Here is a 143,686-nt window from a genome sequence, read left to right as displayed (position 1 = left end):
TTTTTTTTTCCTAAGAATGTCTAACAAACTTGTTGTCGTCACAAAAAATTAAAAATATTCAATCCATTTAATGTCATTATTAATAATTATTTATTCTCAATCTCCATTTATAATTGAATTAACATATTTTTTATAATATAAATTATAATATAAATGATATATATGGTTACAAATATAAATATAGAAAGTTATTGAAATCCAAATGCTTGAGAATGCTTGGTTTCTCAAGAGTGTTTTTCAAGAGCGCCACGTGTCAATGCCATATTGAAACTTGAAAAAAGGGTCCTAAATTTATATAATATAGATTAGTGCAAACTACAAACAATACGTATACTTTTGTGTGTTAACCATGTGATTTTTAAGAGAAATAAGTTATGATAATTTAGAGTTCGACCGTAAATAAATATAATATGCCTAAAAATTGTTTAAGCAAGGATTTGAATTTAAGTTCTCTCTAATGATTCGGTTTTGGTAAAATTCATTAATCAATTAATTTTAATTGCTTAATTGAAAATATTTGTATTTTGACACATAAAATTTTCAACATTTATTATTTTATTTTATTTTCCAAACACAAATTAGAGACAGGCTAAACGTAATGGAAAATATTTGATAAATATTCATACACCCTTTTAACATTTTGAGAGAAAGAAATAAAAAGATATGGTATGTTGATAATATGATAGAAAAAAAGATAAAAAGAAAATAATGTGTTGAACGTGTTCATAGAAATTATATATAGGTGTACAAATATCATTTTATTTTCTTCTAAAAAAATAATTTTATTTTGATATTGTACATATAGCAAGGTTTTGATAGGTAATAATATATATTTTCTAAGTACAACTCAGTTCGTAGCTGCAAACACATTCAACAATTTTTTTATTTTTGGGAGGATGCACATTCAACCGTTATGTCGTTTTAAAGATATATAGGGGTGAAAAATGGGCATGGTCTCTCGGATTGATCCGTTTAACCCGTCATTTTAGGCGGGTTGGTCTGAGGTTTTAAGCTCAGCACTATAGATGGTCCGCCCTGCTTGAAGCATTGAAAAAAGCGGGTTGCGGCGGGGTGGGGTGGACTGATCCGCGAGCTCATGAAAAAAGTTTTATTTAATTTTTAGTATGCTAATAAATAATAAATTTCTCAATTTTTAAGTTTTTTCTACTAAAAATTATTCAACAATTCTTTAATAGAAAATTGTTTTTCTCTTTATGTGGGATTAAAATGAGAATAAAATGATTATGAGAAAATAAATTGACTTTTTGTAACAAAGCATATTATTTTAATAAAATTAGTCCCAAAAAAAGATTTTAAAAAAAATGTTAGACGGGCCAGCCCGCTAGTCTGCCTCTTGGTGGGTCGGGGTGTATGATGGAGCCCAACACCTTAAGTTGCCCCGCCCCGTTCCACCCCGTTTTTGGCGCGCTAATATCTCATAACAATAAAATTCCACTTTATAATTTATACGCATTGATTGTCTAAAAAAAAAATTATTTGCATTGATATGGCAAAACTTTGTTTTCCCATGAATATTCCACTTTCAATTGTGTTTAACAACTACATCATCTGGTCACTATTATAAGCAAAAAACCACATTTTAGATTCATTTATTAAATGATGTATGTGGTCTTTATTATAAAACACATACATCATTTAATGAATGAATCTAAAATGTAGTTTTTTGCTTATAATAGTGACCGAAGGGTGTACTCCATTTTCATTGTACCGTGTCCTCAATAAATGTCTAAAAATAAAAAACAATCCACTAACCTAATGAAATGAATGAACGGAAAGTTCTTCTTTCACCTATCTACCGTCCACTAATGTTTCAACTGGTCTCTCTCATTTTCTTTCACAATAATTCAGTTTTTGTGAATTTTGTTCTCTTTTCTTTCCATTTTTCTTCCACCTCTTTCTCATCTTTCTATCTCCATTTTATTTTCTAATAAGGTAATTGATCAAAACTATTATGACAAGTAAAAAACTAAAATTGTTAATTAAAGATGAACAGATGACTGTGAAATTATCAAACAATTCATGTCACTGGTCCACCTCAATTGTTAATTAAAGATTTCTGATATAAATAAAAATAAACGAATACATTTTTTTTATAGAACTCACCAGTGAGTCGCACGGGTGTGTGATCTAGTATATATATAAACCATATTACTCATTCATATGCGATATGAGATTGAAGCACTCAAACTTGAGATCCAGCACAACGACGGGGGGGGGGGGGGGGGGGGGTTATTATAATAGTTGGTCCAAAAAGACCGTACAAATATTTTCAATGATTGCAGTTAAATAACAAAATTTCTGATATAGGTCTATCATTAAGGGACATAATAGAAGCTAAGCAAGTACTCCCTTCGTCTCTAAATAATAGTCGTTTAAGGTTGATGCACGATTATTAAGGAAATGATTAATTTTATTGATTTTGATGGTAAAATTAGTATCATTTACTAAAACACCCTTATTAATTGTAGTTAGTGGAGTAGTTAAGTTGGATGAAGTTCAATAAATAAGGGTATTATAATGGAAAAAAATAATAAATGCTGCATTGGTATTCTAAAGTAACAATTATTTTGAGAAAAAGAAAAATGGGTAAAGAGACAATTATTGTGACACGGAGGGAGTATGGGTTAAGAGTTTGGAGCTTATATTTGATAGGTCTAAATGTACTAAACTACTAATGTCTCCAATTGAGATTTTTTGGATAATTTGTATATTTATTTCAAGAAAAAAACTGTCAAACTTAGACGATGAATTAAGCCAAATTCTCGTGTTAAAATTAAAAAAAAAAAAAAAATTCAACCAAATTTTATGGATCTTTTTATTCAAAAAAAAGTGACCCATATAAATTATAGAACTTAGCTATGACAGGAAACTTAAGGACCAATTTAAACTTTTTAAACATAGGAAACTAATCTAAAATAAACTTTATAGATCAAACATGAATTACACTGATACACACATGATATAATTAAAAAAGCATTAAAATTATTTTAAAAAAATTTAAAGGTAGGTATAAAAAAGAAAAACCAAATTAATTTTATAACTTTCGATCAACTGCAGTCCTAGGCCTTGCATATACAATTGTGCCACTTAAATTTTTTTTGTTGATTTTGTAGGCATACCAACTTGCGTATTATATGTGGAGAGAATCGATATTATACCAACTTGCGTATTATATGTGGAGAGAATCGAACATGAGACCTTGTGAACGAGTAGGTTCCAAGTCAACATCATGAGATCAACTCAAGTGAGTTTGTATTTTGATTTATTCTTTTTCATTTTAGAACCAATTAACATTGTGTTGTTATCGAAGTATATTCTATCGATTTGAATAAATTAATATTTTCTTATAAAGAAAAGACTATTTTAATTACCTTAAAAAAAGGTTTGTGAATTTTAAAACACAATATAAAAATTCAATGATTAAAAAGACTTTTTAATAGACTTTTATAATCAACACTTTGTGGTTTAAATTTTTATGGGTTTGTATCACAAGAACTCATGGAATTCACAATATTTCTCTCCCTCTATCTACCTATCTATCCTTCCTTGTTCCGTATCAAAACCTAATAAGAACTTGTTAATTTGTTATACTTCTTACTAATGAAAAAACTTCAGTATCACTCCTAAAGATAAACTAATGTACACATGATCCTTTCATGTTTGTGAGTGTACTCAATGATAATTCTTATATAGCGTGTAGTCCATTTAGGTTGATACATTTTGTGTTTAGAAAAACTTGGGAGAGGCTTAATTAGAGTATCTATAATTGAGCGTCCATTTTTTTAATGCTTAAATTAGTTGTATATCTTTTTTGAGTACATCGATAAAACGCAAATTCGTTAAAAACAAAAAGGATGAATTTGGAAATAAACTCTCAACATCCATGTTAATAACATAAAATGGCAAAGTACAAAAGCCTACACATATGACTATATTCAAGTCTCCGGAATACCCATGTCTCTGGATCTGCAACGTGGACGACACCAAAATCATTGATTGGATCTGCACTGGATCGAAGATGTTCTGACAATCTGAACCGAACAAATAATTGAACGAAACAAGAAAGACAAACAACGCCGCGCAAATACGACGAACAAACCAACGTCGCACAAAGACGACGAAATCACAAAATAAAAAAAACGAAATAGTTGTGAAAATCACTTATTTCAATAAAAGGAAAAGAGAAAAAAACGAGTTAGACCCTAAATCACCCATCTTCGGTGGATGAAACTAGGGTTTTAATTGCGGCTCACAATAGAGAAAGGAAAAAGAGAGATCAGTTGTATATCTATTCATTTTATACCCATAATTAAAAATCTATTCATTTTATAATTTTATGTTACTAATTGATAAACACATAATCTCTTCAACTCAATAACTCAAAACAATTATAAAATGTGATCCACAAATAACTCAATTTGATAGCATTTCAATAAAATTGTTTATTTTAATATAATTTATTAAGTGGGTTTTAGAAAAGTAAATAGAAATAGTGCTTCCATTGCCACCATATTCTCTATATGCACCAAAAAAAATTACTCTGTATGATTACTTATCTAGTTTGATGGTAAATAAGTGAAACACTCATCACATCACATAAATTGTTTATTTTAATATAATTTATTAAGTGGGTTCTAGAAAAGTAAATAGAAATAGTGCTTCCATTGCCACCATATTCTCTATACGCACCAAAAAAAATTACTCTGTATGATTACTTATTTAGCTTGATGGTAAATAAGTGAAACACTCATCACATCACATCATTATAGATGATCTTAGTTCCATAGTTTTACCCTAAAAACTTAAATGTAAAATTTAGTGAAAATTTTCTTTTTACCGCAAAATTTGATTTTATCATTTTTTTTGAGAGTGAAAGTGTAGAAAATGTGGAAACCCATGATTTTATCATTTTTAGTGAAATTAAATTTTGAAGGCAAAATCATTTTTCATAACAGCATCCAAATATAGAACCAAACATCTATATCTTTACTAAAATTACATTTGATATGCGATAAACTCAATTTTGATATCCTCCATCAGTATTTTTTTTAAGCAAAAGAAAATATAATATTAAATAAAAAAAAAGAGATACAAAGACTGGGGGGACATAGGACCTGACCCAGGAAAACCCAAACGGGAATACATCGTGATAAACCAGTCTAAGTGGATCTACTCTAATCTATCTAACAAAAATTCACTAATCACAGGCGCAACCCAGCGAACCCGCGTACGGGCGCGAAACCAAGTTACAAAAAAAGAATGAAAAGTGAGCATCTGCACATGACAATTAGAGTGCAAGAATGGCGAATGGATTGACCGCCAGCACGGTAGCAAAATCCAAGTGCCAACAGCTCCTGTATAACGGCAAGCATAAAAAGCTCTTTCGAGCAAACAACACGTGAGAACTCAGATCAAGGGATGAGTCTAATACGTCAGGTAACCAGACCCTTTCAGGTTTTAGTAACAGACCCTTTCGGGTTTTAGTAACAGACCCTTTCGGGTTTACGTAACCGAACCACACAACAAGGCCACGTCACTCGTCACCCAGTCTCTGATCAAACAAGAACAAAAAACAAACAATACAAACAAAAAAACAACACATAGTACAGGAACAGTAAAAAAAAGAACAGAAACACCAAAACAACCCCAAGACCACCGGCGTGAAGGCGGTGAAACGAAAGCCAAGTAATATGCAGATCTCAACAGATCTGAAAGGAACCAGAGATCAAAGGCCTTGAACGGAGAGGATGACCGGAACTAAGAAGGGAGGCACGACGAAAACCACCACCGACCCAACAAAGTACCACACACCTACTCACCACCTAAAGTCCACCCACCAACACTAGAAGCAAGAGTCCGAACAACCCAAGCAGCCGGAGAAAACGGCACCTCCGTCAAAGCAGCGCCGACCTACAAAACCCACCATCGCAGAAACTACAACCAAAGCAGCTGAGACTGCACACCAACACCACTAACGGATCTGGGAACAGAGCCAGTGCCACTAAACCTCTGCCAAGAATCTGCGAAGAACGACACCGGAAAAGGGGTCACCGGTGGGAAAGATGAAGCAACCCGACGGAGAACCAAGGGTGGTGCGGAGGTAGCGGAAACCTCTTCACACCACCATCCACCATGTGTACATCTTGGATCTGATTTGGAAAAGGGAAGGAGGGACACGACGGGAAGAGTTTTTAGAGAGAGACCAGAGAAAAAGTTTGTTTAGAGTGTAACTGATCTCCCTCTCTCAAAATGATATCCTCCTTCAGTATGAAACCAAATGCACAACAAAAAATGTAAATGTAAAATTGCACATCAAAAGCATCTTTACCAAATGCTTAATAACATTTATATATCAAAGACTAATTACGCATGAATAAAAGGCAAGCGGACAACAAGTTGTATCGCTATAATTTTGTATTAGCAATCGTTGCACAATCAATTCGGTAATGATGACCCCAATTGATAAAGTAGTTAAATTAATGATTAATCGATTTGTAATGAATGGATAATCGATTAGGTGATGACCGGAATTGATAAAATGATTAAGGATTAGTCGATCAGTAATGGTTATATAATTTTATTTTATTTTTGGAGGGATGTAATGGTTATAAATTACTCCCTCCGTTCACTATCATAAATAAAAGTAGATCTTTTAGGTTCATTTATTAAATGATGTATGTGGTCTATATATAGACTACATACATCATTTATTGAATTAATCTAAAAAAACAAACTTTTGCTTATAATAGTGACCGGAGGGAGTAGTTGATTACAGTAGTGTGATATCGATTAGATTGTAAAATGATTGAGATTTGTCGGTCAAACGATTAAATTGATGACAATATATTAAAACTGCTACTCCCTCCCGTCCTTATTATAGAAAACAATTGACTTTTTAAATTAATTAAATAATTAATGTATCTTGTTATAAATATAAACTAGATACATCACTTATACAATGAACCTAAAATGTCAATTGCTTCTTATAAGGACTAGGGAAGTAGTTATTAATAGGTAATTAGTACCTATGTGTAATTGATGTAGTATATTATTGAGTGAGTTTTTTTTTTGTAAGGATATTAAGTGAGTTAGTTAAGAACCATTTCATGGTTTTTATGAATGCTCGATAGATGTTAAAGATATATGTTTTTTATTTTTTTATTTTTAAAGTGTTAAAAATATATGTTGATGATGATATAGTTAATATCTTACCAGAGGGAGAGGATTGTCTCCTGTGACATTAGAGTCCAGTGAATTTCCATCCCTAGATTTGCAATGAGAGAGAAAGAGAAAAAATGAAAAAGATGCAGTTAAGGGTGGGGATAAAAACTGGAGAGTCTAGTGAAAACCTCACTGAAGGGAATCCATTCCCCTTAGCAGGTACTCAATTGAAAATATAGGTTGGGTGATGTTTAATTAAGAATGTTGATGATTATATCCTACATGCTATTAGAGGTGGCAAAATGGATGCATTTGATGGATATGGATTTAGATCATAATGAATGAATCAAAAGAAATCCATTAATCCATTATAATTCACTAATTTTATTATTGAAAAAAAATCATATGATCTATCCATTAAGTATAATGTCCATACAATCCATCCATTACTAGATTTTAACGGATGGATTGTCCATCCAATCCATCAAATAAAATGTGTTATTTATTTAATTTGTATTACATAAATAATTATTTGATAAATTGGTGCCAAAAGTAAAAATATTGAGCCTATTTATTTATGTATAAGCCCAAAACAAATTTTATTATCAAGCCCAAACCAGATTTATAACTTAGCCAAAAAAATATATAATAATAGCTGGTGGTGCACAGCTGTTGACCGACTACCACGACCGTTGACCACGGTCGTCCTCCGGCAAGTCACATCGGAGATGGGCCGGAGCTCCGGCAAGTTTACGACGGTGGATGGCGGAGCTCCAACATTGACCAGTGGTGCTCCGGCATTATTAAATAAATAATATATTAATATTAAAAACATGCAAAAATTAAATTTTTTTATATTTTTTCTTTCAGTTTTTTTTCAATTGTTTCAGTTTTTTTTTATAAAATTATTTTTGTAAATAAGTTATTTTTATTTTATCAAATTAATGCGATTTTATTATTTAAAATGATCCAATGGATTTTTTTTTTAAGATAATCTAATGGACTTTTAAAATAAGGTGGATGGATCAAATCCATCCATTTTTCGAAAGAATTCTGCTCTTCATCCAACTGTTTTTGCTCGCTCCCAACTGAAAAGACGAAATTGCCCTGCGTGAGTTAAGACGCTGCGTGACTTAACTCACACTAGTGTTAATCTTGTTGTATGTTGATATATCACCTCACGCAGAGATTAACACCCGCGTGAGTTAACTCACGCATCATGAGTTAAGTCACGCAAAATTAACACCAGCGAGAGTTAACTCACGCGGGAGTATTTTTAGAATTTCAGTTGAGAATGAGCAAAATGTGTTGGGTAAAGAGCATAATTCTTTTCTAAATGGATGGATCTAAAACCAATCCATTAACAAAAATTTTGTTTGATGAATGGATTGAATGAATTTTATAGTAGATAAATTGGATGGATATGGATTTGGTGGATCAAGTTACCACCCCTACATGCTATGTCCTGATAGAATCGGAGCTCGACAGTTGAGGAGACATCGATGGTGTTATTACTTATTAGTAGAAAGTTTACGTAAAAGCAAGGCATCATTGGAACGTTCCCATTTATTGTATCACCTTGACTGCAAGAAGACACTCATGTTCATGGGTAACATGTGACTTATCTACTTGTATCAGTCTAGAGTTAGACAAATTCAACATGAAGTAGTTGATGATTAAGATGCATATCACATTTTCATACGTTGTTGATTGTTTGCTATGTTTTTTATTTTTTATTTTTACAACGAAAAAGCTACAATGTGTTGTATGCTTGTGACGTTGATGATAAGGTAAGTGCATTTAATTTAATTTAATTTAATTTACTGTGTTCAATTTACATCCTTGAGAATAATGACCCACTGTCGTTGTAATTTCCCTTGTGGCAACTTGTGCATCGTTTGATGAGATGATAGTTGAAGATAAGATCAAAATTGAAGATAAATATAGTTGTTATGGCAAGTGTGAGGCAAGTAGAAATTCTACATTGGATGGAAAAATGTGAGTAATATAAAAGTAAAAGGACTTGTAAGCTCATGTCTTAAGGTTTTAGATTAAAATGTGGAGTCCAACTCACTTGTGCTGTTGTTTTTGGTCAAATATATGGATGATCATCGGATTTGCCTCGTGACCTAACAATGATTTTAGAGTCGATGGTTCAACGAAGAGTTGGATCAACTCCTTATATCAAAAGTCTTCTTGGTTAAGGGTGTTTAGGTGATGTGTCTCGTCGAAGGAGAACAAATGGTGGCGAGAATATGAGGGTATGTGGATGCAAAAAATTCTGATTGAGGGGGAGCATAATGAATTGATGACTTACACTTAAGGAATTAGATTGTTGTGACAAATAAGAGGTGTGTAGAAGTCTCATATTGGATGGAAAATGTGTTTTGAGCCGTATATAAGTAAGATAACTCATAAACTTAATGCTCTAAGATTTTAGGTTAAGATAGAGTGTCCAACTCACTTGTATGATTGTTTTTAATCAAAGAGTATTACTTTTCCCACCCTATGCCTTTCCTCGCGCGCCCTATTTTTTTCCCAAAATACCCCTAGTCCGGATTATATAATCCGAACCCATTCCGGAATATTAACAACAACAACAACAACGCCTTATCCCACTAAGTGGGGTCGGCTACATGGATCAAATGCCGCCATAATGTTCTATCAAAGACCATATTTGGATCCAACTCATTGACCTCTAAATCTTTTCTAATGGTTTCTCTAATAGTTTTCTTAGGTCTTCCTCTACCTCTTTTAACCTGACTCTCCTCCATTTGATCTACTCTTCTTACCACGGCGTCTACGGGCCTTCTCTCTACATGTCCAAACCATCTAAGCCTATTTTCTACCAACTTTTCTACTATAGGTGCTACCCCCACTCTCTCTCTAATGATGTCATTCCTAATCCTATCATGTCTAGTCTTACCACTCATCCAACGCAACATCCTCATCTCCGCTATGCTTACTTTACTCTCGTGTTGGCTCTTAACCGCCCAACACTCCGTACCATACAACATTGCCGGTCTGACTGCTGTCCGATAGAACTTTCCTTTCAGCTTAAGTGGTACTTTCTTATCGCACAAAACACCTGAGGCTCTTCTCCATTTCAACCACCCAGCTTGAATACGATGATGTACATCAGCTTCTATTTCTCCGTCATTTTGTACTATGGACCCAAGATATCTAAACCGTGTAACTTGGGGTATGATATGATCTCCAACTTTCACCTCTAAGGTAGACCCACTTCTCCTTTTACTGAAGTTACATTCCATATATTCCGTCTTGTTTCTACTCAGGCGGAAACCGTACGCTTCTAAGGCTTGCCTCCAAGTCTCTAGCCTCCCGTTTAACTCCTCCCTCGACTCACCAAGCAAGACTACATCATCTGCAAAAAGCATACATCTCGGTGCTAACTCTTGGATGTGTTCCGTCAGTACATCCAAAACTAAAGTAAAAAGATAAGGACTTAGGGTTGACCCTTGGTGCAGTCCTATTGTTATGGGAAAATCTCCGGTATCCCCATCCTGCGTCCTCACACTAGTCGAAGCCCCCTCATACATATCCTGGATAGCTCTAATATAGGCAATCCTCACCCCTGTCTTCTCCAGGGCTTTCCACAAAATCTCTCTAGGTACTCTATCATACGCCTTCTCCAAATCAATGAAAACTAAGTGCAAGTCTTTTTTATCCGTCCGATATCGCTCCATCACGCGTCGAAGTAAGTAGATCGCTTCCATAGTCGACCTCCCAGGCATAAAACCAAATTGGTTATCCGTAACGTGAGTCTCTTTTCTTAGTCTTCGCTCAATTACCCTTTCCCATAACTTCATGGTATGACTCATTAGCTTAATTCCCCTATAATTCGCGCAATCTTGTATATCCCCCTTGTTCTTATAGATTGGAATTAAGGTGCTTCTTCTCCACTCGTCCATTCCAGAATATTAAATCCGGATTTATTCGTGTATTTTGGCACTTCATCCACCTTGATGGATGATGATGTCAGTCATGAAAATATTGTTCCGGATTATATAATCCGAAAAAGTTAGATAACTTCCGGATTAAATAATCTAATCTGAAACATGTAAAACACCCCGTTGAAAGTCAATAAAAGGGGGTGGTGAATGATGGTTCCGGATTATATAATCCGGAATGTGCTAAACATGTCCGGATTATATAATCCGGACTGCATCAGTACAGAGGCAGAAACCATCTGTTTTGGCTGAGCCTCTGTTTTGGCGCATTTTGCTTGCTTCCAAACAGACATATCATGCCGGTGACATGTTCTAACAGTAAATCGAACTTATAACATTAAAATCATCAACACAACATAATTTTCGAACAAAACATTAATCAAATACAATTAAAAATTATCCAAGATTACATAACATTAAAAATTATCCAAGTGTTACATAATTCAAAAGCATTCAAAATGTTCAAACATAAACATAAAATACAATACTATCAACCCCTAATAACTACACCCGTACCACCGCCACCTCTGCCACCACCCCTGCCACCCTCAGTAGCTCCCCGACGACGGTAAACTTTCCCATCATGCACCTCTCTCAACGTATCCTCCAAATTCTTCCATTCCCCAGTCCCTTTCGGCACCAGATCGCTTCTTATCACAACATAGATGTGTTCTTTGATGCGGGTCATCCTTCCGCTAAGCTGTAAGTACGCAAGGTCTCCATCATCTTGAGCAGCTCGCGCATCAAGGATCTCACGCTCTGGTGGCCTCGACATCGGTACCGGCATGTCTGGAAGAATCATGCGTGGATGAGACACCTGGTAAAACCATTCGATGTATCCATCTGCTGCCTCCACACCATGAACTGCAATCTCTCCCAACTCCTGAGGTGTCAGTATATAATCAAGTGCACGCTGAAAGCGGTTTGTGATCTCTGCCAAGTTAACATTAACAGGTGCACTCTGAACTGGATGTCTCGGTATGGTCTGAACCCACCCAAACTAGCGAAGCACCCTCTCCGGTAGATATCTCACCACGCGCTCTCCTCATCTCAGCCATCCAGAATAAAGGCTGACCCGCTCAAACTGACGTGCCTGACGGTGCACAACATATGCGGCCATGACAACCCTCGTCAAATCCAGCGCATCTAGATAGTTTTTGTAGTTGTCAACTGTGCCTAAACCATGCATGGTAAAAAAATCATCGCGCGAGGATACTGATTCTCTACATATCCTTCCCAGACATCCTTGCTTCCCATACCTGGGAAGTGATGAAACACCCAAGCCTGCACCAAAGACAACCACATATAAATATACAAACCATATACTTTTTTTTTTTTTTTGCAAAATAGTAGGTAGCTAAAGTGCTAGCCTACTAAAAATATATAAATAAGATAAAAGAGATTATAAAATGGAGGGGACCAAACCAAAACTCCATTAAAAAGAGATGAACCTAAAGGAAGGCATCCCTATTTTGTTTTTTACATAAAACGAACTGATAAAACTAGGGATCTCTAACCATACTGTTAAAGCTTGCACAGATAGACCTGCGTTGGCTAGGGCGTCTGCTATCTCATTCCCTTCTCTGTAGATGTGGGTAACAATGCAATTCATTTGCCTGAGCTTGATTTTCATGTTATTCCACCTGTTTCTTAGACTCCAAGGAATCTTATCATCTCTTTGAAAAGCCAAAACGACTAGAGATGAATCAGTTTCTATCCAGAGGTTCCTCCAACCTCTTTGAGAAGCCATTTCTATAGCTCTTAAAGCTCCACTGATTTCAGCAAGATAAGAATTTGAATGACCTAGAGGCTCAGCAAAACAACATAAAAAATTGGCTTCATTATCTCTAAAAACGCCTCCGCAAGCTGAGTTTCCAGGATTGCCAATGGATGCTCCATCAATGTTACATTTAATCCAAGATGTAGCTGGGGGACTCCATATAACCTCTTTTATGATAGGTGCCCTAGGGTGATGTATTTCCACATTAAACAATTTAATGACCGTGAAGTCTCTAATAGAGTTTGTTGAAGTTTTTCTGGTTGTGTTGCCTGATAATGATGAGTTTGCAATGATCATGGATATAGCAGACTTCCAGTTGACAGATTTATTATTGAATCTCACTTGATTTCTGGCGTACCAAATAGCATTAAACAAATTAATCAAAGCAGATAGAACAACTACCTTGCATTGAGGAGACCAACCAAGATCACATATCTTCCATATATCTTCAAGGCATGTGAAATTTAGTGTAAGATTTAGAGCGTTGGCTAGCCAAGACCATACTTTAATAGCATAAGGGCAGGTAAAAAAAATGTGAAAAGAGGTCTCAGGTTGATTATAACAAAGGCTACACATAGAGGGAATTTGACATCCTCTCATCATTAGGTTCTCATCTGTAGGAACTTTGTTGTTCATCACTCTCCAAACAAATAGAGACTTTGATGGAGGAATATCAATATTCCAAATAGTTTTGGCCCAATGGAGTTCTTGAGATTGATGATGTTTGAATTCATATACAATTACATTTAAATAAAATAAAACATAGTTCTTAATTTATACTGATGAGTCATATATTAGTTTATTTTAATGCTTTATTTAGTTTAGTTTTAAATAAGATTTGATTTAGTTTTATTATAATTTATTTCCTTTTATAATATTTTACTTTAAATTGTCTTTTATTTTATTTTAGGAATGAATATATGGTGGAAGGTGCCTTGGAGCGAAAGAAAGAGGACTGGAGCAAATACAGCGCAAGAATACGAAGATACGGGACAAAAATATGTTCCCCCAAAGTCAGAAGCTTGGCACGGCCCGTGCCAACATGTGGCACGGCCGTGCCCGTCCCCAGAACACTCTTTTGCTGCTTTTCTTCGGGCCCAAGTTACCCTGTTGCAGCTTTACCGTTTTATCCCTTTAGTTGCTTAGTTTCTAAGTCGATTGTAAAGCTATAAATAGAGTAGCTCTCCACCATAAAACATTCACCTTTTTACTTTGAATATTTCAAGTCTTTATTTCAATAAAAGTTCTTTACTTTATTTACTTTCTTCTTTGCAATTTACTTTTATCGCATTCTCTCTTCTTCCCCCATGTCTACGATGAACATGAGTGAGTAGACTTCTTTGTCCTGGGATCGTTGGATAAGTCTAATGATGTAATCCGGATCAAGCCAAGCCTTAAACCCTAATTATTTGTTACCTTAATTCCTAATCTAAATTCACCGTTTTAACATGAATTAATTATTATCAAACTGTGGAAGCGAACGCGGAGGGTTTGATAATGGTTAATTCATCATCACAGATATCAATTCATAAAGCGAACGCGGAGCTTTGATATCCGATCAAGTGAATTTAGACAAGGTTTGCGAAACATGAGAATAGTCTAGCAAACCTTGGGACACATAAAGTTTCGATCTTCAAGGGTCCCAAAGGCAATCACCCATGAGAATAGGTGTGGTTGTTGGAGGGATACACTCACTGACTTCGAGAGGAGCTATGATATGCTAAAGAGAAACTTGTCCTTAGTAATTAAGATTAATGTATAATTATAAGTTTAAGGATTGCTTGTGAAAAGATTCGTTATTATGATGAACCAATGGTCCCGAGGCTTTTTAATATTATTGTTATTTACTTTCAAAAACTGCACTCTCCAACTTCTTATTTCTTTCTCCTCTAATCATTTTCTAAAAGTTAATTAGATTGACCAACTCCCTAGCGGAACGATAACTCTACTTACTACTATTACTTCGATAGGCCGTGCACTTGCGGTTTGGCCCTATCAAGTTTTTGGCGCCGCTGCCGGGGAGTTAACTAATTTAATTAGCTTTTTCTTAGTGATTAGAATTCTCTCTTCTTTCTCTTTTCTTTTTATTTTTATTTTTAACTTTTTATTTTTCTGTTATCATTAACTTCTTGGGTTCTCAACCTTTTATGCGAAGAACTAGAAATCGAGCGGTATTCATACCCGAGATCGAAAGGTTCTTACATAGAAGGAGGAGAGCGTCACAAAATAACATCGCCATGGCCAATCGCACTCTCAAAGAGTATGCAACGCCGTCTACGGCTGAGCCACAAGCTGTTATTGTGTACCCAACGGTTGAGGATGACAACTTCGAAATTAAGCCTGCCCTACTTAACTTGGTGCAGCAAAACCAATTCTCGGGATCCCCCACTGAGGATCCCAATCTTCACATCTCTGTTTTCCTACGAATTAGTGGAACCATGAAGGAGAATCAAGAAGCCGTAAGACTTCATCTCTTTCCCTTTTCCTTAAGGGATAGAGCTAGCGCTTGGTTCCATTCCCTCGAAGTTGGTTCAATTACTTCATGGGATCAGATGAGGCAAGCATTCCTTGCCCGTTTCTTTCCACCATCTAAAACCGCTAAACTTAGAGACCAAATCACGCGGTTCAACCAAAAAGATGGGGAATCTCTCTATGAGGCGTGGGAGCGTTTCAAAGAAATGCTAAAACTTTGTCCCCACCATGGCCTAGAGAAGTGGCTTATAGTCCACACTTTTTATAAATACCACTAAGATGTCTGTTGATGCAGCTGCAGGTGGAGCACTTATGAACAAGAATTACACGGAGGCGTATGCCTTGATTGAAGACATGGCTCAAAATCACTACAAGTGGACCGACGAGAGAGCCATCACTAGTTCTTCACCCTCCAAAAAGGAGGCAGGTATACACGAAGTCTCTAACTATGACCACCTTGCTTCTAAAATTGATACACTAACTGAAAAACTTGAAAAACTCAATGTTAGTGCTATCAATTCTGCTTCTACTCCTTCTTTTGAAATATGTGGTATAACTGGTCATGCAGGTGTTGATTGCCAACTAGGTAGTGCTATTAATGGTGTTGAGCAAATGAATTATGCTCAATACAACCAAGGGATGAGACAAAATCAAAATTTTTATAAAAACCAAAATCCCTATGGACAAGTAGCACCACCCGGTTATGCAAACAACCAAAGATTCACTCAGAAATCCAATTTGGAAATTTTGTTGGAAAATTCTATTGCCAACCAAAACAAACAACTTCAAGAACTTAAAAACCAAACTGGGTTTCTGAATGATTCTCTTTCCAAGCTCAATACCAAGGTTGATTCTATTGCTACTCACTCTAAAATGCTTGAAACTCAAATCGCTCAAATAGCCCAACAAGTGGCTACCTCTTCCCAAACACCGGGAGTCTTTCCTGGTCAAACCGAAGCCAATCCCAAAGGCCAAGTTAATGTCATATCTTTTGGGGGTAGTAAGTTAGGCGAAACTTTTGCTAAGGTTAAAAACATTGGGAAAGAAAATGTCAAGCCCTTAGGTGATAAAGTTGTGATAGAAGAAGCAAAACCACTTGAAGAAAACAAAACTCCATCCCCCTTAAATCCTGATAAGCTTAAACTAGAGGGTAAGTTTGAAAAATTTGTTAACATACTTAGGAAGATTTGCATTAAACTTCCCTTTGCTGAAGCTTTGTCTAGGATGCCTCTATATGCCAAGTTTTTAAAGGAAATTTTTTCAAAGAAAAGGGCTATAGAGCATAATGAGACAATAGCCTTGGCTAAGGAAACTAGTGCAATCATCCAAGAAGCACCCCCTAAGCTTAGAGATCCAGGTAGCTTTGCCATACCGTGTGAAATTGGGAATGAAACCATAAACAAAGCCTTATGTGACTTAGGAGCTAGTGTTAGTTTGCTGCCTTTGTCTCTTCTTAAAAGGATAGGGATAGGAGAGTTGAAACCTACCGAAATGGAATTAAAGTTAGCCGATCGTTCTACCATGAAACTTGTAGGATTTGTCGAGGACATACCTGTTAAGATAGAGGGGATATACATCCCCACTGATTTTGTAGTCGTTGACATTGAAGAAGACGATGACGTCCCTATAATCCTAGGTAGACCTTTCCTCGCAACTGCGGGAGCTCTCATTGATGTTAAACTTGGTAGGATAGTCTTTCAAGTGAGTGATCAAATGGTAGGATACGAGTTGGAAAATGTTATGAAGGGTCCCACTCTTTACTCTTGTTGCATGCTTAACGATCATGTTGTGAAAGAACGTTTTATAGCGTCATATACACAATATGATATCTTTGATCCATTCTAAGGACTCTTTCTAACCGTCAAGCTAATGACATTAAAAGAGCGCTTCGTGGGAGGCAACCCACGCATTTAATTGCTTTTGTTTTGTTTCTCTTAGTTTTAAGCATTTTTGTAGGTAATTGTCCAAGTTGATTCGAAAAAAATGGAAAAATTTTGAAGCCCCAGGACCAGAGAAGAGGCACGGCCCGTGCTAGGTATGGCACGGCCGTGCCAGTATTTTTGAAGGAAAAAAGGCTTGGAGCCATAGAGTGTTGGCGCGGCCCGTGCCAAGGGTGGCACGACCGTGCCCGTGTTCTAGCCTCTTATAAACCCAATTTTTCTCTTCTTCTCTATTCATTCTCAAACCACAAACCTCTCTCTACCTTCAAACTTCTCTCTAAACCTCCATAACCTTCAAACCTTCAAACCTCCATATCTCACTCAAATCTTCATCAATCTACTCCATTCTTTCACCAAACAATTCTAAACCTCATTCCAAACACAAACCACCAATCAAAAACATCTTTCATCCATCCAAACACACAATTCACCAAACCCTCATCTCCATTAAACCTAACCTAAAAACCACAAAACCTTAACCAATCTCCACATCTAAAACCATAAACCTCACTTAAACATCAACCCCAATCCAAAACCAACCTTTACCACTACAATTATCATCACAACCCTAACCTTCACCAAAACCCCAAAATCAAACCAAGGTCAAAGGTCAATGGCTTCAAGAAGAAGTGGTAAAGAACCAGCAAGCTCTCAAGGAGGACCTCCCCCAAAGAAGCAAGCACAAGTGAAGAATCATGGAATAAACTTCAAGAACAACAAGCAACGGGACAGGTATAAAATTCTAATCTCTAAACATTTGCATCCTTCTCGTTATCCTGATCCCAGTACTTTAGATATGCTAGAGCTGTTTGATGATGTTTCTAGGATGATAGGAAAGTTAGGTTGGATTGATTTGCTGAAACCTATGCGGGGTTATGAAAACTTCACTTATGAATTTTTAAGCTCAATTGTTTTCACTAAAGATAAGTTGAATTTTGATAACCCGAACCATAGAGTTGTTTTTCGGTTGATGAATATTGATTATGACATGTCACTTCAGCACTTTTGTGAGGCCTTAGGTTTTGCAAATGAAGGATATATTCATGATCATTGGGATCCTAGCCTAAAACCGGATAACTATGACCCAGCTGCCTTTTGGACACGTATCACCGGCGTTTCCAACTATGTTCCTAGAGCCAACAAAGCTAGCAACATCCACAACCCCGTACTTAGGTACCTCCAAAGGGTAATGGCTTGCACTATTTGGGGTAGAACCGAGCTAGGAAACACTAGAACCGATGAATTGTTCATGCTATGGGCAATGCTCCACGACCACCCCGTCAATACTTCTTTCTTCTTCTTCTTCTACTTCTTCTCTTTTAATTTCTTTTTCTTTGAATCATTGAGGACAATGCTTCCCCTAAGTGTGGGGGGCCTAATAAAGTGTCTAGAGTCGTAGTGTTTCCAAACTCCCTTGAACTTTATTCTTTTGTTTTGTTTTTATAGCAAGAGGCATGACTAGTAGCTTGTTTTTAATATAGAAAATGGCATGAAAATTTTTATTTTGTCTCTTCTTTAGGTTGCTTCTTGTACATAAAAGTAGTTTCTCATGTTTCTTATGTTCTTGCTATACCCATATCTTGTTTTATTGTGAAATTCTCCAATGAGAAAAGCACCCGGTTGCAATCCTTGAGCAAATGTATGAATAGGTATTTTAAGGAACACGTTCTATCTTTAGTGTTAACTTAGACCCTTTAAAGTCTTAAGAGTAAAAGTAGTATAAGTTTGTGTGGGAAATTAATCTATGTTCTTAATTGTTATATCCTTAATTGTTAAAGTTAAAATGGGGCGCGAGAATGGCACCAACATATGGGGGAAAGGACAATTACATCCTAACTTCCTAATTGTGGTGGTGACTCCTTAATTTGAACTTAAAGTGAAACAAATTCATCAATGCTAGGGGGAAAGGACAATTACATCCAAAAAGACTTCCTACGCGGAGATGAAACAAATAAATAATTTTGCAGCACTGCTTAGGGTGATTTTGAATCTAGGGGGAAAGGACAATTACATCCGAGAAGACTTCCTACGAGGATAGATAGCCCCCAAGCATCTGCAGCCCCTTGTGCTTAATTGTTAAATTAAATCAATCTTAAATTCCCATCACTCTTATATGAAATGAAGAAAGGACTTTTCTCGGTTACCTTAGCACTAAGGATAGAACCTATTCCTCATAATATATGTCTTATACAGGAGCAAGAAAAGGGTTGGACTGCACACACACACACACACTCACTTGAGACTTGATGTTGGGTAGAATAGGTTCATGAGAAGTATTTGAAATTGTAATTAGTGTACTTGAAGCAAAGCCTTTCTTTTGAGACATGTGTTCTTAATATTGCCATAATAATCTTTTGTTGCTGCTATATCTGTTGCCTTTTGCTTGAGGACAAGCAAAGATTCAAGTGTGGGGGAGTTTGATGAGTCATAGATTAGTTTATTTTAATGCTTTATTTAGTTTAGTTTTAAATAAGATTTGATTTAGTTTTATTATAATTTATTTCCTTTTATAATATTTTACTTTAAATTGTCTTTTATTTTATTTTAGGAATGAATATATGGTGGAAGGTGCCTTGGAGCGAAAGAAAGAGGACTGGAGCAAATACAGCGTAAGAATACGAAGATACGGGACAAAAATATGTTCCCCCAAAGTCAGAAGCTTGGCACGGCCCGTGCCAACATGTGGCACGGCCGTGCCCGTCCCCAGAACACTCTTTTGCTGCTTTTCTTCGGGCCCAAGTTACCCTGTTGCAGCTTTACCGTTTTATCCCTTTAGTTGCTTAGTTTCTAAGTCGATTGTAAAGCTATAAATAGAGTAGCTCTCCACCATAAAACATTCACCTTTTTACTTTGAATATTTCAAGTCTTTATTTCAATAAAAGTTCTTTACTTTATTTACTTTCTTCTTTGCAATTTACTTTTATCGCATTCTCTCTTCTTCCCCCATGTCTACGATGAACATGAGTGAGTAGACTACTTTGTCCTGGGATCGTTGGATAAGTCTAATGACATAATCCGGATCAAGCCAAGCCTTAAACCCTAATTATTTGTTACCTTAATTCCTAATCTAAATTCACCGTTTTAACATGAATTAATTATTATCAAACTGTGGAAGCGAACGCAGAGGGTTTGATAATGGTTAATTCATCATCACAGATATCAATTCATAAAGCGAACGCGGAGCTTTGATATCCGATCAAGTGAATTTAGACAAGGTTTGCGAAACATGAGAATAGTCTAGCAAACCTTGGGACACATAAAGTTTCGATCTTCAAGGGTCCCAAAGGCAATCACCCATGAGAATAGGTGTGGTTGTTGGAGGGATACACTCACTGACTTCGAGAGGAGATGTGATATGCTAAAGAGAAACTTGTCCTTAGTAATTAAGATTAACGTATAATTATAAGTTTAAGGCTTGCTTGTGAAAAGATTCGTTATTATGATGAACCAATGGTCCCGAGGCTTTTTAATATTATTGTTATTTACTTTCAAAAACTGCACTCTCCAACTTCTTATTTCTTTCTCCTCTAATCATTTTCTAAAAGTTAATTAGATTGACCAACTCCCTAGCGGAACGATAACTCTACTTACTACTATTACTTCGATAGGCCGTGCACTTGCGGTTTGGCCCTATCATATACCTGCAACAAACTCAGGTATCCTGCCACCTGACTGGTGTTCCAATGTGCAGCATTGTTGAGCTCCTTATACAAGTGAGCTAGTGCCGCAACTCCTCATGAATTTAAACTCATTTAAATAAAATAAAACATAGTTCTTAATTTATACCTGCAACAAACTCAGGTATCCTGCCACCTGACTGGTGTCCCAATGTGCAGCATTGTTGAGCTCCTTATACAAGTGAGCTAGTGCCGCAACTCCTCATGAAGTACTTCAGGTAGACAACATCCACAACCCACTGGCTTTTGTCACTGAAGATCGTGATCCCTGTTTTATCTTGGTTTTCGGGTGTCAAACATTGATTACGTTTGAACCTCTTTAACCGGTGATATCTCATTTTTTCTTGGGAAGGGAAAAAGTAAGCAAAACCCTTGAGAATCGAGGTCCGAGAGTTGTTTTCGCTACGGGAAGGTGTTAGGCACCCATAACGACTATAGTATCCTATAGGGACCGTCTTTACTTTCTACGCGCGCGCTTTATTTTTAAATGCTATCTTGAAAAGTGATATTAAGCCTAAGAGTTTTCTAAGTGAAGAATTGGAGGGAGAAGAATGTGTTCGAATTTTTATTTTATTTGAATTGAAGGAATTTTGATTCCTTGCCTACGTACCCATTTGAGGGATCAAATCCACCGTAGTTCTCTTCCAAAAAATGTTTTTTGTTTTTGTTGGTTGATTTTAAGTTTGAAAATTGGAATTTTGAAGAATGAGAGAGAGAGGCCTCAAGGGCATAAGATTGTGAAATTGTGAGGTTTGATTAGTGATTTTGGAAAAAAGTCAAGTATGATTAATTTTCATTGAAATTTGATTAAGAAAATAAAGGGAAAATACAATGGGATTTTGATCCCAAGGTTTATTGTGAAAATGATTTGAGTGATGTTGTTCATGTTTTTTGGAGAAAAGCATTTTTCTAAGTATCGTGATTCCTAAACATACATCTAAACATGCAATCCTAAGCATACATCTAAAAATATCTATGTGATGTGTGTGCATGTGTTGGTGCTTGTGTCGGTGTACATTATTAGAGTCCATTGTCCTTTACATCATTGGCCTAGATACATTCTATGGTCTTTGCAAGAAATTGAAAAGCATAAGAAAAAATATTACAAAATTCCTAAGTCTTTACATTCTAAGTATTGCATGAATTTGAAAGTGTGAGAAAGATAGAGACCAAGAATATAAGATGGAGAATGAGATGCCTTATGGAATGCATGAAACATGAAATGAAAGTGGTTAGTGGCATAAGGTGTAATGGCATGGAAATTATAAGCAAAAGAAATACTAAAAAAACTTGACAAAAAAAAGTCATGAAATTCTTAACCTAAAAGTGGAAAAATACACTTAAAATTTACCATGACATCAAGACAAAAATGTGACCTATAATCCTCATATCATGACAATTTTCTAAAGGTTTTATTACAATTAATGATATGAGAATTATAAGAACACATTCAAATCAAAATTCATGATATATCTAGGCATATTTGCATCATTTATTCACAAACATAACTTGCAAACCAAGCAATTAAACCCAATTCACACACATGCAACAAAAAACACATACAAACAGTAGCTAAAACTTCACAAAATTATATGGCATAGGTCACAAACTTTCATCAAAAAATTGGAACTAAAATCAAGCAATTTTCACAAATTTTTAATACCAAATATCACAAAATAACAAGAAAATTATCACATTATCTTTTATCAATTTTTAATATGCAAAATCATCACAAAAATACCACAAAATTATCAAGACATGTGTGTGAAAATTTTTAGAAGTTTTAAGAATTTTTAGACACAAAAACATAGGAAAATTCACAAATTTTAACAAATATAGTAAAGAATTAACAAGAAAATACTACATATTTTTAATCCAGTTTCAGCATATAACATCATCACAAAAAAAGTCAAGAAAGTGATCAAGAACCCGTAGAAAATTTTTAGTAATTTTTATCAAAGCATTTGAGCATATAGGTGTGTAAATAACAAGAAGCAGTGACAAAAATAGCAAAAAAACAAGGAAAACACGCAGGAAACCTAAGCCCAAACCCAAGCCCAAAGGGAGGTGGATCCTGGATCCCCCAGGAATCAAAGAAGGCCGTTGGATTGATCCAACTGGATCAAACCTTAGATCTGACGGCCAGGGCGCAAAACCAGTGAACCAAGACTGAACCAGACTGGTTCAGTCACTTATATAAAGGCTAATGGACCGGTCCAACTCATTTTCACTATTCGTTTCTCTCTCTCTTCTCTCTTTCTAGTGAGAGAAGCTCTCACTTCTCTCTTCTCCAACGTTCATCCTCCACCGCCAGTTTCTGGAATGAAACGGCTGGAGACGATGAAGATTCGTCGGAATCTTCATTGTCACCGCCGTGAATTCCAGATTCTGGCGACACTCAAATTTCTCCGATCTGTTTGGATCTAAACCCTAACTTGTGCTATTTTTCATACTGATTATGAATCTGAACTTGATTTTACGAAATAAACGGTGAATCATCCTAGATCTACATGTTAGGGTTTCGACTTTGAACTTTTTCAATCTTTTTCAAACTTTTTCGAAAGGACGAGTCTTAAAGCTTGTTGATCTATTCAGTTTCATCGTTTATTTTTGATTACGAACTTTCGATGATGATTTAAAGTGAAAAACAAGAAGGTTCTTTGAATATACCTGTTGAAAATTGGAGATTCGAGCCAAAAGAAAGAGGAGGAAGATATTGAAGCTTCTTCTTCGTCCCTGAGGTATATTTTGATCGAAACTCCGAAAATAAATTGAAGTTTCTTAGTCTTCTCACTTTTCGTCTCTATGATTTCACTGGTTCTTTCTTCGATTCCTCTTCTTCTCACCTCTTCGTCTCTGTGATCATACTGGTTCGTCCTTTGGATGATTCAGTGTTGGAATTGCAGAGGCTTTTGTTCGATGATGAAGATTCGCTTCGAATCTCTGAGAACTACGAAACAAAACCACTTTTAAATCGAACTGTTTTTTTTGCTACGTAGTTGTTGAATTTGAGCTTCGTATGGTGAAGTTGATAAGAATTTGTGATTGAATTGGTGTGGATTTGTGTTTGTTACGGTGGTTTTAGTGGCGAAGAAAGTTTGTTAGGGTTCTGTTAGGGTGGCGCGTGTAGCACGTGGAAAGAGGATCGTAACTGTGTTTTGGTGAGTTGGCCAAAGATGAATGGCTCTGTGTGATTGATTCTGACACTGTGATTGATGATGTGGCCTATTTATAGATGACATGTGTGATGATTGAGCCAATAGCTTGCTGACACCTGTGTTTGGACCTGTTTGATTCGAAACTGGACTGGATTTTGGACTTGAGGGCCTCTTTGCAATTTTGGAACTTTAAGGGATCAACCTGCAAATAAAAAAACTAAAAATAAAATTGGACAACATATGGACTATTCTGCAATTGACTTAAAAAAGAAAAAAAAACAAAAAGTTTGACTCAAGGACTAAAATGCAAATTTGAAGACTTTGAGGACTTAATAAAAAAAATGACTAAAACTGGTTTTAAAACTTAAATTGAAAATAACGTAAAGTGAGACGATTAAAAACAACAAAACGGACTAAAACGAACCAATTACCTAAATGAGGTACTTTAAAGTAACCTCTCTCTGCCAAAATTTCGTGTGAAATGACCAAAATGCCCCTGGGGACCAAAACGACTCAAAATGACTCAGATGCAAATTTTAAAATGGATTTTTAACAGGGAATTGAAGCAAGAGCTTTATACAAGCAAATTAAAAGACTCAGAGACAAATTTTTAGAAATTAAGCAGAGTTTTAACACATGAAAAGACTAAAATGCCCCTAAGGGCTAAACTGACTCAAAAATGACTCAGATGCAAATTTTTAAAAGGGATTTTGACATAGAATTGAAATGAAGACTTATTCAAACCAATTGAAAAGACTCAAACAACTTTTTAAAGGACTAAAATGAGTTTGGATATAGGAAATGACTAAAATACCCTTTTTCGTGAATTTTGCCAATAATATTGAAATAAAATGCAGAGAAAGATGTAATTGATCAGAGACAGTTCAAATGACTTGAAATGCAAGAAAAGGAGAATGGAGCTAGTATTTTTAGGTCCAAAATTAGGGTATAACAGCTGCCCCTATTTAAGTTTCTTTGTCCGGAAAGTCAAGAGACGAAGTCTTTGAGTTGACAGGACGAAGATACTTAGATATTAACATTTGCACTGTTTTTGGACATAAAAATACGCTCTCGGATTTTCAAAATCATGAATGTCATGCAATATTTTGATTATGAATGCAAGACAAACAACTGGAGTCTATGGAGCATGTCATGTCACTGGGGATTCAGGTGGACATTGACAGGGTAGACAAACCAGGGGATAGAAAATAGGGTACAAGTTGTTCTTTGGATCGAGCTAGCCACTTGACCAAGGAATACAAAACAAGAGATAGGTACAAGCTGTTCTTGGGATTGAACTTGGCACTTGACCGGAAACATAGACATATAGGCAGATGCAAGTTGTTCTTTGGATCGAACTTGACACTTGATTGAAGATACAAACAGATAGACGGGTACAAACTGTTCTTTGGATCGAATTGGCTGTTTGGCTGGAGATATAGACAAAAGGGTAGATACAAACTGTTCTTTGGATCGAACTCGCCGCTGGATCATCACCACATCATGTGGGTAGGTGCAAACTGTTCTTTGGATCGAACTTGTCGTTTGACTGATAACAAAGCATAAGCTGGGTACAAACTGTTCTTTGGATCGAACTTGTTGTTTGTACGGAAGTATAGGTATATAAGCAGGTACAAGCTGTTCTTTTGGATCGAACTAGCCACTTGACCAGTAACAAGGCATATAGCGAGACACAAATTGGAAGTTTGATTTGAAAAGATACAAATTGAGAGTGAGTTGATATTGACTTGATTTGAAAATAGACATGACCATTATTGTAGGCCCAAAAGCAAATTGAGAGTGGATTAACATTGACACATACATTGAATTGAAAGTTTGAGATTGAAAGAGAGATTGAAAATTGAGATTGATCAGAGACATAGACATAGACATTGAATTGAGAGTTTGAAATTGAATTGAATTGGAGATTGAAATTGAGTTGAATTGGAGATTGAAATTGAATTGAATTGGAAATCGAAACTGTGTTAATTTGACATTGAGATTGGATTGAAAGTCGAAATTGAATTGAATTTGACAGTTGAAATTTGGATTGAATTGAAATTGAGATTGGATCGAAATTGGAGATTGGGTTGAGTTGGAAATTGAAGTTGAGTTGAATTTGAAAGTGGAGATTGAACTGAATTGAAAGTGGAAACTGAGTTGGATTGAGAGTTGAAATTGGAAATGTAACATGTATGTATGGTATAACAAGATTATTGAATGTATGAGCACATAAAAATTTATGATTATGCATGTATGAATGCTTGAAATGCATGATTGGTCTGTAGTTTGACAGAGAAATTTCACAGAGACAGACGAAACATTGGAAGATTGGACACGTAGTGGCTCGTGCTATGACATATTCACATGGAAATCCTCTTTGGAGAGATCGTCGTTGAGAGACGTATCAAAACCATGACTGAGGGCAATAAAACTTGTAGAGGAGGGGAACTTTGGAAGATTCTCGGATACAGATCGCCGTTGTTAGGCGTGTCAGTGCTGGGTAAACGTTTGGATGTTCGCATCTGTGGTCAATGCTTTTCAATATTTTGTTCATTCATTTTTCATTTTCAATCCCATTTTTGCCTGAACCGCCCTTTCGGGTTTTCGATTCACCGGGGAGTAAAATTCTTTTCATTGCCCCATTTTTGCCTGAATTGCCTTCATAGGTTGTCAATCAGCGGGGTGCTCATTTTTGCCTAAGCCGCCCTTTCGGGTTTTCAACTTAGCGAGCTTTTCATTTGCATTTTCCATTTTTCATTCTGTTTTTTCATTCTTGCCATTGACCACAGATCATCCTGAGGAGTAACCTGCTCGTAACACGACATTCATTTATTCATGCATGTTCCATTGAAATGTAACCTATTGCTCAGGTTTGCTTTCAAAATAGACAGGGAAAGAGTTTTTAATTTTCAAAAATGTTTGTTTCAAACATTGACATCATCAAATAGGAAGAAAATATTTTGTATATAGCATTGAAAATAGAAAGAAAAAATAGAGTTTCAAACAAACAGCACAGGCTCAAATTGATGTAGAAGAGTGAGGGTCAGCCAAAGGCATGACTTCACGGATTTACAAAGCTTGGAAAATGGTAATCTTATTGGTTGGTGATACATTGAACACGATGACCGCTACATTTCTTAGAAATTTTGAATTCACAAGCACAGAAGCTTCTGATGAAGACAATCATTGACAGTTGCAGATGCCCTAAGGGGTGATGGTGATTTGCCGGATATAGTTACTTGTCTTTTATTGTCAACCTCATTTTTGCATGAACCGCCCTTTCGGGTTTTCGGCTCATCGAGGCGCTCATTCTTGCCTGATTTGCGTACAATCTCAGCGAGCTTTTATATATTCATTTTTTGTCCCTAACTTTTTCCTGGATCGCCCTTTCGGGTTTTCGATCCACCGGGAAGCGCATTTTTGCCTAGGCCGCCCTTTCGGGTTTTCGACCTACCACGCTGTTCTTTTCTTTCTAGACAAAGTATTTCTTGACTATATCGGCATTAACAGGATTTGGAAGTTCAACACCATCCATGTGCGTAAGAATCAAAGCACCACCAGAGAAAACCTTCTTGACAACATAAGGACCTTCATAGTTAGGTGTCCACTTGCCCCTTGGGTCGGGTTGCTGGCTTATCCTTCTTTTCAATACAAGTTCGCCTTCCTTGAATTCTCGAGGTCGGACTTTCTTGTCAAAAGCATTCTTCATTCGCACTTGATACAACTGTCCATGAGCCATAGCATCCATACGCTTCTCTTCAATCAAGTTCAACTGATCGTACCGACTTTGACACCATTCAGCCTCAGTTAATTTTGCTTCCATGATTACTCGAAGAGATGGAATCTCCACTTCCAGAGGGAGAACTGCTTCCATGCCATATACCAAAGAGAAAGGAGTTGCCCCGGTAGAACTGCGCATTGTAGTACGGTAACCATGCAAGGCAAACGGTAGCATTTCATGCCAGTCTTTGTAAGTAGTGACCATCTTCTGAACAATCTTCTTGATGTTCTTGTTAGCGGCCTCAACTACACCATTCATCTGAGGCCTATAAGGAGAAGAGTTGTGATGTTCGATTTTGAATTCTTCACATAAAGCTTGCATCATGCTATTGTTCAGATTGGAACCATTGTCAGTGATAATTTTGTTGGGAACACCATATCGACAGATGATGTTATTCTTGATAAACTTGACAACCACTTGCTTGGTCACATTTGCATAGGAAGCAGCTTCAACCCACTTGGTGAAATAGTCAATTGCCACTAGAATGAAACGATGTCCATTGGAAGCCTTTGGTTCAATTCTTCCGATCATATCAATGCCCCACATAGAGAAAGGCCAGGGGAAGATATAACGTTGAGAGCGTGTGGAGGCACATGGATTTTATCAGCATAGATTTGACATTTGTGACATCTCTTAGCATGTTTGTGGCAGTCACGCTCCATAGTCATCCAGTAATAGCCGACTCTTAACAGTTTCCTTGACATGGTGTGGCCTGAAGCATGGGTCCCAAAAGTGCCATCATGTACATCATGCATCAGTTTCTCAGCTTCTTGTTTATCAACACACCTCAATAGGACCATGTCATAGTTCCTCTTGTATAGGATTTCCCCGTCCAGAAGGAATCTGCTAGCCCATCTTCTCAAGGTCTTTTTATCCCTGTTGGAAGCACCAGGTGGATATTCATGATTCCGCAAGAACTGCTTGATATTATGATACCAAGGTTTTCCATTATTCACATCTTCATCAGCTTGATCTGGCATATTTTCAATAGTAAACACATGAGCTGGTCTATCAAGACGCTGCACCTTGATTACGGGCACGTCGTTCCAGTGATTCACACGAAACATGGAAGACAGAGTAGCCAGAGCATCAGCCATCTGGTTTTCATCCCGAGGGATGTGGTGCAGTTCAACCTTGGTAAAGTATGTCAACAGACGTCTGGCATAGTCACGGTAAGGGATCAGCTTCTCATGATGAGTCTCCCATTCACCTTTTATCTGATTAATGACAAGTGCAGAATCCCCATAGATGTCAAGGCGCTTAATTCTCAGATCAATGGCTTCTTCAATGCCCAAGATGCATGCTTCATATTCAGCTATATTGTTTGTGCATTCAAAAGTTATTCGAGCGGTGAAAGGAATGAGGTGCCCTTGCGGAGTTACAATAATGGCCCCTATTCCTTTACCATAAGCATTGACAGCACCATCAAAGACTAATCCCCACTTGATATTGGGATCCGATCCTTCATTGATCAGTGGCTCTTCACAATCTTTCGCTTTCAAATACATAATCTCTTCATCAGGGAAATCAAACTTTATCGGCTGGTAATCATCAAGAGGTTGACAAGCAAGATGCTCAGCAAGGATACTTCCTTTGATTGCTTTCTGAGCTTTATACACAATATCATATTCTGACAACAACATTTGCCAACGTGCAATCTTTCCAGTAACAGCAGGCTTTTCAAAGATGTACTTGATCGGATCCATTCGGGATATCAACCAAGTTGTATGATTCACCATATAATGACGCAGGCGTTTGGAAGAACAAGCTAAAGCACAACAAGTTTTTTCAAGCATTGTATACCGAGTCTCACAGTCAGTGAACTTCTTGCTCAGATAGTAGATAGCATGTTCTTTCTTTCCAGTCTCGTCTTGTTGTCTGAGAACACAACCCACTGAATCATCTAACACTGATAGATACATAATCAAAGGATAGGTGGTTCCAACAGGTATTCTTTAATGCTATCAAAAGCTTCCTGACATTCATCATTCCATACAACAGGCTGATTCTTTCTGAACAATTTGAAAATTGGACCACAGGTAGTAGTCATGTGAGATATGAATCTTGAAATATAATTCAGACGTCCGAGGAAACCTCTGACTTGTTTTTCAGTTTGAGGGGCCGACATCTCTCTGATGGCTCGGACTTTGTCAGGATCAACTTCAATGCCTCTTTGGCTGACAATGAAGCCTAGCAACTTTCCAGATCTTACACCAAACGTACACTTGTTAGGATTCAACCGTAACTTGTACTTTCTCAATCTTTCAAACATCTTTTTCAAATACACAACATGCTGCTCCTCATCACTTGACTTCACAATCATGTCATCAACATACACTTCAATTTCTTTGTGAATCATATCATGAAACAGAGTTGTCATACCCCTTTGATAGGTTGCACCCGCATTTATCAAGCCGAACAACATCACTTTATAACAGAATGTTCCCCATGGAGTAATGAAGGACGTCTTTTCTCTATCTTCAGGTGACATCCGTATCTGGTTATAGCCAGAGAAACCATCCATAAAAGAGAACACTTTGGATTGGGCAGTACTGTCAACAAGTACATCAATATGAGGCAATGGGAAGTTATCTTTCGGACTGGCTTTATTCAAATCTCTGTAGTCAACACACATTCGAACTTTCCCATCTTTCTTCGGCACTGGTACAATGTTGGCAATCCACTCAGGATATTCAGCTGTCATGAGGAAACCCGCATCAATCTGCTTTTGTACCTCAGCTTTGATCTTAAGAGCCATGTCTGGACAAGACCTTCTCAATTTCTGTTTGACGGGAGGACATTCAGGTCTTGTCGGTATCCGATGTTCCACAATCTTAGGGTCTAGACACGGCATATCTTCATAGGACCATGCAAAGACATCTGGATAATCATGGAGAAGCTGAGTAATCTTCTTTTTCACCTCTGGCTCGAGTGCAGCACCAATCTTGATCTCTCGCTTGTTCTCTTCAGTACCCAGGTTGATAAGCTCAATCTCTTCCTGGTGAGGCTGAATGGTTCTTCTTTCTTGCTCAAGCAGTCGAGTGATCTCATACGGTATCTCTTCATCATCTTCCTCATCTTCAGCTTCATATACAGGGAATTCAAAATTTGGAGGAACCATAGGGTCACTGTGTTCAACGGGTTTATTGTGGTTCAATCTGCATAATATGATTGGAATGATTTTTTTAGAAAAAGTTTTTCATGCAGATTTTTGATATTAATAAGAAAAATACAGATGTTTTGGTTTTTTCTGGCATTACCATTATTTCCAAGAAAAAGGCACTAAAAAGTAAAAACAAAGAGTCGTGAGAAAGACGACAACTTTTATTGATAACGGCAATGCCGAAACAAACACGCCCTTACAAGAATATCACTTTCGCCTTGGGCAGAGCGAAAGAATTATTATTTTGAAAACAAAGAAAACATGAGCAACAAGACACATTACATGGAAGCATGCATGACTAAAGGAACATCAATGGCCTCCCAATTTCTCACGGTGCCTCCTGGTACAACAAATTTAGGCACATAACTACTCTCAACAGCATCTTCAGCAATAGCATTGATAAACCCAGCACTGTAGAAAGTTCCTGTTGAAACGCCTGAGGTTGGAGAGAATCCAAGGCCCTCTTTATGCTTGTTTTCCAAAATCTGAATCACTTTGCCCCAGCCGGCAGCTTGCCCTTCTTGAACAGCTTTTTGGGCGTCTTTCAATGAAGCCATACCAGCACTAGCTCTCCGGGGTTCCGCACCTTCAACAGTCAAGCCTTGAAATGACGTCCCTTCGGCGGACCCTGCTTTAACACAAGAGAAATATGACACTTGGCTAACTAGATATGCTTCTTCACCATGTACAGTGACAAGCTTACCATTCCTCACGAACTTGAGCTTTTGATGCAAAGTAGAAGTTACTGCCCCAGCGTCGTGAATCCATGGTCTTCCGAGGAGACAACTGTAAGAAGCATTGATGTCCATGACTTGGAAAGTAATCTGAAATGTCTCAGGACCAATGGTAATTGGTAAATCTACCTCCCCAAGAACATCTTTGCGAGATCCGTCAAAAGCCTTAACCAAATAGCTGCTTCCCCTCAGAGAAATTCCATGATGACTCAACTGTCTTAGTGTAGACTCGGGCATTACATTTAAAGATGATCCAGTGTCCACCAACACATTGGATATCATGTCAGACTTGCAGTGTACTGAGATATGCAGAGCCAAGTTGTGGTGTTTTCCGGCTTCGGGGAGCTCATCATCACCAAACCCCAAGTTATTGCAAGCAGTAATGTTACCCACTATTCCATCAAACTGATCCACAGAGACCTCGTGATCAACATAGGCCTGTTCCAGTACTTTCATGAACACTTTCCTGTGAGCTTCTGAGCTCAAGAGCAGAGATAAAATGGATATCTTTGACGGAGTTTGCAGTGGCTGGTCAACAATCTTATAGTCACTCTTTTTAACAAGCCTCAGAATTTCGTCCAGATTAGACTCCTCAATAGATTGGCCTGATGGGCCGGCATTCTTGTCAATATGAGGAGCAACTGGTGGGATTATTGTAGCAACAGGTGTAACCACCTTCTTTTGGAACAAGGGTGGACGGACTTTTCCGCTCCTCAGAGCTGTAATTTCACCGGCAACACTATCAATCGTAGCTGGGGATACCAGAGGCACTTCCACTCCATTCTAAATCATGGTTGCATCGTACTTGTAAGGGATTGCTTTGGTAGAGGCATAAGATACCGGACCAGGTAACCTGATCACCAAAGGATCAACATTTCTTATCCGAGGTGTTCTTTCAGCAGGAGAATCATGAAACACTGGCACAATCATATATACATCACTGACAATCAAGTGTTTATCATCCATTAGGCTTTGTATATCATCTTGCACCACACAACAACCCATAGGATTTTGAAGACATTCTGAACAAGAAGCATGATTGTGATTGAACAAAGAAGCCTGGCAGAGTTTGACATGTAGTGGCACCAAAGGAGTAGCAACATTACGGACATTCAATGTGGGATCCTCTTGAGGAACGGGAATTCTTTCAAAAGCTTCAATCATGTTAACAGCAGCATGGTTTAGAAGTGGATTGTCAAGAACATGAGGAACGCTATTTTCAAAAGTCAACCGACCTTTTTCTATCAGGTCCTTTACAATATACTTCAGAGCATAGCAACCTTCAACATCGTGGCCTTGAGCGCCCTGATGGAATTCACATGTGAGATCCTGTCGGAACCTGGGAGGCAAAGGATTAGGCGGAGGTTTTCCTGGCCTGGTGACACAATGTCCCTTAGCAAGTAAAGTTGGGAGCAGCTCAGCATACCGCATAGGTATTGGTGGAAAATAAGTCTTGGGCCGTGGACCCTGTTGTTGCTGCTGTTGCTGTTGAGCAGGTGGCTGTTGTTGTACTTGTTGAGCAATGGCATTAACGGGCACTAGTGGTTGACCCGGTGGCAGAGGATATTGCTGATAGAATGGCAGGAAGAAAGGATGTTGAGAGTAGTGCATGTATTGGTAGGGTAGAGGCAATTGAGTAGCAGCTGTAGATGGGTTACCAGATGCCATCCCTACTTCGGATTCTTTCCTCTTATGGTGGCCATTACCGTACTTCTTTGGTGCACCGGCTAAAGATTCACCTTTTTCAAGAACAACGATACCCTCTCGGACAACCTCCTCTAGCCGGGTTCCCATAGTAACCATGTCAGAGAAATTGTTTAGAGCAGAGACTATCATTCTTTCCTTATATTCCTTCTTCAAAGTTTTCAAGAATGTCTGTGTTAATTCTTCCTCATCAAGCCGAGGAGAAACACGGGCAGCTGCCCCTCTCCATCTCTGAGCATATTCACGGAAGGTTTCATCTGATTTCTGAGTCAAAGATTTAAGAGAATCTCTATTCGGCTTCAGACGGGTGTTGAACTCATAATGACTTTCAAAAGCAGCAGCAAGTTCCTCAAAAGTATGGATATTGTCTTTGCTCAAACCAGTGTACCAATCTGCCGCATTGATAGACGTTTGGCAAGTGCACCAAATACTATCGAAGTAGTAAAAATATCGATCCCACGAGGACTGTTTTAACTTCAATAATTCAATTGCGTTATAAGAATAGGATGTGTAAAAGTTTATTTTGATTTGCCACTAGGCGGTAGATGTGGTTTGATTTTAATTAAATCAAGTAACAGAAAATAAAGATTTGGTTAAGAAAATATGGGAGAGATGAGATCAGATCCGTCGAATCCTCTAAGTTCCCCTAATTGGTCTACTGCACCTATTTGTTATGAACCCTCTTCTAGTTTACGATGATTAACAAGTTAGCCCTAATCAATCCCTTGAGTTAGGACCCTCTTCTTAAACTACAGCCCCTAATTCCTTAGGTGGTCTAATAATTCTTGAAGGTTTTACCGAACGTTAACCTATTATCACTAACAAACGATTATCTATTCCTAGACTAACCCTGTTTATTAGAACAATTCAATTAGGTCTAAGTTGAAAGCCATGGTCAGTGGTCATTCATTCTCACGAAATCAAGTTATATGTGATCAAGATATAAAAAGCATTAAGAACAATTGAATTGAATAAACTAGAATTGAATTCATAAACAAAATAGAGTTTCACAGCAACATGTGTCAATTAGGGTTACAAAGATTCATCTCGGATCTAATCTCTAAGAGATTTAGCTACTCATAATCGAGTTTACAAATAGCATAATCAATGAAATAATTAAAACATACATGAATTGGAAAAAGGTTGAAGAAATCGCCCTTCTAGCCGTCTCCGATGTCTCAAAATCGCACTTTGCTCTCCAAAATCGTAACCCTTGTTCTTCAGATTGAGTGCAGTATTTATAGAAGTCATGGGCCTGACCCGTCAAAATCGCGCCGCGCCATGTATATAGGCGTGCCGCGATTTCCCTCAAACAGGGAGGATGTAATTTTGCTTCAAAAATCGCAGCACGGCTTGAAATTGGCGTGGCGCGATTTCCTTCGAACAGACTTCAATATTTAAGCTTTTTGCACTCCAGAACAGTATAAATTGCATGAGAACTCTATCAAAATGTCACAATAAGTCCTAAAAATTACGTAATGACAGCATGTCATCACGCATCTTCTGCTAGGCTGTCTTGGAAGCAGTGTATCATCAGTGCATCATTATCTGCATAATTGGCCATCTTTCGGACGTACCGAATGACATGGCTGTGTGGACAAGAAGTTCCATTGTATTTTTCAAAATCTGGCACCTTAAACTTCTTAGAAACCTCAAATCGGGATACTAAGCATAGATCACGAGCCTTAGCAGAAACACCATTCCCACGGCTAGCCTTGACCTCACGGAGTTCTCCAGCCAACTCTCTTAACTGTTGTCTCATAGCTTCCATTGCAGGGTTTTGTCCACGCGGAGTATCGTCATCAATTACCTGTTGCACATTGTGGACAATAGGATCGGTAACAACAGTAGTCACTTGAGGCATAGAGGTGGATACGGGAATCTGTCCTTGACCAGCAAAACTAGAGACACCCGCAGCAGTATTAGGAGAATAGAAAGCTGAGAGCCCATAAGGACGCCCGTTGGGCATAACAAACCGAGCATCAGACACCACAGTAGATAGTGGGATAGATGGAATCACTTCAGTAGAAACAGGGACAGATGTGGCTGGTTGTTCTTGTGCAGCCATCATAGTGGACATAATGTCACGAGCCTTAGCCAAGTCTTCTTTCATAGCAGCCAATTTGGCACGGAGCTGAGCATTTTCTTCTTCAAAGTTAGCCATTATTCTTTTCTTGTAAAATCTTGTTTGATGAACTCTATCTGGTTGGTAAACCTTACGAGCACGAGCCACTTTTCAGACTGAGGCAGAAGAACCAGGAGGCAAATGAGCACGAGGGAAGTTTTTTGTGACCAATGAATGCATATGATGCATGAAATGTGTAAATGCATATGCAAAAAGACTCTTTTTTGTGTTATCGAAGGGTTTTAGACAAATTGGAGCTCTTGTAAACATTACTAAACAACAATTAACATAAACGGGAAACAAACAATCCTCATATAGTTTTACACGACGATTCCCTTTGAAATGCTAAGCCAAGGGATAGACTTCGAAATGTAAAACAACATAAACAAATGGAAATAACAACAGGAAATGGATATCCTCAAGCATAGGAAGTGGAAGCATCATCCTCAGACTCAGACTCATAGCTGCAGTATCGTGCGTAGAAGTCACGGGCACCCATAGCCCTCATGGAGTCTCTCATAAGCAACCTATCTTTTTCTTCAATCTCTCTCCTAGCCTTAGCTAACTCCTTCTTCAGTGTCATCACCTCATGAGTCTGCTGTTCATCCTTTCCATCCAAAGTCATAATCAAGTTCTCAGCCTCATGATATCTAGTCCTCCACCGATGCTTCTCCCGACTCTCCATAGCTAGATGCTCCTGATACATCTCCTGGGTAGGTGGGAGTAGAGGCAAAGGCATGATAGGAATAGATGCAGACACATATCTCATAGAGGGGTAAGGCATACCAATCTCCTCAGCTTGGTTTATCACCCACTGTGTATAGGCCTCATGAGCAATACCAGACCTTACACCCATATGCTTCACCTCTTTCTTCCGAAGCTTGGACCAAGCTTCCATGAAATCCTCTCTTATTCCCGTGGGTGCATTGGAGTAGTGAAAGAAGTAAGGAGATGTAGCAAGATTGATGGGCTTTTCTTTCACCGGGAAACCAAATTGTCGCAAGGCGAGCTCCGGGTTATAGTTGATTCCACCCCGGGTACCAAGAAGAGGTACATTAAGAAACTTCCCACCACCGAAGATAATTTCCTTGACTCTAGAAGCTGGAGTGAGCCAAACCACTTCATTAGGAGTGAGAGCCATAATCCTCTGTGAAATAGACCAATTCTCCGGATTGTCGTGGAAAGGCTTTGGAAGGTGCGAAATAAACCACCTATAAAGGAGAGGCACACAACAAAGAATGTATCCACGACCCTTGCCGGATCGATCGTGGATGGCATGGTATGTGTCAGCTAGCAATGTAGGAACCAGATTCTTGGAGTGGAAGATCATAATAGCATTCATGTCCACGAAGTCATCAAGATTTGGAAAGAGAATAAGCCCATAGATGGGAAGTGCAAGAATAGCTTCAAGGGTGTCCTGACAAGTGGTCTTGAGGTAGGCTTTTTCAAGTAGATACTTCGAAGTGAACCCTCGGATACGAGCCTTAGTGACAAGATTCTTGGAGACATCGGTGGTCTTGAGATAGAGATCTTTAGCAATAACCAATGGAGTAAGAGGATGCTCAAGTCCTGAGAAAGGTACCCCCTTAGCAATAGATAGACCCATCAAGCAAGAATAAGCCTCTAAGGTAGGCACCAACTGAAAGTCGGGAAAAGTAAAGCACCGATAGTCCCGATCATAGAATTGCACTAGAGTGTGCACAAGCTTCTCATCCACATTAGTCTGGAGAATAGTAAGTAAAGCCCCTTAACGGTGTCGGAAACCAGTCGGATCCTCGACCTTGAGAGCCAAATCTCTCAAACTAGCCAAATCCACTTCCTTGAACTTGTAGGACTTAGTCTTCCCCATTCCTACAATGTTTACAAATTCAATTTGTCTAAGCCCTTCGATAAATGCATGGAAAAAAAGTTTATGCATGTATGCATGTATGCATGATTATGTTCAAGTTCGAAGAAAACATGGTGGGTTGAAATTCAAAGTCAATGAGTCATGGGTGGACACGGTGTCCGATGAAACTAGGGCTTTGGATAATAGTAACCGGGTTCTAAAAAGCTCCCAAGTTGCAACCTCTCCGACGTATATCACGGTGCCACGAGACAAACACTCGCTCCATGATTATCCGTAAGAAGGTCTAACTTGAGTGTAGTATCGCGTGACGACTAAAACTCGAGACAACACTCGGTTTAGCCTCCGCACTACATCCTAGAGAATGGCCATGGATGGGTTCGGTTATCTACGGTTCATAGTGTCATAGAACAATTAGAAGTAAAGTGCCTAAACGCGACAACACGCGCCGACAACATCACCCCCAAAATGCCTCAGCTATGTGGGATTGATCGCATAATCCAAAACACGAGGCAACCCCCGGAATGAATTGTCGATTATATCCCTCCTAAATCCTAAGTTCACTCAGCCCGGGTGCAGGACTTTTGATATTCTCACCCCACACGTTTGCAAGAATTTAAACATTTATTCACATAGGAAAGCAAGTAAAAGAAACAAAAAAGAGCGCAAGCGTGGAAATAAAGACTAGGCGTAACTCTCGAATCTCCCCGGTGAAGTCGCCAGCTGTTTTATCTTGGTTTTCGGGTGTCAAACATTGATTACGTTTGAACCTCTTTAACCGGTGATATCTCATTTTTTCTTGGGAAGGGAAAAAGTAAGCAAAACCCTTGAGAATTGAGGTCCGGGAGTTGTTTTCGCTACGGGAAGGTGTTAGGCACCCATAACGACTATAGTATCCTATAGGGACCGTCTTTACTTTCTACGCGCGCGCTTTATTTTTAAATGCTATCTTGAAAAGTGATATTAAGCCTAAGAGTTTTCTAAGTGAAGAATTGGAGGGAGAAGAATGTGTTCGAATTTTTATTTTATTTGAATTGAAGGAATTTTGATTCCTTGCCTACGTACCCGTCTAAGGGATCAAATCCACCGTAGTTCTCTTCCAAAAAATGTTTTTTGTTTTTGTTGGTTGATTTTAAGTTTGAAAATTGGAATTTTGAAGAATGAGAGAGAGAGGCCTCAAGGGCATAAGATTGTGAAATTGTGAGGTTTGATTAGTGATTTTGGAAAAAAGTCAAGTATGATTAATTTTCATTGAAATTTGATTAAGAAAATAAAGGGAAAATACAATGGGATTTTGATCCCAAGGTTTATTGTGAAAATGATTTGAGTGATGTTGTTCATGTTTTTTGGAGAAAAGCATTTTTCTAAGTATCGTGATTCCTAAACATACATCTAAACATGCAATCCTAAGCATACATCTAAAAATATCTATGTGATGTGTGTGCATGTGTTGGTGCTTGTGTCGGTGTACATTATTAGAGTCCATTGTCCTTTACATCATTGGCCTAGATACATTCTATGGTCTTTGCAAGAAATTGAAAAGCATAAGAAAAAATATTACAAAATTCCTAAGTCTTTACATTCTAAGTATTGCATGAATTTGAAAGTGTGAGAAAGATAGAGACCAAGAATATAAGATGGAGAATGAGATGCCTTATGGAATGCATGAAACATGAAATGAAAGTGGTTAGTGGCATAAGGTGTAATGGCATGGAAATTATAAGCAAAAGAAATACTAAAAAAACTTGACAAAAAAAAGTCATGAAATTCTTAACCTAAAAGTGGAAAAATACACTTAAAATTTACCATGACATCAAGACAAAAATGTGACCTATAATCCTCATATCATGACAATTTTCTAAAGGTTTTATTACAATTAATGATATGAGAATTATAAGAACACATTCAAATCAAAATTCATGATATATCTAGGCATATTTGCATCATTTATTCACAAACATAACTTGCAAACCAAGCAATTAAACCCAATTCACACACATGCAACAAAAAACACATACAAACAGTAGCTAAAACTTCACAAAATTATATGGCATAGGTCACAAACTTTCATCAAAAAATTGGAACTAAAATCAAGCAATTTTCACAAATTTTTAATACCAAATATCACAAAATAACAAGAAAATTATAACATTATCTTTTATCAATTTTTAATATGCAAAATCATCACAAAAATACCACAAAATTATCAAGACATGTGTGTGAAAATTTTTAGAAGTTTTAAGAATTTTTAGACACAAAAACATAGGAAAATTCACAAATTTTAACAAATATAGTAAAGAATTAACAAGAAAATACTACATATTTTTAATCCAGTTTCAACACATAACATCATCATAAAAAATGTCAAGAAAGTGATCAAGAACCCATAGAAAATTTTTAGTAATTTTTATCAAAGCATTTGAGCATATAGGTGTGTAAATAGCAAGAAGCAGTGACAAAAATAGCAAAAAAACAAGGAAAACACGCAGGAAACCTAAGCCCAAACCCAAGCCCAAAGGGAGGTGGATCCTGGATCCCCCAGGAATCAAAGAAGGCCGTTGGATTGATCCAACTGGATCAAACCTTAGATCTGACGGCCAGGGCGCAAAACCAGTGAACCAAGACTGAACCAGACCGGTTCAGTCACTTATATAAAGGCTAATGGACCGGTCCAACTCATTTTCACTATTCGTTTCTCTCTCTCTTCTCTCTTTCTAGTGAGAGAAGCTCTCACTTCTCTCTTCTCCAACGTTCATCCTCCACCGCCGGTTTCTGGAATGAAACGGCTGGAGACGATGAAGATTCGTCGGAATCTTCATTGTCACCGCCGTGAATTCCAGATTCTGGCGACACTCAAATTTCTCCGATCTGTTTGGATCTAAACCCTAACTTGTGCTATTTTTCATACTGATTATGAATCTGAACTTGATTTTACGAAATAAACGGTGAATCATCCTAGATCTACATGTTAGGGTTTCGACTTTGAACTTTTTCAATCTTTTTCAAACTTTTTCGAAAGGACGAGTCTTAAAGCTTGTTGACCTATTCAGTTTCACCGTTTATTTTTTATTACGAACTTTCGATGATGATTTAAAGTGAAAAACGAGAAGGTTCTTTGAATATACCTGTTGAAAATTGGAGATTCGAGCCAAAAGAAAGAGGAGGAAGATATTGAAGCTTCTTCTTCGTCCCTGAGGTATATTTTGATCGAAACTCCGAAAATAAATCGAAGTTTCTTCGTCTTCTCACTTTTCGTCTCTGTGATTTCACTGGTTCTTTCTTCGATTCCTCTTCTTCTCACCTCTTCGTCTCTGTGATCACACTGGTTCGTCCTTTGGATGATTCAGTGTTGGAATTGCAGAGGCTTTTGTTCGATGATGAAGATTCACTTCGAATCTCTGAGAACTACGAAACAAAACCACTTTTAAATCGAACTGTTTTTTTTGCTACGTAGTTGTTGAATTTGAGCTTCGTATGGTGAAGTTGATAAGAATTTGTGATTGAATTGGTGTGGATTTGTGTTTATTACGGTGGTTTTAGTGGCGAAGAAAGTTTGTTAGGGTTCTGTTAGGGTGGCGCGTGTAGCGCGTGGAAAGAGGATCGTAACTGTGTTTTGGTGAGTTGGCCAAAGATGAATGGCTCTGTGTGATTGATTCTGACACTGTGATTGATGATGTGGCCTATTTATAGCTGACATGTGTGATGATTGAACCAATAGCTTGCTGACACCTGTGTTTGGACCTGTTTGATTTGAAACTGGACTGGATTTTGGACTTGAGGGCCTCTTTGCAATTTTGGAACTTTAAGGGACCAACCTGCAAATAAAAAACTAAAAATAAAATTGGACAACATATGGACTATTCTGCAATTGACTTAAAAAAGAAAAAAACAAAAAGTTTGACTCAAGGACTAAAATGCAAATTTGAAGACTTTGAGGACTTAATAAAAAAAATGACTAAAACTGGTTTAAAAACTTAAATTGAAAATAACGTAAAATGAGACGATTAAAAACAACAAAACGGACTAAAACGAACCAATTACCTAAATGAGGTACTTTAAAGTAACCTCTCTCTGCCAAAATTTCGTGTGAAATGACCAAAATGCCCCTGGGGACCAAAACGACTCAAAATGACTCAGATGCAAATTTTAAAATGGATTTTTAACAGGGAATTGAAGCAAGAGCTTTATACAAGCAAATTAAAAGACTCAGAGACAAATTTTTAGAAATTAAGCAGAGTTTTAACACATGAAAAGACTAAAATGCCCCTAGGGGCTAAACTGACTCAAAAATGACTCAGATGCAAATTTTTAAAAGGGATTTTGACATAGAATTGAAATGAAGACTTATTCAAACCAATTGAAAAGACTCAAACAACTTTTTAAAGGACTAAAATGAGTTTGGATATAGGAAATGACTAAAATACCCTTTTTCATGAATTTTGCCAATAATATTGAAATAAAATGCAGAGAAAGATGTAATTGATCAGAGACAGTTCAAATGACTTGAAATGCAAGAAAAGGAGAATGGAGCTAGTATTTTTAGGTCCAAATCCCTCAACCTCTGCACCTCCTCAGTCACACCATACTCGGCCGCCAAATCCCTCTGCTCCTTCAAACGCTCCTTGAATATCGTCTCCAAGTAGCTAAATCTGCAATGTGCACCTTTGGTCTTGTCGTCCTCTTTAAGAGCATCACTCGTACTAGACCCCAAGTACTCCTCCATCCATTCCACCGCCTCATCCCGTGATATGGACCCGTGGGACAGGAGCATGCCGTCAATGAGGATATGCAGCAAAGAGGCCACATCATCAAGTGTTACTGTCATCTCCCCAAATGGAAAGTGGAAGCTGGAAGTCTCCTCGTGCCACCTCTCCACGAACGCACAAATCAACCCATGGTCAATAATGCTGTAGCTAGTATCCTAGAGCCAACCAAGGCCTGTGGCATGCAATCTGTTCTCCCACCACCGTGCAACCATGATAGGTCTGGTGTCATCATCATGCATCACTTCTATCTTCTTTCCGTTGTTGATGCATTTTAATTTTCCACGCAACTGCAAATAATTAAAATTAATAAAGTGAGTTTAAATTCATGGCTTCACAAACATATTTAACAATAAATAAACCAGTCAGATTTAACAGTACATAAACAGGCAGTTTCAGATATAAAGTGAGTTTCAGATATAAAGTGAGTTTAACAGTACATACCACGACATCAGCCCCCTTCCTGGCACGTGCACATGGTACCTCCACAGCACGTCAGTCTGGTGTGGTCCACCACCTTCTTCTTTCTCCTTCGCCGTGGCTCGGCATCTTCCATTTCCTCGTCCATACCCTGCAGCTCCTGCTTCTCCATACGCTGCAATTCCACATCAGCCTGCTCCTGCTCCATGTCCATATACTGCTGCTCCTGCTGATGCTCGACATCAGGCTCGACATCAGCACGGCGTCCTCTACCACCCCGACGCCTCAGAGGAACACCACCTACGGGAAGCATGCCCTGCCTCCCTTACGTGCTGAGTATTAGATATTGAACCTTCTGTAACATTCAAATTAGGGTAATCAAACATCACAATCAAACAACACAATCAAACAACACAAAACAAAAGCAAAACAACATTCTGGGTTTGTCCGGATTTCAAAATCCGGATTAGCAACAACCAATTCCGAAAACAAAATCCGGATTGCATTCGAACAGAATTCCAAAAAAAAATCGACCAAATTAACCTTGCATGTGTACAGAAATCGAACTTACCTTCCATGATGTTTGACAAGAGTTGAAATGCGGTGCTTTTGAGCAACAAAACTCCAAATTTGGACAAGATTTGTGGTGTTCGGAATTTGGGATAATGTAGAAAGAGAGAGAGAGAGAGAGAGAGAGAGAGAGAGAGAGAGAATGTTGAAAGTGAAATTGTAAAACTGTAAAAATGGGGGGTGAAGTTCCTTTTATACTTCGCAATTTTCCGGATTATATATTCTGAAGTAAGCATAGATGTTCCGGATTATATAATCCGGAGGGCATGTTGGTAATTTGCATAGGGCGCGCGAGAAGGCCATAAAGTGGGAAAAGTAAATCTCTTAATCAAATATAGATGATCCATCATGCTTCCCTCGTGATCCAACAATAATGATTGGCAAGACGTCGTCCTAGTAGATAGTTTTTATTATTCATGTTTATTTCATCAATGCTCTCTTGCTATATGCAGATTTGTTTTTGCTGTCACAACATCTGTCGAGTAATTACTTGGCTCACCAGAAATTAAACAACCAAAACAATTTTGAAACATTGGATACTAGGGAATTGTCCTTTCCCCGTCCGTCTCTGTCCTTGCCAATTTGTTTAACGTTTGCATTGCAGTCTGTCTGCATATATACAATTGTGCCTCAGAGACTTGTTTCTTTCCTCTATTAGTAACCTCTTCTCTCTATTTCAAAAGTGAATGGTGCTATTCTTCAATGGAAATCATAGAGGGAGTTGTGCACGTGAATAGTGCGTTCTTCAATGGAAATCATAGAGGGAGTAGTGCACGTGATAAACACAGTTAATATTTATATAGTATTTCAAACAGTTTCTAGATGACATGATCATAATGAGTAAAACAAAAAATTGATCATAGCTACCAAATTGTCGGACAATGGTCATTTACCTCTTGGGAGGAAAAGGTAGAGTAATAATATTAGACAAAAATTGGAAAAAATAAAAAAGATATTGATATTTAAAATGAAGTGAAAGAAAGCAAATCAATAGAAAAAGATTGACAAAAGTGAAAGTTAGAGGATCCTAATACCAATGATTATCGCCACTAGTTTGACAATTGTAGGAGGCGTTTATACTATGTTGTTCAAATTTTTGAACTGTATCAAAAATACATAAGTTGGTTAAGTTGTTATATTTTTTAATTTACCTAGTGAATTATTTGTAGAAAGATTTTGTTCAAAATAAATTATCATTTAATTTGCAATGCAATATGAATTATTTTTTCTTTTAATTTTACTCCTTAATTAATACTACTTTCTTACAAGTCAATATATTTTACTTTGTAGCCATAGTAATGATAAATACTCAAATACACGTTATAATATTTTTTTCATCTATGTAAAATGGTCATATAACTCAATAATTGACAATAACCATTTGGAAACTCACGCACATAAATGGGGGAGTCGGGGTTTAAACTCTGATCACATGAGTGTTTGACCTAACAACTTCAACATTTTTGGTAGTTAAATTAAAACTTATGATTTTTTTATTATTATTATATAAGCTAAAAGGAAAAATAGAACTAGATTGGGTGACTAGACCAAAATTCAATTAAACACAAAAAAAAAAGGTAAAGAGTGAAATGTAGTAATTAACACCCTTTGGAAGGAGTGTTGTTATCACTGTCTGTACTTGCGGCTTTCATGTGATGGTACAACAACCTCCTTCGTACCCTTATCATTTGCATCACTCCATAGTCGATTAGTCGTTAGAGCAAATACATGTCTTTCAAACCATGAGACTAAAATTGTTAAAATTACTTGAATTATGAACAAGAGGGACCATTCCATAATCTTTTGCCTTATATGGCTCAAGATTAATCTGGGAATCGCCAAAATTTTGATCTTTTGCCGCATGGAAACCCACTTATTGATTATCAGGATCTATTTCTTTGATTGGTAAATGAATTGGAGAGCCATCTCCTCCATATTTTATACCTTTAACAGCAACCTCTTCAGAATTTTCATTAGAAATAACCGCATATACTATCTTTTGCGTTACATATCTTTCACCATAGGGTCTTTTGCGGTAATTCGATCTTTACTGGAAGGTCAAATGCATTTAAAGATCCTTTAAGTTTTTCGTTTTTCCCAAAGTGATCATTTAAGTTTCAAAAGTCCCAAACAAGTCCTTTTAGTTTTTGAATCGTTTCAAACAAGTCCTTTTAGAGGATGATGATGATGATTCAGATGATAACAACAAAGAGCATTATTCACCATTTGTCATGCCTAAAAAGATGACTAATTTTAAGTGGGTGTTAGGAGCCAGATTCGGTATCAAAGATGAGTTCAAAGAAGCAATTACCAACTATGCTATCTATAATAGGACTTGTTTGAAACGATTCAAAAACTAAAAGGACTTGTTTGAGACTTTTGAAACTTAAAGGACCACTTTGGGAAAAACGAAAAAACTTAAAGGACCTTTAGATGCATTTGACCTTACTGGAATATCTCCCAAGTTTTTTTAGGCTTAATAGCAGTTTTGGCCCTTTATGTTTCAAGAAGTTGCGATTTTGGCCCCCTAACTAAAATAATTTGATTTTGGCCCCCTATGTTTTGGACCCTTTGCACTTTTGGTCCCCTAGGCCAATTTTGACCAAGTCAATGCTGACGTGGCGCCACGTGTGTAATTTTTTTTTATAATTATTAAAAAAATACTTTTTAATTAAAAAAAATTTAATTAAAAAATATGAATAAAAAATAAAAAAAATTACACACGACAATTAAATTTATGCATAGCTTTTTTTTTTTTTTATGCATGCTGTTATGGTTTTTTAGGTATATAATTAAATTTTCTTGTCGTCGTGTCCCCCAGAGACATTGTACTCTTTTGTACACGACAATTATTCAATGAGTAACTAATAACATTACAATCTTGTCTTGCCAAAAAAAAAAAACATTACAAAATGATGAACATCTTTCATACTCCACACCCACATTAAGAGATTTTTTGTTCATATCTACTCTTCTCTAAGAACATAAACAAAATAAGTACAATTTTAAATTTAAATAATCTCTTCTTTCTACTTCGCTTTCCTAAATTTTCCTTCGCACAGAACCAAGGCCTAGACCGGTGAAACAAGGGTTTTACGTACAAATTTTGTTTTTGATTAATAAAATCGATTTTTTTTTCTTTATGAAAAAATATATTTCTCAAGCAATGAAAAAGACAAAACCAATATGTAGTGATTGAAATGTTTAGTAGTTTGTCTTTAAGACATAGTTCAACTAACAATGTTGATATTAGTATGCTAGACACTTTCACTCAGGTTAGAACTAGACGTACATCGCAATTTAGCTTAAGATTTGGGTGGTGTATATTACTCTTTCTAAGGTTTAAATTTTCGTAATGGAAATATAATCATATATGTTGGTAGACAAATTGTCTCTTTACTCGTTACTCATAGCCAATTGAGGAAATTTTGTTTGGGTCTCAGCCTATTGTGTTTTTTTGGGTCTATATAAGGATACTTCATGACTTTTTTTTTGAAAATATATTTTTTTGTTGTAAGCTTCTTTTTTTTTTTTTGGAAAAAAATGCTTTTGGAATAGCAAATTTGAAAGAAGAAAAAGGAGAAAAAAAATTATTTTTTGGAAAATGTTTCTATGGAAAATATTGTTTTGAGTGAAAAAGTAGGAGCCCCTTGGATGCTTGATTCGAGAAATAAGTTGATAGAGTTACAAACCAATGGGAAAAAAAAACTTATTAGAATTTACAATCTCATAAATTTTGTATGACCGAAAGTTATGATACGATAAACATGAACTAGTGATCAAAACTAAGAAGCTTATTCTTTAGTTTTGAGAAACTTTTACCATAGGACCTCACTTAAGGATGAACTCTTGAGCTCGGGAAATATTTTAGCCCTGAATACATTCACAGATAAAAGAAAGAAAAAGAAAAAAACGCATCTCAAAATCTCCGCTCTAAAAACTAATTTTAAACCTCACTCAACCGGCCTAAACATACAAAGAAACACAAAGAGTCAAAATTTGATCCATTGTACATTGTCACAACAAAGTAATACAAGACAAAAACTTTATGAGCTAAAATAAACAAGGAAGATAAAATTTGCAGTTATTCCAAGTTAAAACAACAAGACCTGGTGGAAAGTATTTTGTTTTTTCAATAGGTGAAAGTCAATACCCGAACCTAAGTTCTTTCAAAATCCAACATTGAAAAAAGATACTCCAAGGTGCGTTCATTGACTTGTTTCAAAAACCCCAAGCTTGTCATCTTAGCTTTGTTCTGCCTGCATGCATCACATAAATATTGTTATTTTCTATTCTCTTGAGATTTTCAATGAATAAAACAAATATGGTAATCATTAAGGAATTTGGATTCCTGCAGTCACAATAGGTCCAAAAATAAGCATATTTTGATTTTCTTTTTGAAAACTAAAATAAAATAATCTATTTTGAACTCAGGACCATCCAATCTTAATCAGACGGTCAAATGTCAAATATCTCTGATTGCTTGACTGTATCAAATCAGATCCTTTTTTAAGTAATGAAGTTAGCTACGACTAAAACTAAGGTATTAAAATACAAGAGAGAGTAGTGCTTAATTAATTTGATTAATACCTTATGAAGGTAATGAAATTAGATGCCATTAGGCATCACTGCAGTTTTAATCCTTTCCACAGTGTTCCTGATCAAAGTGTTAACAGTGGTGATTGAACCCAGAGCTAGCCTTGCATGTGGAATAGAATCAACTATAATCTGAAATGCAACTGTGACAAGAGACCCTCCAGATCCGACATTCATAATTGGTCCTGCATTTGTTATACACCCATCTGGAAAAATAGCGAATCCGGAAGGAAGCAGAGTAAGACGACTTGAGTCGCCGCCATTCAGGATTTCATGCATTGTAGGTATTTGCACAGGCGCATATACTACATATGACCCAGTTACATCAGTGCAATTCTCTTGCAGTACTACCACATCACTCTGCTCTGAATTTTCACTCTACAGGAAAAATATATTTAGCGAAAGAGAACGTTAGAATATGTGTTCTAATCACTAATATACATACTATACCAATTTTAATTTTACATAACTTACAGTGATACGAAATAAGGAGACATAGTTGCCAGAATCACGACCATTTGAAATGTGAGCCAATTCATGAACTATACCGCCGGCGGAGAGAATATCCCACTGTAAATTCAATTAAATATGTAAGCTTCAACAATTAATTAATTAATTGTGCTAATAACACATTACAGAACTTTAGACATATATTAGTAGATACATACATGTTTTCTTGTGTTTTGATCTCGAAGAAAATCAAACACCCTCCTTGGAGGAACTGGAAGCCAAAAAGAAGTAGCAGCACTTAGCACAACACTGACGGGTTTGTCAATGCTCGATTCATCGATATATCTTTTCGTCATGACCATTACAACCTCCGGTCCGTTTCCAGGTACCTTTGTCCAAGCATGTGTTGTAGAAGAACCAATACTTGTACTAAAGCTAGCTACCAACCTTTCCGCAAGATTCAATATACTTTTCTTTCCCTCCGGAGTCAATCTCACTGTACATATATAATGTTATACATAAATATATAACTGTCATTTATATATATATTTTTTATTTAAAAAAAAAAAAAAAGGTTATATACCATGATGTTCCCGTGGAACGTTGGTGGCCGTTTTAAAAACAAGACGATCAGATTGTCGATGTAATGTAGCTACCCAGCGTTTAGCTCCAAAAGCAAGTCCAGAATTAACTAGAGGTTTATATATATTTTGCACCACCTGATCATCAACTTCTACATTTTCAATCCATGTAACCTGTTTAAAAAAACAAGACAACAAATAATTGATAAAATTAACTATACTAATCCACATTAAAATAATCCAACATTATAAACTATTATTAATATTATTTTAGGTGAAGGTGAAATGTGGTAAGACCTTAGTGAGACCATTTGGGAGTGTCTCAATCAAACAACCAGAGGGTCTTCTGTTGGTTCTTGAAGCAGTACTACTACTACTACTACTAGCAGATGTTGCATTTAACAGATGCAAGGACACATCAGCCACTACCCATATTCCATCTGGATGCAGTTTACAGTATCTCACAAAATGGTTTTGACGAGTAGGAACATGTGGGGAGGGGACTTGAAATTCAGCTGTCATCTAAAAAATAACATTTAAAAAAAAAAAAAGATTAATTAGATGAAATACATACTAAAATTAATTCTTTAAAATTAAGTATAAGAAATTAAATTAGTACTTACCACTTGCAAGGCTCCATCGTAGTTACCTCCCACTCCAGTTGAAAGGACTTCAAGTGTTGCTGCTTTAGAAACAATGCCGCAAAACATATTTGACCATTGATTCTGAAAACAAATTTAATAATATAAATGGAGGGAAATTTTATATATTTTTAGTATGCATGTAAACCAATGTTCTTTTTTAAAATAAAAGAATACGTAATATTCTAAAAATACTTGGTTCAACCTGATTGAACCGGATGGTTTGGTCCAAGTTTTTGAAACATTAATGCAAATAATAAGGCTTAGAAAATGTTGGTAGCATGAACATTAATGACTCACCACATCCATGAGGATATCTACAAGATCAGGAGCATTAATCATGACCACCACGGATTCTTTCGAACCCTCAAGCTTTAATCCCAATGTGTTGGGACCATTAGCCCTTGGGAAATACTTCATGTATTCCTCTCCATTGAGAATCTCAGTGACATAATTGGTGGGAAGCCAAAGAGGGGGTCCATATGTCCTAGCCAGTTTGGTCAGTTCAGCCATTCCAACAACAGCAAGCTCTACAACCCTTTGCTTCTCATTAAGACCCTTAATCTGTACGGAGGAGCCACCAACAGTGAAAGCCTCTCCTACCATGCGGTGGTGTGCTCCATTGTTACCACCAGCAACTCCAAAATCAGCAGAGCGTGAAACAACATGAGTGCTATTGTTGGATGATGTTATATTGGCACGGGAATCTGCAGGCGTCTCTCCCATATACCTTTCAAGCTGGCGGTTTTTTTTTTTTTTTTTTTTACATAAAAGGAAAAACTAAAGCTTAGTTTGAGATCAAACTAAGAATGATTTAATTAATGTACTAACACGATATAAGTCAATCATAATTGTTCGATAATTCTATATATTTTTTCAGCGCATATCTATTTTGAAAATCGTAACAAACGATGAGGTACCTCTTTCCTTAAGAGAGCATTCTCCAGTCTTAGCTGCTGATCGTCATGTGACATTTCCCCAGCGGTAGTGGAACTTCCACATACGTTGCATGTGGTAACAATTGCCCCCCTGTATCTATTAACTTCATCTCGAAGTTTTTCATTCTCAATCTTTAATAGCTCATTCTCTTCCCTATCAGTTTGAACCTATATAAAATATAATTAGTTATATATTATGAAATCACCGCCGAAAAGAAGCATTTAATTAAGAGGATATGTAAAAGTAACAGAGTTGATAATGAAATATATGTAAGAGTTGATAATAATGGATTATAATATTTGATGCTAATAAAAATTAAATTTACACCACAACGAATGCAATATGCATGGCAACGGTCGCAATGCCTGCAACGACAAAAAAATACATGTAGTTGGTCTAAATTACCTTGAGTGAAGTGCGCCTGTTCTGAAACCAAAACTTGATTTGCGTTGGGTCTAACCCGGTCCGAAGGCTCAGCTCTCTTCTCTGAGCATCATTAGGGTTAGGACACTGCTTGAAGAAACTGATGATGACAAAACCAAGTTCAAAAAATTAATACCAAACAAAAATATAGAGCAAGTAAAGATATATTATATATATGAATATGATCACATTCAGATAAAATATATAAAAATGGTTCCTACGTATCCATTTCATCAATTTGTTGCTGTGTGTGGCGGCGATAGGTCCTTTTTCTGGGACGTTGGTTGGGTTGCTGGTCATCACTTGAAGGAGCCTCCACGTTCATTTGGTTTGCTTCTTCTCTTGTTCTTGTCATCCTATTCTGATACATGTTCTTGCTGTGATTTTGATGTGGAGTATTCACGATGTTGCTTGTTTCTTTGTTACTCTAATAACCTGCCAGAACAGGAATTCAAAAACATTGATTCAGCAATGTGATCAGAAGAAAATGTGTAGAAGAGGTAAAATATCAAGTGGTACTCTATAAATTTGAAATATCAATTAATGTAGGATACTGAATTTGACAGTCACAGTTACAGTCACTCAATTGGAAAAGTTAATGGCTATGCAGGACAGTAACTCAGTAAGGTAGTAACAAATTTAAAAAATAAAAATAATATATTCATTCTATGATTATTATCAATTTAATCTATCATGGTTAGAACAATCATTGAGTCAACTAAAAACAGAACAAAACAAAGAGAAGATAAAAAAAAGCTACCTAAAAAGGTTCAGCTGCAAGTTTAATCATTGTAGAATAATGTTCTCTCGGAGTTTGTTTTTATGTTAAGAAAAAGATATAGTTATCACCTGTTTGGAGATGACTAGTGCAATAAATCAACCGCTTTTTTTTCTTACTATTTCACAGCTTTGGAAAGCTAAAAAGAGAATAGTATTCACAGAGTCACAGAAAGACTGAACAAATTAACATAATGATACACTCATTCAGGTTTCAAGGCTTTTATCCCAAAAAAGAATGAAAGAAGTGAAGTTAGAAAAGACAAATACAAAGTAGAGTGGAGGAAAAGAGCGTGACGTATATTATATTGTGAAACAGTGAAAGAGTTGTCATTCATTATTATGATTATTATATATATAACCTGTTGTGAAGCACAGAGACAATACACCACATGGACACTAACACACCAATATCAAAAAAAATTGTGACAATGACATAATTCACTGTAATTGCATGTATTAGTGTCGTGTCGGTGTTTGACACTTGTCAAACATTGCAACCCACATTCGATAAGAAGTGTTGATGTTATTGAGATCCTCCTAACACTATTTCAGGAAATGACATATTCATACAAAAGGGTACCTTATTATAAGAGAAAGATTGATCATGGTGGAAGCAGCAGAGAGACGTTGCGATTATGGAAGTGGGTCATGCAGTAGAAGAAACTAAAAAACAAGAGGGTGGGGGTGTGGGAAGGGAATTATGGAACTGCTATGGTTTAAGAGGTTGTCCTAAAAGAGAATGAAAAAACACATGCAAAATGAGTATGAATATGATAGAAGATTATTAGTTAAAGAGATGGTGATGGTGATGCCTGAGAAGAGGTGAAAAGGAATGGTAATAGAAGTGTGTGCAGTTATTGCTTACGGTAATGAGAGGGTGTAGTAGCATTTATGGAGGTACGAGTTGGTGTAAATAGGATGTAGTATATACTATAGAGACAGACAGAGAAGCAGAAAGGTAATCTCGTGAGTTTTAAATTTATTTATTTTTTTGCTCTGATGTTTGGTGTGGTGGAGTGAATACCTTCTGAACTCTTAATTACTCATATGTCTCAATTTCCTCCCTCAGTATACTACCACCAGTACTACTACTGCTGTTTTTGCCTCTTGCTTTTGCATTACATATTTATTCCTAGTTTGGTTGTTTGGTGTTGTTTTCTTTGGGTTCATCTTAGATTATTCTATACTTATTACATCAGCTCCCTCTACATACGTCCTCTTCTGTATTCTCTTTATTTATATCTTCATTTATTTGAGGGGAGATATAGTGTCAAAGTCCTTCCATTTAAAAAGAAAAGTGTTAAATCTTTAAGGATCTAAATCATTAACTTGATGTTGCTCCTAACACTCCTCAAGACTCGCTAACAAGTAATATTAGTCTTGGTTTAGCTTGACGAGAGAGTGTAGGAGTCGGACGATGTGTGACAATCACACTTGAAGGAAGATGATTCGTATTCAAGTGCGACTGTGCGAGTTATTAGTCTTGCATCGATTAAAAATGAGATAAATAAATTATACACACACATGCCCGTTTTTGGGGGTGTGCAAACAACTCAACCGAACTGGACTACTAAAAGTGACGGGCCTAAAAAAATTTATGGCCAATACCCACCCCCTCAATCAAAGGAAAAAAAAAAAACATGTTATTGTTTCTTCTTTCTTCCAACAGCAAAGCTACTCATTTCTTAGCCATTGTGGTGCCACATACACCGGTAACCACCACCAATCCAACTCACATCTATCCTTTAGACTCTAGTTCTCCTTTTTGGAAAAGAATTCATTGCTATCAAACCATCCAATTTGTATAATCACCTAATCAATCAATTTGAAAAGCTATTTCAAAGAATCACAATTATCCTTTCTTTTTTGCAGAATTGTGTTTTTATTTTATTTAAGGACTATTTTTATTATGAGAGTCGAGCCTTCAATTTTATAGGGGTGTGTGTCCCACATCCTCAATGTCTCAAGGTATTGGATTGAGATATGATGTCAAGTTCTGTCATGGGTTATGATCATTAGTTTGGGGTTGTTTTCGTTGCTCCTCTAGACTCTCCAACAAGAGTCTTGTTCAGTTTGATTGGGGAGCGAGAGTTGATTTGTTTTAAAGGATCATTGTTTTGAAGCTTTTTATGGTGTTGGAGTAATTCGATGTGTTCTATTGATTTGGTAATTAATGACAATGCAAATATAGTGATATGATAGATTCAAATTTGGGAGGGATCATGTTGAATTTCAAGTGGGAGTGGTTATTCCTACATCGGCTAGGAATAAGCTAAATAAAAGATATATGTATACTCCACCTCCTTACTAATTTTTTTTTTGTAGTGATGTGGTGTTAATGTCTCTTAGACACCATGATTGTTAGCCCATTGTTGCTCCTGCTGTTCCTCCAGATTCTCCAACAAATGCATTTAGATTCTTGATTCGACTTAATAAGAAGAAGATTCAGGAATAATGGATGAGAAGACCCATATACTCAATACCTTAATGTTTTGGATGGAGAGTTGGTATCAAGGTATTTTAGGGGTCTTGGTCATTAGTTTTTGTTGCTCCTCGTGCCCCATCGGGACCCCAAAAAGATGTGTTGTTTGGCTTGATGGGGGAGTGAGAGTGGATGTAACTCGTATACTCAATGAGATAAGCTTTTGAGTGTGGATACGTGTACGCATGTATGACTTTTTTTTATTAAGTGAGTAGGCATGTAGGACTAAACGTTGTGTATTTTATTTTATTTTTTTTAAAACTAAGGGTTGTTTTTTTAAAAGAAATTAAAACAAAATTACATGACACTTTTGTTTTGAAGGAATCTTTTTGACATGACATAAAAGGTTTAAAATTAAATATTTTTATAAGATACATTTTTAATTCCAATATTTAAATAATTTTATAAATTTTGTACAAAAATAAAATATAATTTAAGTTTGATTCCTATTCACCATCTCAATTTTTATTTTAAAATACTTTTTTTGGTGATTTTAAAATAAGATTTTTTGCAAAAATTAAAAAAAGTCTTATTGTTTTTGGTGAGAAGAAAAAAAAGGTTTTTATTTTACCAAAGACGGAAAAAAAGGATTTTTTTTTTTTTACCAAAAAATAAGGTTTTAATCCCTCCGTATTTACAACACTTTTTTTTATGTTGACATGTTTTTTATAAGGATTTTTTAGTGGATTTTTTTATTAAATGGGATTTTGTAACATTGACATGGCTAGTGGATAATAATTGATATTTTTTCTAACACAGACACTATCGCAGCTAAGTCACCACGCAGTCGCATCAGATCACCATACTCAATTTGCTAAGTGTCTCCTCAATACTCCTCTCTTTTCTTTTATGACAAAAATTGACTATACTCAATGTTTGACTACTTTGGTAAATTTGATATTCATGGAATGTTGTTGTCATAAGCTTATTTGTTTGACAGATTTGGTAAATTTGATATTCATGCATGTATTTTATTTTTTTTTGACGAATTGTTGTCATATATGTGTGTATGTGTTAGGATATACTTTGTCACATAAAACAATTGAAATTGAAATCCTCAAAATTCTTCACTTTATAAAATAATGTTTTATAGTATATTGAGACGATATGTCACCGTGAGCTTAGCTCAGTTGGTTGGACAATGCATAAAAATATGCAAGGTCCGGGGTTCAAACCCCGACCACTACCAAAAAAAAAAAAAATAACTTCTCAAAATAATTAGATCATCACTAATTTCTTAAGATAAATTAGATGATCTCATGATGAGAAAAACTCTTTTTCAAGAGTTTTAATATGGTTATGTGAAAAGATTTGATTTAATACAATTGATTAAACTGAAAGATACTTGAGTATAATAAATTCAACTACAAAAAAGAGAACTTTGCCATTTATCATTTTGCTATGAATATTTAATAGCAACAAGAGTAATCTATATTAAAAAAAAAATCATTTTTTTCAAAGAAAAATGATCGAATCTTTTGTCAACGTGTAATCGGGTAAACAAATAATAAACTTAAATAAATGAAAATGATATAAAAATGATCGAGTACCAAGATAGATAAAAATAATGAAAATAACTTATTTAGGAGAGAGACGGAGTGGATCTATACCTGATTGATGGTGGATAGCAAAGCGATGTGGATCACGAAGAGTAACCTATATAAAAAAATCAACTTTATTTTCAAAGAAAACAAGATCGAATCTTTTATGATCGAGTAATCCGCTACACAATGGTAAATTTAAATCAATTAAAATGATATATAAAATTGATTGAGTACTAAGATAGATAAAAAATTATGAAAATAACTTATTTAGGAGAGAAATAATGTAAATCAATACCTGGTTGGTGGTGGATATCAAAGCGATGCGGGATCGCAGAGAAACTTTTTGGGAGAAATGATCATCACCAGCCGCAGCCGTAGCCGCAGAGAGGCAATGCGTTCTTTAGGTTTAGGTAAATGAGTGAAAAATTAGGGATGAGGCTTAAGATGATACCTTTTAAACAAGAATATCAATATTTGGGCTAGGGTTGGAGTTTCAAAACAGATCGAGTCTAATATATTGGCCCAATTAATCTAATGTGAATTATTAGCTGGGCTAAAACAAATTATAAGTCTAAAGTGATTGTAGTTCATAGTAAAGATTTTATTGGTTAAACACATACCACTGGTAATTGGTTAATTGGTTAAGTTGAATTATTCATTAATTACTTGGACCATAGTTTTAAGTTTTTTTTAGGAGAATATTTTATGTTTGGTATCATTGTCTTATAGGTAAGTTTCTAATTTTAAGTGATTCAGTGGTGTAAGCTAGTCTCCATTAGAGGAGTTGGATTAAAAGTTTGAAAAAACCTAATGTGGCGAATGCTTGGGGACTCAACACTCGGGGAAAGAAATTGAGACGAAGAAGGAGGAGGATAATGATTGTTTTGAAATCAGAAATAAAAGCACACTAATAAATGTAGATGTTTGGAGCCACTATCATTGGAAACCAACAACCAAACAGTCTAAGTAACAACAAGCAAAAAATTGTAAATTAAAATCACAATCTTAATCAAAGGACAAAGATAGAGAGAGTAGAGGAAGAAATACACCAAGATTTGGTCTCTAGGTTCGGCCCAACAATGACCTATGTTTAGGGGAAATATCTATCTCTAATCCATTATAAATGAGTCACTACAAAGAGATAAAATGAATGACAAGATATAATATTCATCAAGCTCTCATTTGTTTACTCTATGTTTCATGAGCTTTGAATCCCACCCAAAACACATAAACCCTTAGCTTATACCTTTCATAATATTCTCTTATTTTGGTTCCATGTGATTTCCCTCAAAAGAATGAAAAAAATGCAATTTATGGATCCTATCCTTGTAAGCACGTGCCTTGCGCCTACCATAATTGTACAATACTGCATTGTACTTTCTTGCAGGCCTTGCGCCCCTGCCTATGCACCTTGTGACTATACTGGTGACACACGCCTTTGCATGTTGAACCGTGCACAAGGGATGTTGAACCACAAGTGCATCAGTACCATATGTCTTGTGTATTCAATAGTACAAAACCATTTTTTTTACCATTCACACATGATATTTCATGTCATGCACAATATTTCTCCATCATGCCTGTAAATCAATGATGAGGCAGGCTATCAACACTCTTATTTATTTTACCTTTCTTGAACAACTTTTCAAGATAAAACCGACCATGTCCAAAGCCCCGCTCGAACCTTTATTTAGACGTCGACCTTCACTTGCATCCAACCACCCTCGCTAGTCCTACAAGCTTCTAAGTTTGATTATTCTCTTTGACTCAAACTACCTTATGTAGTCCCACTAGATTTCATTGTTAAATCTTCACGCTTGAGAATGCATTCCACCATCTTGAAGATCATTGCATTTAACTACACTTGGATTTTTAGGCAGTGCCATAACTTTCACCATAACCTCTTCAACCACATAACGTAGTATGTCTTATTAAAGACACATTTGCCCCCAATTACTCTTGACCTTTTAGGTAATCTTACAAGTCGAACCATATCTTGATCAACCCCCAAAATGCCTTTTGTTCTATTGACGAATTACTTTCTCTATCAATAGTTGTACCGCTTTGGTGAAAAAAAATATCCTTTTCCTATCTATTACTTGGAGTCAATGTTGGTTTTCTTCTTCTAGTCCCACTAGTGGAAGAATCCACCTCAAGATGAGTTTCCTCCCCTTTAACTTCCAAACTCGTACATTCATTATGTCTTTCATCTTGTAACCTCTGCCTTCAAGGCTACTCATGATTATTTTTTCCTGACTCTACATAGTCAACTAGAGTATTATTCCCTCCTTATCTCTAGGGTGAACTTGAGAATTCTTGCATTTACCTCTCCAGACTAGACTTAAGTGTTCTTACCTATGCTCTTCGGGTTAATATTGAGTGTTTAACGTCTCTCCAGATGCACTAAGCCTTTGGATAAATACACCACTACAATTCTCTTATTTGTGACTTCCTCTCTCAAAAATTTATCTTTCAGGCACTAAATAACGTCGTTTTTTGTCATACTAAGAAAAACATGTATGTCCCAACTTCTGTATCTCTTGCGTATTAGACAGTAACAAACTACTTTTTCACCATTTACACATGAGATTTAAGGCCATGCACAAGAATGAGAACAGGTTGGATAAGATGAGAAGGACGAAGAATGTAATATAATAAAACCAACCATTTTTTAACCAAAATTTAAATTTGAAGTAACATTTTTTCATGTCATTGGAGATGCAGTAAAGTAGATATAATCAGTGTTTATCTTCAAGGTTTATATTGGATATATAGTGTAAGTTGTTGAGTCTGGATATGAAGTTGTGGATGTTCATTAAATATGGAATTTTAGAAGTCCAAACAAACCGTAAAGTCAAGAGTTATGATGAAGGATATCAAACCTAATAGGTAAAAGAATAGAAGGTTTGATCCAAATCTTAATATGAGAAGAGTAAATAAAGCCGCCGCAGAAAATTAGCAAGGGTGAGAGTATTAAGTGCCAAATTCTTTTGTAAGCAATCTAGGTAAAAAAAAATATCCCTATTAAATTCAAATACTTGATATCTGTATTTTTAGGCCAGATAAGTTACTATTATCTACTTTTCCATCACTTTTTGTAGGTCTTTGGTTTGAGTTACAAGTCAACAAAGATTTCAAGTTCAAGGAATCTTTTTGGATGAGCCAAAGTGAGCCAAGTCAAAAAGTTCCAAGTGTTTATGGGCAAAGTCAAATTTCCAAGATTGGATGATTGGTTGGGCGAGGTAAAACGAGGTCAAAGCGAGGAGTTCCTAAGAGTTATACGGAGGAATCAAGAGCAGCTTTGTTGGGTCAGCAACATTTGCCCAGGGAAGTAAGTCGGTGTTAGTGACCATTCAGATGAGTTGTTATTTCCCTCCATCTGAAGAAACCTAGGATCATGGGCAAGAAAATTTCACGCGACGAATCTGCAATTTTATAACTTGTATAAATAGCATTGTAAAACTAAATTCACTATCACTTTTATATAGTTATACTTAAACTCGTTTTAGAAAGAGAAATACAGACAGAGGGTGATTTCTACCATCGGAGGGCATTTAGAGCTTGGATACAAGCATTAGTTGTTTCTCCTCATCAATTCTTCATCTTTGTATCAGTTATGTCATCCACGGATAGCTAATTCTCTCTTTGGGTTGGGATTATTATTATTATTAGTTAGCTAGGATATCAATGTATGCCACTTAGTCTGGCTGATTATTTATAATCTTTATTTCATTATAATTATCATTTATTTACGTTCCTAACACTTTTTACGACGTGTAATCAGAAAATGGATTTTTTATTTAGAAAGTGCAAGACATCGACTTTCTATTTAAGGGGTCTTAAGTAAACTCATTTGTGGATTTTAGTGGCTAGACTTATGGCTAGGTTTGCAATCACATATATTGTGCGGTCATATGTTATTAAATCAATAGTCATCGGAAGTTAATTAATGCAGTGGATTTCACATCGTTTCCCATACCTAGTAACATACGATGAGGAATAATGTAAACATAATTGAATTTTAGAGAGTATATAATTGATTAAGAGAACACATTTAATGATTGGCTAACAACATCTAATCCCAACACAACTTTTCATTCATATTTTTGAGTCTTTTACAATCTCTTACGAAACAAACTTTTTTTTAACCATTGATTTATTTCTTTTCAAAACTTGAACGGATGAAACTATATTGTAGACATTGGAAATTCGATATTTGTCTCAATAACAAATTGACATACTTATCGTTGTGTGAAGATACGTTAATAATCCCATAATCAGAGATCTAGTAGAGAGAGAAACAGAGAGAGAGAGAGAGAGAGAGAGAGAGAGAGAGAGAGAGAGAGGGAGAAATGTTAAACACATTCGCTCCACTACTCGCCATTCAACACATATGTGTATGTGTTGCAACATCTTTAAACTTGTTAACTTTATCAAGTTATTGTATCTATCTATCTTTTTCACTTCTCACACCATTACATAACGTTCCAGAAACTTTTATCCTTCACCATCGTTTTGAGTTTATTTTTCTGTACTGAACTTCCAACCACCAATCACCACCTCCGCCTAAAAAAATAACTTCACCACTATCACTAAAGAATAATCTCTTGCCTCGAGAAACATCTCTTGACAACTTCCATCTTGTTCACTATTTTCTTTGAGTAAGTGTTCTACGTGGGGTCTGAGTGTACCGGGCTTCACCAACGACGGTTCAACTGCATCGCATGAGGTGAATCATTGCCCAAATGTGATTGGCGCATGAACTGGCGAAGGAATATTGATAGTGGTGAAAGATATAAAGACTGTAACGGTGATATCAAAAGAGTAACAAACAAGAATAAATTTAAATTATGTGAGATTTTTTATTATGACTGTTTTGTTGTGTGATATTTGTCTGACGACAAATTCTATCGCCTTCGTCTTCATGTTTTGCAAGCTGACCACCGTTCTCACTATCAAAAACCAAAATTTATTCACCACTCATCAAAACCAAAGATCAAGGTTTATTGGTGACTCGTTCTAACCACCATCTTTGTAAATTAAGAAATTGGTCGGAGGCCTTGATGAAAACATTGTAGGAAGACGATATTTAAAAGTCTTTTGATTTAATTTTTATATTAAACCAACAGCTGGTTGACAACTATGGACTTTTTTTATAATAATGATCACATGGACCAATGGTTGAAGAAGTAACAAAAAACGCTTGTTAGAGCGACTGTCCCTAGCAGTCTTCATGGGATAATTATTAAATCATGTTCTCGATCAAAGAATCTAAATTTCTATGTTAAAAAAAGCAAATAGTCATATTTTTGGTATGGAGACAAATATTTTTGGTTTTTTGAATTATTTTAACTATTAATAAAATAAGGTTGCAAACCAAATGGCTTGCTACTTAGCTAAATTTGCTACGTCCAATTATGATAAACTGCTTAAGGTTGCAAACCAAATGGCTTAGATTGAATAAACTGCTAATTGTATCTCTTCTGTCTATGCATTCGATTTGATGTCAGACTCTATATAATGAAATCCTTTTCCACATCAAAAAAAGAAAAAGAAAATAAGGTTTAAATATATTACATATGAATATGGTCCATGGAATATGGTTTGGAGTTTTATTTAGAATTTTTAGTTTTTTTTTTTTGTTATGCTGAAGGATACATGGATGAATATTCTTTAAATTTGTTTTAATTTTTTAAACTAAAAAAAAAAAGTCAGTCACAACATCAAAATATCCACATCATTTATGCCACATGTGACTCTTTAGCCACATCATCATTTTGGATTCATTATAAAAGTTATTAAACTATTGTTAACACTTGCATCCTAATACAAGATATGATTCATTGTAAAAGCTAACACTAAGACTAATATTTCTTGTACTAAATATACATTTTGCTGGTTTGCAGTTTGCAAAGGAAATTGGGTTGGAATCGAACACTCTTCTCCATTGAAAAGAACCTTTGAAGGGAACCCATCTCCTTTTGCTATTTGCATATTCGGTTTGAATTTTTTTGTAAAGGAAATAACAGATTGTTGTTTTCCAGGAACCTTTAGATATGTTCCATTGTCTTCACCTATCAAATAGCTTGTTCCCTGTAATCCTTGCATGAAAATGGTGTTGTTGAATTTTGTAAGCAATGATCCATTGAAAGAATACACTTTCTCAAAACCAAGAGAAACACTTTTCTTAAATTGCATTGCAGTGAACCAATTCTCAAAAGGGAAAGGTTTCCAATTGAACAAAGTTATTCTAGCACTCCACCCACCTTTGTAATCTGAAACTATATGCCAATTTATGCTAACTCCGCAATTATCACCACATGGTAATTTCTTAGGTACCCTAAAATGCTTTAATTTGGCCCAAGCAACTGTCTTCAATGTTCGATTCTCAAATGGAACAAGAAGAGCTTCTGAAGGTAAAAGCATTGCTCTTGCATTTGGATTACAATGACGATTTGTGTCATCGTCACAACCACATGCACACGTGTTGCATGGCACAATAGACTCATTGTAATAAGCAGAGAAAGAGACACAACAACGTGTACTCCTATGTTTTGGTTTGGTTATATTGCAAACTATTTGCCAACTAGCAATAGAATAAGTTGTAGCAGCAAGTCCTCTAGGGTCTGGAAATTGTGCCGGTTCAACTTTCAAAGGCGGTCCACAACTATAAGCTGAGTTAAGAACTCCCATTATTTTCCATCTTGCTGGTGGGAAAATAGATTTTTTATCCAAATCAGGTGGACATTTAAAAACTTGCATTTGAAAAATTGACTTGGATTGGCTTGGATCCATAAGTATTGGTAAAAGAGTTCCATTTCTACAACAAAATGGTATTTTACCAATTTCAGTGTCATTATATTTTTCTGGAGGCAAATCACTTATTACAGGATTTTTTTGACAATTAATTACTTTGGAGAAATCCATGTCCTTGTAGTATTGTCCAGCAACACCATAGACGCAACCTGTGTAGGTTATCTCACGTGTGAAAGCACCTTTCATTGTTTGTATGAATTCACCTCTTGTCCACTCCCATGTTAAGTTCCAATGATCTAACCTTCCTAAAGGGTTATTATTATCTATGGTCACTTGAACAAGATAGCTGCTGTCATACGCTTGAAGAACATCATAGGCTATGGTCAGATCCCCTTGTTGACGTGGTAAGAATTTTTTCTTCAAAAGTTTTGACTTGAATTTTGGGTCACTTTTACAACATGCCCACATGGAACTCTCTATGAAATATATATATATACAATAATTAATTAATTTTCTAGTTAGAATTACTTAATGGGATAATAAAATCAAGAAAAACTGTGTTAAAACTAGTGAAATAATTATAAGACATAAATACACTTTTAATCCCTCTATTTTGTCATATTTATGATTTTGATTCTTTTTATTGTTAAGTAGTTTCATCAATGAAAATTCACCTCTTAAGATCAATAAGTGGGGAGTCTGAGGTTCGAACTCAACCCCTATATATATAATGTGATGTCCCTATCATCAGAGTTATATTCACATGGGCTCATTCCATATTTTTAAATTCACAAATCAGTCTTTTAGTTTTCAAAATGTCTAATTTTTTTTTCCTTTCAAATATGCATTTGGGATTGGCTTTAGTTGTCACGTTTATGATTTTGATTCCTTATTTTTAAATTCACAAATTTAGTCTCTTAGTTTTCAAAATGTCTGATTGTTTTTTCAAATATGCATTTCAGATTGGTTTTCAATGAGATGGAAACGATATATTAAGTTACAATCCACCTTGACAGTGTTTCATATCAAATTTGGTTGCTTGTATAATATATAGTTTAATTGTTAAATATGAATCCACCTAAATAATGATATGAAAGCGCCTGAAATGCATAAGTAAGGAAGAAGCCAATCATTTTTAAAATTTAGGGAATAAAATTGTACGTATATAGAAATGAAGGGATAAGTGGCCACATGAGCTTAACTTAGTTGACAAAGACGTCGCATAGTAAATGCAGATGTCGATGTTCGAACTAGACAGCCCTACTTACTCACCGGTGAATTTCTAGCCAATATGCTATTAGACCCAAAAAAAAAACAAAAAAAAAAATAGATAGGGATCGACATGGTAAATATGACAAAATAGTATGATAATAATAATGCTTTGAAGAAGAAAAATACTCACTACGGAAACTTGGTCGGGGGCACTTAAATCCATCATTTACCAACTTGATGTTTTTAGGCATAGGAATTGCAGGTGGCCTAACTCCAAATTGGGTGCCAGCTATTTGAATCAGTGCTTGAATTTGAGACAAATCATTAGCTGTGTCGATGGAGGTTTCCAAATCTGGAAGAGAACTTCCTACTAAGGTTGTCCCATTTCCAACAGAAGACGGAAAGTCACCAGCTTCAAATGGAATACCTCCATTTGCAGAAACAAGGATCTCATGATGTTGAAATCCTATGAACAATTTCCATGCTTTAAGTACATCTTTTCCTGTGTTGAGAACTGTTGCGGTTGCATTAAAGGCCCAAGATTGTGCCGTCACATTCTTGACCCGAGGAAATCCCTTCCTCCGATCAAGAAAATCATAGGAAATGAAAACTCCATTACAGTTTTCAGCTGTTGGAGGGAGAGCCTCAGGTTCTTGACATTCACACATATAGACATTGTACGAAATCGACAATATTGCTAATGATAACAATTGACATATCCATTTATTTGACATGTCTTATTATTATTTTATTGTAATCTCTCTTGCATTTGCATGATGGAATATGAGAAATTATTGTAAGGATCGAGCTTCTAGAGGTTGGGACTGAGACTCTAGGTGAAATTAACATTAAAAAAACATTGATTATGATGTTAATGTATATTGAGAGAAAATCAAGAGAGATTTAAATAATAAAAATAGTAAAATGGTGAGGAGTGAGAAAAGTTGGAGTAAGGTTATGGAAGTTTAAGGGAATGAGGAGAGTTAGAATCGAAATATTAGCAAAGAATAAGTCACACGGAAACCTTGACCTTCAAGTTTGTGATGGATTTAGCAGGGGAAACTATTAATAGTAATTTAAAATCTCCAAAAAAATTTCATTATTTTAAAATCTTTATTTTTTGATTCCATTGCTCTCACTCGTATCTCATCTTTCTTTTTTTTTTTTAGACGAGAGTTTTTTTATTCCATTGTTACAATAGAGGGTCTGAAGTCCCAAAGGAAAGAACAAAACATAATAAAAATGAGAAATAGAAATTAAACGAAGAAGATAAACCCCTTTAACGGCAAAAGTTATTATGCATAAGGAGATCTTTATGCACCGTGCATAATTGCTTTCTACACCCAACATAATTGCTTTCTACACCCCAAGTGAAAAGAATTATTTGAGTCCACTATAAAATCTATTTATTTGTGCAAAATAGCTTATTCGAAATAGTTTATTTATGCAAAACAACTTATTAGAATGATTTTTTAAAAACCGCTTATTCAAAACAACTTATTTATGCAAAACAGCTTATTCCGATTAATTTTAAAAACCAACTTATTCAAAATAGCTTATTTATGCAAAACAGCTTATTCGAAACAACTTATTAGGATCACTTTTTTAAAACCGCTTATTCAAAACAGCTTATTTATGCAAAACAACTTATTTGTTCAAAACAGCTTATTCAAAACAGCTTATTTATACAAAACAGCTTATTCCGATTTCATTTTAAAAAACAACTTATTCAAAACAACTTATTTATGCAAAACAACATATTTATGCAAAACAACTTATTCAAAACAGCTTATTTATGCAAAACAGCTTATTCGAAACAACTTATTTATACAAAATAGCTTATTTGTGCAAAACAACTTATTCAAAACAACTTATTTATACAAAATAGCTTATTTTGTGCAAAACAGCTTATTCAAAACAACTTATTTATACAAAACAACTTATTCCGATTTCATTTTAAAAAACAACTTATTCAAAACAACTTATTTATGCAAAACAACATATTTATGCAAAACAACTTATTCAAAACAGCTTATTTATGCAAAACAGCTTATTTGAAACAACTTATTAATACAAACGAGCTTATTTGTGCAAAACAGCTTATTCAAAACAACTTATTTATACAAAACAGCTTATTTGTGCAAAACAGCTTATTCAAAACAACTTATTTATACAAAACAGCTTATTCCGATTAATTTTAAAAACCAACTTATTCAAAATAGCTTATTTATGCAAAACAGCTTATTCGAAACAACTTATTAGGATCACTTTTTTTAAAACCGCTTATTCAAAACAGCTTATTTATGTAAAACAACTTATTTGTTCAAAACAGCTTATTCAAAACAGCTTATTTATACAAAACAGCTTATTCCGATTTCATTTAAAAAAAAACTTATTCAAAACAACTTATTTATGCAAAACAACTTATTTATGCAAAACAACATATTTATGCAAAACAACTTATTCAAAACAGCTTATTTATGCAAAACAACTTATTCGAAACAACTTATTTATACAAAATAGCTTATTTGTGCAAAACAACTTATTCAAAACAACTTATTTATACAAAATAGCTTATTTGTGCAAAACAACTTATTCAAAACAGCTTATTTATACAAAACAACTTATTCCGATTTCATTTTAAAAAACAACTTATTCAAAACAACTTATTTATGCAAAACAACATATTTATGCAAAACAACTTATTCAAAACAGCTTATTTGAAACAACTTATTTATACAAAAGAGCTTATTTGTGCAAAACAGCTTATTCAAAACAACTTATTTATACAAAACAGCTTATTTGTGCAAAACAACTTATTCAAAACAACTTATTTATACAAAACAGCTTATTCCGATTAATTTTAAAAACCAACTTATTCAAAATAGCTTATTTATGTAAAACAGCTTATTCGAAACTACTTATTAGGATCACTTTTTTTAAAACCGCTTATTCAAAACAGCTTATTTATGCAAAACAACTTATTTGTTCAAAACAGCTTATTTATACAAAACAGCTTATTCCGATTTCATTTTTTTAAAAAAAAAACTTATTCAAAACAACTTATTTATGCAAAACAACATATTTATGCAAAACAACTTATTCAAAACAGCTTATTTATGCAAAACAGCTTATTCCGATTAATTTTAAAAACCAACTTATTCAAAATAGCTTATTTATGCAAAACAGCTTATTCGAAACAACTTATTAGGATCACTTTTTTAAAACCGCTTATTCAAAACAGCTTATTTATGCAAAACAACTTATTTGTTCAAAACAGCTTATTCAAAACAGCTTATTTATACAAAACAGCTTATTCCGATTTCATTTTAAAAAACAACTTATTCAAAACAACTTATTTATGCAAAACAACATATTTATGCAAAAAACTTATTCAAAACAGCTTATTTATGCAAAACAGCTTATTCGAAACAACTTATTTATACAAAATAGCTTATTTGTGCAAAACAACTTATTCAAAACAACTTATTTATACAAAATAGCTTATTTGTGCAAAACAGCTTATTCAAAACAACTTATTTATACAAAACAACTTATTCCGATTTCATTTTAAAAAACAACTTTTTCAAAACAACTTATTTATGCAAAACAACATATTTATGCAAAACAACTTATTCAAAACAGCTTATTTATGCAAAACAGCTTATTTGAAACAACTTATTAATACAAACGAGCTTATTTGTGCAAAACAGCTTATTCAAAACAACTTATTTATACAAAACAGCTTATTTGTGCAAAACAGCTTATTCAAAACAACTTATTTATACAAAACAGCTTATTCCGATTAATTTTAAAAACCAACTTATTCAAAATAGCTTATTTATGCAAAACAGCTTATTCGAAACAACTTATTAGGATCACTTTTTTTAAAACCGCTTATTCAAAACAGCTTATTTATGTAAAACAACTTATTTGTTCAAAACAGCTTATTCAAAACAGCTTATTTATACAAAACAGCTTATTCCGATTTCATTTAAAAAAAAACTTATTCAAAACAACTTATTTATGCAAAACAACTTATTTATGCAAAACAACATATTTATGCAAAACAACTTATTCAAAACAGCTTATTTATGCAAAACAACTTATTCGAAACAACTTATTTATACAAAATAGCTTATTTGTGCAAAACAACTTATTCAAAACAACTTATTTATACAAAATAGCTTATTTGTGCAAAACAACTTATTCAAAACAGCTTATTTATACAAAACAACTTATTCCGATTTCATTTTAAAAAATAACTTATTCAAAACAACTTATTTATGCAAAACAACATATTTATGCAAAACAACTTATTCAAAACAGCTTATTTGAAACAACTTATTTATACAAAAGAGCTTATTTGTGCAAAACAGCTTATTCAAAACAACTTATTTATACAAAACAGCTTATTTGTGCAAAACAACTTATTCAAAACAACATATTTATACAAAACAGCTTATTCCGATTAATTTTAAAAACCAACTTATTCAAAATAGCTTATTTATGTAAAACAGCTTATTCGAAACTACTTATTAGGATCACTTTTTTTAAAACCGCTTATTCAAAACAGCTTATTTATGCAAAACAACTTATTTGTTCAAAACAGCTTATTTATACAAAACAGCTTATTCCGATTTCATTTTTTTAAAAAAAAAACTTATTCAAAACAACTTATTTATGCAAAACAACATATTTATGCAAAACAACTTATTCAAAACAGCTTATTTATGCAAAACAGCTTATTCGAAACAACTTATTTATAAAAAATAGCTTATTTGTGCAAAACAACTTATTCAAAACAACTTATTTATACAAAACAGCTTATTTGTGCAAAACAACTTATTTATACAAATCAACTTATTCCGATTTCATTTTAAAAAACAACTTATTCAAAACAACTTGTTTATGCAAAACAACATATTTATGCAAAACAACTTATTCAAAACAACTTATTTATGCAAAACAGCTTATTCGAAATAACTTATTTATACAAAAGAGCTTATTTGTGCAAAACAGCTTATTCAAAACAACCTATTTATACAAAACAGCTTATTTGTGCAAAACAACTTATTCAAAACAGCTTATTTATACAAAACAGCTTATTCCAATTTCATTTTAAAAACAACTTATTCAGAACAATTTATTTATGCAAAACAACATATTTATGCAAAATAACTTATTCAAAACAGTTTATTTATGCAAAACAGCTTATTCGAAACAACTTATTTATACAAAACAGCGTATTTATGCAAAACAGCTTATTCAAAACAGCTTATTTATACAAAACTGCTTATTCGAAACAACTTATTTATACAAAATAGCTTATTTGTGCAAAACAGCTTATTCTAAACAACTTATTTATACAAAACAACTTATTTGTGCAAAACAGCTATTTTGCACAAAATAAGCTATTTTGCACAAACAGCTTATTCGATTCCTAGGTCGCCGATCCCAAACGGAACTGTAGATCATCCCTATTCTTTTGAGGTATGTGTGTATTATAATTCGTGACAAGTTTGCGTGATTGTGAATTTGTAGAGATTTCAATTTTGAATTGCGGAACGCTATGCGTGAAATCGTGTAGATTTATAATTATGAAGATGTGGTTACTGATTGCAAATCTCACAAGGTTGTTGTTAAAGGAGAAAAAGCGGGTCCATTGAAGGTTCTTGAAAGAGTTCAGAGGAAGAGTCATAGACAAGTTGAGCTTCTTTCTCCGATCCCAAAACCACCTTCAGAACAAGAGAAAAAAATTGAAGAGAAAGAGAAACCTAAGCCAGAGGAAGAAAAGAAAGCTGAAGAGGTTAATTAATTATTTTTTTTTCTTTTTAAATTTATCTGAATCTGTGATGGATCATTTTTATTTTATTATATGGTGCAGCCTAAGGTTATGATAGTGATTCTGAAAGTTCACATGTATTGTGAAGCTTGTTCACAAGAAATCAAGAGACGCATTGAGAAAATCAAAGGTATGTTACTGTGTTCTGTTTTGATTGAAATTCATATTTTCTTTACTTTTATTTCATTCACTTGTTTTGGTTCAATTCTCAGTTCCCATCCTTTCAGGAATTTGTCAACTGTTACTACCGATGATTTTGTGTTTGAATTCGAATCTTGCTATGATTTTCAATTTTGGTTACATATAGATGATGGGTTTGATTGGTTTGGTGATGAAGTTTGCTGGAGATTTTCAAGTTCCTTTGCATTCTTGATTTTTGGAAGAAAAAGGACGACGTTGATTGTGAAAGGACGACGTTGAAGAGGAGGAGAATTGGGAGTAATGAGTTGGAGGGATTAGGGATTGATTTGAATTTGGGAAAATTGATGATGGACTTGGTTTGAGAAATTGTCGAAATCAAATTGGGAATTTTTCTGAGAATTGTGATTCTGTTGCTAAGAATTCAAAGTTGGTGCCTGAATCTGATGGTTTTGAAAATGTTATGTTATGGTTAGAAAATTCCATATGTTTTTTATTTTTGATTGTGATATGCACCATGTTGGATCAAAGAAAACCATTAAGTTCATCTAATGGTTTTGGAGTACAACTCACATAAACCATTTCCACAGCAAAATGGTTTTGGAGTACAACTCACAGAAACCATACCCATAGCAAAACCATTAAACAATTAGTTTGGTTTCGTGTAGAACACTATCAAAACCATTAAACCACACTTATGGTTTCAATAATAGTTTTTATTTAAAATCATTTGTCAATAATAATTTTCACTATTCTTTTATTTTATTTAGCATTTGACAATTATTTTTCTTTCACATACAAGTCTATTAAAACCATTAAAGCGCGATTATATTTAGACAAAGTCAGAAATTCATTTTACAACGTAAGAAATAAAAGAGAGATGACGAGGCTTTACAAAAAAGTGGTTACTTATTGATTAATTCACATTAGGTTATAAGTGTGTACTATTAAGTGGTTTACTTAATAATGATTTAAATGTTTATCACAATTTTTTTATTACAAAATCATTTTCACTGGAATTGGGAAATGATTCGATGTGAAATCTGTTGGTATAAGCTGGAATTCGGATTTGATGAATTATTGAGAATGTTGTGATGAATTGTGTTGTTTATGATCAATCCGGTTCGGATCTGGTGTTAGCATTACTCACGGAAACCATTTTCCCTGCAAAATGGTTTTGGAGTACAACTCACGGAAACCATTTCCACAACAAAATGGTTTTGAAACCAACTCACAGAAACCATAGCCATAGCAAAACCATTAGACAATTATTTTGGTTTTTCATAGAAGACTATCAAAACCATTAAACCATAATTATGGTTTCAGTAATAATTTCAGTGTATAACATCTTAATCATTATTCAAAACCATCTAACAATAATAATTTCATAAAAATCATTACACAATTATCTTGGTTTCACATACATGATTATCAAAACCATTAAACCATAATTATGGTTTCAGTAATAATTTCAGTGTATAACATGTTAAACAACGTTCCAGTAAAGAAACTCATAATCCATACTCATTTCACTCTCTAACTCATAAAAAGCTTATTCAAAACAGCTTATTTTGTGCAAAATAGCGGTTTTGCACAAACAAGCTGTTTTGTATAAATAAGTTGTTTTGAATAAGCTGTTTTGCACAAATAAGCTATTTTATATAAATAAGTTGTTTCGAATAAGCTGTTTTGTATAAATAAGTTGTTTTGCACAAATAAGCTGTTTTGTATAAATAAGTTGTTTTGAATAAGCTGTTTTGCACAAATAAGCTATTTTGTATAAATAAGTTGTTTCGAATAAGCTGTTTTGCATAAATAAGCTGTTTTGAATAAGTTGTTTTGCATAAATATGTTGTTTTGCATATATAAGTTGTTTTGAATAAGTTGTTTTTTAAAATGAAATCGGAATAAGCTGTTTTGTATAAATAAGCTGTTTTGCACAAATAAGCTGTTTTGTATAAATAAGTTGTTTTGAATAAGCTGTTTTGCACAAATAAGCTATTTTTTATAAATAAGTTGTTTCGAATAAGCTGTTTTGCATAAAAAAGCTGTTTTGAATAAGTTGTTTTGCGTAAATATGTTGTTTTGCATATATAAGTTGTTTTTGAATAAGTTGTTTTTTAAAATGAAATCGGAATAAGCTGTTTTGTATAAATAAACTGTTTTGCACAAATAAGCTGTTTTGTATAAATAGGTTGTTTTGATTAAGCTGTTTTGCACAAATAAGCTATTTTGTATAAATAAGTTGTTTCGAATAAGCTGTTTTGCATAAATAAGCTGTTTTGAATAAGTTGTTTTTGCTTAAATATGTTGTTTTGCATAAATAAGTTGTTTTGATTAAGTTATTTTTTAAAATGAAATCGGAATAAGTTGTTTTGTATAAATAAGCTGTTTTGAATAAGCTGTTTTGCACAAATAAGTTGTTTTGTATAAATAAGTTGTTTTGAATAAGCTGTTTTGCACAAATAAGCTATTTTGTATAAATAAATTGTTTCGAATAAGCTGTTTTGCATAAATAAGCTGTTTTGAATAAGTTGTTTTGCATAAATATGTTGTTTTGCATATATAAGTTGTTTTGAATAAGTTGTTTTTTAAAATGAAATCGGAATAAGCTGTTTTGTATAAATAAGCTGTTTTGTATAAATAAGTTGTTTTGAATAAGCTGTTTTGCACAAATAAGCTATTTTGTATAAATAAGTTGTTTCGAATAAGTTGTTTTGCATAAATAAGCTGTTTTGAATAAGTTGTTTTGCATAAATATGTTGTTTTGAATAAATAAGTTGTTTTGAATAAGTTGTTTTTTAAAATGAAATCGGAATAAGTTGTTTTGTATAAATAAGCTGTTTTGAATAAGCTGTTTCGCACAAATAAGTTGTTTTGTATAAATAAGTTGTTTTGAATAAGCTGTTTTGCACAAATAAGCTATTTTGTGTAAATAAGTTGTTTCGAATAAGCTGTTTTGCATAAATAAGCTGTTTTGTGTAAATAAGTTGTTTCGAATAAGCTGTTTTGCATAAATAAGCTGTTTTGAATAAGTTGATTTGCATAAATATGTTGTTTTGCATAAATAAGTTGTTTTGAATAAGTTGTTTTTTAAAATGAAATCGGAATAAGCTGTTTTGTATAAATAAGCTGTTTTGCAAAAATAAGCTGTTTTGTATAAATAAGTTGTTTCGAATAAGCTGTTTTGCATAAATAAGCTGTTTTGAATAAGTTGTTTTGCATAAATATGTTGTTTTGCATAAATAAGTTGTTTTTTAAAATGAAATCGGAATAAGCTGTTTTGTATAAACAAGCTGTTTTGCACAAATAAGTTGTTTTGCATAAATAAGTTGTTTTGAATAAGCGGTTTTAAAAAAAGTGATCCTAATAAGTTGTTTCGAATAAGCTGTTTTGCATAAATAAGTTGTTTTGAATAAATTGCTTTTTAAAATGAGATCGGAATAAGCTGTTTTGCATAAATAAGTTGTTTTGAATAAGCGGTTTTTAAAAAATCATTCTAATAAGTTGTTTTGCATAAATAAACTATTTCGAATAAACTATTTTGCATAAATAAATTGTTAAGAAAAAAATTATAATATGAGGCTTTAATTTAGTGGTTGCATAAATAAATTGTTAAGAAAAAAATTATAATATGGGGCTTTAATTTAGTGGGCTTGGTGGGAGCTTTTTTAAGTGGACTTTGAAATTTAGGGCTCTATTGACACCTCTACTTATTAGAATTAAGCTTTCACTTGAGGTGTAGAAAACAATTATGTTGGGTGTAGAAAACAATTATGCACGGTGCATAAAGATCTCCTTATGCACCATAACCACACCCCCCTTTAACATCATTAAAAATCAACATATTCCCTTGCAGCTCAAATTAAGGTTTCCGCTCAAGGTTGTGAAGCCCAAAAAGAAACTTATCAGGAATCGAACTCATGGTATTCTGAACAATAAGTTTTTTATGGAGTTCGTTAAACACTTGAGCATGATTGTTTGATTACTATCTGACTCTTTTGCTTATGGAAAATGCTACTTCTCTAGAAAAATAGAATTTGTGTTTATTTTTAAATTCATACCAACATATATTGTCATTTCGGTTAGGGCCATATGTGTAAGTTGTTACATATGTCATTTCAATATTACCACGTCGTGGGAATGCTAATGCTCTCTGCTTAGAGAAGAAGACATATAGGAGGAAGAAGGAAAGAAAAAAAAAAAAAAAAAGAAGGGTGAAACCCCTAAAAATGAGGTATTTTATCGAAAGTTAGTACTTACAGTATAATATAGGGGTGAATATGGGTTGGGTCAATTCAGAAAATTTGGTCAAATTCACAAAAAAAAAAACTCAAAAAAATGGGCTGGGTTGGGTTGGGTTGGGTTGGGTAATTGAGTGAGTATGGTTTCAAAAAAAATGGAAAACCCTTAAAAAATAACGGATTTCGGGTAAAACGAGACTAAGACCCAATAAACTCACTTTCCCAATAATGTCCATATTTTTATTTTTTATTTTCATGGAGGAGGAGAATACAAAAGGTTTTGGTTCAAAAAAAAGTCTAACTTTACACAAGCATCCTCTATATTAAAACTCATAACATGTTAGAGTTACAAAATTAGGATGTTGTACTTTTTAGTTATTTTGATATTAATGCAATTTTATGTCATGCAACTTTAGTTTGTTGCAAGTATTTTATGATGAAATTCTTTTCTTTTTTTTTGTGGTGTATGAAATTCTTTATTTGATATTATCATTTATTATTATATGACGCTAAAATATAATGAAAAGAAATTACACAATTTTTTTAAGTAAATAATTTTTTTTTAGTAATTCATCATTTAATGAAAAAAGAATGATGACCCATCATTTAGTCATTCAGTATTAAAAAACTGAAAAATAATCACTATCCAACCCAACTCAAACAAAAAATTAATGAGTTTCCCCAAAATGTAGCAGATGATTAATTTACCCTATCCAAACCGAAGTACCATATATGATTCGGGTCTTGAGTTTGGTCAAACCTAACCTAGACCGATCCACATACACCCCTAAGTTCAACATATTTTAGCATAAAAAACGGGGAGATAATCAATATCAACATGAAGAGGAATGTTTCAAATCTTATACTTAATTTAACATAATTTCTTTTCCCACATTTCTCTCTTCTTGTGCTCTCTATAATATTCTCAAAACACTCATGTTCAGATCGTATAATCTGAATTCCATTTTGGTGTATTTGAGATTATAAAATCCAAAAACTACCAAAACCCTGAATTTATATTACACTTGATACGAAAGTATTTGCTAACCATTGTACTATACTGACATAATTTGGCACAACAATGACACAGAATATCATGGATCAGCCAAACTTAAATCTTCATCTAGTTTATTGATGCAAGCACTGATTTTTTAGTAGGTGATGTACCAAATTAAACTTTCCCAAATATCTTGGAAAGATCTGACCAAGGAAACGTCTAACTCAATCAGTCCTTTCGAACTATGTTGGCCAAATATAGAAAACATGATTTTCACGTCATCATTGTTTCAAAGCTTCATCTGGGTGAACTGAACATTTTCAGTTGAGCCTATCGATGGACGGTAATACTCATTATTCACTCTCCTTGTTTCTTTGTGGTTGAGTCAACCATTAATTTGGTACACATGGTCTTTGAAGCCATACAATGTGACATCTATGTTGACCCTAACTAGATTAAGTTTCCCCATATCGTAGTACATTGCAACTAGCTTGATGTTTAAATTTACTAGATAAGTATTCATGGTTTTGTGGTGTGATTTCCAAATGAAAACGCACCAATTGATAGAAACTTTTGTGCATCGTAGATCACATAAATTTTGTGTACTTAACTAGTTCGAAATATATATCTGAAACGTTCCAAACCCTCTAAACACTAGTACAAAAAACACATATTAAGTCAAGGTTTTTAAGTGGGTAGGCATCCACCAGATTTAAAAACATGGGTCCATAGGAGAATTTGAACTTCAATATCTATTAAATCGTGTAACCCCATTTAAAATCTATTTTATATTAAAATTAAGGCTTAATTGCATGTTTGGTCCCTTATGTTTATTTTAGTTTTCAAGTTGGTCCCTTACGTTTTGAAAGTTTCAAGTTGGTCCCTTACGTTTTAAAAGTTTTCAAGTTGGTCCCTTACGTTTTGAAAGTTTCAAGTTAGTCCCTTATGTTTATTTTAGTTTTCAAGTTGGTCCCTTATGTTTATTTTAGTTTTCAAGTTGGTCCCTTATGTTTATTTTAGTTTTCAAGTTGGTCCCTTATGTTTTGGACCGACTTGAAAACTAAAATAAACATAAGGGACCAACTTGAAAACTAAAATAAACATAAGGGACTAACTTGAAACTTTCAAAACGTAAGGGACCAACTTGAAAACTTTTAAAACGTAAGGGACCAACCTGAAACTTTCAAAACGTAAGGGACCAACTTGAAAACTAAAATAAACATAAGGGACCAAACATGCAATTAAAATTAAAATAAAACAAACACATATATCAAAATTAGAAACCCCAAATTCATTCAAGCCTCTAATCCAAAATTCTCACCCAGAACTCATCAAAATTTCTCTACTACACCTCGTGAAACCCAAATTCATCAATCGACCACCCTCACCAATCTTTCAATCAGTTTACTCATTCTGATTCACGCGTCTGAAGCCCTCACCCGATTCATGCATAGTTGATTGAAAAGAGGGTTGATTTACGCATCAACCTTCAGTTCTCGTCATCGTTAATTGAAATGCGTCGTTCCTTCAATCAGGTTACTTGATTCACGCATCTGAAGCCTCTATTATCGCTCACTGGAATGCATTCTCTCCCAGGTTACTCAGATCCACGCTATTTAATGTTAGTTACTTCGAAAATTTTGCATTGGGTTGTTAGTTTTTTATTTCATTTCTGATTTTTGTTCTAATTTTACAAAATTTCAGATTGTTAAAAATAGTGAGTTGCTGATTCCATTCTCAGAGGTTTCCTTCATCGATTCCGTTCAGGTTATTGTCGTTTGTGGAATTGATTTTTAGCTGAATTGATTTTTTTTGTTTCATTTGCAATTTTTGCTATAATTTTGATTTGATAATTTTGAGTAGATTGTTGATTTTTGTTCCTCTTTTTTATTCAATAATTTTGAATAGATTGATGAATTTTTGTTTCTATTTCATTTGTGATTTTTTTTCTAAAATTGTGTATTAATCTTTTACCAAATTCATGAAGAAAAGAGATAAAGTTAATTTGTTGATGTAAGCATTAATCCCTTTTCCCCTTTAAATTTGTTGTTAAAGGATTTCGGTTATTGATTACTTGTAACCGGTTCAGAATTTGAATTAGTATCAACAGTCTTTTGAATTTTGATCTTATATTACATATGCTGATGTAGGTGGTTATATTTTCCAAAACTAGTATCAATCCCAAAAAGTAGAGTGTAAAAAGAGTTGTTGTAACTAGTAAGATTCAGTTTGTTGTTGTAGTTGTTGCTGTAATTTTCTGGAAATTTATGTTTGTGTTCAATTGTGTGTCTTAATTTTGATTAATTTTGATGGTCGAGTAATTATGTGTGAAACCATAAGAAGATTGCGTATTAAGGTTATTATGCAATGAATATTGCTTATATATTTGAGGAGTTGTGCATTTGATGTGGTATGTGTGTTAAGGCGTTGAGATGTTGTTATGTTGTTGTTATCCTTGCTTCTAGTTAACGGATGGGTTTTTTTTTATGATCAGCAGGTTTGTTATGCATCATTATATAGAAATGTCCATTTGACGGGTGTTGAGGTTTTATTGCATCATCTTAACTCTACTTTTCGTTTGCAGAAGGCTTGAAATTTAGAGCTATTTTTTAGGATCTGAATTTAAGAAATACTTTACTCGCATTCTAGAGGATGATTTGAAGGTGATGTTGAGTATTTGAAGAAACAAAGTGGCCCTGCATCCACATAAATTAAATCTGCTGATGATGCTACTGCTTTTGTTGGTGACAACAAAGTTGTTATTGTAAGTATTCAACCATTGTAGTTTAATCTTAGAATTTAATTCATATATACCGTAACATCTTTTATAATGCGATGCATGAAAATAAAACTCTTAATATTATCTTTCAATGTTTTCAGGTCGGAGTTTTCCCTAAATTTTCTGGTGAGGAGTACGATAACTTCATTGCATTAGCAGAGAAGTTGCGTTCTGACTATGACTTTGCTCACACTTTGAATGCCAAACACCTTCCAAAGGGAGACTCATCAGTGTCTGGGCCTGTGGTTAGGTTATTTAAGCCATTTGACGAGCTCTTCGTGGACTCAAAGGTATTTCTGATTTCTGCAGTCTTCACATGTATTAGATTTTATAATCCGAATCATCTCAAAATATGGACTATGGCTTGGTCAGTAAGTCTAGCTGGTTCTAGACTCATTTAACACGAGTTTTTCAGCCTCCCATGATCATCGTTACATTCTATGTATGTATTATCCCCATAAATACCCACATTCTTCATAGATTCTCATTCCAACTCACATTCTCTCTTTTTTTCTTTCATACATTTCTTCTGAGTAGTTTATGATATAAATGTTCCAGTGTTGGCCTTTCATACAAAGGTTTCTTTTATCTTGTAGGGACAATATGAATGGTCAAAGGGTGACGGTCCACTCAACAAATTTGCACCACGTATCAATCTGGATCTACGATCCGTCTAGATTTGGGTTTCCTCAACAGAGTCTCCTTCTCCCACTTTATCATCTTGTATTTGCATATTCTCCCTCCCTCTTGAGGACGTGTGAGATGGATGGCAAATCTTTCCCTTCCGCCCCCATCTTCTTGTGCTGCAGATTTAGCATTAGTTGTCTAGTATTTTGTAGTAATAAGCGTTATGTTAATGTAAATGTATTATGAATTATTGATCAAATATTGAAATATGTTCAATTTTTTTTATAATTTGTATCATGTCTCTTTAAATTTATGTCATTTTCAATTATGCCATTTTAATAATTTATGTTTTAAAAAGATTGGTTAAACATGACCAGATTTTATAATCCAAAATACACCAAAATGAAGTTCAAATTATGTCATCTGAACGAAAGTATTGTGGAAATTTTGTAGGATACGCGAGAAGTGAAGAGGGTGGTAAAAGAAATAACCTTAATTTAATGAAGGAAACAAGAATGAGACCGGGCTCAAATGTTTGTTTTATCATAACAAACATAGTAACTATTGTATTCTCTATCAAGGTGAAAAGTTCTACTCCGTCTTAAGATGAACGTCACATTCGAGTTGCGCATGATTTTTTTAAGGAAATGATTAGTTAGGTTGATTTTATTGGTAAAATTATTACTCTATCCCTCTCAAGTTATAAGTCGTTTTAACTATTTCACATAAATTAAAAAATGTTATTAACCTTGCATGTGAAAGAGAAATTATGAGTCATTTTACAAACTTATCTTCATTTATGGTATGGAAAAAATATTAAAGAATGGAATGAAGAGATCGTAATAAATAGTTATAAGAGTAAAATAAAAAAAATAACATCAATATTTCATTGGTACTATAAAACAACTTATATTTTGAAACGGGAGAGTATTATTTTATTAATTCACTTTTATAAATTGTAGTTAGTAGAGTAGCTAAGTGAAGTTAATTTCAATAAATAAAATGTATTAGTGTAAAAAAAAAAAAATTAGGTAAATTCTTATGTACCTTATAGTTTAGTTGGGCACCGGTACTTCATAGACAAAATTTGTGTAACATTTAAATTTTTATTTTAAAATAAATTAATATGAAAATATGACATGACATTTGAAGATTGGATGATGAGTACCATTGCAACCAATTTCAATGGGTATCATTGTGTTTACAATTAAATATTAAATATTACATTGATGAGTCTACGTGAGTTTATCTTAATTGCTAGAGAGAATCCATTGTAATGTGGAAGAGACAGAGTTCGAACATTAGACACGTCATTTATTCAGATTTAAAAAGAGAATTTTTAGTCATTAAACTATTTGATAAAATCAATTGTTACATTGATAACTATTTTGAGATAAAAAGTGTAAATGCCACGATTATTATAAGAGGGAGGGAATAATAATAATTTAAACAATTTAGTATGGTATCGGATTAGGATATTTTAATGCTACGCTGCAACAACAAAGCGAGGCATGCATGGATCCAACGGTGCTGATTTTTGTGTCCTTTGTAGTGTAGGCAATGCACATGCCTTTGTCTCTTATCATGACCACTAGAAAATTTTGAACGACCAAATGTTGGAGAATATATATTTTATTTTCGAGGGAAGAATGTTGGAGAATATATCAGTTGCTCCTTTGGAAAGATAACAGATACATATTTACCGTATACATAATAATACACACATACATTGGGGTTCCACTTTGGTGCCATTAATGGCACCAATGGCACCATCCAATTCCATCTCCACCACACACACACATCACACACACATCCCCACGCGGACCCACACACATCAACGGCCAGGATCTCTGTTATGGCACCAATAGCACCATTTCCAGGGGCGGATCTAGACATGATGATTTGGTGTGGCAAAAATTTTTAATACGATATATATATTGGTAATGAGAAAATTAAACAGAAAAAACACTACAGCCAAATGGCTAAGGTAAGACTGTTTCAATTCTAAGTCTCATGTTCGAATCCCATCCATCACTTTTTTGATGATTTTCTTGTTAAAATATGGTTTTCTTCTTAAAAAAAGTTAAAAACGGAGGCACAGGGGAACCGCAGACATGACAATGGTTAAAAGGCATCCTACCACTGCGCCGCACCTTGATTTGTGAAAATATTGTCAAATTATGTTATATATTACCTTGTGGGGGAATAATATGGTGTGGCAACTGCCACACCATGTTTCAAGCTAGATCCGCCCATGACCATTTCTAAGTCACTGAAGTATTTCCCCATACATTGGAGTAAAATGAACCCATGTCAAAATTTGAATACCACCACATTGTACCATACACGAGTATGGTTCTCATTCCTCCAAGTCTCCATTTATCAATCTCTGCTCTTCACGTTACATCAAACAGAGACCGTTCATGATTGGAAGAAATTGACAAACATAACATGGTTTATTTTCAAAATACTCATAACATCATAATTGAAACGGTGTAATATCTGTGTCTAATCAAACATACGTCATGGAACAAATAAAATAAAATAAAAATAAAACTGCACATGCCTTCAGTATATGCTTCAAAAGGAAAAATAATCAAAATGTATGGAACAAAATTAAAAATGCCACTAGATATGTATTCTCTGATGCCACCATTAGCCGCGTGGTCTTCTCTTTAGCATAAGCTTTCAATCATCATGTTTCCTTCATTTATAAGTTTACAATAATTTTGATTATTTTTTATGAAAAATATTTACAATAATTGATTATTTTTTCCTATATATATCATAAGCTAGCTAGTGTAACAATCCTACCACATTCATTCTTTCTTAAATATATACGCTACCTAGTTGAAGCTCAACATTCTTCTTCTCTATAATGCAATGTAATCCTTTATGCACGCAAAACATTTTCAGTATTCAATTCAACCACTTTGACATTCATCAAGAATGTAATTAATAGCATACTGACGTTTGTTTGAAATTTTTGTATTTCAGTGCAGCTTTGATATAACAATGCTGCTTGGGTCTTCTCTGCAAATTCCGTAAAGAATATCAAGAATCTCAAAATTTCACAACTTCTTAATTAATCACTCAGGTATCTAAATTAACCAGCTAGCATATAGGAGTATTTGGTATATATTGATTCAACTTGTCCTTATAATAAAAGTTTAATTAATTCAGATGTCAACTTATCATTCACAAGGTTTTGACAATATTATTTAATTGGTCCCGACCGTAACTAGTACATGTTTTATATGCTTTAATACAATTTTAATTTGTACTCCTATAATAAGGTTAAATAAATTAATGTGGTGGGTATGTCTCATCGTAGTTTATTGATAAATGGGTAGGTTGTTCTGTTGCGGGTGACAAAACCCCTATAATAAGGTTAAATGTAATTTATTTTTTTTGACAAAGGTTAAATGTAATCTTGTAAATTGGATTGTATGATATTTACACATTGTTTAAGGAATTCAAAAAAAAAATTATCTTAAAAATACAGGCCAAACACTCAGGGCCGTTCCTAGAATTTTACGAGCCTTAGACATAGTATGAAAAAAAGGCCCTTTGCATTACATCATAAACTTTTTTTTTTTTCTGATAAATGATGATTGAGACATGTATTAGTTTATAGTGGTTGACATCCTAGCTATACTGACACCATAAGTCACTATAATACGATATTTTGACATCCCAGCGATGTTGGCACCCCAAAATACCGTGTGTCAAATACACCTCATCCTATATATTATTAATAAAAAGGAAAAACAAAACAAAAAAAAGTTGGGGCGGCCAAACCTAACCCAACAAAGTTAAGTAAAATTATAGTTATGGATACCAACCTATCTCTAGAGAAAACAACTCTAATAAAACTATGACATATAGATATAGACCATCATTAAGAATATACAACAGTTGCACAAAATATCCAAAAAACTTCTCTTTTACTCGTGAAGTTAAAAGTTGTTTTTTTTTTCTTTCGAGTTTTTTGAGATGCAAAATCATTTATAATGACATCAACATCAATGTTCTTCAACATTTCCTTATCAATTGACAAAGTAGCCAAACCGTTCAATCTATCTTGTGACATTGATGACCTCAAGTGGGTTTTAATCAACTTCAATTTTGAAATACTTCTTTCTGCCGATGCTATTAGAGAATTCAAACAAACATTATGAAAGAGAATTGGAATAAGAAAAAAAAACATAATTAGAATTCAACACCTGAAGAAATTAGAGAATTGAAACAATCATTATCAAATAGAATTGGAATAATAAAAAAAAAAAACATAAACCTAAAACAATTCACCTAGAGAGAATGACTGACTTTGAAACCTTTCGATTTTTCTTTTTAGGTTTCTTTTCTCATTTGTCTTTCTAATTGCTCAAAAAAAGTTTTTGTTTGTGTGTGTTAGTTGGTCCATTTCCATTTTTTTGCTCTCTCTTTATTGAGCCTTTCCACGTTTTTTTCTTTCTATTTTATTCCTGCTGGACCGAGAAAAGGATTCTGATTTAGGCCTGCTGGTACGAATTACTATATGCACCCCACCTTTTTCCTTAGTTTTGCTATATACACCCCCTAGGCCGTCGCACTCTCGGCCTATGCCTAGGGCGGCCCTGCAAACACTTCAAAAAGTCATAATTATACAATTTTCAACATAACTATCGAGAAAACTATCTTGACAATAATAATTTTCCTTCACATGTAAATCACACTACCTTTGTTGAAACCATAATATTAAAAAAAAAAATTATTGAAAAAATATATTAAAAATAATTTTTATTATCTTAAAAATTGAAATGATTTAAATATTATAAATTTATTTAATAATAGTGATTGCAAGTGATAGTTGTCGGAGGTGGTAACAAATGGTTGGAGTGGTGGCCCGTGATGTGGCGAAAGATTGTTGTTGTTCTTAAGAGTTGTGGTATGGGTGGAGGCCGGACTAGTGGCACAAGGTGGTTGAAGTGGTATTAATAGGTGATCGGAGTGCTGGTTGATAGTGGTTGGAGTGGTGGTCCACGATGATGAGAGTGATAGTCGGTGGCCACTAGTGGTTGTGACGCATTATATTATAATTAAAATAAAATAAAAATCGTAAAAAACATATTTTACGGTTTTGAAATTGAAGTGAACACCATTTTAAAATTTAATAAAAAAATTATTCTAACATCATTTTACCCGAACGTGTGTTTTTAAAACAAGAAACTTAGACATTCTCTTACTTTTTTTTTTATATGTCATTTTACTTTTAAACCCAATTGTTGTTTAACACAATCAAATCCAAGTATAAAAACACTTTAAGGATCTAGACACTTCGAAGTGGCCACAAATTTAACATGTTATCGAAAAATCTAAATTTATCTTCATTGATCATAAACACAAACAAAGGCAGGTTTGTTTGTTACCGTGCTATGTCCAAGTTTCTTTGTAACTTTTGCATATGGCTATGTGGATATGGAGATAGACGCAATTTTCTTAGTCCTAGATATATACGTACATTGCATATATTGCTAGCCAGCACACAGACATTTATCATTAAATACAACCATTTTCCTTGCAAGTTAATTGTCTCGTGTGAATCTGAAATTCTTAAAATTATTTAGGAGGGGTGGCTTTTTTTAATTGGAAACACCTATATCTATGTTATTTTTATTACAAAATTTAATATATTTTTATTGAAAAATGTATAGTTAATAAAGTGCAAATCAATCAAGTTGTCTCAACAAAAAAGACATGTAATCTACCTTTGTCTCCGAGGTCTAAAACGTTTTCATCAAAGATGAAATAAACAGAAAAAACAAAAGAACAATAAATTGATTGTCCATATCTGTTTTTCATTTCTGTTTATATAGTTTCTTCAAAGAAATCAACTCCTTTTATTTTTCACATGATATAATAACAGCATGGGATTGATTGATTCGGACCCACCTTTTGAAGAGACATACAAGAACCTATTCAACAAGGCACAAAACATTATTAATGATGAGTTAATGGTGGATAATGAATGTGAGCTTCCAGTGATTGATCTGAGCCGTTTAAATGATGATGATGATGAGGTGGCAAGAGAAGAGTGCAAGTGTATGATAGCAAAGGCTTCACAAGAATGGGGTTTCTTTCAAGTTGTAAATCATGGAATTTCAAGTGACATTTTGAAGAGATTAAGGTGTGAGCAGAAGAAGGTGTTCAAGGAACCATTTGATAAGAAAACAAAAGAGGATAAGTTTTTGAACTTCTCTGCTGGTAGTTACCGTTGGGGAACACCAACTGCCACATGCATTAAACAGTTATCTTGGTCAGAAGCATTTCATATTCCTTTGACCGATATTCTAGGATCAAACACTCATCTCAGGTATGTTATCACTTATCACTACTACTCACTAGCTATTTGAACTTATTTATTCTCATAACTCATAAGCACTTGTGAGATTGTTTAGGAGAATTTATGAAAATAGCTTATGACATGTTCATAAGTCATTTTGAGCTTATTTTCATAACTTCTTAGTGATGGCTTATAAAATCAGCTTATAACTTATATAAAACCAAATTTGTTTTATCTTTTTATAGAAATAACTTACACATAAGTGTTTATCATGATTAACGCTTGTAGTGTAAGCTGCAAATTAAAGCACGACCATTATCCAATCGAATCATCATCTTATACTTAATCCTTATTAGTTTCTATATGCATTGTTTTTATTCATTGTAATTGTCTATTTATAACCTAAATGGACTAAAAATAAAAGTTTTTCAACAGCGTAAACATTTTAATTAATCGATAAAAAAAAACTATCCAAACACGAAAAATAAATAAATAATGTATTTAAAGCTTTAAATTAAAGAATATTTGCCGTACTTTGCCAATTTTAATTATATTGTTTTCCTGTTTTGGGAGAGGGAATTATATATCGAGTTTATGTGTGTTAACCCTCCAGTCAAGAGAATCGGTCATTGTATACAATTTCATTCCCTGCAACTTTATTTAATTTAGAATAAGCGGTAAGATTCTCCGCAAATACGTAGATGTTAATACTAAAGAAGTAATTAATATATCTAATATTTTAAAGTTTTTGATAAAAGCATGGTGTCTTGCTTTTGACGATCTTAAAACATTGAATTGTTGTATCTCTCGACGTTTTCCTAAACTCCTCAGCAGTAAAGTCGCTGGAACTTCGGAGAATGTGGACCCAAATAAAAAAGAGGGATATGAGAGAAAATCGTGATATAAAATGAGGAAGTGATTTAAGACAAAAACAATGCAATTGGGACACCTTCCTTAAAAAAAAATGCAATTGGGACACCTTCCATTCCCAGCTTTATGTGGACCATCTTTTTTCTGTTTTTCTTTTTTGTGAACTGGAATAGGGACGGACCTAGACATGGTGGTTTGATGTGGCTAAATTATAAAAGAAACTTACCAGGGTACATTTGAATTATAATATGATATATATAATTGTAATGCGAAAATGAAACAAAACAAAACACTACAACAAAATGGCTAAGGCAGGTCGGAGGCGTTGGGAGTTGAACTATGGACGTGGCTTTTATTAAAGGATCATCTACCGTTGGGTCATGCATTGATTTTGTGGAACATTACCGAATTATATAGTATATATTAGTTTTTTCGGTCTACTATATATATAAAAAAAATATTGGGCAATACTCTGGTGTGGCAACAACGGACAACCACACCATGTCTTATGATGGGTCCACCCCTGAACTGGACCATCTTACTTTGGCTCAAGCTTAGATACATTTATGAGTTAGCTTGTCCTTTTCTTTCAACTTTTTCATCACTAGTCCTGTACTTTTCATTTGGTCCCTCTTCATAAATGAAAATGTCATTCTCAAAAACCAGTAGCTCTTTCTCGTATACATTTTTTTTTTTGTTCTCGGCAAAGCCTCGATTTTAAATAAGTGAAATTGATGTTTTTTCAAAATTAAATCAATTAATGATTGAAGAAAAGCAACATTATGTATGCACATATTAATCGTTCCTTAAAATTCTGTTTTTTTTATTTTTTATGCAACATTCTGCTTGTTAGTTGTAATACCATAACCAAATGTGATAAACCAATTATCCTAACTAACTTTTATATTTGCATTTGCAGTTCAATAATTGAACAATTTGCTAGCACAGTTTCCAACCTTGCACAAATATTAGCTAATATCCTAGCAGAGAAATTGGGTCACCAATCATCTTTCTTTAAGGAGAATTGCTTGCCCAACACATGTTATCTTCGATTGAACAGATATCCTCCATGTCCCATTGATTTTAGGATCCATGGCCTAATGCCACATACAGATAGTGACTTCCTTACCATATTATATCAAGATCAAGTTGGAGGTTTACAATTGGTCAAAGATGGAAAATGGGTTGCTGTTAAACCAAACCCTGATGCACTTATAATTAACATTGGAGACTTATTTCAGGTACTCAAATACTTATATAAATTATTTGACTTAAATTCAGTTTTGAATTTCGATTCTTCTATTTTGCTTCATTTAATATTTTGATTTTAAATCCACTATGTTAGTCCGTAGTATTTTAAATGGTCGACTTTTTCCACACATATTTTGAGATTGAATTTTGATGAAATGACAAGTGAGTTGTTTATGTAGCAACTCAGTTGATGACGTGAAACTCTCTAGATAAATTTCTAATGATTAATTTTCATTTCATCAAAATATAAATTAATTTATATCACAAAAGTAATCAAATTTAACGCAAAACACTATTTAGGTGGATTTTCACTAAATAATTTATTCCTATGTTATCAACTGAGTTGTACAATAAATAATTAAATTGTCAAATCATAAAAAATCAACCTCAAATGCATAATTGGAGAAAATGTTAGATATCTCGAAAACTGATGGATCAAATTGGTGGATTTAGAAATGTTGTGACCAAAATAAAAAATGCGACAAAATCAGGAAACAAATACTACATTTAAGCCTAATTATTTCTAGCTTGGTCTTTCTAGTTTTTTCTCTCTAAATAATAGTATTAGACTAATATATGTTGTTAATGATGTAATGCATGAAGGCTTGGAGCAATGGAGTGTATAAGAGTGTTGAGCATCGAGTTGTGACAAACCCGAGAGTAGAAAGGTTCTCTGTTGCGTATTTCTTATGCCCTTCAAACGACACCATGATTGAGAGTTGCAAAGAGCCCTCTATATACCGGAAATTCAGCTTTAAAGAATACAGACAACAAGTTCGTGATGATGTTCAGAAGTTAGGTTCCAAAATAGGCCTACCTAGGTTTATCATAAATTAGGATACGGCTCCCCTACATTCGGAGATGCCACAGGTTCATGTTGTTGGAACATTGATGGTCGTTCGATCAAACTGTTCAGAATCCCGCTCATATTTTAAATCATAAAATTAAAATCTACATTTTTTGGACTGTCCGATCATGATAAAATATTGATGTCCCGAATCCTTGAATATGAGATCCTCTAACCGGAGGAAATCTGAATTCCATAAACTAAGGAACTATATGTAGAGCATATATAGTTAGCATAGCATTATATAGTATTCAAACACCTTTTTGGTCATGTTGTATGTGAGATCTTGAGAGATCATTATACAGAGAACAACCAAGAGTATTTGTGTCAATGTACCATTTGGTTAGTCCTAAATTAATAGAGAAAATTGTTATGAATTCTGGTTTTCACATTCTTTTTGGATTCTGGCTCATTTGTTTCTATTTTTTGAGCTACAAATTCCTACAATAAAAGGTTCAGTTGCTACTATTTTGTCTTCACTCACTACTTCCTATATCACCCATATATTCATCTGCATTTTGCTTATTGCTAATGAGAGTGAAGTATATCAGCAACATTGTTCCCATGCTTGACCTGTTTGAGAATCAAATAATTAACCAAAAATGGAAAATAGAAGCCAGAGTAATTAATTAATGCAACAATAAAATGTGTATAATAGGTTAATCTTACAAGGTGGCAAAGAAAATGAGAACCCTTTTAGGATCAACTGTCCATGAAGAAGATCGTATGAAACTATTTCTGCGAGTTAATCTGCTTTCACTGGTGGTGGTGCCATTGATGTTAATCTGATGATGATTGTGTGCGTTGATGGAATGATCTGGGGACCCCGCTGCCATTGCCGTTGGCGTACATGACCCTGCCATAGTAGCTACAACGCTTCAAGGATACACACATACTCCTTCGTCTAATTTAGACTACATACATGTATCTTTTTGCTTAAATAAAAAAATTTAGTGAATTTTTTCGAAGAAGTGTGTGTATAATGGATATAGATATGTTACAAGGATTTGTTAGCTCACAACAACACAAGGTTGTTCAAAATATTGAGTATTCAATTTCCCCTACCGACGAATTTGAGTAGGGCAAATCAATTTTTATCATATCCTGACTGTACTTTACAATTTTATTAATTACATTGTGAGTACAATCTAAAAAGGTGGATGTTCATTGATTGAGGTAAATTACCCGCCATTCTTCCATGGGTACCCTAGTTGTCACCTTCTGTTTTTAATAGTCAACTTGTTTAACTTAAGTTTTTGTCATTGCAGAACCAAAAACACATTTGTGGTCTCTATTTGACCAAAAATCAATTATGAATGAAATTTTGATTTTGCAAGAGAAATGGTACCTAGTGGTGAGCATAGAGCAGAGATGGCATCCTTATTAATATCATGAACTTGAAGCATTGAAAGGCCATTCACTTTCCTGTCGACCCCACGCTGAGATCCTTTCCTGGAGAGGCTCCTCTGCAACCCTTTCTGGTCAGAATACTATTAATATATTAACATAATGATGACATTAAAATGTGAAACCCTTAATTATATTATAACCAAACTAATAAACGAAGAAGACAACAGGAAGTTGGCCCATTTTGCATGCAAATTTTTAGCTAAATCAAAGTAGGAGGGTGGACTGGTATGGATCGATCAAACAGAGAACAAACGTCTACGCCTTAACAGGCTTGACGCTTGGTGGACTGTGGACTGGCATGGATAGACCATTCCCTTTGACTGTTTAAGTCAAGCCAAGACGGCCAGCTCAGCACGTCTTTAGTCAACGACAGATTGATTGTTCAAGTCAAGACGGCCAGCTCAGCACGACTCCAGCCAGATTGATTGTTCAAGTCAAGACGGCCAGCTCAGCACGTCTTAAGTCAACGGCGGATTGATTGTTCAAGTCGAGACGGCCAGCTCAGCATGTCTTCAGCCAGCTCAGTACGGATGATCGACGCATCTCGATTCCATGCGCCTGGTATGGATGAGTTGATTTTCCGTCCACGCGCGGCCGTACAGAAAACAGACAACCAATAGAAGGCTCTGGATCACAACTTAATGGGCCTTGAATGATCAGAGAAAGGCCCATTAAACCAACACTATAAAAGGGGAACACTTGGATGTTTGATGGGACAGATTCCAGAGAGTGAAAACAGTGTATCATTCATTTACTTCTTAAGAGTGCTCTTGAGACTCCACCTAGGACATCTCACTGAGCAGCTCACCTGGTGTAATTAATTTGTTTACATACGTGAACCGAGGGGAAGGATTAGATTATCATTATTCATCCTCTTTTTGTTCAATATTTTGTTGCATGAATGTGGTAACTGGTAAGTTATTCACGGACTTTCTTTTTGATGGAAATTATTCACAGTCTTCTAAAGTGAAGGTTTCATTGAGGTTTTTCGTAACGATAGAATCATTTCAAACACCAGAAACGAAGAGGACGTTATTCTAGAGCCTTGTAGGAATGGTGAATGTGTGTGTGTTATATCATCCATAATTGAAGGTTCTTCCTTTATAAGACTTGATATCAAACATGTCCTACGCAGAAGAAAAGAGTCTCTCTCCCCCAAGGATGCTTTTTTTATTAGAATGAAATGTAATGATATATAGTTACTAGAGTTGGTCTTAAGATTTTTGGTGCTTTGGATAAATCAATAAAGTTGTATTCTTTTAATTATTTGAATGTCTTACTTCTTGCATTTTTTATTGAAAAAAATTCATTTAGAATCAAGATTTTCTAAAAACGTATTTTCAATAAAATTAATCAAAGTGAGTTAAAAAGAAGAAATATATCTATATAATACTAACTATATCAAGTAAAAGTAATAATTTTGATGCACTTTAAAAAATGGTGTCAGAGGCTGCCGCCTTTTCCACCCACCCTCAGGGTCACCACTGATCGTTATTTATTGATAGATAATGTAAAGTTATTAGTGGAACATATTCATTGAAATTTTTTGAGATGCTGGAAATGATGGATTGAATGTTTATTGAATTCTATCATTAAAAAATCATAACTAAAAATGGATTTTTTATTGTGGATGTTCGTAGACGACCTACAAAAGTTTTTCCTAAGTCAACCCGTATTTATGCTTGTTTGTTGATATATGATCTTCACATGAAGGTACCCTTTCCCAATTAGATTGAAATATATCAAACGATATCATGATGAAATTTGATTGGACGACAATATAATATTTGTTTTATGATGTATACTATATAGTTTTGAAGTTTTTTTCTTGACAATTTTATTTGTTTGTGAGATTAGTATGTTTAACTTATGTAAATAATAAAAATAGGATGAGTAAACCACTATTTTGAGTCATCTAATTGTATGTATATGGAAATTTGGGACCCCAAATTTAAGAAATATCAAATTCACTAACATAAGCCAAAATGCTCTCTCCATCAGGTATTTATGTTAGAGGTACTGGTATCCAAATTGATGTCATATCTCATATCACATTAAACCCTATAAATGTAGGTTTTATACCGATTATAAACTTAAATTTTTATCGTAGACTCCTCATTAATTGGTTTTAGGATTTTGAAGATAAAAGTCCAGTACTCATAAAAATTTAAGTCTTTAACTATCTAGCATCAAATTTGTGTTTAGGGTTCTTGTGATGTGGCATCTATGTAGACAAGCCACAATGTCATTTAATGTGAGGCATCGTCATCTTTAATGGATAGATCACCTTTAACTGAGAGAAATACACATTAAAGAATTTGGTGAAGCAATTTGATACTTCATCTATTTGAGGTTCCAAATTCCACGCACTTAAAATTTCAAGATCATAAATGGTGGTTTAGTAAAAAAAAATACACCTCATAAGCCCAAATGTGGAATATTAAGTATTGTAATAAAATAGTGAAATATTAAAGAAGAAAATAAGTTTTGTTAAAGGAAAAAAAGAGTCACACCGTAATTCTCGGATTAGCATTGGCACTACTATCTTTGTTGATGCCTGAAGAGAAGGCATCCATGTCAATCACATGGCTATCGACTTTCTCGGTTGGATATTGAAATCCATTCATGTTATCTGAAACCGACATTCTCTGGGTTGGTGTGTTCTTCTGCTCCATTTCAAATGCATCTCCACAACCATAATAACAAGATGACAAATCCTACACACAAAAATAATAAATCAAATAATTCACAATCAACACATTGTTATCTGAAAGGTTACAATATAACATATATAACATTTGTCATGAAGAAAAATAGAAGAACAAGGAAAGCAAAATCTTACCAACTTGGGACTTTCCTCCATATTTCAATGATGAAAAAATAGAGGAGAATGATGAGGCTTGCGTACCAAATGATAGACAAATAACACAAGATTGAACCCTGATTAATCAAAACAACCTATGTATGTTATTGTAGAAACAAAGATTAAAAGACAAGCAAATAAACAAATATTAAAAGTAACTTACAACATATATAGTCCTTGAACAACATGAAAAAAAACCACTTTCAGAGACCAAAGCTGTCTTCTTTGTATTCAATGGTTGATCTTCTAACTCTCTTAAACTGTTGTTTGTTGAATCAACAAATGGTTGGATGAAGTTAGATATGCAATATGATATGAATGGATCGATGACTAAGAACAAATTGGCATGCAACTACTCTGTGTTTTTAGGCACAACTACTATTTGTTTTGTCAACGTAGAAATGTAGAATGATTCGTTTTCCTTACAAGGGAGAAACAAACAAAGTAGAGAGAGACAGGGAGAGAGCGAGAAAGCTGTCATGTTGTGTGAGTTTGTTGAGACTTTTTTTATGTTGTTATATAAATTTCTGTATTTTATTTTATTTTATTTTATTTTTTGGTAGTTGTTTATATATTATTTGACAAAAAATAAATTGCATATGCAAATTGCAAATCTTACTTGTCAATGTCACATTCTGTTTTGGCCTAGTCCACAAGAAAGAAAAAAAAAAAAATGTTGTTGTAATGCAAGTAAGCTTACGTACAGAGTTTTTATCATTATTATTGTTAGCGGCCAACACTCGGTGGAATTTAGTTCCATATCGGATGAAATTATATTTTTAAAGCATTGATACAATAGTAATTAATAACCAATTACTATGTAACCAAAAAAAATTAATAACTAATTACTATCATAGTGCATCAAACTCTCTTAAACAAAGTTATTAATTAACAAAGTTTGATGTTTCCTTTATCATAGTCGATAGAGGTTTGTGGTTGAGTTCTCAAAGAACTAGATCTTTGTTCCCAATTGAAATATATAAGATCTATTTGATCTTAGTATAAGTTGAACAAAAGAAAATTGAAAAAAAAATTGCCAATTGAATCTGCTCCCAAAGTAGCAAAATTGAGAAAATAATGTCAAGAATTGATATAGTAGAGATTATCATTAGTTTCAGGTTAACAGCCTAATATTTCTCATCCAAGTGAATATTGGACGTGTTGTGTATATCACAATTGCTCCAATATAATGCACTAAGATAGATTTTGAAAGAATATTGGGAAAATATATTTGATATGAATCTTCATCTATCATTAATTGTGTTGAGTCAACTTATTTACAGCCCAGAAAGCTGATTATAAATTGATGGATTAGTTTTCCCAATATTAGGGGGAGATAATAAGCAGCTGAAAATGTGAACCTGAAGTTCAAATAAATTATTTGAAAGAAAATATTATTGTCTCGTCTTGATCCTCAAGATATAACTCATTTGCAAAGGTAAATAAATCAAATATCAACTGACAGTGCTCCAATAGGAATAGATGTCCATGTCGGATAATCTAATACTACAAATGAGTCTCAATCGTGGCTAAAGCATGATAGATCAATCGGTTCCAAATATAAAAAACCTTGAATAAGAAAAAGAGCTTAAAGGAAAGATAACCCAAACGAGGATATAGAAACTCTAAAAGAGTTTTCTGACATAATTGATTTTTTCAGTTCCAGAAGAACTAATCAGGTACCTGAAACTTATGAAATATTAATAAATTATGTTATGAATGAAAGATCTCAATATAATGAGATGGAACCGAAATGAAGTCAACGTTGACGTGTTTTTGCATATAATATAACGTTATACGTGGTAAGTAATGATGAGGATCATGGTTTAAAGTGTATTAAAGTTATAGATAATGAAAAATATTTAAAAATGAAAAGAGACAAATTTAGTGAAATCAAACTCGCTTCACAAAGTACACCTTGTTTGGACTCGTAGTCCACACACTTGAAGGTGTGAAGTTAAATGGATATGTATGATTTTTCGCACGAAAAGGGAATTAGAATGGTAAAAAAAAAAAACACACACACACACACACACTTATATGAATAGGTAAATGCATACCATTTATTTTTAAGAGACATATATTCTTTAAAAACATATTCACCTGAAGTGAATTCATGAACTTTTTTGATTAAGTTCAATAGCACATGAAAGACTCAAATTATATGAAAGATGTGTTACAATTTATTTATATGACTCACTTGATAGTGATATATGAAACTGTTGGAACAAAATGTGTTTAACAATGAACCTTAAAGAGTTTTGATGATAACAAGGTATTAAAAATTGTAAATTGGACTAGCTAATATTTGTTCAAGTGTACAGGACCATAGTTAAAAATTTACATCATATAAAGGTTCTGAAGAACAAATAGAGAGCTAAGGAATCAAGAAAAGGAAGCTTTAAAGTGTCTGAAGAGAAGTGCTCTTGAAGACAAAGTGCTCCTGAAGAATGATGACGTCATCAGATGCTGAAAGTCATCAGAAGCAGAAGTTTATCAGAAGCGGGTAGTTCAGAAGCAACTTCATCAGAAGCTGAAGCTCATCAGAAGCTGCTCATCACCACAAGCTGAAGATTCAAGGATCAACACTTCAAAAGCTGTCTATTGGATTCGAAAACACTGCAGAAGACTAGTGGAACTTTGTAACGGTCATTTTGGTGAAGATTTGAAGGCTTTGGAAGCTTATCTTCAAAAACGTTGACATTGTACTATGTACGAACTGTACAACCACCTTCTCCACTATTCTGTTTTGCGTCCACGCTACAAGACAAGAAAATGGTTCCAGAATACAGCTACGCCTGCAAAGATGTTCCTTCACAATGGGAATGGATTTCAAATTGGTTCTTCATAGGACAACAACCAAATCAGGCAAAAGATCATTGGTGAAAGATCAAGCTTCAACAACGACTCTTTTGGATGTGCTGGCAATTTCACAACGTCTCTTTCACACCTCTATATAAAGGAGTGAAGACTTAGAGATTTGGTAATGCTGAACGAAAGACTCTCAACATTTTTACAAGTGCCAAACCTCTGCTGAAATTGTTCTGCATTCACTTAGAATTTTTGTTTCTCAAAGTCTCATCTTAGAAATTCTTAAGTCTTAGAGTCTGTATCTGATCTGTACTGTGAGCACCTCTGATTGTATATCAAGTGTTCAACTTCAAACATTATTCTTTGTAATCTTGTTTGTTTAGAAGTCTCTTGCAGTTGTGCTTGAGCATAAGAAGTCTCTTGATTGTGTTCTTGAGCATAGGAAGACTCTTGCGAAGTGTGCTTGAGCAAAGGAAGTATCTTGCTGTGTGCTTGAGCAATTGTAATCAGATATTACATTCTAGTGAAATCTCCTTGGAAGTGCAAGGGGGACTGGACTACTTTCGGATTGTGGAAGGAACCAGTATAATTGCTTTGTGTCTTTCTTCTTTCCTTTCTCTCTGTTTTATTCCGCTGCATACGCTCTTGACCACCCCCTTCAGAAGCAGTTCTTCAAGCTTCTGAACTTAAGTGTTCTGAGTTTTAGAGAAAACGAAGAAACATCTAACACAATTCAACCCCCTTCTTGTGTTTTTCTCACCTTCAATTGGTATCTAGAGCCTTGGTTCTGTTGATAACACCTAACAGTGTAACAGCTCAAGATCTGAGAAAAACATGTCTAGTGGACCATCTGGTTCTGGATCTGGGCCTGACCATACTACTGTTGCATATGATTATGACAACAACAAGAAATCCAGCGTAGGAAAGAGTCCTAAGTTCAATGGAGACCCTGAAGAATTTTCTTGGTGGAAAACCAACTTCTATAGTTTTGTCATGAGTTTAGATGAAGAACTATGAGACATACTGGAAGAAGGTGTTGGTGACTTGGTTCTTGATGAAGAAGGAGCTGCTGTTGATAGAAAGAAATATACTCCTGCTCAGAAGAAACTCTACAAGAAGCATCATATTATCAGAGGAGCACTTGTCACTGCTATTCCTAAAGCAGAGTACATGAAGATGAGTGACAAGTCCACTGCTAAAGCTATGTTTGCTTCTCTCTGTTCAAATTATGAAGGTAGCAAGAAGGTCAAAGAAGCAAAAGCTCTTATGTTAGTTCATCAGTATGAGTTGTTCAAGATGAAGGATAATGAAACTATTGAGGAGATGTATTCAAGGTTTACTAATGCATATTTGATGATATAATATTTGGTTCTACTAATGCATCTCTTTGCAAGGAATTTTCTAAGTTAATGCAGGATGAATTTGAAATGAGCATGATGGGAGAGCTGAAGTTCTTCCTGGGCATTCAAATCAATCAATGTAAAGATGGAGTCTATGTTCATCAATCAAAATACACAAAGGAGCTTCTGAAGAAGTTCAAGCTTGAAGATTGTATAGTGATGAACACTCCAATGCATCCTACGTGCACCTTAAGCAAAGAAGATGAAAGAGGTAAAGTAGATCAGAAGCTATACAGAGGTATGATTGGTTCTTTGTTATACCTCACTGCATCTAGGCCAGATATTTTATTCAGTGTATGCTTGTGTGCAAGATTCCAATCAGATCCTAGAGAATCTCATTTGACTGTTGTCAAGAGAATCTTCAAGTATTTGAAAGGAACAACTAATCTTGGACTCCTTTATAGGAAATCCTTAGATTATAAGCTAATTGGATTATGTGATGCTGACTATGCTGGTGATAGGATTGAAAGAAAGTCAACTAGTGACAATTGTCAATTTTTGGGTGATAATCTTATATCCTGGGCTAGCAAAAGACAAACAACTATTGCTATGTCTACAGCAGAAGCAAAATACATTTCAGGCAATTGGATTTTGAACATGCAATTTGTGTCTGATTAAAAGCTTGCTTGCTCCTGAATAGGATTTTAGGTTCTGAAGTCAGTTCAGAAGCCATGGTACATCAGAAGCTCTTTATTGAGGTTCTGAGGAAAATGTGCTTATGATGATGACGTCAGCATCTGAAGTCCAGAAGCTGGATTTTGTGCTTCTGAATAGTAGAGTTAGTGGAAACGCTGGAAGTTACTTTTTGCAGTAACACTGGCCCACTAACTTGGCAGTTACTTTGAGAACTTCTGACGTGGCTTATCTGTATTGGTGTGTAACTTAAAAGGGCAGTGATGATTTAAAAGCTTTGAAAGTACTTTCACGCGCCCCCAATGTCATTAATGTTATGTTTGTTTGTCTCTTTTGAATTGTAATCGTTTTACTCTTAACACTTTGACAATTCACACACTACTCACTTCACAACAAACACTCTTCTTTCAAACCTATTCTTGCGAAGTAAGCGCAATCTCTATCCTAGAACCCTAAATCATCATCATCATCATCATCATCATCTTCATCATCATCATCATCATCATCATCTTCAAATGGCATCATCAAGCTCGAACCAACAAGATATTCCAGAATCTACTTCACAAGAGGCCCCTGCCTATGAAATTAGAGGAAGAACCATGGGACTAGAAGAATGGGATTTAAAGGTTCAAATAGAAAATCCTATGGATTTTGAATCTCTATCCTTCCATGGATGTTGGATAAGGAGTTTCTACGAAGAGCAAGGTCTCATGCCATACTTCAAAATGTTGAATGGACCAACATACGAAGCTTTGGTTAGGCACTTTTGGGTAAGAGCATCGGTGTATGATAAAGTTGCTTCAGAAGCTGAAGAGGAGGAGAAGGTTTTACTTAATCCTAGTCTGAAAGGGAAGACTAGAGAAGAAATGAGACTTGAACCATTTACTGGCACTGAAATCAGATCAAGCATCTGTGGAATCCCTGTAATCATTACAGAATGGAAGATAGCATCTGTACTCCAATTAGAAGCTTCTGGCAAATATTCAGCGATATACATTTCAAGTGCTAAAGAAGGCTTCTGGAAAGAAAACGTAAACATGGCCTTGTACAACTCCAAGAAGGCAGGAAAGTATGCTGACTTAAGCATAGAAAAGAAGCTGCTTCTGAAGATTCAGAATGAGAATCTGCTTCCAAAAGGTTCAGGTGATTAACCTTCATTGGGGCATAAAGTCCTTCTTCAGCACTTCATCAAGAAGGAAAAGGTGAATGTGCCCAAATACATTTTCAAGTATTTGATTGATAATCTGTTAAAGAGTCAGTTGGAGAAAAGATGTTGGGTACCTTATGGAAGGCTCTTATCAGAAATTTTTTATCAATGAGGGATTTTGGACAGACTCAGTAGTGTAGAAGCCTTCTTAGACGAGCAGCTTGACACTAAGACTGGGAAGTTCATTAATGCTCATACCCTCAAGCACATGAAACTGATCAGCAAAGCCACCAAGCTCATTACTGACTTAAGTGAATCCAGTGCTAAGTCTGATCTCATGAAGGATTTTCCACCCATTTGTAAGAAGGGTCCTCTTGATGTGCAGATGTATTTCATCAAGGATCACTATGAAATAATTAAATAATCGAAACAGGCGTTACACTAATGTATTTTGCTTATTATATATATATATATATATATATATATATATATATATATATATATATATATATATATATATATATATATATATATATATATATATCGTGGTATTGTAGTTTTGTCAATATTAGTAAATACAGATATTGCAGCAAGTCAAGCACACACTTTGTATCTTAGAGAAAGAACAATATTACCCAATCGTTTGAAAATGCTAACACTGCATCAAGGAAGTGGAGAATGCTTTTTATTAAAGATTATGATTTTATACATACAAGAAACTTGCGGTTTTCTAAAGGAGGTTCTTTCAACAACTAAATATGAAGATATCTCAAGAGCCTCTAATTTGGAGAAGAGTATGGAGATAGATCATATCTTTCTTCTGAATTATCGCCAAGTAAAGATTTTGAGTAACTAGTATAAAAGATTATTTAAACTTATTTGTTGTCTTATGAGGGGGAGACAAAAATGTGTCATGCACTCTTTTTCTCTTAACCGTGGTTTTATCCACTGGGTTTTCCTGGTAAGGTTTTTAATGAAGCAGATTATGACACAAAAGGATGTTGTACTCTTTTTCCTTCACTAAATTTTTTTTCCCATTGAATTTTTCTCTAGTAAGGTTTTAATGAGGCATATCCTTGTTGGACATCCAAGTGAAGTGTTATGAATAATAAAGTTGGTGGATGTCCATTCTTGATCTTTCAAATTCTTATAACTTTAATTAGTGAATGAATTGTTAGTGCTCTTTGATTGCATGTGATCATTCACTTGGTTATTTGTATCCTATAAATAAGACTCATGTTTTGATGCAAAGATACACTTGAGAAGTAATATAATATACTCTCTTTTGTTTTTTGACCTTTTCTTTATCCCTTTCTCTCAACTCTTCTATGTTGTACAATATCGTACAATACTTTAGATTGATTTCATAACATCACAAAAATTGTTTATTGTCTAGATATCATTCCTCAAAAAGAAATGGGAATGGGAATATACTTCAAATTTCAACGCAAAAGGAGATAAACCGAATAAAACATTTTAAAAAAAAAAATCTAGATATGTTAGCTTTGAGATTCTCGTCCAATGATAAAAGTTAACAATTATTGGAAATGTTAAAAACAAAGGACAGGAAATAGGTGGCATTTAGGGTGGGTATGGGGAATACTTTCCCACCATAGGAAAGTTGATTTTTACAGTTTGATTAGAGAGGAACACTAATTTTATCATGGTCACTCAACATCAGATCCTCTACAATTCAATCTCTATGCCATAAAGATTTTGCAATATCTTCAAGCCCCCGGTTCTCTCCCCTTCTCTACCACCAGAAAAATAAAATCACCATCTTCAATTCTTCATGTCCATGAGTTCAAAATCTCAGAAAATTTGCATGAAAAAAATTACTGGGTTTGATTTTAAAGATTACTGGGTTTGATTTTTTTTTTTGGAAGGATGGATTTGATTCCTTCTTCTTAATCATCTTCTTCGTTATTTAATTAAATTAAATCAATAAATTAGTTATTTTATAAACCTAAATTAAAAAAATAGCATAATTGATTTTACCAAGAATGATATTACAATGAACTAGATTTGAGTGTCTTCAATTTCCAATTTCAAATCAACACCACAACAACAAGAAGAAAAATAAAAAATAAAAACTAAGATCAACAACACCACAACTATAGATCTGAATACCAATGAAATATAGTTTGCGTTGGGCATCCCATTTCCATCACTGTTTGTTATGCCAGTACTCTAGTGGAGGTGTGAGTGAAAATTTAGAGATCTTGAAAAATCAGTACTTAAGGAGGAGGTTGAAGACATAGTGATAGAGAATGGAAATAAATATAGTGTGAGTAGACTAGGATTAAATCAGTGTTCCTCTCTAATCAAACGGTAAAAATCAACTTTCTTATGGTAGGAAAGTATTCCCTATACCCGCCCTCCCGGAAATAGTCTGGAATAATTTTCTAGTAAATTAAAGTTCAAAATTAAAAACTGTATGTTTGCCAAGTTGGTTGACCAGGAAATATGCTAGTATTTCTCGTGAGAACTACTACTTCTTTTCAAATACTATATTTTAAAGTACGAACGAACGACGGAATGAGGGGTAGCACTTTGGTGTCATTAATGACACCAAGATAAATGTGTTGTGTGGTCCAGATACAATGACAATGTATTTGTGTAGCCCAGATTTAATGGCTCGGTGCCATTAATGGCACCAAAGTGCTACCCCGGAATGAGTAGTGTGAAACGCGTATGTGGAGTCAATAAACATTGCATGTGCCTTATTGATTGGGATGGACGACCCACATGCCGTGGGTGGGTCCTACAAGATGCTCACATAACATTGTTGTTTATGTTATGTTTTCATAAAGCTATCCTATCAGCCAGTACTGTATGGGAATTTGTCTTCCTTGAAGAGAAGAAATCATCATCAAACGATTCAGAAAAATTCAGAGATTGTTTCTTTCATATCTTATAGCAGATAGGTATTATTACGTAAGATGCCTAACCAACAGTGTTGGGATCTATCAAGTTGTAGTTCTTCAAAGGATCCTTCTTCTAATTATTCAAAAAAAAGAAAGAAAAAGGATTCTTCTTCTAATAGCAACAACAGCCTCATCCAAAGGTATAGATATGATGTGTTTATCAGTTTCAGAGGTTCTGACACACGCAACACTTTTGTTGATCATCTCTATGCTCATCTCATTAGAAAAGGTATTTTCACTTTCAAGGATGATGCACAGCTCAACAAAGGTCGTTCTATTTCAACTCAACTTCTACGTGCAATTCAACAATCAAGAGTTTCTATAATTATCTTCTCAAAAGACTATGCTTCATCAACATGGTGTTTGGATGAAATGGCTGCAATTGCTAAATGCCACACCAAGTTCAAACAAACTGTTTTCCCTGTTTTTTATGATGTTGCTCCGTCTGATATACGAAAACAAAAGGGTGTTTATGAGAGTGCTTTTGCTTTACACACCGAGCAATCTGAAAACAAAGTTAAATACTGGAAAAGAGCTATGACCTGTTTGGCTGGATCATCTGGTTGGGATGTCCGGGATAAGTAAGTTATTTTCTTTGTTGTTTTACTTAACAAGAATTCAGTATGGTGTTCAATAGTATTTTTCACTTGCAAATTGTAATTTTCTTATTCTTTCTTTTAGATGGATGCAAATTGCACTTTTTTTAATTGGGAGATTAGTCACTTTAGTCCCTGAATAGGAAAGGAGTCGTCACTTAAGTCCCTGAATGCAGATAAATTGCAAAATAGTCCGTGAATGTAGACTCGGTTAGTCAATTTAGTCCCTGAATGCAGACTCCCGTAGTCAATTTAGTCCCTGAATGTAGACTCCGTTAGTCACTTTAGTCCTTGAAATTGACCAACAGAGTTTACATTCAGGGACTGTTTTGCAATTTCTCTGCATTCAGGGACTAAAGTGACTACTCTTTTCCCATTCAGGGACTAAAGTGACTAATTCCCCTTTTTTAATTATATCATCTTAACTGTTAGAACAACCCGTAACAGAAGATTATAAAGAAAACGATAGTAAAAGACAATGTACATGATCGAACTTTGTTAACGTAGTTCGGCCAATGGTGTCAACCTCTACGACTATAGAGCAGCTACAATTTCGTTTGTATTACTATGATGAAAATTAGGGTTTCACATATAGATACATACATATATATATATACATACATATACATATATATACACACACACACACACACATAGATATGTATACATATATATATATGTATATGTATACATATATATGTCCTCATGAGCTTAGCTCAGTTGGTAAGGACAATGCATAAATATATGCAAGGTCCGGGGTTCAAACTCCGGCCACCACCAATCCGTTGACCAGATGTAAGTCAAAAGACTTACACCAGTGCGTTTGATTTGCTAAAAAACGAAGGACAGGACAGAACAACTCTAGTTGTCCAGTGTTTGATTTGTAAAACTGTTTCAGGTACAGGACAAACTGGAGGCAAAGGACAGGACAAAAACTCATATTTTTGTCCCTCACCAAACCACAACACAACTTTTTGTCCCACGTACAAGTTGTATAAAATACCAAAATAGCATTTTGTCCCCCAAAAATCGTATAAAACATAAAATTACTTATTGCCATAAAAAAATTATCCTGTGCTGTTCTGTCTTGTGGTGTGTTCTGTCTTGTACTGTTCCGTCCAGTACTTACTGATTTGCAAACCAAACACACCCAAATCTCAACCATTAAATTTATTTGATCACACGGTTAAAAATATATCAACAAAGGAAACAATAAGAACACATGGATCACAAAATTAAATTGATCGTAAGATCTTCTTCTTCCCTGGTTAACCTCTCCCCATCACACCAATCTGCCATTGACAAGAAAACAATTATCCTCTAAAACATTGGATCCTTTGCATACTACATATTTTCACGGTAAAATCAAGAACTCTTGGAAAAAAAATGCATCGATTGTTACCCTTTTCTTAGAATCAGTATTTATAGAGAGATTGGCCCAATTTTATTTCAATTAAAAAATTGAACGGTGGTTAAATCTTTTATTGGGAGTTTTTTTGTCACTTTGCACTTGTGAAAGGAACAATTGGAATTGTGAAAATCAATACTTTCTTGGAAAAGGAAAACGTTGACACAAACCAGAGAATTAGGTCACATGAGTTTCAAGTGTGGAATCATGTGTAGCTTAATTAGTAGAAAGATATTCAATCAAAGAACATGATGTTTATAGCTGTGAATTAATCGATGATTGGGCAAGAATAAACTGATACAGTGATTCAAGCTAGTTATGCAATGGTGGTGTTTATGTTCAACATGATGGAAGTCTTTTTGGTGATCTAGTGTAATGTGTTCTTATTGTTTCCTTTGTTGCTATATTTTTAACCGTGTGATCAAATAAATTTAATGGTTAAGATTTGGTGTAAGTCTTTTGACTTACACCTGCTGTCAACGGATCCTAACTCATATATATATATATAGAGTACCACTGCTACAATTCAATTTACAACATATTACCTCTGAACCGTACCTTGTCTTCTTCAGTGTCTTGTATATATAAGCCATATTCAACATTAACATATTTCTGTTGGAACTTGTGTTGGGGGTCTGCTGCAATAACTTGACCAAGAAGATGATGAAGATGACTATGATGAAGTGTGTACATAAATTCCAAAGATTTGTTGTATATCTTGATTGTTGGGAAGAGGCTGCTGCACTTGAAACCTGAAAAGTTTAATAGTTATGCATGTAAACTCAAAGCGTATGGGGTTGCCATACTAACCTTTAGGTTCGATTCGCCTCCACCAATAATTGTATATTGGATGCAATAAGGAATGACCGGCGAATCCCCTTCAGGATACTATGAGTTCCTTGACGTGTATTGCACAACCACACCAAGCGTATCTCCTAACAGTATTTTACAGATTTATGGTTCCAGCAATTCACTCATGCATTAGAGAATTGATGGATGATTTAGAGTAAGAGAATGATGAAGAATTGTGTTATTAATGTAACAAAATTCTGTCCAAAATTGTGTGTTGTTGTTCTTTCTCTGTGTGTCCAACTAATGCCCAAATGCCAAACATTTATAGTGCATTATATGACTCTTCACATGAGAGAAAACACCCCTTTGACTTGAATCAATGCTATGATTCATTAAGCACCCATTTGCCAAAGATTATGATCATATACACTTGAATCAATGTTATGGTTCATTAAGCACCCTTTTACCAAAGGTTATAACCATATACATTTGAATCAATGCAAATGTTCATTAAGCATCTCTTTGCGAAAAGTTCCAATGTATATGAATGATTCCCATGAAGAGTTACAACTTTTGATTTAAAGTGATTCCATTATTTTGGAAATCACCAACAATCCCCCACCATTTTCAAAATACTAAATCACATAAATCCGGAAATTCCATGCCTTCAGATAATGGTATCTCGCGATTTGAACCATTACTTAGTAAGTTAAGTTTTCGCTCATTCCCAAATAGTATGGTAGGCAAGCTTTGAACCAACTATTCATTAGAACAAGTGTGCATAACTTACACATAGAATCTCGGTACCATTGATAAAGAGACTTGTAAAATGACACATTAAAAAGGCCTTGTGTCATATATCTCTTTTCATGAGAATTTAAGAGCAAACCCTTGAACTCCGTGAAGCGGCCAAACTTCATTCTCACATAGGTAGACTATATCGGAAATGCCCCATAAGTATGCATTCCAGCAAATATATGCTATATGTCCATTAAGAGGAAAACCTCATCCTACCCTTTTTCTTCTTATGGTCCAAGTACTTTTTCCCCTTGGGATGTTATCTATTGTCAAGTACTTCAATTACTCTAATAGTGTACTTTCACCATTGAACCCAAGACTTGATGCTACTCAAGTGTGGGTTGAGTTTCCACCATTGGTAATCAATTAGATTTGGGTTTGTACCACATCCCTAATAATGTCTTCAATGTATTCAACATCATTTCCAAAGACATCATTCCTTGTCAATCATTTCGTCAAATAATTGCAAGATTTTCTTTTAACTTTTATAAACTTTGAATATTCAATTCTTCACATAGATTTTGTATTCTCGTAGCTATGTCTATGGATTGACTTATATACTCTTGATAGTATTCACCAACTATCATCAAACCATGACACCATTGTCAATTCGAGTATATTGTAATAATGCACAAACTTTTATGTCATTACACCTTTGCTATAACAATATTTAACATGCATTTCAATTTGAACTTCAACTTTTCTTTTATATCTATCCAAGATATATCATACATTGAATGCATTAAACATACATAGCAAAATAAAATTTGATCATAAAAAAATGTCATAACCAAACTTCATAAGATGGGATTAAACATGTAAGTCATATACTCCACATAAAATTAAATATAACACAAACATTTTGATTTTAGTTATCATATAACTAATACATATATCATAAATTCATTGTGTTAAATTCAAGTTTATGTTTAAATATGTTCAATGTTAAATATCAATAAACAATCACATAAGAAAATAAACAATGAACCAAAATCATTAATATTCTCTATGACTTTCTTCCATGAACATATATCAACATACAATAATTCAAAACATACCCAAATTATTTTAATATCATGATAAACAAGAAATTAACCATTACTTTTCATATTATCATGTATATATAATATTAACACAATATTAATGATAATAATTTCTTACACAAAGTAAATAATATCATTAAAGCAACCACTTGATATTTTGACAATTTATCTACACTACTTTCATAAATAAAATAGTGTTTAAACATTCTTAACATATTACTATACTCATCAAAATTCATATACTTGAACAATTTCTAAATCATGTATATATATGTCACCACATGTTAAATCTAACATATTCATATTTACTTAGATACTATACACATGCATTTAGAACACCAAATATTTCATAATAGGTAATCACTTATATGCACATTATCTCATGTTCAAATTAACATCAAATGGATTTCAAACAATAAATTTCATACATATCAAAATTTATCATGCATATATTATCTACAACCACATGTAAATTTAACATAAACACATCACATATGAAATATTTATCCATAAATTTCCACGACATATATTCATAAATGGAATTTGTTTACCGTTCACCGTAGTCATGGATGAAAATGTAAGCTTTCATCTCTCCCAAAAATTGCAGCCTTTAATCACAAGTAAATCATAATCGAACCTAAAGATTGTTGGAACTTGTGTTGGGGGTCTGCTGCAATAACTTGACCAAGAAGATGATGAAGATGACTATGATGAAGTGTGTACATAAATTCCAAAGATTTGTTGTATATCTTGATTGTTGGGAAGAGGCTGCTGCACTTGAAACCTGAAAAGTTTAATAGTTATGCATGTAAACTCAAAGCGTATGGGGTTGCCATACTAACCTTTAGGTTCGATTCGCCTCCACCAATAATTGTATATTGGATGCAATAAGGAATGACCGGCGAATCCCCTTCAGGATACTATGAGTTCCTTGACGTGTATTGCACAACCACACCAAGCGTATCTCCTAACAGTATTTTACAGATTTATGGTTCCAGCAATTCACTCATGCATTAGAGAATTGATGGATGATTTAGAGTAAGAGAATGATGAAGAATTGTGTTATTAATGTAACAAAATTCTGTCCAAAATTGTGTGTTGTTGTTCTTTCTCTGTGTGTCCAACTAATGCCCAAATGCCAAACATTTATAGTGCATTATATGACTCTTCACATGAGAGAAAACACCCCTTTGACTTGAATCAATGCTATGATTCATTAAGCACCCATTTGCCAAAGATTATGATCATATACACTTGAATCAATGTTATGGTTCATTAAGCACCCTTTTACCAAAGGTTATAACCATATACATTTGAATCAATGCAAATGTTCATTAAGCATCTCTTTGCGAAAAGTTCCAATGTATATGAATGATTCCCATGAAGAGTTACAACTTTTGATTTAAAGTGATTCCATTATTTTGGAAATCACCAACAATTTCTCTATGTTTTTTACTTGTTTTCTTAGGTGATAATTTAGTTATATAACTTTTGTATTCTCTTTCAGGCCCGAGTTTGAAGAGATTGAAAAAATTGTTCAGGAAGTAATAAATTCACTTGGTCATAAATTCTCAGGTTTTGTTGATGACCTTATTGGAATACAACCTCGTGTAGAAGCCTTAGAAAGGCTTTTAAAGGTAAGGTCGGCTGACGATGGTTTTCGCGTTTTAGGAATACGGGGGATGGGTGGAATAGGAAAGACAACCCTTGTGACGGTCTTGTATGACAGAATCTCATATCAGTTTAACGCTTGTTGCTTTATCGAAAAGGTTAGCGAAACTTATAGAGATGGCGGCTGTGTTGCTCTGCAGAAACAAATTCTTCATCAAACTATAAGAGAAAAGAATCTAGAGGCATACAGTCCTTCCGAAATATCCCAAATTGTAAGAAATAGACTACACAACATAAAACTCCTCGTAGTTCTTGATGAGATCAAATTGAGCAATTACAGGAACTGCATATAAATCCGAAATTGCTTTGTGGAGGAAGTAGAATAATCATAACTACTAGAGATGAGCATATTCTTAAAGAGTATGGGGCGGATGTAGTTTATGAGGCTCAATTGATGAGTGATAGTGAAGCTCTTGATCTTCTGCATAGAAAAGCCTTCAAAAGTGATAATTCAAGCAGCACTTTTTCAGAGCTGATTCCCCAGGTACTAAAATATGCTCAAGGTCTTCCATTAGCAATTAGAGTAATGGGTTCTTTTTTATGTACCCGAAATGCCACACAGTGGAGAGCTACCTTGGATGGATTGCGGAATAACCCATTGGAAAAAAGAATTATGAAAGTGCTTCGGATAAGTTTTGAGGGACTAGAGCCAAGAGAGAGAGAAATATTTTTGCATATCGCTTGTTTCTTTAAAGGGGAGAAGGCAGATTATGTAAGTGGAATTCTCGATGCTTGTGGATTGCACCCTGATATTGGAATTCCACTTATTGCTGAAAAATCGCTGATAACAATTAGAAACAATGAAATTCATATGCATGGAATGTTGCAAGAGTTGGGGAAGCAAATTGTTCAGGGACAACATCCCAATGAGCCAGAATTCTGGAGTAGGCTGTGGCTTTACCGGGATTTCCATCGTGTGATGATGACAGAAATGGTAACATATCTTTCCAAATGGATTCTATGATTTTTGCATTTTTTTTTAAAAAAATTCTATTTACAAAGAATACAATTTATATTTCTAGCAAAGAGGATCTATTTAACATTTTCTGGGGGGTCAAGACAGGGAAAAGATATGAATTTAAAAACCACTTACATTTACCTCGCTATAAGAAGATAGTGAGGGTTCGCGCTTGAGACTTGCTAGATATGAGGTGTTGTCTTGATGCCCTTGCTAACCTCTTGTGATTGAATATTTTTATGATGAAAAGATGGCATAAAGCCAATTACACTAAAATATCACAAAAAAGGCCAAAGCTATCCTTGTCTTGCATGCGAAAAGAAATACAAAAAGGTGGGTCATCATAAACATGGATTCCTAGCTCCAAAGAATAGCAGAAGTTGTTCTATCAGCTAAACATTCCCAAATCAAATTAACCAAACTAGGATTACTTAGTTACTTTCCCTTGTACATGAGTTATCCTAAACATTCAGTGTTTAGAGTTCAATTCCCAAATCAAATTAACCAAACTAGGCAAAAGATGATTCGAAGGAAATCCAACTTAGATCAACCTACCAACCTTTGAGAATCAGTTTCCAACAAAAGTTTCTGATAACCTCTATTCAAGGCCAACTGAAGAGCTCGAAAGACTCCAAAATTCAGACATTATAATGCTGCAAGACAAATTCAATTTCAAACTGTTTACTTTTTTATTCCGTTTTCTTATATGCTTGTTAATTCTTCAGAAAGCACCAATAGAAGTTAAAGCTATAGTTCTAGATCAAAGGGAAGATGGTTCTGAATTCAATAAGTTGAGGGCTGAAGATTTATCAAAGCTCGGACACCTGAAACTGCTCATATTGTGCCATAAGAATTTTTCAGGAGAGCCCATATTTCTTTCTAATTCTTTATGTTATCTTTCGTGGAATGGTTATCCTTTCGATTCTTTGCCATCAAATATTCAGCTACATGACCTGGTCGAATTGAATATGCCTGACAGCAACATCAAACAACTATGGGAAGGTATTCAGGTATTTTCTCCTCAGAATAAATAAGTATTTTAGATATAAAGACAAGTAGTACATATTTGAGTCCCATAACCATTCAGTTGGAGATTTGATCCCTGGCTGATGTGTATGGAAGAACTTACGTTTGGGAAAGGGCAAGCCCTTAAATGGATATCTCAAGGGATTAGTCTCCACATTTACACGCATAAATTCTTCGTTTACAAAAAAAAAATTAAACCATTTTCTTCACATTTGTTTACCATATCAATAAAAGTAAACTTACATGACATTATGGTATGGCCGAGTCGACAAGGAAAAAAAAATGATTGTCGTAGTGCAAGTAAGGCTACATAAAGTTTTTTTTTTTTTCCTATTCATTTTGAGAGCATATTAGAGTTGGTGAAATTGACTTCTTAATAGAACATACTAACATGTCAATGGCTAATTTTCCCATCACAGCGACTTCCTTGTTTGAAAAGGATGGACTTGAGCAACTCAAAAAATCTCAGGACAACTCCAAGTTTTGAAGGGATCCAAAATCTTGAGCGGATAGATTTTACAGGATGCATAAACTTGTTGCAGGTGCATCCATCAGTTGGACTTCTTACAGAACTTGTATTCTTGAGTTTGCAGAACTGTACCAGTCTCACCTGCCTCGATTTCGGCAGTGTATCAAGAGTATGGTCTCTCAGAGTTCTGCGTCTCTCTGGTTGCATAGGATTGGGAAAGACTCCAGATTTCACAGGAGCATCAAATCTCGAGTATCTTGATATGGATCGATGTAAAAGTTTATCCAAGATCCATGAATCTATTGGGACTCTTACAAAGCTTAGATTCTTAAGTTTAAGAGACTGCACAAAGCTGTTTCCAATACCTAACATCTTTGATAATATGACATCTCTTACGACTCTGGATCTATGCGGCTGCAGGAGCTTTAAGGCTCTGCCCCTGCCACGCACCGTGAATTCTACTTCTCCTCTGGAGTCATTGATTTTTCTGGACTTGAGCTTTTGCAATATTTCTGTATTACCTGATTCTATAGGAGAATTAAAGAGTTTAGAAAGGCTAAATCTACAGGGAAATCACTTTACTACACTTCCTTCTACCTTCAAGAGGCTTTCCAATCTAGCATATTTAAACTTGTCACATTGTCACAGACTCGAAAAATTGCCAAAGCTCCCAACAAAGAGTGGTCAATCAGATTCAGTGGGAAGATATTTTAAAACAACATCTGGATCCCGTGATCATAGGTCTGGATTATATATTTACGATTGTCCCAAGTTGACTAAACACTTGTTCTCTTGTGAGAATCCGGGGGTTCCATTTAAATGGCTAAAAAGACTATTTAAGGTGCATACCGTCCTATCTCTCTCTTCAGTTTGTCTGTCGGTCACTATTTATTTCATACGAAAAGGGCAAAACCATTAAGTATTTATAGGTACATTTAGAAAACTGTAGACTTACATCTAGGACCTTCCTAATTAAAACTTCTAGTAATCTAGTTTTTCAAAATTAAAGCACTTTTAGATTTTTACATAGATACTATGAAAACTCTAACTAATTCTAGACTCGTCTATACTTCAAATTATGTTTAACAATGTTGCTCCAGTAATCATGTTATGATTATATTTATTTTTGACTGCACATTAGTCCACTGGTCATTATTTATCAAGTTGGGATGTGCACTTTGAATGTCTTCCCTTGTACATATCTCTTTACCTCTGATATACCTACATCTTTTTTCTTCTGGTTCCAGGAGCCTCGTCACTTCCGATGTGGCTTTGACATTGTTCTTCCTTTTCATAGTAAGTATATTGATTTGCATGGTAATCCTTCGATTCCAGAGTGGTTCGATTACAAGTTTGAGAAAGGTTCCATAATAAGGATAAAGAAATCTAATATGCATGTTGACTGGGTTGGTTTTGCCTTTTGTGTGGTATTTCAAATAGGTAATCCCCCCACAATATCTGGTTTTCCATATCGTATTCACTTCTCGCCACTACCATATCCTTTTTGTCTTTCCTTCGAAAGCAAACACACAGAAGAATGCTTTGAAATGCCACTAAGTTTGGAACGATATGAGAAGGCTGGCACAAATTATATTTGGGTAATCTATATCTCTCGTGAACACTGCCATTTTGTGAAAACAGGAGCACAGATCACGTTTAAAGCAGGCGAGGATGGCCATGGTTTGATTATGAAGAAATGGGGGTTTCGCGTGCTAACCAAGAAGGGTTTAAAAAGGACATCGGAAACACAGCTTCCTATGCCGTTCATTGAGAATGTAGGTCAAAGAAGCAGAAAAGTTGAGCCTAAAATCAAGCTTCCTTACAATTGGTCAGTTTCTGATGAAGATGAAGTTGAGAATGAAGAAGCCAAGGGAAAAGAAATCAGTCTCTTTAATCTAGGCCTTTTGACAGGCAGACTACACTGATAACACAATATTTTCTCTGTTCAAGGGGGAAATTATATTCTTAAGCATTGATACAATAGTAATTAATAACTAATTTATCATAGTGCATTGATACAATAGTTTCTGATTATTTGTACAAATTCACAACCTACCCATTTATTGCTAATGAGATCTAATATAAATTTAAGGCTTAAATGTATTTTTTTTATTTTCTATTTTGATGAAATTTAACCTCTAATCTACTATTTTTAAAATCGAGCTTCTGGTTTCTTTTTTTTTTTTTTTTTTTTTTTACAGAATTTGAGTTTTCAGTCCCCTTGTTTTTGATGACATGGTATCATCATTAATAATGTGGTGGAGACATTGAACAAGTTGGATAAAAATAAATTTGTCATTAATCAATAGTCACCATGTTACCCATGACTCGATGTTTATTATTAGAAGTCAATGCTCGATTTATGCATGTATGTATATATATATATATATATATATATATATATATATATATATATATATATAAATCTAATCAAATTGAGGTAGGCTATAGTTGACCCTTGATCTTAGCCATTATCAATCACTAAGCTAACAAAAACACGGCACTTTAGAATACTATTTTCTTGAAGCAAAAGACATGAACAACAATATTACATTCGTTTTATAAATAGCAACTATAGAGCTAGACAATGCTAATGATATGCTCTAATATCATGAGAGAACAAGAATTCAAGTCCACTCTTTTTATCTTTCTATTTATAATATAATATATGGAGTAATTTCAACTCCTCCAGCAGATCCAATTCAGTGTTCATCAAATAATACAAACTGCACCATCACGAATTCATATGGCGTGTTCCCCGATCGAAGCATTTGCAGAGCTAGCAAGGTTATGTATCCAACCACAGAGGCGGAGCTCATATCAATAGTCGCGTTAGCTTCAAAAAACAACAGAAAAATGAAAGTTGCAACGCGCTTCTCTCACAGCATACCAAAGCTAGCTTGTCCTGATGATAATGGACTACTAATAAGCACAAAAAATCTGAACCGTGTGTTGAAAATCGATGTCAAATTGTTGAGAATGACGGTAGGGAGCGGTGTAACATTGAGAGAGATCATTAATGAGGCTGCAAGGTTTGAAATGGCTCTGCCAAATACACCATATTGATGGGGTTTAACCATTGGTGGCCTAATTAGCACTGGTGCTCATGGAAGTACATTGTGGGGTAAAGGAAGTGCTGTTCATGAGTATGTAACACAAATTAGAATAGTTAGCCCTGCAGGATGTGAAGATGGATATGCTAAGGTTCGAAATCTTAATGAATCTCACCAAGATCTTAATGCAGCCAGAGTTTCTTTAGGGGTTCTTGGAGTTATTTCTCAGGTATGCTTCTTTTGTTTTGAATTTCTAGTAGTACATACATCTCATTGTAAATGTTTAAAGTTCAATATTTATCTATCTCAAATTATTTGTCATTTTAGGATATTAATATTGTTATCATTAACTTTTTTTTTTTCTTTCTGATTAACCAGAAAAAAAAATTCTTAATAAACTGCACATTAGATCTATACTTTTAAGATCTAGATTTATACTTCCAAAATAACTCAGGCACATTAGTAAGTCTTGTAGCAAAAAGATAAGTGTTGAATTCAAAGGTTTTGTGTTCGAGCTTCACTTGTGTCTTTGAAATTTTTGGATGCTAATGATGTTAACATAACGAATTTAGCTATGTTTTGTAATTATAGAATTTAAAGTTTTGTGAATCTGTGATTGTAAGTATTGAAAAATAAAATTTGTACAAGTTACACTATAGTTTTGGGTTTTTAACATGATGTTTGACTTGTTTATTACCACTTACTATTTTATAGGTTACCCTACAATTGGAACCCCTCTTCAAGCGATCTCTTACATATTTGACAAAAAATGATTCTGATTTGGGTGATGAATTGATTACTTTTGGCAACAAGCATGAATTTGCCGATGTAACATGGTATCCAAATCAACAAAAGGCTCTTTATAGAATTGATGATCGTGTCTCTGTAAATACATTTGGAAATGGTTTATATGATTCCATTGGACTTCGCTCAACACCTTCGGCCACATTAACACTTGCTAGAACTACAGGTTAATTAGCTTAATTTTATTGCATTTCAATGTATGTCTTGAACTTAACTTGTAGAGCTAGTACAGTGCAAGAGAAATTGTACACTAAAAAATTAGAGTGTATCAATATGTTGTGTCTTTAAATTAATAATTAAATTAGTTGTTTTTTTAAAGATAATGTCATGTAGTTTATATCATTTACAATTATAATAATTAATATCTTTCTTCAAAAAAAAATATAATAATTAATATCTTTTTTTTTCAAAAGAATAACTAATCTGTATTATTTATAATATTGAGTATTGATCATTTTTTATGAAAAAAAAAGTAAACAAAAAAAATATGAATTTTTTAAACCATAAAATAATATTTTTCTTATAAAATGATATTTCTTAAAATATAAAAGTTGATAGTTCTTGATTTCATAAAAATAATTATTAATTTAGAAAACAAACCGACCGATATCTTTAGCTTGGGAGTGGACCATAGAAAGTTAAAATTGTTATGCTTAATTTTTATTTTATTTACAATTGTTGTTGTTATTAACAGAGGAGCTTCAAGAAGCAACACACGATACTAACGGAAAGTGCATTAGTGCAAAGTTGACCACTGAAACATTGGCAGGCATTGCTTATGGATTGTCTAATAACAATGGTATTTTTCTAAACACATTCTAAAAGTCATTGTATTTAAATATGCTCTCTCTTAATTTCAGACACCTCACTTATTCATCTTAATAGGTGAATTTGTAATCAATAGAGTACATAACAAAAAAAATCATACTCTCGCTTAATGAATGGTTATATATATTTTTAGATGCTCAAAATATATTAAATTTTATTTATAGTCCTTCTAAATACTTAGTTCGAACTTTTATCTCTCAAAAAATTTAGTTTTCAATTTTACTCTCTAATTATTTATTTATTTTTTATAAAAGTTAACGTTACATGTTCCATATGACTTTATTTCAAAAAAAAATGTTCCATATGACTTATTTTTATGATATGTCATTGTTAAGACTTTAAAATATCAACTTAACTATTTGTTCTTTAATTTAACAATTTCAACTTTAATTTAAAGTTATAGATAAATTAATAAAGGCTAAAAATTAAAAACTACTTCTTCCCTTTTTATATGATCATTTTCAAAAAATCACAAGTATTAAGAAAAGTTCTTGGAGTAATAAATTTGTCACAAATGTATGTTAATATTACCAAATTGTCCTTTGTGTATAAATATGTTTAATGTTAACTTTTCATATTTCAAGATACATTGATATTATTAATAACGGGTGTATTTGGAAAACAAGTAATAAACGGATCTAGAAATTTGTAGATATTCTTATATTTAGAAACATAACTTCTTTTGTAAATAGTCTTATAATTGTGGATGAAATTGTTAAATTATTAACTAATAATATTCTAAGGTCATAATAATAACATGGCATCATTTTTTTTTTTTTTAAGAAGTCAAACTAACTACTGAAATTGATATCGAACCTGATACTTGAGAGGATGACTCTCTAAAATTTAAACCAACACCACTAAATCAATCCAAATGGGTTTCAAAATAAGTCACTTAAAACATGCAAAGTGAATTTTTGTTAAAAAAAATAGGGAGTAAAATTTAAAAGAATCAGAGTTCGAAATAGATATTTAGAATAACTAAATGAAAGAATATCAAATACATATTTAACCCATTTTATCAATAAAACATGAAAGAGTGCAATTTGATTTTTTGTAGGAACATTTATTGGATACCCCGTTGTTGGATTCAACAACCGAATACAATCATCAGGGACGTGTTTGGATAGTTTGGATGATCAAATGAGCACAGCTTGTATAGGGGACTTAAGAATTAAGGGACCATTCAATTACGATACAGCATTTAGTATTCCCTTATCTACTGTAAAATACTACTTCATTGAAGATGTTAAAAAGCTTGTTCAGTTGGAGCCAAAGGCACTGTGTGGCTTAGAATTGTACAATGGAATTCTCATGCGTTATGTTACAACTTCTAGGGCATACTTTGGGAAAAACAGAAGATGCTGTGGAATTTGATATCATATATTACCGCAGTAAAGATCCATTGACTCCTAGGCTTTATGAAGATATAATTGAAGAGATAGAACAAATAGGGTTGTTCAAATATGGAGGGTTACCCCATTGGGGAAAAAATAGAAATGTAGGATTTGTGGGGGCAATAAAAAAATATAATAAGGCAAATAGGTTTTTGAAGGTTAAAAAGAAATATGATCCGAAGAGAATTTTCTCTAGTGATTGGACAGACCAAGTGCTTGGACTTAAAAAAGGAGTGACAATATTAAAAGATGGATGTGCATTGGAAGGGTTGTGTATATGCTCACAAGATAGTCATTGTGCACCAAAAAAGAACTACTTCTGCAGACCAGGCAGAATCTATAAGGATGCAAGGGTTTGTAGGCTTGATGTTAAGAACTAAAGAAGAAAATGATACGTACTGAGGAGCAGCTCTCATAAAGTGGTCTTTTGTTGCATAAGTTATCAAGTAAATCTTGTCATTATTATAAGTAAAAATTCTTTTTTATGTTCATTGAATAACTGATGTATCTGGTCTATATTATTGATCAATAATATTGATCAAATACATCAATTTTTTAATGAATCTAAAAGAAAAATCTCATAACAGTGACTATAGTGTGTGTGTGTGTGTTATTTTTTGGGATATGTAATGTGCTATTTGCTTCCAAAAATAATAATTTTCAATTGTTAAAGAGGAATTTGATTTTCCTTTTATGAGATGAATTTGTTTTCAATGTAGCAAAGTTTGCCATTTTATAATTTGTTTTCTACTATATTAAGATTTCAGTTTAATGAATAATATAGCCTACTACATGATTACGGGGAGTGGGAGGGGGGGTATTTTCTTTTTCTTGGCTTCCATTTCAATGATAGAGAATGCATATGAAAAAATCTTTTAATTTGTTAAGTTGAGACTTGCTAATATTTAGATTGAAATTTAGATGTTGTTCCATTGATGGAACAAAACAAATTGCTTGGTAGACGGTAGTGGTATGAGTTAAGTTCCTCTTGTAGCTGATACAAATTAGATCAAGATCCATTGCCACCATCTTAGCATGCTAGTGTCTCCCTTTCACCATCCTATTATTGACTCTAAGCTATTGTGTTTCACGTTTTCAATTTCTTCAAGATTATGTTTCTATTCATGCATTAATTAGTATAAATATATAATGCCACTTCTTCAATCAAAAATAAATAATATTGTCACTTCTTTTATGTATTCTCATCATTGAATCTTTATGATTCCTAACTACAGAACGATCAAATTCCTTGGATCCTATTTGCTCTATGATACCACAATGTTGGATTAATATACTCACTATAAACTAATTGCTAAGAAGATTCAGAGAATAAGAAAATTGTTGACAGACTTATTATTGATATGAGTGAATGAATTGAATTAACAACAATGTATCAAAACCTTTTGTAGGTTAAATTAATTGCAAGTTGCAACTAACCAGCCCGATTGCTTGTAAAACAAGTAAATCACTAAACAATCAGCTAAAAGCTAAATAATTCCTTACTTCTATCTCTAAACCACTATATTTATGACAACTCAGTTGGATATAGTTACCCAATTTTTTTTTTGTTGGGTAGGAAGCTGGCACTATTTTTTTCTACAGAGAAATAGACTGATTATTATGGGACAGAGTAAAGATTTTTGATTTATCTAAATATATTAACTTTTATTTTTAATCTCTCTAAAAAAATTCTTCGAGCTTTGGTCCATCTAAATTTTTTGTTACTTATTTTTGTTTGTGTTTTTACAATAGTTCATGTATCATGTTCCACGTGAATTTTTTGTTGGTAAAATGTCAATGTAAGATCTTTAAATATCATTAAATTAATAATTTAACTATTTAATTTTTAATTTAAAAATTTAATCTTTAATATTAAGTTATAAATAAATTAATAAAAAATAAATCGTTAAATTATTATAATGATATTCTAAGTTCTTATCAAACATGGACTAGAATTGGTAACAAAAAATTTAGATGGATCAAAATTCAAAGGAAATTTTTAGAGGGACTAAAAATAAATGTTATATCTAAAGGACCAAAAACATATTTCAATGTAATAACAATGTGTCAAAAATATAAAATAATCGAACACACTGATTAGAGCTTATAGTCCGGGTCAACAAAACTACTAGTTTCTTTCATTTTTCAAAATTTGGATATACTTTAATCAACATTTCAAAATCCTTTAGCTTAATTTCTTATTCTTGCTTAGTACTATAATATTAAAAATAAGTACTCTTGCTTGAAGTTGACTCTCATTAGTTTGAATAAGTAAACAGCTTAGCTGCTTCTTGGTAATTGAACATGCTTAACTCACCTAAGAGAGAAGATAATTTTTTTTTTATTGAAATTGAACCACCAACTTTTTAGAATCAGAAGAAGAAGAAAAAAAAAAAAAATGTTTCATTATCCTATAGTTTCCAAATTCGTTCAATTTTTCCTTGTTCTTTGTACTCTTGCTTTTCTTTCATATGTTGCCTTTGCAGATCCTCCATATGAAATTTGTTCCACAAGAAACAGTTATGCAAATGGAAGTTCCTTTGAGAACAATCTCAGTAACTTACTTCTCTCTTTACCCTCTAATGATTCAAATCCAATCTCTAAATTTGGTAACACTTCTTCAGGAATTGGACTAGATAGAGTTTATGGCCTCTACATGTGCCTCGACTTTGTTTCGAATGAAACTTGCCACAAATGTGTAACAAACGCAATAGCGGACATTTTAAAACTCTGTCCTCAATCAGAAGAAGCTGTTGTATATGAAGAGTTCTGTCAAGTACGTTATTCCAATAAAAATTTCATAGGCTCATTGAATGTCACTGAAAACATTGGAAAAGATAATGTACAGAATATTTCGGATCCGGTAAAATATGAGTCTGCTGTGAATAAGTTGTTGAATAGTCTTACCAAGATAGCATCTTTTAATGTTTCTGCTAATATGTATGCTACTGGAGAAGTACCTTCTGAAGATAAAACAATATATGCCTTAGTGCAGTGTGCCAGAGATCTATCAGCTAATGATTGCAGTAGGTGTCTACTAAGTGCTATTGGTGATATACCAGGTTGCTGTTATGCCTCCATTGGTGCGAGAGTTATGAGTCGTAGCTGTTATCTGAGATATGAATTTTATCCATTTTATCTTGGTGAAAAAGAACAAACAAAGTCTTCAACCAACCTAGGAGGGAAAAGTAAGCATTTCTCAAGTTTCAATACATTTCTTAAACATTCTGTCAAAGCTAGTTTTCATTGATCTTTTGCCCAGATAATTCAAGCAAAATATGGATGATTACAGTCATTGCAGTTGGGGTAGGCTTGGTGATAATAATTTTCATTTGCTACTTGTGCTTTCTCAGAAATCGGCAAAGTAAGTTGTTTGGAGATTGTATATCAGTGTTTTTCATTTATTTTATGGTATATATTGTAGCACCAATACTTTAAATTGAAAGTGTTTCTGGTGTCCGACTCCAACAAGTGTGAGTGTCTATGTCAGTAGTTTCTAATTTATTTGGTTCTTGTGTTTAGGTAATAGAGGAAACGGAAAAATATGTAAGGATTTCCCTTTTATTGATCTTGCATCTCTTCGTGTGGCTACCAGAAACTTTACCGATTCAAATAAGCTCGGGGAAGGTGGCTTTGGGCCTGTTTACAAGGTAAATAGAATTCAAGTTTATTCACCATTTTTGCATGAACATCATAAGGAAGTTTAGATAGAGTTTTGCTTCTTTATTTGCAGGGTATACTTAGAGATGGCCAAGAAGTGGCAATCAAAAGGCTCTCAATTTGCTCTGAGCAGGGCTCAGAAGAATTCATTAACGAGGTTATGCTGATATTGAAACTTCAACACAAAAATCTTGTAAAACTTCTGGGATTTTGTGTGGATGGAGAAGAGAAGCTTCTTGTATATGAATATTTGCCCAATGGTAGTCTTGATGTTGTCCTTTTCGGTAAGTAGTATATTCCAAATTTTCACCCTTCTTAAGGATGGTATTTATTTTTGAATAAGAATCAAACACAGTACTCCTATATTACAACATTCACCGACATATTGTGCATCAACCAGTTGCGCTAGACCTAGTATTTAATGAATAAATTGATTGCAATATTCATTCATTTTACAAGTTTTAGGTCATTTCACATTTACATTTTTATTGATCCAGACCAACATGCACAGCTGGATTGGACGAAACGGGTTGATATAATACATGGAATAGCAAGGGGAATTCTCTATCTTCATGAAGATTCTAGACTTCAAATAATACATAGAGATCTAAAAGCAAGTAATGTGTTGTTGGACAATGACATGAACCCAAAGATTTCAGACTTTGGAATGGCCAGAATATTTGCAGGAAGTGAAGGTGAAGCTAACACTACTACAATAGTTGGCACATAGTAAGCACCTAGTACCTTCCATGAACATTTTTCCTTTTTGCATAGGTTTACATGCTTTTTTTTTTTATTAATTTGAACTTTATTCCTTCAGCCTATAAAGTTAAACTTAACACTTCATATGGACATGTTTACATGCTTAAAACTACCCATTTCGCAGCGGATATATGGCTCCAGAGTATGCAATGGAGGGTCTATATTCCATAAAATCTGATGTTTTCGGCTTTGGAGTACTTTTGCTTGAGATCATTACAGGGAAACGTAACGCGGGTTTCTGTTACTCTAAAACCACTCCTAGCCTTCTAGCATATGTAAGTATCTGTAATCTTAATCTACTACATGAGTACCATTGATCACATAACATCATTAATTCATTAATCATTATTCAGGCATGGCATCTATGGAATGATGGAAAGGGTTTGGAATTAAGGGATCCATTTTTATTATGCCCTGGAGACCAGTTTTTGAGATACATGAATATTGGACTGCTATGTGTTCAAGAAGATGCATTTGATAGGCCAACCATGTCTTCTGTTGTTTTGATGTTGATGAATGAATCTGTAATGCTTGGCCAGCCAGGAAAGCCTCCTTTCTCTGTAGGGAGACTCGGAGTTAATGATCAAAATGAGCTAGATTTGGAAGAATATTCAGTCAATTTCTTAACTGTTTCTGATATCTTACCCCTGTAATGTAAATGAAATGAGATTAAACCCTTCGTCTAGCTATGTAGTCTTTTTTTTTTTTTGTCAAGTATTTTAGTGGCTAGACTTACACACCTTTTAAGTGTGGAGAAATGGAGAATCGCGGATTTCAACAAGACCCCTATATATTAACGTCCTTGCAGCTACCAATTGAGTTGTACTTACAAGACTAATGTCGTTTTTAGTATTGTATTGTGTGGATTAAGAAGCACCAACGCAATGTTCATTACTTTTGAAATTTAGTTGTAATAACAACGACAGTGTAAATATATTTAGACAAACACATCTGACACCCACACAAAAATCTGACACTTGGGCATGTGGACCCCACACAAACATATTTTCTCTTTCATCTCCTCTTTTCTCTTCCTAATACATGGGGTGTACAAGGGTGTATGGGAATAAAGGGTGTCCATGTAACATTATTCATATATTTAACGAGTGGACCCACTTATGCATAACAGATAAGACTTTTATTTCATTATTTCTCACAATATTATACATACAAAGCATCTATCAGTTTTGTGACTAATCTAAAAGAACTTGGTTAAGGAAATTTAGTGTGGCCTCACCAAGTATATATTTTCCATTTATAAAGCTCGAATCCGAGATCTTGTTTAAAAAATCTAAATCTAGTTCTACTTGAATCAGCGTAATGTTAGAATAATGATTAAATTATTATGTTTGCAAATAAGACATATTATAATAGGAAGTGAGAAGAAGCATGCTGTCATTTAAAAAAATTAGTGAATATATTGAGTTAGTTCATATGGGAATTGGTCATGCTGTAGAGATTGTGCACAAAAATTGCAAAATGGATAGGGACAAATTTTTTCCATTCTTTTAAAATTCAGAACAAGAACTTTGACTTTCAAAAATTAGAATTCAGGTCATGTTAGTTTTAAGCGTGAGCATAGGTCTCAACAAAATCAAAACTTTCTTGTTTGGTGATTTTATTTTGGCCAGTTTCATGCTTCAATGAAAGTCGTTCAAGAATAGTACACAGCTTACTTCATAATACGACTAAGTATATATTAGTATATTAAAGATGATCATAATGATGATGTTACCAAAATATTAAATTAAGACTTCACCAAACTGGTAGTGGTATATATTAATTCTATAGTATATAATAATTGCATTTGCATGTTACAATATTCTAGCCGGCCTTTGATTGTAACTCAAGTAATTTATAAGGTTGAAATCTTAGTTATTGACTTGTGTATTTTTTTATTATAAAATAAAGACTAGTAACAGGTTCTTCTGATTATTTGATTAAGACTCAGTTAAACAACGAATATTTAATACCCTGTTGATCATAGACTATAACCATGTTGTAATAACTACCTAAATCTCTTGCTATTCCACAATTGAGATTAATTAAAATATACTTATATATATGTTTGACTTTATTATCTGCTCTAAATGTAACTGTTTTGCTTTTGGCTGAAAAGGTGATCAATATGAAATTGTGATCATGGACAAAGATAAAATGTCTTCAACTATGATTATGTTAATTATCATTTTAATGTTACATGTTGTTTCTGGTACAGACCATCTTATTATAGATACTTACTGTCCAGATAATTTCCCATTTTACACTTCCAACACTTCATTCCATAAGAATCTCAAGCTTCTCATGGAAACACTCTCTTCCAACATAGTAGCTTCAAACACAAGTTACTTTAACAACACATCAATAGGACAAGGACTAGACAAAGTGTATGGACAGGCACTATGCAGAGGAGACATAACAAACTCCACAGTTTGCAAAGAATGCATTGAGAAAGCAAGCAAAGATTTAATGAATAGGTGTAAGAGTGAAGATGCAATGATATGGTACGAACTTTGCCAAGTTCGGTACTCGTTTCAGATGTTTTTCTCAGACGCAGTTTATACCGGAAAATATCCTAAGCAGAATGATCTAGAGAAGCGCGTTTCGGATCCTACTAGTTTCCAACAAGTGTTGACTTATTTAATGAACAATCTTTCAAATGAGGCTGCTTTCAATCCTGCTAAGAATATGTTTGCAACTGCGGAAATTGAATTTTCTGCGAAGAAGGAAAGAATTTATGGACTTGTCGAATGTACTAAGGACGTTTCTGAAACGGACTGTGGAAGTTGTTTGAGTTCTGCAGTCACAGAACTCAATGCATGCTGCTCATACAGGGAAGGAGGGATTATTGTTAGTCGAAATTGCAACGTTAGGTTCGATCTCTTTCAGTTTTTTAATGCTTCATCAGCTGCATCCCTTTTGATTTTCCCAACTTCCAAAGGTAATTAAAGGCTTTTGAATTTGACAAAATATATACATGTTTATATCAAGAAATTGTTACATACTTTTTCTTAAGTAATTCACTTTGTCTCTATTGAATGCATGAATTTCAAAACCATAAAGGTTTAGAGTCTATGGATATTTTTTAAAATTTGATATAAGCTTCTTTCAATTTACAAGGAGGGAAATGGAAGCCTTGGATGTATGTGTTAACTGTATGCGGCTCAATTTCGATATTGGCGGTTCTTATTGGGTTGTGCACTGCTTGCCTCAGGCGGAAACATGATAGAGACAGAGGTGAAGAGCTTCTAAACTTGTAAATTTCAATTCTTATAAGAAACTAGTTACTATTCTTAATAGAAGTCATTCATAAGAGAAAAGTAAAATGAAAATTAAATCCATGATTAGAGAATTATTTACATCAAGGGATATGTAAGGCATATATATAGTTAATGAGAAGAACAACTAACAAACTAATATAACTAACTAGTCTTAGTTCTCTTTTACTTTGTATCTATAAATAACTGTCTTCCAATAATAAAATGAAACAGATGAAGAAAGAAGCGAAAGGACGCTATTTCAAGAATTGTCTAGCCCCAAAAATGTAGCAATCACACAAGAAGGTGAGTTGATTAGTTCTGATCAACTGCTGTTCATGACTTTAGCAACCATTACGGCGGCTACCAATGACTTTTCTAATACAAACAAGCTTGGACAAGGAGGGTTTGGTGCCGTATACAAGGTCACATATATTGATTAATTTATATTTCACTAAAAATTTAACCTGGTTGAGATTACTATCATGATGAAATGTTTGATTTTGGAATTTAATTGCAGGGTGTTCTACCAGATGGTAATGAAATAGCTGTAAAAAGATTGTCAAAAAAGTCTTGGCAAGGCATAGAGGAATTCAAAAATGAGATCATTCTAATAGCTAAACTTCAACACCGGAATTTGGTTAAATTGTTGGGATGTGTCTTAGAAGGAGAGGAAAAGATACTCATATATGAATTCATGTCAAACAGAAGCCTTGATCAATTTATCTTTGGTTTGTTTTCTGCTGTTCTTGCTTACTTTTTAATTTTGGATTTAATTTTGCAAAAGATGATTGACTCTTGACTCTTGTTGTTTTACCATCCTAGATCCAAACAAACGTAATAAACTTGATTGGAAGACATGTTATGGCATCATCGGCGGCATAGCAAGAGGACTACTTTATCTGCACGAGGAGTCTCGGCTTAAAATCATTCATCGAGACCTAAAGCCAAACAATGTGTTGTTAGACCATGAACTAGTAGCTAAAATATCAGATTTTGGTATGGCAAGGATGTTTTCTGAGAATCAGAATACAGCAAACACAAAAAGAGTTGTGGGAACACAGTGAGCCAACTTAATTCATTTATCTTTTTTGTTTATTTTCTGCCGTTGCATTAGTATATAATGTTCCAGATGTATATGATGCTAATGTAAAAAATAGTGGATATATGGCTCCAGAATATGCAATGGAGGGACTATTCTCCGTGAAATCTGATGTCTTCAGCTTCGGCGTAATTATGCTTGAAATCATCAGTGGGAAAAGAAATGGCGGCTTTTACATAACCGAACTTGCCCCGACCCTGCTAGCATATGTAATTTCATTAGCTAAACCCTTTGATTTAATATTAGTATATATAATACCACTTCACTTTTGCTAATTTTGATTAATTAGTATAATTCACAATTATAAATATATAATTTTGTTAGTTCAAACTATGGCAGGCTTGGAAGCTGTGGAATGAAGGAAAAGGATTAGAAGTTGTGGATCCTTTATTATTGGAATCATGTCTTGATTATGAGTCTGAAGTTCTTAGGTGCATTCATATTGGGCTCTTGTGTGTGCAGGAAGATCCACAACATAGGCCGACCATGTCAAATGTTGTGGTTCTATTAGGAAGTGAATCAATGGTTCTTCCTCAACCAAGACAACCAGCATTTTCTTCGGGTAAGATGATTCGCGGAAATCCGTCTGCATCAACAAATTGTTCATTGAATGAGAGTATATGGTCTAGTATTTCACCGCGATGATTATAGACAATGTAACTAGGGGTCATAATATCTTACCATGCATTCTTTCACTATAAGTGTAACATAGAACTTAGGACATGTTTTGTGAACAATGATAATTAGTGGTATGGTTTTTGCTATATTAATCTTTGACTTGTAATGGACATGAAATAAAAGAGATGGATATACATCCTCCGGTCACTATTATAAGCAAAACTTTGCATTTTAGATTTATTCAATTAATGATGTATGTTGTCTTATAATGTAGTCTCTTCCAAGGTGAACAAAGAAAAATATACACAAGATAGTCGAGAAGTTTCAAAGTATCGAACAAAATGTTTGATACTTGATGTACCACAAGAGCAAATAGGTGCTAAGAACACATGCAAGTTCTGAAGTTTGAGACATTTAAGTATAATCACAAAGAAATTAGTGGACCGAGATTCAGTCTCTTGAGTTTTACACTAGAGGATGTCTAGTTAAAATTCTGACTGCACAATTGGTTTTTTATGATTTTTTTTTTTTTTAACTCGGGTTTGCCAAATCAGTGGCTAAGATCCCAATTGACCCTCCGGTCAACGAAGAAGATTTGTGTCCAAAATTAACGTGTCTAACCTCAAAAGCTTGAAAGTGTGGTTTCTTGTACAATGTGTCTTCTAACGCGAGAAAGACACATTATACCCCATATCCAAACTAGAGCAAGATTTGTACTTTGGACCTGAAACATAATTTTTCACTCAAATGTATTGTTAAACTCATTTTTACGGTAATGTGTTCAAATAAAAAAATCTTTCATATTTCACTCACTTTTAACTAAAATCAATTTCACAAAATGGATTCATTCAAAATCAATTTTTGTATTCATAAAATAAAATCAACTTTTATCATCGTCTAACTAAACATATATAAACTTTCACATATTTTCACTCCCTTGTCAAATTCAATATGGCTCAGATCTATTTTTAGTTTATGCAAATATTCCATTTTTTGCTATAATTATTCCTTGTAATATTTTTTTCGAAGTCCTTGCAAATATATCACATTTAGTTTTTGATATTTAGTGATCTGGTTAGTCCATGCGAAATTTATTTATTTTAAAATTAGTTCTTATAATATTCATCTTAATCCTTATTTGAAGTTATTAAAATCAAATATTCAACATATTTGGTGCTCTGCTTGGTCCTTACAAAATTTATTCAATATAAATCAATTTTTCAATGACTAAAACAAAAGACCAAAGACCAAAAACAAAATATGATGGCTTAATTACACCACAGGTCCTTTAAGTTTGACGTTTGTAACATATAGGTCCTTTAAGTTTGTTTTGTAATAGATAGGTCCTTTAACTTTGTAACAGTGTGCAACTAAGTCCTTCTGTTAACTCACCGTCAAAAAAACGCTGACGTGGCTGTGAAGTCTGTCAATTTCATCTCCTTTATCCTTACACATTTTTTCCCCCAATTCTCAAACCCTAACTCCATTTTTATTCATACCAAAGCTTGAATTTGTCAAATCAATGGCTTCCAAGCGCATATCAATGTCTTTTAATGCGCTTATACGAAAGAGTTATATTCTCATATGATACCGACGACAAGTTCCAACTGCAAGTTCACCACCACTTCTCCGCTGCCTCACTCTAATCCAGTTCTGTTACCGACGACAAAGCAGATGATAACAGAAATCCCAATTACTGCATAATTCAATTGGGCTAAAAGGAAACTGTTAAAATTAAAGCACTGTGCATCGAACGGATATGGTGTTCATCTTTGTTTTTAAAGTTGATGGTGTTTGTATATTCAAAAACCAATTACTGCATAATTCAATTGGGCTAAAAGGAAAAAACCTGCAATTATTTCTCTAATCTGTACCAAGTTACTTTTTCTTTTCTCTACTATTGTTAAAGATGGATTAGATCAAATCACATATATTTTTCATTGCCCCTTTCCATCACATCTTTTCTAATACTGAAATTAAATCATATAGCTTTGTTCTGGTTCGGAGAGAGTCAATTTTGAATGAGAAAGGATACTGAAATTGCTCCCAATTTGGCTATGGATATGTGCGAATGAAAAAACCCAGCCGACATATGTCTCTCTCTCTTTATCACTCTTCCCCTTCTTTATATCAACACCGCACAGGAGAGATGGCAGTAGACAAGACGCTGGAGGTGATCCAATTCCATGAAATTGACAGACTTCACAGCGTTTTTTTGACGGTTCGTTAACAGAATGACTTAGCTGCATACTGTTACAAAGTTAAAGGACCTATATGTTACAAAACAAACTTAAAGGACCTATCTGTTACAAACGTCAAACTTAAAGGACATGTGGTGTAATTAAGCCAAATATGATATATCTGTCAAGAATAAAATAATTCTCTTTACATGAATTAAAAATCAAAAACAATATATTTGTAGGGAGTTTCTTTTTATTTTTTGGGTAGGGAGTTAAAAATATATTTACTTCTTTATTCAAAAAAATATATATATTTACTTCTATTTCAATTTAATTTTGTTTACCTAATCTTAGAAGTACATACAGATGTGAAGTTCATAAATACCATCTCATGTATTTGTCTCGAAGTCGTGAAAGGCATTACCTCCCAAGTTCTCAACTGATGTCACACAATCAAGAAAGTGGTAGAGCCTTCATACACCTGTTGTTGGCTCTTCACTGGTGAAGTAGACTGATATGGATCTTTGGCAATGTTCTGGATAAATATAATAAAAACATATATGATATTGTCGTACATTTCCATCCGATATGTTTCTGGCCGCATGTTGAGCATATTGGCTGAAGACTGGCAAGTCTGATGGACACAGGGATAGGAATCCAAAGCGGGTGCCTCATCATCTTCATTTGTCATCTCATCATCAGCATCTGCAAGCTCTTATTCCTCCTCTTCATGCTCCTCATGATGTGGTGCATTATCCTCATGTTGGATATCTAGAACTTGAAATGGTCTTATCCATCACGACTACCCCTTCTCACCCTGCCCTCCACAACTGCATGATCTCCCCTCTATCGCTTAGCCGATGCAATCATGGTAAGTTTGTTGACTCTAACACCGTCAAGGCATTGGTCCATATCTAAAAAATCAAAAGCATATATATAAATCAACAAAAATAAATAAAATAGAAAATCAAAATTCATCACACAATGTATTGTTTCACATTATATAATCTAAAATCATGAACAATTTGTTTTAGATTGTATAATCCAAAATAGTACAGACCCAGGAAAAAAAACCCAAATTGAAGAACAAACGATTGAAGAAATGTGACCTTGCCTTTTGCTTGGTGGTTAAAAAGGGTTGAAATGTGATGAAATAGACCGACTTAACTTCAACAATGGCATAATGTGTGGTGGTTTGGATTTGGGTGGTTTGGAGAAGTTTAGGTTGAAAAATTGTAACGGTTGAAATGAGGGAAGTTTCTTAGTGTTGTTTATATATAGGTATGTTTCAGATTATAAAATCTGAAGTGTGTTTTTTTGGGGTTCGGATTATATAATTCAAATGGAGCCGTAACATATTGGCTCTTGTGTGTGCAGGAAGAGTCGTAACATTGGTCCGCCGTGTCAAATGTTGTGTTGTACCTTCTACTAGGAGGTTAATCAATGTCTCTTCCCCGACCGAGACAACTAGCATTTTCTTTGGGTAAGATGATTTTAGTAGATCCTTCTCAATCAACAAATTGTTCATTGAATGAGAGTGGTCTAGTATTTCACCATGATGATTGTGTATATAGGGGTGATAGAAATTTTTTGACCGAAAGTGTAGCATAATTTTTTGACGAAGTATAATGTATTTCCCATTCAAATTAATGATGTTTTGAGGATCATCGTGAGATCAACATCATGTGATCATCATATATGAAAGAATGATACATACCCGTGGCATATATATGGCATGAACCTTAAAGTGAAGTCGGTCAAGGCCGGTCCAATATTCTTTAAAAATAGATGAGATTATCTGTATAATGAGAGAAGTTTCTTTTTTAAGTACTAAGTAGATCTAACTTCACTCTTCGACCCTAATACAATTACAGATATATTATGTTCGTAAATCTAGAAGGATTTGAAATAATGACTTAATTACATATCCTAGCAAAAACAAACCTTATAGTAGATAAGGTGACAAAGACCTTTTTAAAGCGAGAACTAGAATCCACACATTTTTTATTGGCTTTGTCAACTTTAGTACAGTTCTTCTATATATAGTGAAGTTGATACTTAAGCAATCAAGGGTTAATATGTCTTTACCCCCTGTAATATAGGCGAGTTCCGGTTTTCCCCCCTGTAAAAAAGATTATTTCGATTCCAACCCTGTAATATAAAGATTCCGTCGAAAACCCCCCTGAGCACATTTGAGACCCCCCAGCTGATGACGTGGCGTGACGTGGCGCGCTTAGTCACCCTTGTCTGCTGACGTGGCTTGCTGACTGTATAATTATTTTTATTTTTTATTTTTTTATAGGGTACACGTGGCATTTGTAATTTTTTATGTCTTTACCCCCCTGTAATTTAGGCGAGTTCCAGTTTTACCCCCTGTAAAAATTTTAAAAATAAAAAATAAAATCTGGAAAATTTTTAAAAAAATTATTTTTTTAAAAAAAATCTGGAAAATTAATAAAAATTGAAAATAATGAAAAAAATTCCAAAAAAATTTAAAAAATTAATAAAATGAAAAAATAGATTTTTTTTCGAAATTTTAAAAATTATAAAAAAGTTTGGATTTTTTTTTTAAATTTAGAAGATATTTAAAAATACTGGAATTTAATTTTCAAAATAAAAAAGTTTAGATTTTTTTGGGAAGTTCAAAAGACATTGGAAGAGCAACTTGAGGTACTCACTTTTTAAATTTTAATGTCTCTTAAATAAGACACTTTTTAAATTTTTTTTAAGTAAAAAGAAAAATACATTAAAAGAAAAAGAGAGAGATACAGAGACTGGGGGGACATAAAACCTAACCCAGGTAAAACCCAAAACGGGCATACATCATTATAAATCAGACCAAGCGAAACAGTCCTAAAATATCCTAACAAAAATTCACTAATCATGAGCATAACATAGCAAACCCGCGTGCGGGGACGAAACCAGATTACAAAAAAAATATGAATAGTGAACATTTGTCAAAAACAATTAGGATTTAATTTTAGCGAATGGATTGACTGCCAACACAATAACAAACCCAAGTGCCAACAACTCCCTGCTCAAGCAGCAAGCATAAAGCTCTTTCGAGCTCGATGAACCTGAGTGTAAACGGACACTTTTTAAAATTTTACACGCATTAATAATTCTTTTTACAAAAATATTCCTATGTAATTCAAGCTTCTCAGATTTTTTTCCTAAATTTTTAATTAAACTAAAATCAATTTTTTTCTTCAGATTATATATTTTCAAAATATAATTTTCATATTGTAATTGAGTTTTAGAAAATATATATCCAGATTTTTAAAATTTTAAATACTTTCCAGTTTTTTTATTTCGAAAAAAATCTAAACTTTTTTATTTTGAAAATTAAATTCCAGTATTTTTAAATATCTTCTAAATTTCGAAAAAAAAATCCATTTTTATTTATTTTTTCCATTATTTCAATTTTTATTTATTTTTCCAGAATTTTTTTAAAAAATTATTATTATTTTAAAATTTTCCAGATTTTTGTTTTCGTTTTTATTAATTTTTTTCCAAATTTTTTCATTATTTTCAATTTTTATTTATTTTTCCAGAATTTAAATTATTATTTTTTTAAAATTTCCCAGATTTTATTTTTTATTTTTAAAATTTTCCAGATTTTTTATCATTTTTATTAATTTTTCCAATTTTTAAAAAAAAAATCGTAATTTTTTTTATTTTTTCTGAATTATTTTCGTTTTTTAGAATTTTTTTTTAAAAAAAAAAAATTTATTAAAAAAATTAAAAAAATGACAAATGCCACGTGTCCCTATAAAAAAAATAAAAAATAAAATTAATTATACAGTCAGCGCGCCACGTCAGCAGAATAGGTGACTCAGCGCGCCATGTCATGCCACGTCATCTGCTGGGGGGTCTCAAATGTGCTCAGGGGGGTTTTCGACGGAATCTTTATATTACAGGGTTGGAATCGAAAGAATCTTTTTTACAGGGGGGAAAACCGGAACTCGCCTATATTACAGGGGGGTAAAGACATATTAACCCAGCAATCAAAATTGATCGTCAACCAATTAGTGCCTATTTGTTTTAAAGTTGGTTTTTTACACACACAAAAATTATAAATAAAATCATTTTTTAAACAAAATAATTAATTAATTATACAATTGTTGATCTCCTCTCCTCTTAAAAAAAGTTAAATCTATTTTCCTTTTTTCGGTGAACAAGTTTTCATCTATTCATCATGATAAATGAGAATATAAAAAAATTAAAAATGCTTTCAAATGAAATTGTTGAGTATTTTCTCAAAATATTATTATATTTTAGAACTATTTTATTTAAAGAATGATTTAATTATGATAAACAATTTTTTAAAAAAAAATCTATAAAATAAATTTCTAATTATTGAACTTTGATGTCACTTTTTTTATAATATGTAACAAACAAACTCTTACACTTTAGGCGCGAAATATTAATTAATTTGGAAAGAAAAAAAAAACATATGCTATTTTGGATTTTTTTTTTGACAAATAAGATTATTTCTGGGGAGGTAATTAATGTAGAAAATAATACTTGGAGCAAAACTAAAAGAAGGGCTAATTATTTCAGAGAATTACATGTAATTTTTTTATCCTCTATTTTACTTTTTTTTTAGAAGGGCTAATTATTTCAGAGAATTACATGTAATTTTTTTATCCTCTATTTTACTTTTTTTTTTTTGTTGACAAATCCTATTTTACTACTTGCTTCTAAAGAGACCTTTATTGACAATTCCCTCACAAAGTGGGTAGCCACAGCCGTAGAGGTAGACTTAGTTGCCGACTTGCCGTGATTCATTCAACTACAATGCTAAAACACGTGAAAAAATAGTTTATTAATTTATTATTAATTATTTGTGATCAAACTAAAAAAAGTTAAGTGTCTTAAATGCATTTCTTGTGACAAAAAAGTGTCTCAAATCCCTTTCTATATCCTCCGCTAACAATTAATAAACCTATTAAATGAATCATCCCCTAGAAAGAAAATATTGTAGTTTAATTTATTGATCATCCAAATTCCAAAAGAAAACAATGATTACTACTTCCTCAAAACAAATCTGGTCATGGACAACCTCGTACGTAGTTTCCATCCTGTTTGGTTTCCTCTATCTAACCTTATTAGCAACAGAAGCATCTCCAACATATCTAGGCTCTTACTGCAACAACAACACAACATATTCACCAAACAGCACACTATCTAGAAACCTCAATGTTCTCCTCAATTCTCTTGCAACCAACTCTTCTCAACAACAAGACGGTTACTACATGACCATCATGGGTTTTGGAACAACTAACGCCGTTAACGGAATCTTTCTCTGTCGTGGTGATGTCAACACAACAACTTGTCAAAACTGTGTTACTGACGCGGCTACACAGATCAAACGACGTTGTACAAATCAAACAGAAGCTATTATTTGGTACGAGGAATGTCTTCTCCGTTACACTAACACGTTTTTTAGATATTACAGTATTGAACCTAGGTTAAATCCTAAAAATGGCAAAAATGTTTCTGGTGTTGACTTTGAACGGTTCAATGAAACGGTTTTTGGGTTGTTGAATGACTTGGTGGTTGCGGCGGCGAATTCAAGGACAGCGAAGAAATTTGCTACCGGACAAGTGGAAGTGACGAGAAGCATGAAGGTTTATGGATCAGGACAGTGTAGTACAGATTTAACGAGTTCTCAATGTGAGATTTGTTTAAGAAATGCCATTGGAACATTGCCACAGTGTTGCACTGGACAAGAGGGTGCAAGTGCTTTGTTTGCATCTTGTATTGTTAGATATGAACTCTATCCGTTTTACACCTTATATGGTACACCATCATCATCTTCTTCAGGTACTTTATTATTTAATTCATCACTAATTTTTAATATTCAATGAATTTTATGTTTAATTAATAAATTAAAGGTAAAAAAAAAATTACATGATCAAAGATTAAGCACTATGGGACCATTGAATTCATCACTTTTGTTGAGGCAGTTTAATTGGTGCATGTGAAGTTTTTACTTTTAAATTAAGGGTGCTTCATACTCAATTTTGCGAAACTTTTTTATGTTTTTCCTTTATCCCATAATATATTTTCATAATTAAGAATAATATTAAAAAGGTACAGCCCTTATCATTGTGAGGACGTTCTACTCATCTTTTATGAAGGGTTATAGGGATTTCACACAAACAAATTTGAGAGATTAATCGAAGAAAATACATACATAATTAATCATAGTACAAATTAACCAACTCTAAACAAACTGCTCCAATGCGCAGAGAGCAATGCTTGTACAAAACATTTATCTTAGAAAGATGGTAAAAAAAAAAATTGGAGTACTTATATTTTTTAATTGTACATTCTAATCAATGTCATGTGCACAGTTAAAAAATAAATAATTATATGAAGCTCTTCGAAATTATTAACCTTTTATGATAATAAAAATAACATTAATAGTGAATATGAATAATTAGGTAAAGTCATTAGTTTCTTTCTTTCATTTATGATGATTTTTTTTTTTAAAGATTATGATGATTGTTTTTAATATCTATAAAACTATCAAATCCGACAAATATTATGAGACAGATAGTGCCACTGTATTTTTGTTATATATATATTTGAAAGGTGTATACACATTAATTACACACACATATGTTCACATATATAAATTTAAATTTATTTGTGATTACTTATATTTTTTGTTGTGAATAAAAAACATTAACACAATTCAAATTTAACTCAGGTAGAAACAATATATAATACATACAGGAAGTCGGAGTTCAAAATCCGAATATCCAATTTATTCTTCTTAAAAAATTATAAAAAAAAAAACAAACAAACAAAATTGGGTGAGGAAGAAGACTAAGAAGCAGAGATGTTGACTATTCGGGCCACGTTGGTTGAATTCATTCAATGAGGTTATAATTTCAAAAAGTATACCGATCAAAATCATAAAAAAGAAAAAAAAATCGTGAATTTTATCTTATCAATCAATTTTGTTTATTTTTATTTTTTCTCTAAATAAAAATTATATTGATCGGAATATCGAGAATATTTCAACCCTTAAAAAAATTAAAAATTATATCCTTATATCCTCAAAAAAAAATATCCCTATATGTTTTGTAAATATACAATTATAAGATTGCTCCACTGATTGCTTCAAAAAAAGATTGCTCCACTAATCAGAGTATACAAAATTGAATTTATGACCCGATCTACCAATAAACTAAAATCAAAGCAAAATGTAAATTTTGTATCCACAAACATTTTTAGATCGATTTAATCATTTTTTAAATTGGTTTAACTGATTTAAAAAATACTTCAAAACAATAGTTAACTTTTGTTAAAACTATTTTCTTCAGTCTAGAATGTTTTAGAAAAGAACATAGATGCCTAAAGATGTTTCAAGTAGTGGCCAGCCAAATAAGAATAAAATATGCCCCCTACCCCTTGAGTTTTAACTTTCAAACCCAATCACTTGAATATACATCTTCACGTATATCACTACCGGGCATAAAAAGGAGTATGGTTGGAATTTTCTCTTTCGTTGAATTTAATGTCACATGACATTGTCGAAGACTAAAAGTTTCAAAAATACCACAAATTGATGGACTAAAAATATATTATAAAATCAATATATATGAGGATCAAATTTGCGCAAAATAAAATACCAAATTATAAATATATACTCCTTCCGTTTCAAAATATAAGCAAAATTCACTTTTTTAGGTTCATTCATTTAATGATGTATGTGGTTCATAATACGGACTACATACATCATTAAATAAATGAACCTAAAAAGTGAATTTTGCTTATATTTTAAAACGGATGGAGTATATATAAAAGAGATTAAAACTGTATTCAAATGGTAAAAAAAAATCTCAGGATTTCACTTGGGTGACATAGCTTTTTGTGACATTGGTAACATCCGTGCAATTTAGATGAGAGATAATAATTGATTAAGAAAGAGATACGAGCAATGTTACCAATATCACCAAAAACTATGTCAGCAAGTGTTATCCCTCATATTGTGCCTTTGTTGTGTTTCATAAATTACTACTTCAAATCTTCAATTTCTATTTGGTTTCAACTGACATAATTACCTGAACTTACCTACCCCAATCAAATATTGTACGCAGGAAAAAATGGAGTTGGAACAAAAGCAATTGTCATAATTATTTCCCTGGCCATTGTTCCTGTATTACTTTTCTTTATAGGCTGCTATTACAAACGGAGAAGATCAAGGCAGAGACGTAGGACAATGCTAAGGGAAAATTGTATGTATATTATATTTATGGAAAAAACAATTATACAAATATCCCATTTTCATTTTGCTTATTTTACTTGTTATATTATTAATTTGAAGCTTTTTCTTTGCATACTTACGTTAATCGGTTCAGTTGGGGATGAACTTAAAACACTAGACTCGTTACAATTCAAGTTATCTACAATTGAAGCTGCCACCAACAAATTTTCAAGTGAGAACGAGATAGGCAAAGGAGGATTTGGTATTGTCTACAAGGTAATTGCCTACACTACAAATGAGAAATTATGTTTTGACATTAAAATTTGATGTCAAATACGATGTCATTTAATTTGTGTGTATTTTTTTAATACGTGAAATAAACGCATATCGTGTCACATACACTGTATTAGGGGGCGTTTGTTTCATGGATTCAAAATATATTCCCAGGATTCACTTTCCCAGGATTATAACATTGGAAACTTTATTCCTAGGAAAGTTTGAAAAAAGTGTTTGGTTTGTTGATTTGGAACCCCAGGAATTCATTTTTAAGAAAATGATGTAATTATTAAAATACCCTTACTGTGTAAAATAGACTAGACTAGACATGTGCTCATTTTTCTAAATTATTGTTGGTCATTGTATCAACAATATAAACTAATTTGTTAGACAATTTTAGTTAATCATACATTAATTTATCCATGTCCACTTTTTTTTTTTTGGTACAAATATCCATGTCCACTTTTATTAATGCTATCAAAATAACATGAGTGTTTTATTGTTCTAACACCTTCGGTTAATAAATAAATAAATGCACCACCTACATTCAATCAATAAAAGCAAGTGATAAAAATTGCTCAAAAAAATTGATTAAGCTTATGAAGAAGAAAAAGTGTTTAACCGCATAAATGGAAAATGTGGCACATAAATTGTGTGTAGAGACGTGCATGTAGTGGGTCTGCATTGCCGTTATTTAAAGGGTATAAATGAACTTTTAAGAAATAACTTGTGACAACCACCGGGAATACATCATGCCCATTCATTTACGCCGGGAATAAAAAGAGAGTAACATAGTTGAAAGAAAATTACTGGGCATGTTTTATTCCTTGGAACATTTTTGTGTGCATATATACCAAACATGGGAATAAATGATTCCCATCTTAGATTCCTGGGAATCTAATTTGTAGAGGTGAAACAAACACCCCCTTAGTATTTTAATATTCAAACAACTGAATTTGTGTTAACCATTAGATTATTATTGCAGGGTGTTCTTTCTGATGGACAACAAATAGCAGTAAAGAAACTCTCAAGAAGTTCAGGACAAGGTTCTATAGAATTTCAAAATGAAATTCTACTAATAGCCAAGCTTCAACATAGAAATTTGGTGACTTTATTAGGATTCTGCTTGGAAGAACGAGAGAAAATGCTTATATATGAATATGTGCCTAATAAGAGTCTTGATTATTTCCTATTTGGTAAGGATTCTATAATCTTATATCTACTTTGTATTGGAGTTTAGCATATCATTTTTTAAAAGTATACTGTATGTTGTTTTTCTCAAATTTCGTTAAAACTACACATTTCTTAACTAAATGTCCTATGATTAATTTGTAGATTCCAAAAAGCATAGAGTGCTACATTGGTTTGAGCGTTATAAAATTATAGGAGGAATTGCACGAGGAATTCTTTACTTACATGAATATTCAAGACTTAAAGTCATACATCGGGATCTCAAACCTAGCAATGTATTGTTAGATGACAACATGAATCCAAAAATATCAGATTTTGGTTTGGCAAGAATAGTTGCAATCGATCAAGAACAAGCAAGCACTAACAGAATCGTGGGAACATAGTAAGTTTTTTTTAAGAATTCCATTCTTTAATATATTTTTTATAAGATGGAGAGGAAATGTATTTTTTGTTTTGATCAAAACAAAAAATATTTTCATAGAGTGAACATGCCCTTAATTTACAACAAGGAACTAATATCGATAATTTTTTTATAGTGGTTATATGTCTCCAGAATATGCAATGCACGGACAATTTTCTGAGAAATCGGATGTGTTTAGCTTTGGAGTTATAATTCTTGAGATAGTTAGTGGAAAGAGAAATAGTCGTCCTATTCAATCACACGATTTTGAGGACATCCTAAGAACTGTGAGTACTGAAATTTGATATAATTTCCTTTTATTGCTCATGTACATAACCATATATCTAGTAACAAGTTAGAAAACAATGATTTGAAATCCTAAATTTGAGAAATTCGTGCAGGCTTGGAGACTATGGAGGAATCAAACGCCATTAGAAATGTTGGACCCTATTCTAAAAGACATGTTTTCTCATAGTGAAGTTATTAAATGCATTCAGCTTGGTTTATTATGTGTTCAAGAAAATCCAGATGATAGACCTACAATGGTACAAGCTGTTTCATATCTCAGTAGTCTTTTAGTTGAATTGCCACTTCCTCTAGAGCCAGCATTTTCCATGGATAGAGATATGAAGTTAAACATACCAACAACAGAGTCTAGTTCTGGCCAATTTATCAGTAACTCCACGGCATCCTCAATCAATGACTTAACTAAGAGTCAATTTTTCCCTCGATAGATATGGGATTGATCTTTTTTTGAAAACTATTCTTTAATTATTGGTCACAAAATGATTATTTATTTAATTGTATTTGTTGATAAAGTTTATTGGATAATCATTTGCTTCTAAATTTTATGGATGGTTGTGTTATTTTGACGCCAGATTTGTATTTTCTTGCTAAGATATCCAATGTGCGTATTCATTGTTTTGTTTCATCTAATACACATGCTTGAGTATAGAAATTTAAGAACATCAATATGAGATCGTATCAGTTGCAGATTATTATTATTATACGCCAAAACTAAAAAACATTTATAAAAACTACTAAAGATGCTGCATTATAATTGTTCTCTACACAGAAGAAACAAAGAAAATAGTACAACATAAGAAACGTATGCCCCTAATCAACCATTCTTACGAAATAGGATAATAGACTTAATTTTGTGAAAAAGGTTTTGATTATACTAAGAGATATACAATGAGTAGCCATTTCAACTTCCCATACTAGTACATATTAATTCAAGCCTCAATAATAATAATAATTGATCTGGTTCCTGCAGCTTATCTTTTCATAATAACATGAAATCTAGTACCAAACCAAGGATTTATCAGATGAGGGGTTTTTACATAAAAACTTGACCATGTAACATAAAGAACTAAACGAATTAAAGAATGTTCCAGGAGTTTAGTTACAGTGGAAATGAAAATGAGTTTAGATTAACAAGTTGAGCAGGGAACGTATAGAACTACGAATTCACAATTGTTCCAGAAAAAAAATTAGTCTCAGACTCCCAGTACACATTAACACAATTTCAAACATATTTCATGCGGCTTACAAAATATTTCATCTCGAACTCCAGATTACCAAGGCATCGTTCCCTAGGAATAGGAGGGCTAACACAATAAATAAACCCCTCCTAAAATGTACTTATTGTCAACATTACAAAAAAGGCTGTATAATTATTGTCCAAGCTTATCATAAATATCGGTAGGCAAGGAAATCCTTATACAACAAATCGGTATGTAACATATCTTCCTGCAGTCTCACTTGGCCGGATTATCTTAACAACTTGTCCACGCTTCAGGCCATAATATCTTGCAACAGGATCCGTTACCTGGATTCTAGGTAGCTGAGAAACAGCCCATAAATATTAGATATAATGAACAATGTCAGTATCAGCAGAAATTTGAAGTAGAATGCAATATTTACAAAGAACAAATACAAGAGAATTTGCAAACAAGACTAATACATCCATTAGACAAAGAATGATCAAGGAGTGAACACTGACAAATACATCTTCACCAAAAGAACTTGACATTTGCCAATCTAAAAAGATTCAAAATCCCAACGACAATTTTATGACAAAAGTAAAAATCAGATACACCAACACTAAGAAATAAACAATGAAGAAATTCTATTTGCGTTAAATACAATGGATGCTTGTTTTACTTTTCCTGCTAGCTTGATTCCATTGAAATCTAAACCAGAATCACAAACTAGATTCTACTTTATCATCGTGTAACTAGGAAAGAAAGATGAAGGCATGTGTACACAAGAGTACATGTGTGTGAAAACATTTAAAATTCCTAACTGAAATACTATAATATCGAGTAAACCACCAATTTGGTCCCTGTCTTTGTAAGTGATTCTCAAATTAATCCCTGACTCTATTAATATTTCAAAATAGTCCCCGTCTTTATCTAAAGTTTCTCAATTAAGTCCCTCGTCATGTGGAAAAAAAAACATAGAAACATGGGTCTAATTGAGAAAATTTTGACAGAGACAAGAATTATTTTGAAATATTGTCATAAGTTTCTCAATTAGACTCATGTTTCTATGTTTTTTTACACATGACGAGAGACTTAATTGAGAAAAATTTGATAAAGACGGGGACTATTTTGAAATATTAACAGAGTCGGGGACTAATTTGAAAATCACTTACAAATACAGGGACCAAATTGGTGGTTTACTCCTATAATATTACTTTGAAAATCTTTTTTGCTCATGATTTTTTTAGGAAAAAACATAGCCAAGTCCATTTTCACTGTAATTGTTGAAGCAAAGTAAAAAAAGCTCCAGATACTTTTCAGACACATGTTGTACGAATGACGGTGTCCGAAATGACAAGACACAAACCCGCCTGTACTCAGGACTATCAATGATTCATACTAATAGTTAGTGCTCTATTAAAAATTTAAAGATACTTTAGATTGCATCTTTCTGATGTGTTTATGTAGTCACTTGTGCAATTTTGCTTTGAGAGTATCGTTTGCCTATTTCATTTATGTAATCATTTATGCACTGTATGTTTACTTCTTTTTCTTTCATCATGCTGATATTATGCTGATTTACTATAACACATCTGTATTGGAAAAGGGTACTAATTGTCGGATTAACGCATCTAAGCAGGCAAGGAATACTATGTATCTTCAGCTGATATTATGTTGATTTACCAAGTTAACTCACTATAACACATCTGTATTGGAAAAGGGTACTAATTGTCGGATTAACGCATCTACGCAGGTAAGGAATACTATGAGTCTTCAGCTGGTTCTACTGGCTTGTCTCAGCAAAATGGACTTCTAGTGTTGCATATTCTTACTTTTGGTGCTCAAGTTTACTCACTTTAAAGAAGAAAAATTTACTAAGAAATGCTTCTAAACAGGTTAGACTGAGAGAAGAGAAAATGGTTCTTGCATCTCCTAATTGCATCTCTTCAGTTGAGTGGACGGAGCCAGACGGCAACATATGTACAGAGAGATTAATTATTGATATAGCACATCGCAAAAGGGCAATGCTTCATAGCAGTTTTCTGTGATTACTGTTACTCGTTGTATTTGGTTAGAGGCAAATGGTTGGGATAAGTATGTGCTGCTGGCCCTTATGTGATAAAAACCGCCTTTCTTACCTTCCGTTTGGTGTTCAGCTAATGGCATAGTTCCACCTAGTGGCTTTAATTACAAAGGACTTGATATGTTTGAACTTGTGCGAAATCAGACCAGTGAGACTTGAAAGTGAAGGACAAATGATGCAGTTATATTTGAAGTAGTCTGTAGTTTAGAAATGTCAGTATCGACCAACCTGAGAATTAATCTTCAAATGCCTAGATAAATCACTTACATTTTCTAGGATTATAGACAATATTCAACTTTAGATCCCTCACCACTTTCAGTAAATAGTAATACCAAAATTACTTCAATTTCTAGGTTTCCTATATCATCTGATTTCCTCTTAAATCTTTCGCTGCCTCCACAAATTCTAAGCGCAGTACTTAAATTCAATATCTGTCATACCAAATCTAAGTTAAAAGATTCAATTATTTTAGTATTCAAATCTTCCTTGACTTAATTGGCAAGGAAGCTTGATGTTGCAGGGTACACTGCTCCAACCCAAATGAGACTATTTAAGAATTAAGATGATCAAAGGAAACCTTTGAAAGAATTAGCAGTGGGGAAGATAATTAAGATGATCAGCGGAAACGTCCAAAAGGATGAACGAGATGACCAGCACAGAGGGGAATAGGCAAAATGATTTAAGCTGACTTATAACTTTAAAATTAACACACAATTTTCCAAATCAACAAAAGCAGTAAAAGAAAGGAAATACACAATTACACAAAATGCTATCATCAAAAAGGAACTAATATGAATAACATCCAACATCATCTACTACTTCTTCGTGCACACCACAACAAACAAAACCCTAATAGCTTACATTTTCACTTTGTCCTACCTTTGACATTACACATCCATCACACACATTCAATCAATTCAATAAGGGTCTGTTTGGATTAACTTATTTGAGTTTATTAACCGACATAATTTTTGGGAGACTATTTCCAAGAACTTACAAAAATAGCTCATGACATTGTTCATAAGCTCTTTTCAACTTATTTTCACAAGTTCTCGAAGATAGCTTATGTCAACAGCTAATAGTTATTCAAAAACAATTTTTTAGTTTATCTTTTGTCATAGAAATAGCTTATATATAAGTGCCTTATCATGATAACAGCTTGTGTTATAAGCTGCAGATAAGTTGTTTATCAAAATTGGGCCTTAATCCCATACTAAAAACACAAAAAACAAAAAGAGAGCAACACACTGACCTGAGTTTCCTTGACAGTGTATCTCTCAAGTAAGGTTTTCTTCTCGGTGTCGTTGAGAATCTGATGTTCCGGCACAAGCACATGCTCTTTTATATTAACCAGCAACTCCGCCTCCTGCACACACACACACACACACACCAGCAACAGTTATACTGAAGCACAAGCACAGACACCTCTCGGACTAGAAGGACACATAATTACATTCAATTAATTCATTTTCTCAAATTATCATCGGTGTTGACCAATATGTCAGGTATAAATAACCTAACTAACTCTTATAAACCGCATAAACAAATTAGGGTTTATAAAACAAACAAAAGAATTACCTGAAAAACTTCCAAATGAAATTTGGAAGCAATTTCAGAAACACAAGTTTTGGCAAAGGGAGTAAGACTGGTCTGACAAACAAGAATAGCTCTATAAACATTCTCAGAATTCATCCTGTTGGTGTAAGTCTTCATTGTTTTCACACCGACTTTGGCTTCTTCAGGAAAGAAGACATAGATCTGATCAGAAGGTTTATCTTTTTTGGTTTTGTTAATAACAAGATCTTCTCTCTTCATATTCTCGCCGTATTTGTCTTTGAAATCGTGTTTGGACATGTTGAGTTCGAAATCACCGACGAGGTAGTTTCGGTCTTTCAGCATTTGCATCACTGTTTTGCGGATTCTGTATAGTCGCGTTATTTCTTCCTCTGAAAACACCATCGTCTTCTTGGTGGTGGTGTCGCAGAAGGTAAATTGGATTCTTGGTGGTGGTGTGTTAGATTGATTGACACATACTTACGTTGATAAAATGAAGAGAAATGATATTTTTACAACCACTTTTTCACAACTTTTGGACAACTTTCTCTCTCTCATACTCACATGATGTTGTTATCTTCTCTCTTCCTTTTTCTCTCTCCATTGTTTTTGACCAATAAGAAGTGAGAAAAACAAGGTTGTCTACAAAGTTGTCTATACAACGACAACTTTTTCTTTCATACTCACATGATGTTTTTTTTCTCTCTCTTCCTTTTTCTCTCTCTATTGTTTCTGACTAATAAGAGAAGAGAAAAGCAAAGGTTGTCATGAAAGTTGTCTTGAAATAGATGTACATATATCACTACTCTTTATATAATCAGTGCATTGAAAATTGAAATATTTTACTTTTTTATATAATAATTTCTTCTTTTGGAATGCTCAAAGAGTGTCTTGGGGGCACTTGTTAACAAGACCCTTAATAAAAATAGGAATAAATCATCAAATTAGTCTATGTCTTTGTACCAAATTCTCGAATTGGTCTCTTACTCTATTAATAACTCAAAATGGTCCCTGTCTTTGTCAAACGTTTCTCAGATTGGTCTCTGACTCTATTAGTTATTTTGTATTTTAAGCCTTTAACGTACTAAATGAGATCCAAAAGGCATTATGTCATTAACCACTAAATAATATCCAAAAGACATTGAGTCATTAACACTCAAAGTACAAAACAACTAATAAAGACACAGACCAATCTGAGAAACGTTTGACAAAAACAGTGACCATTTTGAGTTATTAATAGAG

General features: G+C 33.9%; 11 protein-coding genes, 2 long non-coding RNA genes, 1 other non-coding gene and 1 pseudogene across 23 annotated transcripts; 10 read left to right on the top strand and 5 right to left on the bottom strand.

The window, feature by feature from the left end:
* Positions 1-15,533: 15,533 nt before the first annotated feature.
* Positions 15,534-15,640, bottom strand: LOC146918878 (small nucleolar RNA R71). The gene has a single exon (XR_015012935.1). It is a non-coding gene; the product is annotated as a small nucleolar RNA R71 (small nucleolar RNA).
* Positions 15,641-47,270: 31,630 nt separating this feature from the next.
* On the bottom strand, positions 47,271-56,153 carry LOC146918877 (homeobox-leucine zipper protein PROTODERMAL FACTOR 2-like). 3 transcript variants are annotated; one of them, XM_085712112.1, is made up of 13 exons: positions 56,021-56,153; positions 55,792-55,837; positions 51,141-51,354; positions 50,902-51,019; positions 50,478-50,663; positions 49,858-50,295; positions 49,540-49,641; positions 49,214-49,438; positions 48,919-49,090; positions 48,554-48,831; positions 48,360-48,455; positions 47,880-48,263; positions 47,271-47,548 (listed from the first exon to the last, which is right to left on the bottom strand). In XM_085712112.1, the coding sequence occupies exons 3-12, from the start codon at positions 51,287-51,289 to the stop codon at positions 47,898-47,900; spliced, it is 2,130 nt and encodes a 709-aa protein (XP_085568238.1). In that variant the 5' UTR covers positions 51,290-51,354; positions 55,792-55,837; positions 56,021-56,153; the 3' UTR covers positions 47,271-47,548; positions 47,880-47,897. The 3 variants fall into 3 exon arrangements, with proteins under 3 accessions (XP_085568238.1, XP_085568236.1, XP_085568237.1); XM_085712110.1 differs by lacking the exons at positions 55,792-55,837; positions 56,021-56,153 and adding an exon at positions 52,280-52,562; XM_085712111.1 differs by lacking the exons at positions 55,792-55,837; positions 56,021-56,153 and adding an exon at positions 51,680-52,510.
* Positions 56,154-61,465: 5,312 nt separating this feature from the next.
* Positions 61,466-64,572, bottom strand: LOC146918876 (COBRA-like protein 10). Its single transcript, XM_085712113.1, has 2 exons — positions 63,884-64,572; positions 61,466-62,957 (listed from the first exon to the last, which is right to left on the bottom strand). Exons 1-2 carry the CDS (start codon positions 64,425-64,427, stop codon positions 61,549-61,551), a joined length of 1,953 nt encoding a protein of 650 aa, XP_085568239.1. The 5' UTR covers positions 64,428-64,572; the 3' UTR covers positions 61,466-61,548.
* Positions 64,573-69,197: 4,625 nt separating this feature from the next.
* LOC146918875 (uncharacterized) lies at positions 69,198-70,135 on the top strand. Of its 2 annotated transcripts, none has more exons than XR_015010642.1 (3): positions 69,198-69,502; positions 69,581-69,668; positions 69,846-70,135. It is a non-coding gene; the product is annotated as an uncharacterized LOC146918875 (long non-coding RNA). The 2 variants fall into 2 exon arrangements; XR_015010641.1 differs by having other exon boundaries at positions 69,201-69,502; positions 69,876-70,135.
* A 6,079-nt stretch (positions 70,136-76,214) lies between these two features.
* On the top strand, positions 76,215-78,560 carry LOC146918874 (uncharacterized). The gene is made up of 5 exons (XR_015011238.1): positions 76,215-76,513; positions 76,622-76,684; positions 77,502-77,681; positions 77,798-77,986; positions 78,293-78,560. It is a non-coding gene; the product is annotated as an uncharacterized LOC146918874 (long non-coding RNA).
* Positions 78,561-81,065: 2,505 nt separating this feature from the next.
* LOC146918873 (gibberellin 2-beta-dioxygenase 8-like) lies at positions 81,066-87,993 on the top strand. Its single transcript, XM_085712083.1, has 5 exons — positions 81,066-81,208; positions 81,321-81,420; positions 84,232-84,678; positions 86,438-86,759; positions 87,373-87,993. Exons 3-5 carry the CDS (start codon positions 84,233-84,235, stop codon positions 87,604-87,606), a joined length of 1,002 nt encoding a protein of 333 aa, XP_085568209.1. The 5' UTR covers positions 81,066-81,208; positions 81,321-81,420; position 84,232; the 3' UTR covers positions 87,607-87,993.
* Positions 87,938-92,304, bottom strand: LOC146918872 (uncharacterized). 3 transcript variants are annotated; one of them, XM_085712085.1, is made up of 6 exons: positions 92,053-92,304; positions 91,869-91,966; positions 91,540-91,743; positions 88,965-89,106; positions 88,286-88,472; positions 87,938-88,189 (listed from the first exon to the last, which is right to left on the bottom strand). In XM_085712085.1, exons 2-6 carry the CDS (start codon positions 91,887-91,889, stop codon positions 88,093-88,095), a joined length of 651 nt encoding a protein of 216 aa, XP_085568211.1. In that variant the 5' UTR covers positions 91,890-91,966; positions 92,053-92,304; the 3' UTR covers positions 87,938-88,092. The 3 variants fall into 3 exon arrangements, with proteins under 3 accessions (XP_085568211.1, XP_085568212.1, XP_085568213.1); XM_085712086.1 differs by having other exon boundaries at positions 88,965-89,094; positions 92,053-92,184; XM_085712087.1 differs by having other exon boundaries at positions 88,965-89,082; positions 92,053-92,184.
* A 4,944-nt stretch (positions 92,305-97,248) lies between these two features.
* LOC146918871 (uncharacterized) lies at positions 97,249-98,304 on the top strand. Its single transcript, XM_085710547.1, has 2 exons — positions 97,249-97,876; positions 98,054-98,304. Exons 1-2 carry the CDS (start codon positions 97,249-97,251, stop codon positions 98,302-98,304), a joined length of 879 nt encoding a protein of 292 aa, XP_085566673.1.
* A 2,385-nt stretch (positions 98,305-100,689) lies between these two features.
* Positions 100,690-111,667, top strand: LOC146918869 (TMV resistance protein N-like). 2 transcript variants are annotated; one of them, XM_085712109.1, is made up of 6 exons: positions 100,690-101,388; positions 106,952-108,049; positions 108,799-109,083; positions 109,519-110,409; positions 110,816-110,864; positions 111,009-111,667. In XM_085712109.1, the coding sequence occupies exons 2-6, from the start codon at positions 107,510-107,512 to the stop codon at positions 111,491-111,493; spliced, it is 2,250 nt and encodes a 749-aa protein (XP_085568235.1). In that variant the 5' UTR covers positions 100,690-101,388; positions 106,952-107,509; the 3' UTR covers positions 111,494-111,667. The 2 variants fall into 2 exon arrangements, with proteins under 2 accessions (XP_085568235.1, XP_085568234.1); XM_085712108.1 differs by having other exon boundaries at positions 110,816-111,667.
* LOC146918870 (disease resistance protein Roq1-like) lies at positions 100,823-107,408 on the top strand. The gene is made up of 2 exons (XM_085710546.1): positions 100,823-101,388; positions 106,952-107,408. Exons 1-2 carry the CDS (start codon positions 100,823-100,825, stop codon positions 107,406-107,408), a joined length of 1,023 nt encoding a protein of 340 aa, XP_085566672.1.
* Positions 111,668-112,131: 464 nt separating the features above from the next.
* Positions 112,132-116,366, top strand: LOC146918868 (putative L-gulonolactone oxidase 6; annotated as a pseudogene). Its single transcript, XR_015011248.1, has 4 exons — positions 112,132-112,850; positions 113,336-113,591; positions 114,120-114,224; positions 115,314-116,366. The product of XR_015011248.1 is annotated as a putative L-gulonolactone oxidase 6 (transcript).
* Positions 116,367-117,945: 1,579 nt separating this feature from the next.
* On the top strand, positions 117,946-121,073 carry LOC146918867 (cysteine-rich receptor-like protein kinase 10). Of its 2 annotated transcripts, none has more exons than XM_085712102.1 (7): positions 117,946-118,838; positions 118,913-119,014; positions 119,173-119,300; positions 119,384-119,594; positions 119,808-120,039; positions 120,197-120,347; positions 120,426-121,073. In XM_085712102.1, exons 1-7 carry the CDS (start codon positions 118,049-118,051, stop codon positions 120,723-120,725), a joined length of 1,914 nt encoding a protein of 637 aa, XP_085568228.1. In that variant the 5' UTR covers positions 117,946-118,048; the 3' UTR covers positions 120,726-121,073. The 2 variants fall into 2 exon arrangements, with proteins under 2 accessions (XP_085568228.1, XP_085568229.1); XM_085712103.1 differs by having other exon boundaries at positions 117,963-118,838; positions 118,943-119,014.
* Positions 120,208-125,271, top strand: LOC146918866 (cysteine-rich receptor-like protein kinase 15). Of its 2 annotated transcripts, XM_085712100.1 has the most exons (8): positions 120,208-120,347; positions 122,321-123,013; positions 123,193-123,309; positions 123,564-123,754; positions 123,850-124,060; positions 124,155-124,392; positions 124,490-124,640; positions 124,771-125,271. In XM_085712100.1, exons 2-8 carry the CDS (start codon positions 122,377-122,379, stop codon positions 125,074-125,076), a joined length of 1,851 nt encoding a protein of 616 aa, XP_085568226.1. In that variant the 5' UTR covers positions 120,208-120,347; positions 122,321-122,376; the 3' UTR covers positions 125,077-125,271. The 2 variants fall into 2 exon arrangements, with proteins under 2 accessions (XP_085568226.1, XP_085568225.1); XM_085712099.1 differs by lacking the exon at positions 120,208-120,347 and having other exon boundaries at positions 121,511-123,013.
* A 6,796-nt stretch (positions 125,272-132,067) lies between these two features.
* Positions 132,068-138,256, top strand: LOC146918865 (cysteine-rich receptor-like protein kinase 8). Its single transcript, XM_085712104.1, has 7 exons — positions 132,068-133,058; positions 135,347-135,484; positions 135,608-135,729; positions 136,715-136,925; positions 137,065-137,302; positions 137,457-137,607; positions 137,722-138,256. The coding sequence occupies exons 1-7, from the start codon at positions 132,254-132,256 to the stop codon at positions 138,052-138,054; spliced, it is 1,998 nt and encodes a 665-aa protein (XP_085568230.1). The 5' UTR covers positions 132,068-132,253; the 3' UTR covers positions 138,055-138,256.
* A 464-nt stretch (positions 138,257-138,720) lies between these two features.
* On the bottom strand, positions 138,721-142,906 carry LOC146918864 (DNA-directed RNA polymerases II and IV subunit 5A-like). Its single transcript, XM_085712106.1, has 3 exons — positions 142,469-142,906; positions 142,143-142,256; positions 138,721-139,166 (listed from the first exon to the last, which is right to left on the bottom strand). The coding sequence occupies exons 1-3, from the start codon at positions 142,847-142,849 to the stop codon at positions 139,041-139,043; spliced, it is 621 nt and encodes a 206-aa protein (XP_085568232.1). The 5' UTR covers positions 142,850-142,906; the 3' UTR covers positions 138,721-139,040.
* Between the last annotated feature and the right edge of the window lie 780 nt (positions 142,907-143,686).

This window comes from Medicago sativa, chromosome 5 (genome assembly GCF_051527215.1).
Source record: "Medicago sativa cultivar Bolivia chromosome 5, Bolivia_mono, whole genome shotgun sequence".
Classification (NCBI taxonomy): Eukaryota; Viridiplantae; Streptophyta; class Magnoliopsida; order Fabales; family Fabaceae; genus Medicago; species Medicago sativa.
This window is presented reverse-complemented; position numbering and strand designations above follow the sequence as displayed.

Excerpts from the sequence above, each read along its gene's own strand:
- LOC146918866 (XM_085712099.1), top strand. The coding sequence starts at position 122,215 with ATGGACAAAGATAAAATGTCTTCAACTATGATTATGTTAATTATCATT. Across the intron at positions 123,014-123,192 it reads GATTTTCCCAACTTCCAAAG|GAGGGAAATGGAAGCCTTGG; the intron begins GTAATTAAAGGC and ends TCAATTTACAAG. Across the intron at positions 124,641-124,770 it reads CCCCGACCCTGCTAGCATAT|GCTTGGAAGCTGTGGAATGA; the intron begins GTAATTTCATTA and ends AAACTATGGCAG.
- LOC146918871 (XM_085710547.1), top strand. The coding sequence starts at position 97,249 with ATGGCATCATCAAGCTCGAACCAACAAGATATTCCAGAATCTACTTCA. Across the intron at positions 97,877-98,053 it reads TCTGCTTCCAAAAGGTTCAG|GGATTTTGGACAGACTCAGT; the intron begins GTGATTAACCTT and ends TTTATCAATGAG.
- LOC146918877 (XM_085712112.1), bottom strand. The coding sequence starts at position 51,289 with ATGTATCAGAATAGGATGACAAGAACAAGAGAAGAAGCAAACCAAATG. Across the intron at positions 50,664-50,901 it reads ACAGGCGCACTTCACTCAAG|GTTCAAACTGATAGGGAAGA; the intron begins GTAATTTAGACC and ends TATTTTATATAG. Across the intron at positions 50,296-50,477 it reads ATGCTCTCTTAAGGAAAGAG|CTTGAAAGGTATATGGGAGA; the intron begins GTACCTCATCGT and ends AAAAACCGCCAG.
- LOC146918872 (XM_085712085.1), bottom strand. The coding sequence starts at position 91,889 with ATGGAGGAAAGTCCCAAGTTG. Across the intron at positions 91,744-91,868 it reads TGGAGGAAAGTCCCAAGTTG|GATTTGTCATCTTGTTATTA; the intron begins GTAAGATTTTGC and ends TTTTGTGTGTAG. Across the intron at positions 89,107-91,539 it reads ATGCTAATCCGAGAATTACG|TATTCTGACCAGAAAGGGTT; the intron begins GTGTGACTCTTT and ends ATATATTAATAG.
- LOC146918876 (XM_085712113.1), bottom strand. The coding sequence starts at position 64,427 with ATGTCAAATAAATGGATATGTCAATTGTTATCATTAGCAATATTGTCG. Across the intron at positions 62,958-63,883 it reads CCCCCGACCAAGTTTCCGTA|AGAGTTCCATGTGGGCATGT; the intron begins GTGAGTATTTTT and ends TATATTTCATAG.
- LOC146918865 (XM_085712104.1), top strand. The coding sequence starts at position 132,254 with ATGATTACTACTTCCTCAAAACAAATCTGGTCATGGACAACCTCGTAC. Across the intron at positions 136,926-137,064 it reads TCTTGATTATTTCCTATTTG|ATTCCAAAAAGCATAGAGTG; the intron begins GTAAGGATTCTA and ends ATTAATTTGTAG. Across the intron at positions 137,608-137,721 it reads TTGAGGACATCCTAAGAACT|GCTTGGAGACTATGGAGGAA; the intron begins GTGAGTACTGAA and ends AAATTCGTGCAG.
- LOC146918867 (XM_085712102.1), top strand. The coding sequence starts at position 118,049 with ATGTTTCATTATCCTATAGTTTCCAAATTCGTTCAATTTTTCCTTGTT. Across the intron at positions 119,301-119,383 it reads GCTTTGGGCCTGTTTACAAG|GGTATACTTAGAGATGGCCA; the intron begins GTAAATAGAATT and ends CTTTATTTGCAG. Across the intron at positions 119,595-119,807 it reads TCTTGATGTTGTCCTTTTCG|ACCAACATGCACAGCTGGAT; the intron begins GTAAGTAGTATA and ends TTATTGATCCAG.
- LOC146918873 (XM_085712083.1), top strand. The coding sequence starts at position 84,233 with ATGGGATTGATTGATTCGGACCCACCTTTTGAAGAGACATACAAGAAC. Across the intron at positions 84,679-86,437 it reads GGATCAAACACTCATCTCAG|TTCAATAATTGAACAATTTG; the intron begins GTATGTTATCAC and ends TTGCATTTGCAG. Across the intron at positions 86,760-87,372 it reads ACATTGGAGACTTATTTCAG|GCTTGGAGCAATGGAGTGTA; the intron begins GTACTCAAATAC and ends TAATGCATGAAG.
- LOC146918870 (XM_085710546.1), top strand. The coding sequence starts at position 100,823 with ATGCCTAACCAACAGTGTTGGGATCTATCAAGTTGTAGTTCTTCAAAG. Across the intron at positions 101,389-106,951 it reads GGTTGGGATGTCCGGGATAA|GCCCGAGTTTGAAGAGATTG; the intron begins GTAAGTTATTTT and ends ATTCTCTTTCAG.
- LOC146918869 (XM_085712108.1), top strand. The coding sequence starts at position 107,510 with ATGAGTGATAGTGAAGCTCTTGATCTTCTGCATAGAAAAGCCTTCAAA. Across the intron at positions 108,050-108,798 it reads GTGTGATGATGACAGAAATG|AAAGCACCAATAGAAGTTAA; the intron begins GTAACATATCTT and ends TTAATTCTTCAG. Across the intron at positions 109,084-109,518 it reads AACTATGGGAAGGTATTCAG|CGACTTCCTTGTTTGAAAAG; the intron begins GTATTTTCTCCT and ends TTCCCATCACAG.
- LOC146918864 (XM_085712106.1), bottom strand. The coding sequence starts at position 142,849 with ATGGTGTTTTCAGAGGAAGAAATAACGCGACTATACAGAATCCGCAAA. Across the intron at positions 142,257-142,468 it reads TTCATTTGGAAGTTTTTCAG|GAGGCGGAGTTGCTGGTTAA; the intron begins GTAATTCTTTTG and ends GTGTGTGTGCAG. Across the intron at positions 139,167-142,142 it reads ACACTGTCAAGGAAACTCAG|CTACCTAGAATCCAGGTAAC; the intron begins GTCAGTGTGTTG and ends GCTGTTTCTCAG.